At 45.5% G+C, this 113,071-nt stretch overlaps 5 protein-coding genes, 1 long non-coding RNA gene and 2 other non-coding genes across 11 annotated transcripts in view; 4 read left to right on the top strand and 4 right to left on the bottom strand.

Moving 5' to 3' along the window:
* The window catches only part of Reep2 (receptor accessory protein 2), an 8,636-nt gene extending 1,997 nt beyond the window's left edge, over positions 1–6,639 (top strand). Inside the window, exons 3-9 of the mRNA XM_035438739.1 lie at positions 215–287; positions 642–718; positions 4,411–4,531; positions 4,712–4,825; positions 5,084–5,231; positions 5,314–5,441; positions 5,522–6,639. Coding sequence (XP_035294630.1) covers positions 215–287; positions 642–718; positions 4,411–4,531; positions 4,712–4,825; positions 5,084–5,231; positions 5,314–5,441; positions 5,522–5,590 — 730 coding nt within the window. The 3' untranslated portion in view covers positions 5,591–6,639. The remainder of the gene's footprint in view (positions 1–214; positions 288–641; positions 719–4,410; positions 4,532–4,711; positions 4,826–5,083; positions 5,232–5,313; positions 5,442–5,521) is intronic.
* Positions 6,640–21,067: 14,428 nt separating this feature from the next.
* Egr1 (early growth response 1) lies at positions 21,068–24,823 on the top strand. Its single transcript, XM_027400739.2, has 2 exons — positions 21,068–21,653; positions 22,319–24,823. Exons 1-2 carry the CDS (start codon positions 21,356–21,358, stop codon positions 23,620–23,622), a joined length of 1,602 nt encoding a protein of 533 aa, XP_027256540.1. The 5' UTR covers positions 21,068–21,355; the 3' UTR covers positions 23,623–24,823.
* A 5,937-nt stretch (positions 24,824–30,760) lies between these two features.
* Positions 30,761–31,029, top strand: LOC100755557 (40S ribosomal protein S29-like). Its single transcript, XM_035440199.1, has one exon. The coding sequence runs from the start codon at positions 30,800–30,802 to the stop codon at positions 30,956–30,958; it is 159 nt and encodes a 52-aa protein (XP_035296090.1). The 5' UTR covers positions 30,761–30,799; the 3' UTR covers positions 30,959–31,029.
* Positions 31,030–43,302: 12,273 nt separating this feature from the next.
* On the top strand, positions 43,303–45,628 carry LOC103163258. Of its 4 annotated transcripts, XR_004768358.1 has the most exons (4): positions 43,308–44,006; positions 44,451–44,504; positions 44,610–45,146; positions 45,243–45,628. It is a non-coding gene; the product is annotated as an uncharacterized LOC103163258 (long non-coding RNA). The 4 variants fall into 4 exon arrangements; XR_003482292.2 differs by having other exon boundaries at positions 43,303–43,478; positions 43,747–45,146; XR_003482291.2 differs by having other exon boundaries at positions 43,310–44,504.
* Positions 45,629–57,397: 11,769 nt separating this feature from the next.
* Etf1 (eukaryotic translation termination factor 1) lies at positions 57,398–83,220 on the bottom strand. Its single transcript, XM_027400740.2, has 11 exons — positions 83,063–83,220; positions 82,799–82,902; positions 68,083–68,258; positions 67,483–67,622; positions 64,512–64,650; positions 64,138–64,328; positions 63,674–63,803; positions 62,375–62,530; positions 61,928–61,992; positions 60,647–60,794; positions 57,398–59,684 (listed from the first exon to the last, which is right to left on the bottom strand). The coding sequence occupies exons 2-11, from the start codon at positions 82,882–82,884 to the stop codon at positions 59,602–59,604; spliced, it is 1,314 nt and encodes a 437-aa protein (XP_027256541.1). The 5' UTR covers positions 82,885–82,902; positions 83,063–83,220; the 3' UTR covers positions 57,398–59,601.
* Positions 83,221–86,881: 3,661 nt separating this feature from the next.
* On the bottom strand, positions 86,882–107,699 carry Hspa9 (heat shock protein family A (Hsp70) member 9). Its single transcript, NM_001246829.1, is given in 17 exon segments — positions 86,882–87,625; positions 87,849–87,989; positions 88,187–88,279; positions 88,630–88,724; positions 89,812–89,929; positions 90,663–90,767; positions 91,847–92,074; positions 93,258–93,467; positions 98,389–98,481; positions 99,252–99,414; positions 100,586–100,692; positions 100,784–100,857; positions 101,867–101,991; positions 104,374–104,555; positions 105,627–105,714; positions 105,929–105,987; positions 107,619–107,699. Coding segments are annotated over 17 exon segments (2,040 nt in total). The 3' UTR covers positions 86,882–87,547.
* On the bottom strand, positions 91,056–91,124 carry LOC113834043. The gene has a single exon (XR_003482303.1). It is a non-coding gene; the product is annotated as a small nucleolar RNA SNORD63 (small nucleolar RNA).
* Positions 92,764–92,836, bottom strand: LOC113834042. The gene has a single exon (XR_003482302.1). It is a non-coding gene; the product is annotated as a small nucleolar RNA SNORD63 (small nucleolar RNA).
* Positions 107,700–113,071: the final 5,372 nt, after the last annotated feature.

Genomic DNA, 113,071 nt, shown 5'->3' with positions numbered 1-113,071 from the left:
GCTGCTGAACCCCTCCTCTCCCCTCCCCACCTCCAGGGTGTGCATCTCCAGAGTCTTGACTGCTCTGACTTAATCCTTGACCAGAGCAACTTGGACAGTTGATGCTTCTTTGGAGCTCTGGGCCTTTTCTCCTCAGCAACGCCCCCCCCCCAGGGACTAATACAGAGCTGGGAGGGAGAAGGGCCCAGTAACCTAACCATGCCTGCCTCCCTAGGCTCATCTTTGGCACCCTGTACCCAGCCTATTCCTCCTACAAGGCTGTGAAGACCAAAAACGTGAAGGAGTATGTGAGTGGAACAACTTACCTGTTGAACAAACATGGTGGTTGGGGGCACATTTTGTCACATTTGTCATATACAGGTGGGGGTAGGGTGTGGCTTTGTGCCACACTATCCAACAAAACCCTGACCTGAGCAAAAGAGGTTCTGGGATGTTCCCTGTTGGCACCCAGACATGGTATAGTTGACAAATGTGAGGTCCTGGGTATCTTTCCCCAGGACTTCAGTATGGAGCAGGCAGCAATATGGAGTCCTGGGTGTCACTGGTTTAGCCCTGGTATTTGGAGCTGACAGACTGGGGACCTTGGGTGATTACATGTCCACAACCCTGGACCCCAAGTAATGCTGTCCTTTGTCCCTCAGGTAAAGTGGATGATGTACTGGATTGTCTTTGCCTTCTTTACCACAGCTGAGACACTCACGGATATAATCCTGTCCTGGTGAGGCCCAATGTCCCCTCCTGGAATCTCAAGACCCAGACCTCTTCTTTTCTCTAACCAGATAGGTAGAAGATTGGGACCCAGGCTAGAGTCACCCCCAATCCCAACAGTCCCTCAGTTTCCTTAATATACTGCTCTTAAGGCCTGATATCAGCATAGTAAGAACAGACATAGCAAGTCAAGCATGGTGGCACACCCTCTGTTCCCAGCACCTGGGATGCAGGGGCAGGTGGATCTACATAGCGAGTTCCAGACTAGCTGGGACTACACTAGCACAAAGGACAGACAGACAGACAGGACCTCCACGTTTCTTTCTGGTGACAGCCACAGCACCACGTGGTATTCAGTGAGTCTGCATCCGCTCTGTCACCCTCATTGTGACAACAGACAGGTGACCAGTCCCAAAGCTTCATCTTCCCTGTTTGTGGGACAGGCTTAGAGTTCGGTCATGTGGACACTGGATGCTCATATTTCTAAGGCATTGCAGGCACTGATAGGCTTGAAGTGTAGGTGCATTATGGGAACAGGGAATATGTCTGAGTCCACTCGTCTTGAAGAGTACAGTATATGGAATTTGAATCACCTGTAATCCCAGCACTGGGGATCCTAAGACAGGGAGTATCATTGCAGTTTTGAGGCCAACCTGGTTTACATAGTCTCAGGGTAGGGGCAGCGAAGTAGCTCATCAGCAAAGCTCTTGCCACACAAACATGATGCCCTGAGTTTGATCCCTGAAAGCCATGTAAGAGTGGAAGGGGAGAATCAGCCCCAGATACGGTCTTCTGACCCCACAGATGCATTATTACAGTAGCCTGCACCCAGCATGCGCGCACACACACACACACACACACACACACACACACACACACACACACACACACGTGCATGTGCTCGTGCATACTTGTGCACATATCATATACATAATTAAGATTTTTTTAAATTTTATTTATTTTTTATACAACATTCTGCTTCCATGTATATCTGCACACCAGAAGAGGGCACCAGATCTCATAACGGATGGTTGTGAGCCACCATGTGGTTGCTGGGAATTGAACTCAGGACCTCAGTGCTCTTAACCTCTGAGCCATCTCTCCAGCCCTGTAAGGTTTTTTTTGTTTTGGTTTGGTTTTTTTGTTGTTTCTCAAGACAGGGTTTCTCTTGTAGCTTTGGAGCCTACCCTGGCACTCACTCTGGAGACCAGAGAGATCGAACTCACAGAGATCCGCCTGCCTCTGCCTCCTGAGTGCTGGGATTAAAGGCATGCGCCACTAACGCCCGGCTATAATTAAGATTTTTAAGAAGAGGCAATTCCAGCACTCAGGAGACTGATAAACAGAGAGGGGGAGGAGGGAGGCAATAGCTTATTGGCTACAGCCATGTAACTTCGTAAGTCCACTTGCTTTTTTTTAATTCAAAAAAGCATAATTTTTCTTTTTTCCTCCTTCCTTCCTTCTTTCCCCTAGACAGTTTCACTATGTGTCTCAGACTGAGTTGACCTGGAACACTTTTGTAATACAAGTTGGCCTCAGAATTGCAGTGATCCTCCTGCCTCAGCAGCTTTCCAAATGCTAGGATTACAGGTGTACACTGCACCATTATGCCCAACTTTCTCTCTTTAAAAACAAAACAAAACAAAAAAAAACTTACTTTATGTGTATGGGTATTTTGTCTCCATGTATGTATGTCTGTGCACCATGTGTGTGCCTGGTGCAAGAGGAGGTCAGAAGCCGGGCAGTGGTGGTGTACCCTTCAATCCCAGCACTCGGGAGGCAGAGGCAGGCAGATGTCTGAGTTCAAGGCCAGCTTGATCTCCAGAGCGAGTGCCAGGATAGGCTCCAAAGCTACACAGAGAAACCCTGTCTTGAAAAACCAAAAAAAAAAAAAAAAAAAAAAAAAAAGGTTGGAAGACAAAATATTTCATTTGTAGACAAAGCCCTTGTGTTTACCAGCTATGGTTTTAGTAGACAGAGGTAATTTAAAAATTTGTTAAAAGATTCAGGGTGCTAGGTGCTAGGTCTGCATTCCCTGGGTACCAGTGAAGGAGAGGACTTTGATGAGGGCTTTGTGAGGATGTGGAAGACGTGGGAGGTTGTGGCCTGGGCATAAAAGCCTGTTGGAAATGGATATCCCTACCCAAAGTCAGAACTGAAGGCCTATCACTAAACCATATTGGATTTTGGAGTCTGAGGCTAGTGTGAACAACAAAGTGAGACTTCATCTCAAGAAAAAGTTTTCCAGCCAGGTGGTGGTGGCAGGGGCACACACCTTTAATCCCAGCATTCATGAGGCAGATGCAAGCAGAGCTCTGTTTGAGCCCAGTCTGCTCTATAGAGTGAGTTCCAGGATAGCCAGAACTGATACACAGAGAAATCTTGTCTCAAAAAAACAAAAAAAAAAAAAAAAAAAGAAAAAGTTTTAATTGAAAAACAGTTGAAGGGCTAGAGAGTTGGCTCAGTGAGTGAAGCTTGCTGTGCAAATACAAGGCCCTAACCAGTCCCCAGAACCCATGTTTAAAAGGTATGATGAGCCAGGTGGTGGTAGCACACGCCTTTAATCCCAGCACTTGGGAGGCAGAGGCAGGCTGATCACTGTGAGTTGGAGGCCAGCCTGGACTACAAGAGCTAGTTCCAGGACAGCCTCCAAAGCCACAGAGAAACCCTGTCTCGAAAAAACAACAACAAAAAGGTATGGTGGCCCATGCTTGTAATCTCAGCTCAGGGAAGCAGAGAAAGGTGGACTACTAGGGCTTGTTACTCCAAGTCAGTGAGAGCACTGTTACACACACACACTGACTGACCTCTGTTACACACACACACACACACACACACACACACACACATATGAATGAGCATGTAGCAAGCAAAGCTACTTGGGGAACTGAGTGAGGAAGGAAGACCACAAATCTGAGACCTACCTAGGCAACTTAGTAAAAAATAAAAAGTCAAAGGCTTGCCAAGCATGTTAGAGGTCAACACTGAAATAAGAAAAAGGGCATCCAGACTCCATCCTGGTCCTCCATCATGGAAGGAGGGCAGGATTGGAAGACGGGTGATCGGCACACAGGACTTGGGAAGGAGAGCAGCTTGCTGGGGACAGTCCTTCTGGGATCTCCTTTTCCCATGTCTTATGTGCCCCAGGCTGACCCTGGACTCCTTATATCACTGAAGATGATCCTCCTGCCTCCACTTCCCAGGTGCCTGAGATTTAAGAATGGACCCCCATGTGTGGTCTTTGTTTTATGGTTTGTTTTGAGATAGGGTCTTAGGTAGTCCAGAGTGGCTACAAATTTGTGATCAGTCTGCCAAAAAAGTACAGGGATTCTAGACATGTACCCCAGTTGGGGTCACTTCATTTTTTTTTTTTTTGATTTTATTTATTTATGATTTATGCAGTCTATACAGTCTTCTGCCTGCATGCCAGCAGAGGGCACCAGATCCCATTCAAGGTGGTTGTGAGCCACCATGTGGTTGCTGGGAATTGAACTCAGGACCTCTGGAAGAACAGTCAGTGCTCTCTTAACCGCTGAGCCATCTCTCCAGCCCTGGGGGTCACTTCTTACCTCCCCACATGGAGTCTGTTTAGCACCCCTCTCCCATCCTCCCAGTCCTCACAGAAACCTTACAGGGTGGGAGCTGTCCAAGAGCAGTGCTGATAACTCTCGTGCTCTGCACACACCTCTGTCCTCCCAACAGGTTCCCCTTCTACTTTGAGCTCAAGATTGCTTTTGTGATATGGCTGTTGTCTCCTTACACCAAGGGCTCCAGCGTTCTCTACCGCAAGTTCGTGCATCCTACACTGTCCAACAAGGAAAAGGTTTGCCCCCACCTTCAGCTCCTCCCAGCCTCACTGAGCTGAGGCATTCCCATGCTGTAGCCACAGGCATTTCCTGTGGGTGGCCAGAGCCTGCAGTAACCTTGCAGAGCCTAGCTCCCTGGGGTATGAACAAAGGTAACTTGTCCACAACATTACCTCTCCAGTCTCTCATCCCCCTAGGAGATCGACGAATACATCACACAAGCCCGAGACAAGAGCTATGAGACCATGATGAGGGTGGGCAAGAGGGGCCTGAACTTGGCTGCCAATGCGGCAGTCACGGCGGCTGCCAAGGTGAGCTAGGGATGGGTCAGACTCCTAGGGGCCCCACCTTGTTTATCCCATTGTATCCTATCCAGGCCCCTTGGCATCCACCCTGTCTTCAGGCCTTGGAGACTTTGGGCTGTGCAGCTCCAGGCTCCAGCCCTATTTCTTCTACTGTTTGGTCAATTTCCTCATCTGAGCAAAAGGAAAATATCCCAACACCATGGTAACCTCTATCTCCACCCCGCCCCTCCCTCGTGCTCTCTTGGTGCGTGGTGGTAACCCTAGGGCCAGGGGGTGCTGTCCGAAAAGCTCCGGAGCTTCAGCATGCAAGACCTGACTCTCATTCGAGATGAGGATGCGTTGCCACTGCAGGGGTCAGACGGCCGTCTCCGGCCTGGCCCTGGGGCTCTCCTGGACACCATTGAGGACTTAGGTACTGGCAGACTCTGGGCTGGGGGAAAGACCAGACAGAGAGACCCCTGGGCTCTTATTCTCTTTTCCTCCCCCAAAACTAGATGACCCTGGCCTGAGTGTAAGGTCTAGCACAAGCCAGGCAGATCCCCGGACAGAGACCTCAGAAGATGACCTGGGAGACAAGGCACCCAAGAGGACCAAATCAATCAAAAAAGTGCCCAAAGCTGAGGTGAGAATACAGGCTGTGGCCTGGGGAGATGGGGATAACGGAGTGAGACCAGGCTGAGCCCTGTCATCCTCTCTACATAGCCAGTGGCATCCAAGACGCTGAAGACTCGGCCCAAGAAGAAGAGTTCTGGAGGGGGTGACTCAGCTTGAGGTCCTCACCTTCCCCCACCCCTCCAGCTGTAGGACAAGCACCGGGAAGAGCTGCAGCCCTAGGCCCTGCTCCACTGTGGGCCTCTAGCTCAAATGTTTCAGACCTGAGAACCCCCTAGATGGCTGTTTCCAGTGCCACCTCCCCATGGACACTCCTCCAGAGGGGTTTGGCAAAGAGGAGGGAGGCACAGTTGCAGGGTGCAGGACAGAAGCTGATGGCTGAGTCCTTGAGGAGGTGGGGGCTCCTTGGCCAGCACTGCTCTTCTCGATGCTCTAGCCCCGCCCCGCCCATCCAGTGCCTTGCTGAAGACCATGGCCATCCCCTTCTCTGGGGCCTGACATGCCTCCACCACTTTTCCTTGAATAGGGGTAGTGGCCACAGTCCAGATAGACCAAGGAGGGGGCCTCAAGGCACCTTGTGAAGGGAAGACATGGGGTAGGTCTGAGGGGGGAGGGTGTTACTCAGGCCCAGCTAGGAGTGGAAGACACAGGCTGTAAATGACCAACATGGCCTTGCCAGAACTGCAACTGGTGGGGCTATGTGGGGTACACCACCAAAAAGAGGTGGCATTCCAAGGGATACATGCTGGGGAGGATGGGTGAAAGTGGTCACTTCCTCCCTACGTCAGCCCTGGTCTTTCTCCCTCTTTATCCACCCCTGCTGGTCTCTGAACCCCCGAGGGTCGAAGCCCTTGACAGAATGAAGCTCCAAGGGGCCTCCCCACTACCCTTCTATCCTTGATCTCTTTTACCCATTCATGCCCCTAGGCTGGGCTCCTCCACTCCTATGGTCCACTGTAGAGGTCCTGCCAAGCTGACCCAGTTCCTCTCCCGTCAAGGGGACCCGGCCTAACTTGTCACCGGGTCCCCTTCCTGTGCCAAGCAAACCCCTGTCAGAACCAACCTGGACCCCACCCTTGGCCCTGGTTCTGCCAGATTCATTTCGGGCCAAGTGGAATCTATGAAGGAAGAGAAAGGGGGAGCTGAGAGGCTCCTAAGTCTGTAGTGCCCACTGGATGAGCCAATAAATGAAACTCTGCCACCTCCTCCATTCTGGCCTCTGTGTCATTCTTGCCCCACCAAGCCAGTAAGTGGGAGGGGCCCCACCGAGAAGCAAGACCTGGCGGTGAGGGGTTGGAAAAGGGCTGGATGGAACACAGGAGTGCTCATTTAAGGGTCCTCACCCCAAAAAGTTGTTTTATGCCCCAGAATCCTTTCCCCAAAATCCCAGTAGGTCCTCTAGTACCCCGTGGAAGCTGCCAAATGTAAACTCTAAGGACAAGGACCCCAGTGAGGTGCCCAGGGGAGAGCTGGAGATGGGGCACAAAAGTCCAGAACTACTTGAGTGGGTTGAGGGAAGAGACAAGGTTTATGGACAAACCAGGTCTGAAGTTCTTGAATAGACAAATGAGCTGGGGCACCAAGTCCTGGGACCAGAGATGCTTAATGGGGAAGCAGAGAAGTTGGAGCCCTGACTACTGGAGGGCTCTAGGAGAGGAGTCTGGAGTAGGCTTGGCTGAGGAGGTGGCTCTGAAGGACCAGAACCCAAGAAGAGGGCTCTCAGATGGCAGAGGAGCTGAGGCAGCGGTAGAGAAGGCAAAGGAAGCAGAGATACATTCTCAGTCTGTGGAAGGAAATCATCATGGTGGGGGTGGGTGGAGCAGCAACCTAGATCTCCCCTCTGGCATCACAGGGCATATGTGCCTGCTGTACTTGAGCCAAACTTTCAGAATGTCGGGCAGTGGTGCCTCACACCTTTAGTTCCAGCACTCCAGAGGCAGAGGCAGGCGATCTCTGAGTTCGAGGCCAGCCTAGTGTACAGAGCAAGTTCGAGGACAGCCAAGACCACACAGAGAAACCCTGTCTTGAAAAAAATCAAAATAAATTTAAAAATAAATGAATAGTGTTGTCGAGATGGCTCAGAGGTTAAGAGCACTGGCTACTCTTCCAGAGGTCCTGAATTCAATTCCCAGCAACTACATGGTGGCTCACAACCATCTATAATGAGATCTTGTGCTCTCTTCTGGCCTGCAGGCATGCAAGCAAAATAGTATACATAATAAGTACATTTATTTAAAAATCAATAAATATGAGGGTCTTTTTGCCTGCTCCAGAACCCTCTAGTCAAGCCCTCTAAAGGCTTCCCTTTCACCACTGGCCCATCTAAGCTTTGTTTCTATTAGTTGAAAAGCAACGTGACCAAAACAAGTTGGAGAGGAAAGGGTTTATTTCAGCTGACAACTTTCAGGTCACACTGCATCACTGAGGAAAATCAGGGCAGGAACTCAAGGCAGGAGCCAAAGCAGAGGCCATGGAAGAACACTGCTTACTGACTTGCTCCTATGGGTTGTTCAGTCTGCATTTGTATACTACCCAAGACCACCTTCCCAGGAGCAGCACTGGCCGAAGGGAGCTGGGCTGTCCCACGTCTGTCATCAATTAAGAAAATACTCTACAGGCCAGGTAGTGGCGTCACACGCCTTTAATCCCAGATGACCCTGACCCATGTGGAGTTGACATAAAAACCAGCCAGCACAAAAGGAATTTGGCTTTAAAAAAAAAAAAATTGGAAAGGAGAGGAAGGTACCAGTCACAGAAGAGAAGATCCCCAAAAATAAAGTTAGTACCATGCTAGCACTTACCTACCATATAGCCAGGAAAACAGGTTAGGCATTCTATATAAATTTCATTTGCTACATGTCACACACACACAAACTACACACATGCACATGAACACAACACACACACACACACACACACACACACACACACACACAGCGGTGGTTAGGAGACCACTGCCAGACTCTGCATGGCCAGACTCTTACATATACATCTGGGTTTTTTGTGTCAAAAAGGAGTATGTTCAGATTTCTGAGCTCCATGTTCTGTTGCCATGGAAACATTCAGGCTTCCAGAACTCTGGGCACAGGGCCTGCTTCCTGCAGTGCAGGAAAGGAGAGGAGAGATGGAGGGTGACCAAATAGTTGGAAAGTCTTTTAGGAGAAGGTTGGCTGGTGGGACACACTGGGTTTGGTGACTTCATGCTGTCCCCTCATTCCCTAGGTCCACCTGCCTCCTTTCTCAGATCTTCTCAGACTAGAGGAATATAAAAGTCATCTGTTAGAGCTAGGCGGGAGGGTACTAAATCACTCCCTGGGTCCTCAGCTGACTTTGAAGGGCTGGGGTCTAGTTCTATGTCACATGCCCAGGCTCCTGGCAACATTAGGCAACGCTCCAGGCCTATGTTCCAGACTATGATGGCCTCAGGCCTGAAGCTACTTTATCTGGCTTCTCCTTTTCTGTGGGTGTTCCAACCTCCCAAGAACCTGCTTAAAATGGGATTTCCAGGCCCTGACGTCAGAGGAAAGCCAGCAGCTCCCTCTAGCCTGTGCCAGCTCTACCGTGATTAGCAGAGCTAAGTGTAGCCTGCAAGAAAGCAATGCTAACAGGGGAGGGAGGAACTTGGGACCCTAAGCTGTGGTCCCTGTATCTGTGCATCCTGGATTGACAGAAACAAGCTGTTTCTGGGTCGGAAGACCCTGCTGGCTTCCCTGTTGACTTAAAATTCAGCTAGTGCGTGATCATTATCCTCCCAAATGCCACAGTTATTTCTTCTCGGTTCTAGGTCTTAAGACTGGCTTGAGCAGGAAAGCCGACATCTGAAGTCAGTCCCGGGAGCTGGACAGCGGCTTCCGTTTGGGTCTTACCCAAGCGTGGGCTGTGGGAGCTTGGCCTGCAAGGCATTGAAAGGTCCACTAGGTGGCGCAGCTCCCTCTCAGCGTGAGATTCCATCACTAAGCAGAGTACTATCTCTCCAATAGCTCAAGGCCTGGAGGGAGACCAGAGAGCCTCATACTCTTCTCCACCGGAGGGGAGACTAAAGGGGGAAAAAAAACCCTCTTTGAGGGTAGACAGGACAGCTGTGGGTTCTCCAGCAATCTCTGCCCGAACCCAGTCTGTGTGCACTCCCACCACTCAGAAGAGTAGGTGGACAGACAGAAAGAAAGCTTCTGGGAAGGATCCTCCCAACTCTGCCCCTCCCCTCTCCCGACCCTGAAATCCATTTCACTGGGTGTCTCTTAGATGCTAATTTGGGAGCCAGGAGAAGGGAGGAGCAGAATTGTGGGTTGTGGAGAAAGATTTCCACATATTTGTTGCACCCCTGGACGGGCCACAGTGGCATCTCAGGCCTGTTCCAGGCTTCCCTAATTCCTAGCCTTTTCCATTATTTTCATAAAGGATATTGTGGAGTTGGAAGAGAGGGCAACCCCTCCCGACAACTCCTAGAATCCTCAACTATTCTTGCAGGGTCTGCCAGGATAGATGCCTCCTTGGTGACCTAACTACCTTTCTCTGGCATCTTCCTCAAAATGACCCCAGGCAGCCCTGTATCCCAGGTGAGTTACCCTCTCCTTTTGTTCCAGCCAGATGAGTGATCAATAAATAATGTTGCCTGAAATATTGATGGAGAGTTTTACAGCAGCATCCCTTAGCTGTGCCTGGCAGGGGCATGACCCTCTAGACAGCCTTTCACATTGCCAACAAAAGGTTTCCACCCGATCTCATCTGAGCCAAAATCATGACTCAGTTTCAACAAGTAAGAGGAAGAAATGTGAGAGATTGACTCAAGCCAGCCTCCTGAGGGTGGTGGTTCGGCCACAACAAGCAGAGACCTTCCGGATCCTACTTCTGTCCCATGTCCACCCGGGTCTGCCAGGTCCACTCCGTGACCGGCCTCAGCAGAGGGTGCTTATGTGTGGGATGGTAGAGAACACCTCTAAACCAAGCCCTCAGGAAGGAGAGGCAGGAGAATATCTCCAAGTTCCAGGCTAGGCAGGACCACATAGGAGATCGTCACAACAGAACAAAACACCCAAACGAAATTAAAATGATCATGTTATCAGATGTGTCTGGCCAGGTCATGAACATCTGGTTTGTCCTCCGGCATGAAGGGTAAGAAGAGGGGGAAGGGAGGGAGATGGAAATAAAGGACGCTCTTGACCAACTCAGCCCCTCCCCCTGTGTGCTCGGTAGAGGCCCCAGCCACTCAAATCACTGCATACTTCCTCCTGCCCAAGCACCCGAGCTCTCCTGCTTACCAGCCAGCTCCTACAAGTGCACAAATCTCAGCTCAGATTTTATCCCCTCACCCCCAAGCTACCAGGTGTCCCCTCCAGGCCGCTGTCACATCTGCCCTTCCTGCTGTCATGGTATTCTAGAGTCATTTCCCAATCAGACTGCAAGCCCTTTCTCGCACACAGATGGGAGTCAGCATTCCAGCCACATTCAGTTCTCGCTTTAATTCAAATGCTAAATCGGGAAGAAGAGCAGTTTCACACTCCATATTTAGCCTGGGAGAGAAAAAGTGAGACAGCATGGATATTACCAGGGAAAGAAGCCTGGGCCCTGTCTTGGAGATGGAGGAAAACCTACCCAGAGCCCCTGAGTAAAGCATGGAATCTTTGTCACCTCACACCTGAAACATCACCCAGAGTCCCAGCTCAAGAAAGACCCAGTCCTTCCCTCCACCAGCCCACTCAGCATTCCCTCAGTGAAGAGGTGGGCGTGGCTGAGGGAAGCCATGGGATAAGAGCCACTCAGGAGTTGGAAGCAGGGGGATTGCAGCCCCAGATCCAGGAGGAGCTGCATAGTGAAACCTGTCAAAAGAAAACGAAACAACTGCCGCATCAAAAAGCCTATTCAGAGCTGGGTGTAGGTGTTGCACGCCTTTAATCCCAGCACTTGGGAGGCAGAGACAGGCACATCACTGAGTTTGAGGCCAGCCTGGTTTACAGAGCAACCTCCAGGACAGCCAGGGCTACACATAAAAATCCTGTCTCAAAAAAAAAAAAAAAAAAAAAGAAAAGAAAGAAGAAAAGAAAAGAAAAAAAGAAGAAAGAGAAGAACAGTCCATGAAAACATCATGCCAAGTGAAATAAACCAGACACCAAAGACTGTACAGTTTGTGTTTGCCTTATATGAGATTCCAAGAGCAGTCAGGTACATAGACACAGAGGCTAGCAAGGGTCTGAAGAGAGGGACAGAGAGCATTATTTAATGGGAATAGACTTTCTGTTTGGAAGTATTAAGTTCTGGAAGTGGATAGTGTTAATATCCCTGAATCATAAATATAAACTAAGTGGTTAAAATGGTAAATTTTATGTGTACAGAGACAGGGTCTCTCTACATAGTCCTGGCTGTTCTGGAACTCACTCTGTAGACCAGGCTGGCCTTGAACTCACAAAGATCTGCCTGCCTCTGCCTCCCCATAAATCAGTTTTTTAACAATGTTAGGAATCAATCACAGGACCTTGTGTGTTCTATCTAGGCAAACATTTTACCCTGAGTCCTAATGTCAGCTTCAAGGCATTCATACTGCCATGATGACCCACTGAACCTAGATTGAGTCCTCTAAGTTCCAAAGACCACCTCCAGCTCCCTCTGGTGGGAGCAGCAATGTTGTCCTTGCACAGAGTAAGTAAGGCAGAGCCCTCTAAAGGTAGAGCATACTCTAAAGGCAGCCACTTGTCAGCCTGATCACCTACAGGGAACTCTTCTGGTATGAGGTACCTCTATCCCATACAGATTGTCTTGATACCAGAAATCTGCACCCCAAATGGAGGGAACTGAGAGGAGGATGGCTGGAATAGGAAACAAGACTCCTTCTACCCAGTCTCTCAGGTACCATATTGTCGCCCTGCCAATAGAAATAGCCATAAGGACTAAGCTGACTCCCACCGGATTCGATTGTCCATTTTCCTCATGGTCTCTCTGCTTCGGAATGGATGCTGCCTGGGAGCCCCAGCAACAGCAGGTGCTGTTTTCCAGACACATTCCTCTATCCTAGATCACAGCCTGGGGCTCAATGCCCCCTCCTTTGACTCAGCCACTTGTGACCCCCCTCTTTTTTTTCCTGTTTCGAGACAGGGTTTCTCTGTGTAGCCCTGACTGTCCTGGAACTCACTCTGTAGACCAGGCTGACCTTGAACTCAAATATCTTCTTACTTCTGCCTCCCAAATGCTGGCATTAAAGGCATGCACCACCACCACCTGGCTCTTTTCTTGTCTTTTTGTTTTGTTTTGTTTTGTTTATACAGAATACTTCGTTTTGGTCTTTGTAGATGAAGCTGGCCTCCAATTTTTGGTGACCCTCTGGCCTCTGCCTCCCAAGTGTGTGTGTGTGTGTGTGTGTGTGTGTGTGTGTGTGTGTGTGATCATATCCTGCTTTTTCTTGTGATTTTTATGCCACCTTGGTTCTTTGATGAGCTGGGATGCACATGAGGAAATGGGAGATAGATCAAGGACCAGCTGTGCCCCCCCCCATGAGAAAATGTTTTATACTGCTGCCATTGCTATTTTCTCTTCTTATTCTTTTTAAATTTTGAGTCCGCAAAAGCCAGCTGAATGGTCAATGTCAGCTTCAAGTCGTGTATACAGCCATGATGACCCTGGACTGGGAGGAAACCGAGTCCTGAGTTTCTCAGACTAGCCTTAATTCCCTATGTAGCTGAAGATGACCATGCCAGGCGTTGGTGGCACATGCCTTTAATCCCAGCACTCGGGAGGCAGAGGCAGGCGGATCTCTGTGAGTTCGAGGTCAGCCTGGTCTCCAGAGCAAGTGCCAGGACAGGCTCCAAAACTACACAGAGAAACCCTGTCTCGAAAAACCAAAAAAAAAAAAAAAGATGACCTTGAGCTCCTGGTCCTCCTGCCTCAACCTCAAAAATGTTGGGATGACAGGCATGGGGCACCACACACAGCTTGCCATTGCTTTTTTGTGTCTGTCTCTCCTAAGTTGTGGAACAGCAAGAGCAGGGCTGCAGGGGTCTCCTAGATGTCTTCATATTATAGAACAGACACGATGTTCTGTCAGTAAATATGATATGAATAGAAGTGACCCGTTTGCTTGTCAGTCTCCTATTTCCAACTTACTCAAGATCTGCAGAGTGTGGAGAGGGGGGGGGTGGTTCTCAGATTCCTTTCGGGACCCAGGAAACAGATCTTGGTATAATCAGAAGTTTAGGCAAAGGGTTCTGAAGCCAGACCATCTTGAATAGAAACCTGGTTTGGCTCTGTGACCTTGAATGAGTTCCCTGCGCTCTCGGCACACCTTTCCCCATCAATGAACTAGGGCTGAGAAGGAGACCTACCTCATAAGGCATTGTGAAGACAAACACTGGGCAGCACTTAGCCCAGAGCCTGTCACACGGTAAGCTTGTGTTGGGAGGGGGTGGGCATGGGAATGCATCAGAGATTAAGGAAAGTCAGAGGAAACAGGCACACTGGCACTACTGCAGCCTTGGTATTCCCCGGTTTGTTAGGATGGGGGTAGCTGGGGACAGTTCTGAATCAAATCAGGTAACCCCAGAAGGTGCCTGTCTCCTTCCCCCATCTCCCTCCTGCCAGGTCTGCAGAATCCATGCTTACCCACCAAGAAGCTGAGCAGCCTGGTGCTGGGCGGTGGTGAGGGGCCAGAAATAACCCCTGTTTCTATTCCTGCCTTTCTGGGCTGGGTGGAAACACTTCTTTTTGAATCTAAAGGCTGCTTTCGACTTCCTGCACATCAGTAGGGCTCTTATGTAACATCCCCCTCCCTCTCCTGCCCAGGGAGCTTCCAGAGATTTCTGCAGCCGGCTGGCTATGCTGCACACTCAGCTGGGGGTGGGGAAAGCAGAGAAAACACCACAAAATGGGTTGTGCTCTGAGCCCAGTGTCCTCGCGGCCTCAGATCTAGAGAGAGGCTGGGCAGCACAGGTCAGGGAGACTGACATCCCAGGGCAGCAGTCTCTGCATGGCACCTTGGTGCAGGAAAGATTCTGAGAGCCTGTCTAGATAGTCAGCTACCTCCTCCCTCTACAGACCTCCTTAAGGACAGACTGTGCCACCTCCTCCAACTCTCTATGCCTCAATGGCTTCCATTTTAAGACTAACCTAACTCTGTCTGGCTCATCACTCCTTAGGGCCCTGAGGACTTGATTCAAGCCACCCAGACCACAACTGCCTTAGGCAATCCTGTACCTAGTGCCAAATTCCCCGTGGTTTCTTTTCTACACGGTCTGAGTGATGTTTGGAGTCGGTGAGGGGCTCTCTTCATCTGTTTACCTGTGTGTGAGAGAGAGTGTGCAAGTGGAGTGTGTGTGTGTGTGTGAGTGTGCATGTGTTGCTGGGGATTTAACCCCGGGAATCAAACATAAAGGAAAGTATTCTACCACTAAGCTACACCCCAGCCCAGTAGGGGCCCTCTGGCCCATCATGCTATCTGCTTCAGGCCTCCACTCTGCATGGCCCTTCCTACTTAGCCTAGGTCTCGGACATGGAAGAGGACATGAACCTCCTTGCTCTGGGATCATCCTCTCTCATGCCCTTGTCTTTTCCTGGGACTCCCCATTTGTCCCTTACTTGTTTCCCACCTCATGTGTGTCCTCGCCAGGCTTCTTCTCTTCTCTCAGAGCCTTCCATGGGTGGGAGCAAAGCTGTACCCAGAAGCATTCCAGACTGAGTTGTCTGGGTTTCGGTTGGGGCCCCTCAGTCATCGGAAAGTGTGACAGGCAACCCAGACAGAACTGAAAGAGAGTCGCTTCCTGAGCCCTAGGCCAGCCATACAAACGGCAAACCACGGCCTGAGTGGCACATGTGGGTGCTGACGCAACCTAGCTCTGGGAGGAGGAAGTGGTGATGGAAAAAGGGGCTTGCTTTTCCCCTGAGTGCTGCAGCTTGCTTGGCCTTAGGTTAAGTGACAGAGTCAAGATGGCCCACTGGCTCTTTACTGGCGACTCAGCAGCCAGGTCCTCCTTCTCCTCTGCCTCCTACCCTCCACTTTCAGAGCTCTAGCCTGCAAGGGCCTCTGGTATCCATACCTGGCCAGCAAGACTTTAGAGTCCCAGGCCACCCCTAAGCATTCCTTGGGGCCTGGCTCTCCAGGGCCATGCAGCCCGCCTTCCTGTAGGCCTCAGGACACTTTTCCAGTGTTGCTGGGTATACACTGGATAATCATCACAGGCCCAAATTTTGACTTGGTACCTTGGGAGGAACCAATGTTTTCCCCTGTCGTCATCAGCCTCCTGCCCCCCCAATCACAGCAAACAGAAGTATGCTACCGGCTCTAGAACACATCAGCAAAGCTGGGCATTGGTGGCACATGATTTTAATGCCACCTCAGCACCTGGGAGGCAGAGGCAGGCGGATCTCTGTGAGTTTGAGGCCAGCCTGGTCTACAGAGAGAGTTCCTGGACGGGCTCTAAAGCTACGGAAACCCTGTCTTGAAAAACAAAAAGAAGAAGAAGAAGCAGAAGAAGCAGAAGAAGCAGAAGGAGAAGGAGAAGGCGACGACATGATCGGAGGGTGGGGAATGACTGGGGTGCGTCTAGCCTTGCTGCTGAGATGTCCTCTCTCTAACAGTGGCAGACCTTCCTTCTCACTAGCTACCCTCCACAGGTGCTATGGTCTGAGGAGTGTGAAAGGGTTTGGGTTTTGTTTTGTTTTTTTTTTTTTTGTTGTTGTTGTTGTTTTCCCGAGACAGGGTTTCTCTGTGCCTTTGGAGCCTGTCCTGGAACTCGTTCTGTACATCAGGCTGGCTTCGAACTCACAGAGATCTGCCTGCCTCTGCCTCCCGAGTGCTGAGATTAAAGGCATGTGCCACCAACACCCAGCTGTGTGAAAGGGTTTTAAACTCAGCCCCTCACCGTCCCTGGGCAGAATCTGCCCTGGCTTGTACCAAGGAGATTGGGCAAGGTGAAGAGGCCATTTTGTCTATGAACCATAAAACTAACAGAGTATGGGTGGGCAAATGGATGGGTACAGTTTAGGGCTGGGCATTCTTAGCCTATCTATCTATGTCTTAGCTTGAGGTCTTGGACCAATCACAATCCTACCTTTTTTCTTCCTGAGGTCTTTGCAAGGTTGTTCGTCTTCCAGGAATTCCCCATCCCTGACCCTCAGCCTCCTTCTATGCAGAGTGGATTTCTTTTTTGTTTGTTTGAAACAGGATCTGAATTCTGAATGTCTGGCCGGCAGCTCAGACATTCTTCCTGCCTCAACCTCTTTACTGTTTTATTTTTATTTTGAGAGTGACAGAGACTCTCACCATCTCACTGATGCACTAGCTGATCAGGAACTCAGTGTGTAGACCAGGCTGGTTTCACAATCACAGAGATCTTCCTGTCTCTGCCTCCTCAATGCTGGGACTAACTCTGTGCCCCAGCACTCTAGCTAACATTGAGAAGGCTGCACAGGGCAGAAAGATCACAAGTTTATGGGCTATGTAGAGAGACCCCTTCCTATAAAGGAGAGAAAGGAGAGAAAGGAGAGAGAGAGAGAGAGAGAGAGAGAGAGAGAGAGAGAGACAGAGAGACAGAGAGACAGAGACAGAGAGAAGAAAGGAGAAAAATATTTTATTTGATAAAATAAATAAGCCTTCCTCTACTTAGAAACATATGAGCCCTTCTGGCCATCCAACTGTCAGCTTGGCCTAAGAGTCTCTCAGTTCCCCACTATACAGTGGTTGAGATGTTCTTTCTCCTCCAACATCTGTTCTCTGTCAACCTAACTCCTGGAATCTCCTTCCCATTTTTAAATTTTGGTTTGAGACAGTCTTTTGTTGTTGTTGTTGTTTTGGTTTTCCAGACAGGGTTTCTCTGTTTAACAACTCTGGCTTTCCTGGAAATCACCAGGCTGGCCCCTGGAATCTTTTAACTGAGATCCACCTGCCTCTGCCTCCTGAGTGCTGGGATTAAAGGTGTGTGCCAGGTTTGAGACAAGAGTCTTATGTAGCCCAGGCTAGTGACTTGAAATTGGGGCAGTCCTCCTACCTCTGTCTCCCAAGTGCTAGAGTCACCAAGTTACAAGACCCTCGTCATCATTCAATGGCTCAGTGAATCCAGGCTTGCTTCTGCCTCCTGTGCCACTCCTTAGAGGGGGGGTGAGGAGGTGAAGCTACACCATAGGCTTTACCCACACAGCTTCTCAGAGAAGCTTGGAGCTGCAGTTGAGAAGGGTGTGCCAATTAGAATCTCTTGTGTTACAGTAACAGAAAAAGAACTGAGGATGCTTGGTTTTATAATGAGAAGGGAAGGCACTGACTTGTGAAACTGAAGAGCCAAGAGAGAATCCAAAAACTCTTTTCTCTGCTTTCCTTCTACTGGCTTCATTCTGAAGCAGGATCTCCTCCTCAGAGTAAAGCAGACTCCAGGCTCACATTCCAGGCTTTGTATCTGCCAGAGAAGAAGAATTCTTCCTCAGGAGTCTAAGAGAAAGTCCCAGAAGCTATCTTCATTGGCCTAGTTTGGGTCATGAGCCCATCCCAATTCAGCCACCACAGGAAACAGAATGCTTCTAGATTAGAGGATCCAACATGGATGGCCAGGCTTGTGTAATACACTTAGATTTACACTTACATTTAAGGTTGGAGTTATCTTCCCCCCACAATCTCTAAAGCAGTGGCAGCTCCTCAGAAGAAACTGCTGGCTGAGGAATATTCCAAAAATAACTGGTGCTGGACACACAAAAGATACAGACATGCAGGTACCTCAGCTGGACTTGTACATTAGACTCATGGGGCAACTACTTTGTTCTGGCACTGGTGTGTGTGTGTGTGTGTGTGTGTGTGTGTGTGTGTGTGTGTGTGTTGTTTGCAGTCTAAGGAATGCTCCAGGCATAGGACAAGGGTCCTTGGTTGCCTTCTGCCATGATTCAGTTGCTCCATACAAGCTTTTTTTCCAGAATCCCACAGGTGGATTCTGCTGTCCATCAAGGTTGAAAATTTTCTGCTCTAGGAAAAAATGTCCTACTGCAGCAGGGAGGGTACAAATTAGGAGCTGGAAAAGCGGCTAGTGGTTAAGAGCACAGGCTTCTGTTGCTGCAGAGAGGACCTTAGTTTGGTTCCTAGCAATCAAATGGAGGCCCACAATTGTCTGTAACCACAGTTTCAGAGGATTTGATGCCTTCTTTTAGACTCCATGGGCAGTGCACAGAGACAGTACACTTACATAATAGGCAAAGCACCCATACACATAAAATAATCAAGTTTGTTTTGTTAAAGGGATACAGATTAGGTATTAGAGGACAGTGTCTCTTGTGTTAGCATTGGAATGTTTTTTCTCTCTGCACAATTTTGTTGTTGCTTGTTTTTCTTCTCTCTTTTGTGTTTTTTAAGAATGGGGTCTCATGTAACCCAAGTTAGCTTCAAAAGCACCAAATAGCCCAGGATGGCCTTCTCAAAAGCGTCATGCTCCTACCTGAACTTCCTAAGTATTGGGATTATCAACACGGGGCTGGTTCATGCCAAACTAGAACCAAGGTTTTTCTGCATGCTAAGCTCTCTATTAACTGAGTTACTTTCACAGCCGCTTTTGGGTTTTATTGAAGGCTGAGTTAGGTTGGGTGGGCAAAAGTAACAATAACCTCCACTTATTCAACACTTGCTAACTGTATTTGGTAGTCACAGGTAGCAGGCTGTGTAAATTTCAGTCAGTGAAACAATCCTTCCACATGAACGTAGTTAACAATAGCCTTATTTTATAACTAGAGAAAGTGAGACACAGGAAGTTTGGTCGAAGAACCCCACCAGAGTGGCAAAAGGGGCACTCTCACACAGGAAGTAACTGATGTTGCCTGGCCCTCCCGGGAGACTATGGAAAGGTACACACCACTTATGGCCCCTAAGTGAGTAACTTAACACTTGGCCAAAGAACTTAAGATGGTGAGTTGAAACACAAGGAAACCCTGGTTCGTTGGTTTCCTTAAGCTGCTTTTTATAAAACCGGGTGGGGGTAGGGTGTCAGAAAGAGAGAGAAACTAACCCCCTCACCACGTTAAACCTTGATGATCGTGACCTTCTTTCTCTGTCTCTCACTCTCCTTCCACACGAGTATCATTTGCTTTCTTTTTAAATAAAGAATAAAAAATAAAAAACAGCACCTTTCCTGGATTCAAATTTGGAAACAAGAGCCTTCCTTCTCTTCCTGGAATCCCTTCTCCCTTTGGGGTTGGGGGAGCAGGGCTTCACTGCTTGCGTCAGGGCCCCAGGAGACCTGCGGGAATCACTCCACCATCACCTCCCCGCGTTCCCTGCCCTTGGCCTGGCTTCGTGAGGAAAGTGTTACCCCGGAGTCTGGGCGTCTTGGCAGTGGCGGTTCCCTCGGGACTGCGGGGAAGGCCCAGGCCGCTGCGCCTGCTCAGTTCTCGCTCACTGCGTCTTAGGCTCTCCCGGCCTGGCTCTGCGCCCAGCCCAGCAAACGGGAGGGGGGGCGCGGAGGCGGCGGAAGAGCCCGCCCCGCCCGGGGCCCCGGGAACACAACTGGAGAGACCTCCAGAGGGCAGCACCGAGTCGCAAGCGCGTCCTCGGCGCTCCAAGCCAGGGGTCGCCAGGCAACCCGAAAGAAAGTCCCCTCTTTAGAACAGACCACGGTCCGCCCGACCAGTCCCTGGACTGGAAAAAGGTCAGGAAGTGCCCAACCATCACAAGAACCAACAGCTCCTGGCGGGGACTCCGGACTGCCCTGGGCAATCAGGGTCTGCAGTCCAGGTCCCCCAAGGTGGTGTCCTCAACGGCAGGGACCAGGGACCGGTCTTTGGATTGTGGCTGGTGCACCGGGAGCCCCAGGTCTTAACACCCCTACCCTACTGACGGGTGGCCGAATACGCGCCCTCCTGCTAGGCAGCGTCTCCAGAACCAGCGGCCAAATGTCTTGGTCTCAGTTTTCCCGGTGACACCTGGAAAGTGACCCTGCCACTAGTGGAGGCTCGGGTCAGGGCCCCGCCTCTCCTGGGCGGCCTCTGCCCCAGCCCGCCCCGCCGCTCCTCCTCTCTGCAGGCTAGCTCCCACGGTCCCCGAGGTGGGCGGGTGAGCCCAGGATGACGGCTGTAGAACCCGGGCCTGACTCGCCCTCGCCCCCGCGCCCGGCCCGGGCTTCCCCGGCCCAGCTCGCTCCCGGGGGCCGTCGGAACCACCGCCGCGCGCCCGGCTCTACGCGCCCGGCGCCCTCCCCACGCGGGCGTCCCCGACTCGTGAGCGCGTTCGGGCTCCCGGCTGGGAACCGAGGGGGGGGGAGGAAGGTGGGAGCGCCGACCCGGAAACGCCATATAAGGAGCAGGAAGGATCCCCCGCCGGAACAGACCTTATTTGGGCAGCGCCTTATTTGGAGCGGCCCAATATGGCCCTGCCGCTTCCGGCTCTGGGAGGAGGGGCGAGGGGGGCTGGGGCGGGGGCAGGCTGGGAACTCCAGGCGCCTGGCCCGGGAGGCCACCGCTGCCGTTCCAGTACTCGGCTTTCCCAGAGCGCGAGTGCTCGAGGTGCCGGAGCAGGTCTCGGGGTGGAGGTGCCCACCGCTCTCGGATGGGGGTGCTTCACGTCACTCCGGGTCCTCCCGGCCGGTCCTTCCATATTAGGGCTTCCTGCTTCCCATATATGGCCATGTACGTCACGGCGGAGGCGGGCCCGTGCTGTTCCAGACCCTTGAAATAGAGGCCGATTCGGGGAGTCGCGAGAGATCCCAGCGCGCAGAACTTGGGGAGCCGCTGCCGCCGCGATTCGCCGCCGCCGCCAGCTTCCGCCGCCGCCAGATCGGCCCCTGCCCTAACCTCGGCTGCAGCCCTGCGTCCGCCACGGGCCGCGGCCCCCGCCAGCCTGGGGGGCTCAGCCACTCTCCCCGCAGTGCGCCCCGCGCCCCGCATGTGACCCGGCCAGCCCCCGGCGAGTGTGCCCTCAGTAGCTTCGGCCCCGGGCTGCGCCCACCGCCCAACATCAGCTCTCCAGCTCGCTCGTCCGGGATGGCAGCGGCCAAGGCCGAGATGCAGTTGATGTCCCCGCTGCAGATCTCTGACCCGTTCGGCTCCTTTCCTCACTCACCCACCATGGACAACTACCCTAAACTGGAGGAGATGATGCTGCTGAGCAACGGGGCTCCCCAGTTCCTTGGTGCCGCCGGAACCCCAGAGGGCAGCGGCGGCGGCAGCAGCAGCAGCAGCAGCAGCGGGGGCGGTGGTGGGGGCGGCAGCAACAGCGGCAGCAGCGCCTTCAATCCTCAGGGGGAGCCGGGAGAACAACCCTACGAGCACCTGACCACAGGTAAGCGGTGGTCTGCGCCGAGGACGAATACCCCTTCGTGACTACCCTGACGTCCAGCCTTTGCTGCAGGGACCTGCTGCTAGACCTTAGGGATGGGACTAGGGGTCTCCCTCTATTCCACACAGCTCCCGGGTCTTATGTTAGAGGGATGTCTGGGGACAAACCCCCCTCCCCATCCTTGCGGAGCACGGAGCGCAGAGCGTTTGTTTTGGATGGAGAGCTCAAGCTGCGTGGGTGGTTGGAGGGGGGAGGGTTTGTTTTGATGAGCTGGGTTGCCCCCTCCCCCGCGCGAGCGGCACTGCGTGGCTGGCCGCTTGTCCCCTAGGAAGGGCTGAAATATGTGAACAGGGATGTCCCTGTCGCCCGGGGTAGGGGGCGCGCATTAGCTGTGGCCACTAGGGTGCTGGCGGGATTCCCTCCCGCGCAGCCTCGCTGCGGAGCGCTCTCCTAGCTGCAGTAGAGGGGGGATTCTCTGTTTGCGTCAGCTGTTGAAATGGGCTCTGCCACTGGAGCAGGTCCAGGGACATTGCAATCTGCTGCTATCAATTATTAACCACACCGGGAGTCAGTGGTAGCCAGGCGACCTCTTGCCTGGCCGCTTCGGTTCTCATCGCCCAGTGATTTGCTCTTTAGTAACCAGGCCTCTCTCCTCTCATTCCTGCCAGAGTCTTTTTCTGACATCGCTCTGAATAATGAGAAGGCGATGGTGGAGACAAGTTATCCCAGCCAAACTACTCGGTTGCCTCCCATCACCTACACTGGTCGGTTCTCCCTGGAGCCTGCACCCAACAGTGGCAACACTTTGTGGCCTGAACCCCTTTTCAGCCTAGTCAGTGGCCTCGTGAGCATGACCAATCCTCCGGCTTCTTCATCCTCAGCACCTTCTCCAGCAGCTTCAACGTCTTCCTCTGCCTCCCAGAGCCCACCCCTGAGCTGTGCTGTGCCATCCAACGACAGCAGTCCCATTTACTCAGCTGCACCCACCTTTCCCACTCCCAACACTGACATTTTTCCTGAGCCCCAAAGCCAGGCTTTTCCCGGCTCAGCAGGCACTGCCCTACAGTACCCGCCTCCTGCCTACCCTGCCGCCAAGGGTGGCTTCCAGGTTCCCATGATCCCTGACTATCTGTTCCCACAACAACAGGGAGACCTGGGCCTGGGCACCCCAGACCAGAAGCCCTTCCAGGGTCTGGAGAACCGTACCCAGCAGCCTTCACTTACTCCACTATCCACTATTAAAGCCTTCGCCACTCAGTCGGGATCCCAGGACTTAAAGGCTCTTAATACCACCTACCAATCCCAACTCATCAAACCCAGCCGCATGCGCAAGTACCCTAACCGGCCCAGCAAGACACCCCCCCACGAACGTCCTTATGCCTGCCCAGTGGAATCCTGCGATCGCCGTTTTTCTCGCTCTGACGAGCTCACCCGTCACATCCGCATCCACACGGGCCAGAAGCCGTTCCAGTGTCGAATCTGCATGCGCAACTTTAGTCGCAGTGACCACCTTACCACTCACATCCGCACCCACACAGGCGAGAAGCCTTTTGCCTGTGACATTTGTGGGAGAAAGTTTGCCAGAAGTGATGAACGCAAGAGGCATACCAAAATCCACTTACGACAGAAGGACAAGAAAGCAGACAAAAGTGTTGTGGCCTCTTCGGCCACCTCTTCCCTCTCTTCCTACCCATCCCCAGTGGCTACCTCTTACCCATCCCCTGCCACCACCTCATTTCCATCCCCTGTGCCCACCTCCTACTCCTCTCCTGGCTCCTCGACCTACCCATCTCCTGCACACAGTGGCTTCCCCTCGCCCTCAGTGGCCACCACCTATGCCTCCGTTCCACCTGCTTTCCCTGCCCAGGTCAGCAGCTTCCCATCTGCAGCTGTCACTAACTCCTTCAGCACTTCAACTGGGCTTTCGGACATGACAGCCACCTTTTCTCCAAGGACAATTGAAATTTGCTAAAGGGAAAGAAAGAAAGCAAAGGGAGCAGGGAAAAAAAATGAAAAGACAATGGACAGGAGGGCATCTTTTTCTGACTCCCTCAGAAGGGGCTCCTCTTAAGTCAGAGCCACGACCTCTCTCTAGCCAAGAGAAGGTCTGTTGGCCAACAGTCCTTTTACCGTCCCTGCCTCCCCATTCCTATTCCCTTTGACTTCAGCTGCCTGAAACAGCCATGTCTGAGTTCTTCACCTCTATCCAAAGAACTTGATTTGCATGGGTATTGGATTAATCATTTCAGTATCGTCTCCATCGTATGCCTGACCCTTGCTCCCTTCAGTGCTACATCAAGTTGGCAAAAAAACGGGTTTGGGCCCTCAGAACCCTGCCCTGTATCTTTGTACAGTGTCTGTGCCATGGATTTTGTTTTCCTTGGGGTACCCTTGATGTGAAGATAATTTGCATACCCTATTGTATTATTTGGAGTTCCGTCCTCACTTTGGGGGGGAGGGGGAGCAAAGCCAAGCAAACCAGTGGTGACCCTCTTATTTTGTGATGGCTGCTGTGACAACATGTGTGGAGCATCTTTTGAAGCAGCAGTCCTAGGTATTAACCAGAGCATGTGTCAGAGTGTTCCGTTAACCTTTTTGTAAATACTGCTCGACTGTACTCTCACATGTGACAAAGTATGGTTTGTTTTTTTTTTTTTTTTCCTTTTTTTAAATTTGCCCGTCCCTTTGGTTAAAAGAGTTTCACGTCTTGGTGCCTTTTGTGTGACACGCCTTGCCGATGGCTTGACATGTGCAATTGTGAGGGACATGCTCACCTCTGGCCTTAAAGGGGTAGGAGTGATGTTTTGGGGGAGGCTTTGAGAGAGAAATGAGGAAGAGGGCTGAGCTGAGCTTTGGTTCTCCAGAATGTAAGAAGAAAAATTTTAAAACAAAATCTGAACTCTCAAAAGTCTATTTTTTTAACTGAAAATGTAAATTTATACATATATTCAGGAGTTGGAATGTTGTAGTTACCTACTGAGTAGGCGGCAATTTTTGTATGTTATGAACATGAAGTTCATTATTTTGTGGTTTTATTTTACTTTGTACTTGTGTTTGCTTAAACAAAGTGACTTGTTTGGCTTATAAACACATTGAATGCGCTTTATTGCCCATGGGATATGTGGTGTATATCCTTCAGAAAAATTAAAAGGAAAATAAAGAAGCCGAAATTAGTCGTGTGTTCCCTGGGCTGTGGGGAAGGCTGTGAAGTAGCCATTCTTGCCTAAGAAGGGGGTTAAGGTTTTGTTCAGATTGGGGCTTTATAGATGTGTGTGCATGTGTGTTGGGAACTGACCATCCACATGTTAAGCAAGCACTCCTAGTCAGACATGTTGGCATATTCCTTTAATCCTAGCACTCTGGAGGCAGAGACAGGCAGATCTGAGTTTGAAGCCAGCCTGGTCTGTAGAGTGAGTACCAGGACAGCCAGAGAAACTCTCTCTAGAAGAAAAAAAAAAAAAAACAGCAAGCACCCATCATACCAAGTCTAGGCATGTTCTTTTTTCAATGTGGTGGACTGTAGATTTGTGTTGGTTAAGTAGAGCTAAAGGTGGCCAGGTGACCAGAGGCATTAGCCAATCCCACCCCTCATCTCTACTACCCAGGATTGGAGAAACCTGGTCCCTGCCAGATGTTCTTGGAGAAGATAAGAGGTGGATGACACAAGCTTTGGGAAACGGTAACAAGGCTAGGGCTGATACAACTTCATCCTTGTGTGGCCCCAGCAACTTAGAAGCAAGGGGCAGTTCTCCAGCCAAAACCTTCCAGGAAGGAAAGCATATCCCTTTGCCAGTTGGAAAGGCCATTCTTGGCAGCTTCTTGGGAGATGGCAGTGTGGATAGGCGGTGGCAAAGTGCATTCCCATTGGATAGGAGGTACACAGTACTAGGTTCTCTTGACCCTAGTCCCTAAGGGATACTCAATGCTGGAGTGATCCTTGTGGGTATGTGAGCATCTGTCTACTCAGTGAGAGCCTTTGGCTTGGCCATGACAGACAGACAAGAACAGTTCCTGTTCCAGGAATGCAGATGGCAGGGAGATGGAGATGTGAGCCAGAAATTACAACACGATGGGATGTTACACAATAAGGCAAGCATGCAGCTCTTTCTGGAAGTACAAAGTCACCCAATCCACCTGGGGACTTAGAAAAGGTGGGAAAGTTAAAATGAGAAGCCTAAGTACTAGTGAACCTCAATGCCTGTGTTACTGAGGCAGGGAAGACAGTGGCCATCAGTGTAGTTAGAATGGAGTACCGTGGAAGGGCCACCTCCAACTCCAGTGTGTCTTGCATTGTCTGTGAATTGATCGGATGCCCACAACCTTTGGGCAGATGGTACAGTGAATTTGGTGTGCTGAAATTCTCAAGCCATGGCTCCATACTCACCTTCTGCCCCAGACACCAGAGGATCCCTTCTACCCAGCACAGTAATCAGGAACTGAGTAGAGGTACGGTGAACTCACCCCCACCCCTTCCTTTTCCTCTGAGGGCCCTCTGGCTTCTCACCCTCACCTCCCAGGTCCTGGGAAATTCCAGTAGTCCCTTGGCATTCGCCTAGTTCTTTTGCATTCTAGTCCTTCCCTGCAGCAGTTTTCTCTGCCCTTTCCCATGACTCCAGATTCCTCAGCCTAGACCAGGGGGAACCAGGCACCTTCTGTAGACAAGGGCACATCCCTGTCAGCCTCCTGGCAAAACTTCCAAGTCCCCATAAGACATTTGTGTTGGCAACCCTCTCCCTAGGCCCGCCCACCCTTCCCCATCTCACTCTAGGCTGACACAGGTCTGTGCCTGCTATACATTCTTTAGAGTTTCTCACCCCGGATTCCCAAGAAACAAAGTGCATCAGAAGTATGCTTTTGTGGGAAGGAAGAAGCAAAGACAATCCCTTCGCAGTGGAAGTGTCTCCTGTCTGAGGGCTCTACAATGAGCTTACCAGACCTTTTCCCAGAGGGGTCCCACTGCTGCCTTGTATCCAGGGTGGTTTTTGGTATTGGCCTTGATAACAAGGTCATTCCTAGGCAGATGGCTGACTGAGAAATTCTGCCAAGTTTTCTAGCCAATTTTTTTTATCAGTCTTGGCATCAAGGTTTCATTAGAATCTAACACTCCAAACTGAAGCTCTTTTGCATGATTGAAATAAGGCGTCACTAAAAGTAAAAATTGCCCTATTTTATGGACCAGGAATCTAGGTGTGTTGGCCAGGTCTCTGCATGTAGTTCTTTGACAAGGCTCTTTCATAGCATGAACCAAAACCTGACTTCCAGGTGAAGCACCCAAAATAACAAGTGTGAATTTCATCCCCTGCTCGTAAAAGGGACATCTGTGACCAAGGGGACATTGTCTAGAGTCTCAGGACTATATGAAAGCCCAAGACACAGAAGAAAAGGGGAAAGGGAGAGAAACAGATTTGGATTTGAAGGAAAATAACCACAACCCTGCAGCATTCCTCTAAGTTTTTGTTTTGTTTTGCTTTGTTTTTTCGAGACAGGGTTTCTCTGTTTAGCTTTGGAGCCTATCCTGGCACTTGCTCTGGAGACCAGGCTGGCCTCCAACTCACAGAGATCCACCTGCCTCTGCCTTCTGAGTGTGTTGGGATTAAAGTCATGCACCACCACACCTGGCTCTCTCTAAATTCTTGACAGGTCTTTTTCTCTTGAATTTCAGGAGTGTTCCATCCCATGCATTTTGAAAGGTTCTACTCCAAAGGAAAGAAGTTGGCATGGTTGTTCTGCTCAGTTTTCCTGTGAGCTTCCTTCTACCTCTACTGACTCACAAGAGAAATGGATCCAGGTCAGTGGATCAGAGGCTGGATATTTTCTGCCATATCCTCATCCCCATTAGCGTCATGCTAATATTAGTACCGTTTGGAGGATGGGCAGATGGAGACCCCAGTGTTCTAAGGGAAGTGAGGCTAAGTCTCAAAGAATCAGATGTCAAGAACATTCAATTTCAACATTTTACCCAGAAACCTTTGGGTATGGTGGTGTGGTTATTTCCTCCAATTGAAACACTCCTTCCTGGAGGGAGGAAGGTGGTCCTGAGACTCAGGAAGTCATCAAACCTCCAGGTTTAAGAATGCTGAGACTCACAAGCTTCATAACACCCCTCCTCCCCATTATGGAAGCTAGGGAAAGGAGGCTCCCATCGGTAGAGTCGCAAGGAGAGTCTGTTCTGCCAACTACTTACAAGTTGTGCAGGGAGACAGATGCAGGGAGACAGCTTTCATGAAGCCTGAGCCATGCTGGGGTGAGCTTCGAGCCACTCGTGTTCCTGTAAGTAACCCCTAACCTATATTCCTGCAAGTAGCTTCAGTGAACTTACTGGCTCACCAAGATGGATTTTGTGGGATCATGACTTTGATCTAATGCCAGTGCTCTGTGTGGGGTGAGTAGCCATGTGTCCAGGTTGCTGCCAGAAAAGTTTCATGTAACAACTTTTAGTAAGGCTTTTACATTCAGGGGCTGGAGAGATGGTTCAGCAGTGAAGAGCACTTATTCTCACAGAGGACCCTGGTTTGATTCCCAACATCCACACAGCATACCAAAACCATCTACAAGTCCAATTCCAGGAGACCAGATAAAGGCTTTTGGCCAGGCACACATGTGTTGTGCAGATATACATGCAAACAAAACACTCACACACATAAATTAGTTTGTACTCAGATAGCAAATCAGGCCCACTATTGTAGCTGTTTTTCTCCCCAAGTCTTCCTTTTCCAGTTGTGGGATTTAGGAGAGCCCTTTTTGGTTCAGCTTAATTGAGATAATCACCTGCCTTAACTCCAGATTCCAGATGATGGCTCAGGTCTGGTGAGTTTATCTTGTTTTCCGTTTGTTGGCTGTCTCTACTGAATCATTGAACTCAACACTAACAGACTTAATTCTTTTTTTTTTTTTTGTTTTTGTTTTTTGAGACAGGGTTTCTCTGTGTAGCTTTGGAGACTATCCTGGCACTCGCTCTGGAGACCAGGCTGGCCTCAAACTCACAGAGATCCACCTGCCTCTGCCTCTGCTGGGATTAAAGGCATTCGCCACCAATGCCCGGCTTAATTCTATTTTTAATTTATGCAGTTTTTAAAACATTTTATTTACTATTAGTGTGTTGAAGGGTGATTCTCTTCTTTTACTGTGAGTTCTGGCTATCAAACTCAGGCCATCAGGTTTACATGGCAAATCCTGTTATCCAGTAAGCCAACTCAGTGGCCTTGGTTTTCCTTTCATTTTTCATATTTTGAGACGAGGTCTCACTGTGTAGCTCTGGCTGGCTTGGAACTTGCTATGTAGACCTTGCTGGCCATGAACTCATGGAGTCAAGTTTTCAAGTGTTGAGGTTACAGATGTGAGCCACCACACCTGGGTAGTCCTAAAGGTTTGTTATTTTGTTTTGTTTTATATGAGATATGTAGCTTTGGCTGTCCTCAAAGAGTTTTTAGAAACTACTGAGACAGGCTTGGAGGTACATCCCAACAGTTAGGGAGCAAAGGCAGGCAGAATTCTATGAGTTTGAATCCAGCATAGTGAGTTCCAGGCCAGCTAAAGCTACATAGCCAGACCCTGAATCAACAAACATACAAACAAACAGACTTGTTATGACAACTTTATTGAAATGTAACTGACATATAATAAATTTTATATACAATGTATTTTTTAGTGTTTTGTAAAATGTTCATTATATTTTGACTATATTCTTTCTCTTCCCCCCAATTCCTCACAGATTATCCCCATCTCTCTACCCACCAAAATTCATTTTTCTCTGTGACTTTCTAACATCTCCCTAAACAAAAAACCAGGAAAAATAAAAGCAACACAAAATGAAAACCAAAACACACAAACTTTAAACAAAAAACAAAAACAAAACACCAAAACAAAATAAAATGCTCACAAAAAGAATCATGGGCCCTGCCCTGGAGTGTGGTTGATAAACACAGTGACACTCCATTGGAAAGTATTGATTTTTCCTCTTCCAGCAGTTATCAATTACAAATAGCTTTTTGGTTAGGGAAGGAACTTTGTGTCCACTCACTATCCCTTCTCAGCACTGGAGTTTTGTCTGGTTTAGAGCTGTGTGGGTCTTGTGTGTGCTGTTAGTCTCTGTAAGCTCATATGCACCCTGTTGTGTCTGGAAAACACGGTTTCCTTGGAGTCAGGCACCACCTCTGGCTCTTACAGTCTTTTGGCCACCTCTCCTTCGTCGTTCCTGGAGCCTTGAGGTGTTTACATCCCATCTAGGCCTGAGTGCTCCAGCATCTCTGCACTTTGTTCAGTTCTGGGTCTCTCTGTTAATTACTGTCTACAGCCAGAAGCAGCACCTCTAATGGGAGCTGAGGGCTGCAATGACCCATGGGTTTAGCAGTACTTTATTAGGAGTTGTTTTATTGCTATGTTCCTTTAGCAGAAAAATAGCAGTAAGTTTTCCCTAGGCCATGACCTGTATAGTTTCAGGTTCTTGGCCACTTTTGCAGCCTCAGGTATGGGCTCCATTTCACTCAGTGGGTGGTAATCCAATCAGAAAGTGGTTGGTCACTCACATGACGTTTGTGCTACTGATACACCACTATATCTTTCAGGTAGGCCGCTTTTGTAGTTTTCGGGGTTTGTATCTAGGTGAAATTTATGATTACTCTTCTCCTCTGGTGGTATGCAAAGTACCTTCTAGCACCTACCAGTCAGCAGGGGTGAAGGTGCTGGCTGGGCACTGGCTTCATCTTCCCATGTTTGTTGACATAAGTGGTGTCTTCAGCGACAGGGCCTCATCAACAGGTTATCAAGAGTAACCGAAAGCCTTGATAAAAGTGTATGTTGTTTGTGAGAGGCAGTCCATGGGCCCCCTTTGGTCAACAACTCAACAAGATATAACCCATTCTTGATACTGGATATTTTTTGTTTGTTTTGGGTTTTTGTGTGTTTGTTTGTTTGTTTTTGTTTTTCAAGACAGGGTTTCTCTGTATTGTTTTGGAAGCTGTCCTGGAACTCAATCTGTAGTCCAGGCTCGCCTCGAACTCACAGAGATCAGCCTGCCTCTACCTCCCTAGTGCTGGGATTAAAGGCATGCACCACCACTGCCTGGCTTGACACTGGATGTTTTATTTGTTGGCATAAATGTGTAGTTGGGGGGCTTGCTCCTTTTTCCTCTTGGGCCGGCTGAAGGCAAGATGGGTCACCAGCAGCTCTACTGGAGTCACCTTCAGAAGTTCAGCCAGGGCTCTCAATCTTGCCAAGTCTGCTCTAACTGCCACGGTCTGATACAAAAATATGGGCTGAACCTGTGCCGTCAGTATGCAAAGGACATAGGCCTCATTAAGTTGGACTAAGCAACTTTGAATAGATTATTCAAGACTGTCTACCCAGTGAAACAGATCATGCTAGTCTTTGTACATAAAGATTTAAAAAAATGGAGACCTTCAAAAAATGTGTAGTTGGGGCATAGTCTCCCCAATAATTAGGTGACTCTTAAATTTCTTACTCACACCCAGATAGCATGTACAAAAGTAGTAGGTTGCTATATGACTTTTTGTTTGTTCATATATTTTTTTTCTCAAGTCAGGGTTTCTCTGTGTGTCTGTCCTGGAACTTCCTCTATAGACCAGGCTGGCCTCGAACTCAAGCCTCCCTAGGACTAAAGGCATGTGCTACCACCACCTGGATGAAGAAAAATATTTTAACTTTCACCCATAGGCTTCAATTTTCCCATTTGCTTAATGGGTCAAATAATTTTTCTTCTTTAAAAAGGTGATATCAACTGGCCATGGTGTCTCACACCTGTCATCTCAGCACTCAGGAGACTAAAACAAGAGGATCACCTCAAATTCAGGTCCATTTTGGGTTATATAGTGAGTTCCAAATCAATCCAAAATACAGAGTAAGTCTGTTGAAAAAACAAAACAAGGCATTACTTTTTCTACTATAAAACATAATAGGGCTGGACTTGGTAGCACATGTCTATAATCTCAGCCTAGTACTTGCAAAACTATGGTAGGAAGAAAGCAAGAGAGCTCTGGGCTGGCCTCAGCTATTCCACAGTGTTGTAGTGAGCAGTGACACCACACACACACACACCAATCACAGGCATAAATATTAGATACGCCTTGAAAAATGTAAAAGCATCTGTGATGGTTTGAATGAGAATGACCCCCATATGCTCATGTGTTTGAATGCTTGGTCCCCAGTTGGTGGAGCTGTTTAGGAAGATTAGAGGGTGTGGCCATGTTGGAGGAGGTGTGTCACTGGGGGTGGGCTTTGAGGTTTCAAAAATCTCGTGACAGGTCCAGTCTCATGCTCTTTTTGCCACATGTTTTCAGACTTAAGCTCTCACTGCCATCTTGCCTGCTGCTGGGCTTCCTGGCATAATAATAATAACCTTTGAAACTGTAAGCAAGCCCCTAATTAAATGCTTCCTTGTATAAGTTGCCTTGATCATGGTATCTCTTCACAGCAATAGACAGTTACTAAGACAACATCCTACCCTTTCTGGATATGCTAAAATAAGTAAAAAGCTTTTGACATCTTAAATCTCATGCATGGATAGGGGAAGAATGAATTGGGGTTGGTGCTTTCCAGAGGAAACAGCATGGACCGAGAGCCTTATAGTAATAGCTCATGCCCTTTCTCTTAACAGTTATACCAGGACTGCTGTTAGTCACAGTGTTATTTGTGGTTGGAGAAAATGAACATAAAAATCCAGTGAGTGGAGTCGGGTGGTGGTGGCACACGCCTTTAATTCCAGCAATTGGGAGGCAGAGGCAGAGGCAGGCAGATCTCTGTGAGTTCAAGACCATCCTGGTCTTCAAAGAGAGTTCGAGGACAGTCTCCTAAACCTACAGAGAAACCCTGTCTTGAAAAAAAAATCCAGTGAGTGGCACCTGGAATAAATTGTTATATAATTGGCTGCAAGACACTTGTTACAAATCTAGGTTCTAGGACTGATAAGATGGCTCAGTGGATAATGGCACTTGCCCAACCTGCGATCTGAGTTCAATCCCCAGAATCTACATGGTAGAAGGAAAGAACTGACCTGAAAGTTGTCCTCTGGCCACACCAAGCCACATACAAATAATAAAATACTTGTGATAAGTAATAAATTATTTATTGATCTGAAAGAGACTTATAATACTAAGTAGTAAGCTGGATGCAGTATCCCAGCACTCAGAAGGTAGAGGCAAGCTGGTCTACATAGCTAGTTCTAGCCTAGCCAGGGCTATGCAGTGATACCCTATGTCCAAAAAATGAAATACAATTGGCACTAAGTAATAGAACCTACATGGAGCCATGCATGGTGTTGTTTGCTTATAACTTCAGCACTTAAGTGATTGATCCAGGAAGATCATGAGTTTGAGGGCATTCTGGGTGATTACAAGTTCTAGTCCATCCTGGGTTACATAGTGAGACACTATCTCAAAACAAGTCTTGCATGGTATTATTCCAGTTTTATCAAATACATGCACATATATAACATCACCTTGAACTCAGTATGTAACTTGATCTCAGGCTGGCCTTGAATTCACAGAGATCTGCCTTTCTCTACCTCTCAAATCCTGGGATTTCAGGTGTGCTATTACATATAAGTACAATTTTTGTTTGTTTGTTTATTTGCTTTTGAGACAGGGTTTCTCTGTATACCCTCAGCTGTTCTAGAACTCAATTTGTAGATTAATGTGGCCTCAAATTCAGAGACCTGCCTGCCCCACTTCCCAAGCAGGGGGACTAAAGGTGTGTGACACCATGCCTGGCTTATAAATACAATTTTTAAAAAGGATTAGATAAGTCATAATCATTTTCGAGAACCTGTTGTAACATGCCCTCTGATGGAGTATTTCGCCTCTTTTCAGGGATCTGCTCCTTCAGTGATGGAGTATTAAAGGAGAGTGGTAAAAGAGAGTGCTAAAAATATAAAGGGGATATCATTTAAGAGACTCACAGCCTAGGCTCTGTACTGGATGGTTTACAAGTTAGCCATCTAGTATTCCCTGTAGATTGATGCAATGTTAGATGCTGGCAGGATAGGAGCATCAGACAGTTGCTGCTGGTTTCTTAACCTCTAGACTATCAGGCAATGGTTACTCAACATATGGGTCACTATTAAAGAGCTGAAGCACTAAGAAGGTTGTGAACCACTGCTGTGTGTTTTTCAAAAACCAGAAGGACCTGGACATGAAGGTACATCCCTTTAATCATAGCCCTCAGGAGAAGAGGGAGGTGGAACTCTGTGAGTTAGACAAGCCTGGTCGACATAGTGAGTTCTAGGCTAGCCAGAGCTACACAGTGCATACTAAGACCCTTTCTCAAAAACAACAACAACAACAACAACAACAAAAATAGCTGGTTAGTGATGGTGCAGACTTTAATCCCAGCACTCAGGAGGCAGAGGCAGGCAGAGCTCTGTGAGCTCAAAGCCAGCCTGCTCTATAGAGTGAGTTCCAGGACAGGCTCCAAAAGTTAGACAGAGAAACCTTGTCTTGGAAAAAAAAATCAAAAACAACAACAACAAAACAACCATAAGGCACATACATGAAGAAGGTAGGCCTGGTAGTGCAGGCCTGTAACCCCAGTTCTTAGGGACCCTAAGGCAGAAGATTTTAAGTTCAGGGTCCCCCTGAGTGACATAGCAAGCTTCAGCCTGAACTACATAGTGAAACACTGCTTAGCAGGCTCAAAGCCCTGAGTTTGATCTTTATAACAAATGGGAAAAAAATCAACCAATAGTTATTTTAGTAATCTGTTGAGCTGCTTCATCTATCTGTCCTGTCTACTATCTGCTCATTTAACTATAGATACCTACCTACTTACTGTTGATTACCCAGGCTGGCTCCAGACACTGGGTTCCAGCCAGTCCCCTGCCTCAGCCTCTTGAGGAATTGGGGTTACAGGCACATGCCACTAGATCCCACTTCCTCAACTATTTCTTTTAAATTATCATTACATTGATTGATTTTCGTGTGTGTGTGTGTGTGTGTGTGTGTGTGTGTGTGTGTGTGTGTGTGTGTGTGTGTGTATGCCTGTGTTTGCCATAGTGCCTGTGTGGAGGTCAGAGGACAGCCTTCAGGAGTTGGTTCTCTCCTTCCACTATATGGGTCCTGGGGATTGAACTCAGGTCATCGGTTTGCTGAGCCATCTCACTGGCCCTTCCTCAGCTGTTTCTTAGAAAACTGGTGAGGCCTTGCTAGTCACTGAATCATGTTTGTGTCCCCATTTCCAACCACGACTCACAGGAAGCACCTTCCTGTGAAGTCAAAGCCTTCTCTGAAATTTTTCTCCTCTCTGTGTTACCGAGTCAGTGTTAGCCTTATGGTCTTCTTGGCGACTCACAGCTCACAGGACTCACTTTAGCACACCCTAGTTTAGTGGTCACTGAAGACAGAGACCAGGTGTGACTTTCTTGAGAGCACAGAGTAGAACTGGGCCATCCAGAATCCATTGGCTCTTTTAGCTACTTGGTCAAAATTTATTCCCCAAACATTTAGCAAATGTTTATATCCAACCCTGAGCACAGAAAGAGAAACAAGAGTAGTCTGGGGAAACAGGGAATTGGGTGGGGGGATATTTGGAAAGAAATAATTACCAGACAGTGTGTGGATGAAAGGTGTGTACAGGACAAGGAATGACTAATTCTGTCCGGGAGAAGAGATGCAGGAACAGGGTGGAGAAGGAAACTTAGGGAGTTCACAGGAGACTATCCCACAGGCCAGGGGAACAGTAAGTACATGGCAGAGGTGCCTCAAACTGTGATGTTCAGAAACCAGTGAGTTAATGGCGGGGTGGCTAGGAAATAAGCAGAGGAGGGGCAGGGAAGGCAGCTGGAAAGGCAGGTTGGGACCAGGTTCAGAAGAGCCTTAGTGTGCTGGCCCAATAGGAGCGGGCACTTCGTGTGTGTGAAAGGCTGCTTGCTTCCGGCCTTCTCAGAAGAGCCCATGACCCAATAATTACAATAATGACAATAATTTAGACTAATCACTCTAGATTTCATGCATGCCTTTTATGTTATGAGTTCCAGGCCAGCCAGGCTTAGCCTGAGCTTAAAACCGCCACAGTCTCCCTGCCTTTACTGTTCAAGTGCTGGGATTTCAGGTGTGAGCCACTGTTTTTAGTTTGCTTTCTGTTGGTGCAAAAAAACACCATGACCACAAACCGCTTGAGAAGGAAAGGGTTTATTTCTCCCTATGTCCAGAGAAGCCAGGGCAAGAACTCAAGATAGGAACTTAGAGGCAAGGACTGAAGCAGAGGCTATGGAGGAGTAAAGCTGACTGACTGGCTTGCTCCCCATGACTTGCTCACCCTACTGCCTAGGGGTGACACCACAATGGATTGGACCCTCCCACATCAATCATTAATCAAGAAAATACCCTACAGATCTGCCTACCCCACAGGCCAATCAGATGGAGTCATTTTCTTGAGGTTCCTCTTTGCAGATAACTCTAGCTTGTATCAAGTTGGCAGAAATCTAATCAGGACAGTCATCAGGCCTGGCTCTTTCATTCCTCTTAATATTTAGGTTTCACTCAGTGAGAGTCACTTTAGGCTCCATTATTCAACTTCAACTTAATTTTCTCTAAGTAACATAGAATATTTATGAATCTAGCAAGCCAGACATGGTGGTGCATGCCTTTTATCCCAGCACTTGGGAGGCAGAAGCAGGCAGGTCTCTGTGAGGTCAAGGCCAGCCTGGTCTACAGAGTGAGTGCCAGGACAGCCAGGGCTGTATAAACAGACCCTGTCTTAAAACAAAACAAAAAACAAACAACAAGAATATATATATGCATTTAAATACACCTAATTTCATGGATAGGTCAAGTCTCAAATAACACACACACACACACACACACACACACACACACACACACACACACAGAGAGAGAGAGAGAGAGAGAGAGGAGAGAGAGGAGAGAGACAGAGAGAGGGAGAGAGAGAGGGAGGAGAGAGAGAGAGAGAGGAGAGGGAGAGAGAGAGAGAGAGAGAGGGGAGAGAGAGAGGAGAGAGAGAGGAGAGAGACAGAGAGGAGAGAGGGAGAGGAGAGGGAGAGAGAGAGGAGAGAGAGAAAGAGAGAGAGGAAGAGAGAGGGAGAGGGAGAGAGAGAGAGGAGAGGAGAGGAGAGAGAGAGGGAGAGAGAGGGAGAGGAGAGGAGAGAGAGGAGAGAGAGGGAGAGAGAGAGAGAGAGAGGGAGAGGAGAGAGGGAGAGAGAGGAGAGGAGAGGGAGAGAGAGAGAGAGAGAGGAGAGAGGAAGAGAGGAGAGGAGAGAGAGAGGAGAGAGGGAGAGAGAGAGAGAGAGGGAGAGAGAGAGAGAGAGAGGGAGAGAGAGGGAGAGAGAGAGGAGAGAGAGGGAGAGAGAGAGAGAGAGAGAGGGGAGAGAGAGAGAGAGAGAACGGGAGAAGGGAGAGGGAGAGGAGAGGTAGAGAGGGAAGGGAGAGAGAGAGGGAGAGGAGAGAGGGAGAGGAGAGGGAGAGAGAGAGGGAGAGAGAGGGAGAGGGAGAGGGAGAGGGAGAGGGGAGAGAGAGAGAGGAGAGAGAGAGAGAGAGAGAGAGAGAGAGAGGGAGAGGAGAGAGGGAGAGGGAGAGAGAGGAAGAGAGAGAGAGGGAGAGAGGAGAGAGAGAGGAGAGGGAGAGAGAGAGAGAGAAGAGAGAGGAGAGAGAGAGAGAGAGAGAGAGGGAGAGGAAGAGGAGAGAGAGAGGAGAGAGAGAGAGAGAGAGAGAGAGAGGAGAGAGAGAGGGAGAGAGGAGAGAGAGAGAGAGGGAGAAAGGGGAGGGAGAGAGAGAGAAGAGAGAGGGAGAGGGAGAGAGAGGAGAGAGAGAGGGAGAGAGAGAGAGGGAGAGGGAGAGGGAGAGAGAGGGAGAGAGAGAGAGAGAGAGAGAGAGAGGGAGAGAGAGAGACCTACACAGATTCACAGACACTTATACTCCACTTCAGCCCAAAGCTTCATACTTTTTTAAAAAAGATTTTATTTATTTATTATGTGTACAACATTCTGCTTCCATGTATATCTGCACACCAGAAGAGGGCACCAGATCTCCTAACGGATGGTTGTGAGCCACCATGTGGTTGCTGGGAATTGAACTCAGGACCTCTGGAAGAGCAGTCAGTGCTCTTAACCTCTGAGCCATCTCTCCAGCCCCCAAGCTTCATACTTTTTATTATGGAAAATTTCCAGCATTCACAGAGGTAAGAGTGAATAGCAAAATGGGCTCATCTCTATGTATCTATGTATCCCTATGTACCAGTTCACAGCTAACCTTAGTTTTCTAGTACCTGCCTTCCTCCCCTCACCCACTAGACGATACTGAAGCAAATCCCACACATCACATAACTTCATCTATAAATATGTCAGTGGACACCTTTATAAACTTGTTTTGGTTTTGTTTTTTCCAGACAGGGTTTCTCTGTAGCTTTGGGACCTGTCCTGGAACTTGCTCTGTAGACCAGGCTGGCCTTGAACTCACAGAAATCTGCTTGCCTCATCCCATTATTGATGATCCTTGTCTACCTATGATCTCATTGGGTACTGCAAGGATTTCTGTAGTTCTATCACTCCATTTGCATTAATTACTCATGAGTTTTCTAGACTGAATCATAGATGTGAGAAAAAAATCAACTAAATGCTCAAACATTCATCCTTTTCACTTATATTTATTGTGACTTTTTTATTTATTCTCAGAGAATTTCATGAATGCATACAGTGTATTTTGATCATACTCACGCCCCTTCCAATTCCTCCTAGATCCCTCTGCACCTACCTTTTTTAAAGACAGTGTCTTCTGTAGCCCAGGATGGCTTTAGACTGGTTGTGTAGCTGAGGTTGGTCTTGAACTCCTGATCTTCCTGCCACAGCATCCCAAGTGTTGGGATTACAGACATTCATTATCATCCTCAGAAAGATAAATGTCTGATTTTTTTCATGTATAAAATATTGATAACTTTTAGGTGCCTAAACGGTCAAGGCTCTCTATGGAGTTGCAAATAATGAGTTATGGGCTGTTGCTGGCAGTGTTCCAGTTGTTGCCCAGCTGACTCTCTCTCTCTCACTCTCTCTGTTTTTTTTGAGACAGGGTTTCTCTGTAGCTTTGGAGCCTGTCCTGGAACTCTCTCTGTAGACCTGGCTGGCCTCAAACTCAGAGATCAGCCTGCCTCTGCCTCTGCCTATGGAGTGCTGGTTTTAAAGGCATGCACCACCATTACCCAGCTTAAACCTGTATTTAAAAAAATAATAAATAAAAAGCCAGGCAGTGGTGGCGAATGCCTTTAATCCCAGTATTCTGGGGGCAGAGGCAGGTGGATCTCTGTGAGTTTGAGGCCAGCCTGGTTTACAGAGGGAGTTCCAGGACAACCAAGGCTACAAAGAGAAACCCTGTCTAAAAAAAAAATATGATCCTGGAGCCAGAAATAAAAATATATTCTAATTTTTACCTGGGGGAATGAAAGGGTAGCTACTTGACACCTGGAGCAAAAACTTCTTGAGATGGTTCCCAACACCCATATCAGGCGGCTCACAACCACCTGTAGCTCCAGCTGCAGAGGGATCTGACACCCCTGGCCTCAGTAGACACCTGCACTCAAACACACTTATCTACACACAGACACATGCATATACATAATTAAAAATAATTAAAAGAAATTCTTCCTTCTCTTCACCCCTCCTGAGTTTCCTCTTACACAGATGAATGCTGTTTGTCTGCTGAAGCCTTCTTTCTTCCAACCGTTCAGGCCTCACATACCATTTTTTCAAAGTGCACCCCAAAGTGCACTTTTTAGCAGATCCAGCATTGAGGCCCCAAAGGCCAAACTCCACGTGCCAGATTCTGAGCTGGACATCTTTTGTGGGTGGGTGAGAGAATTTTTTTTTTTTTTAATGGAGAAACATAGTAACAAATCTCATTTCCAGCACAGGCGTTGTCTGCCCTGAGCAAGCATTACCCACAATGGAATAAAAAGTAAGTGTTTAAAAACTAAACAAAAGAGAGGCGGGCGGGAAGGAAGGAAGCAGTGTGTTCTCCTCGCTGTCCAGTGCCTTTTCCTCTCCACAGACTGCATCCTTGACTTTCTGTTCCAGGGAGAGTGGAACCTTTTCTCTGACTCAGAGTTTCAAGTGTTTCCCACCCCCTCAGGCTGCCGCAGGGGTGGGAGCAATGGAGTCAGGCTCCTGCATCAGGGCAGACACCCTGTGCGGAGGACTCTGGGAACCAATCCATGGGAGACCTGCATGGAGACAGGAGTGTTAACTAGCAGCGTGGTTATTCTGTCTCTCAGACTAAACTCACCAAGCAACACCACTGTTCATTTTAGACACCTTGTTATCTCTCGGGAACTCTCAAGGGTGGGAGTGGTAAGGGAGCCCTCTCAAGGCTCCTTCCTGCCTCAGGAATCAGTGACTGACAGCTGCTTCTCAGGCCCAAGGCCTCCCCTTGCCTCTTCAGGCCCATGCATTTAGTAAGGGCTCCAACGGTTTGTCTGAATGAAGCTGAGAGAATGCTGGCTAGATGTTTACCTGTGTGAACACTATGAACACATTACTGTGGTCTTAGCCTTTCAGAGCAGGCGCCACAAAGGAGGGAAGAAGCCTTACTGAGTCAAGAAGCAGCCAGCAAAGCAGTCACATGCAAGTGCTCCAGAGTCACATAGATCCCAATTCTGAGCCTTTACTCTGCCACTTGTGGATTTGGCGATGGCAGGCATATTCTCTGAGACTTGCACAGGAAAGCAGGTTCTTACACTGCACAACATCCCCACCCCAGCCTCATTTTAAAGTTTTAAGTTACATGCATTTATTTAGTGTAGGTATGAAGGTCAACTTGTGGGAATCAGATCCTGAGGGTCTACGGATCAAACTCAGGTCATCAGACTTGGTAGCAGGCTTGTCATTTTTGGAGGAAGACATACCGACAGTTTAATACCATCAGGAAAAGGCAGGAGAGGGAAGAAGGAGGAGGAGATCTAGGGGCATCCCCTTCCTGTGAGGCATGATTCTCCATCCTTCAACTCAGGCCTTCTCTCTAGCCCCTGCTGAGCCAGGCTCTGCCTAAGGTTCATTTTAGAGATTTCTGTAATCCCCCGAGGATCGGCATCAGCATCAATCTTCCCCACCTACACTGGTGGCAGCTTGACGCCCAATTCTTCCTAGCCAGTGAGAGAAGTGGAAGTTTCCTCCCTTTCTTGGAGCCTCTCTTCCCCTCCCTTTTGCGGGGGAGCTGACTGAGATCTCTGGAGGGACTGAGGGAAGCCGGGCTGGCTCTAATGTGATTTTGCCTAGATGGAGCTGGCAGCTGGGAACCACTTTCCTAGGCTTGCCCTCTGCTGGGAAAACTCTATGACGGAGACAAGGCAGCTGGCTTGAGGGCGCTTTGGAGCCAGATGGGGCCACACAGGAATGAACACTGAGGCCAGAGATAGCAGCTACCTGTCTTTCCTGAGTTCTCTCTAGAAAGTCAGTGCTTTGGGGGAAGATTCGCTTGCTTGAAGCACAAAAGGAAATACAAAGAAGAAATAATAGAAGAGACAGAGAATCCAGGAGGTGGTGGCACGTAACTTTAGTTCCAGAACTTGGGAGGCAAGGCAGGTAGATCTCAGTGAGTTTGAGGCCAGCCTGGTCTATAAATCAAGTTCCAGGACAGGTAGGGGCTCTGAAGGTCAAAGTCCTAATGCTGCTGCTAGGCCATGTGATTTTTGGTCCACACTGTTTATGATTGCCCAAATTCTAACTCCCCAATTTCTAAAACAAGTGTTGTAAGACCTCATAGAACTGAGCAGGGACTTAGCTGATATACCATGTGGAAAACTGGGATGCAGAAGATAGTCAATATTCATTTATTCCACAGATGTTTGAAGAGAAAAAAAATCACTGAATTCTGGAGTCTTTGTGATTTATCAGTTTTATTTTACAGTAATGGAAGTCATAAGTGCCATTCAATTGGTTGGGTGCCTGATTGTGTAGTCAGATGTTTATCATTCACCAATGACATCCCCAAAAAGGCTTTAGAACTGGTTTCTCTGGGTGGCTGAGGACTGACACACAGGAAAGGAGATCCAAGCTGCATCTCCTTTGAGCTGAGCCCTGGGCTCTCTGGGAACCAGCCCTTCCTTTCTTCTACCAGTACCTCATTTCTGTTCCTGGGGAGGCCTGGATGACACAGCTACATGCCACTCTGTGGCCCACAGAAGGATCTGTGTCCCCGCTGGAATTGAAAAACATCCTTGAAAGCTGCAACTTTTACAGGGAAGGTTACCATGCCAACCGCAGCCTCCTTGCTCAACAGGGATGAAAGGAAGCAAGGCCCTGGGTGACAGGCAGCCATTGTGTGTTCACAGACTTGCCCGGAATCTATCAGTGGCTGCTAACTGCTGCTCAGCAGGACAGGGTAGAGAAATTCAGGTTATATTTCAGTGGGACTCCAGGACAGGCTGGGCTGGGAAATGCTTTTCTGAGAGTGATACCCATCTCTTGGTGAAATGTGTAGGTGTGGCACTGACAGCAGGTGTGGAGGGAGGAGAGGGTGTCCTACATACCAGGACCTGGCTGTGATGGGAACTCAACTTCCTCTGGGCCCTTTTTTGCCCTTGCCACCTTTATCCCCTGGAGGAAGCACAGGAGGACAGTGGGGCAGGTCACTGAGGTGTGGCCAAAGTGAGAGAGTGTGAGGGGCACACATACCTCAGGTGAAGGCAATGGAAGGCTAACTGGGCCTGGTGTCTCAGGCCTATAATCCCAACTACTTTGGAGACTGAGGCAGGAAGATGGCAAATTCAAGGTCTGTCTGCATTACAGGAGTTCAAGACCAGCCTGAGCAACTTAGTTAGACCCTGTTTTTAAAAAGAAAAAATACAAAAAGCTGGGGTTATAGGTCCTCGGGAGAGCCTTTGCCTGGCATGTACAAGATCTTGAGTTCCAGTTCAATATTTCAAGGAGGGTTGTGAAGGACACTAGAGTGGGGCAGCTTCTCCTCACTGAGACAGGCCTTCTAGAAGAATGTCCAAGCTCTCAAGGACTACTTCCACCACTACCACCACCACCACCCATACACAGACACACAGACATTCTCTATTTTATTTTATCACCACAAACCTGCAAAGCAGGAACGGTTACCCACCCCACCCCCACGAAGACCTGGAGTCTCTGAGAAGGTATCTTTTCCAACATTAACTAGCTGGTAAGGGGTTCGACTCCCTCTGAGCCCTGGAAGGGGAAACCCCACACTTTAGGGACGCCTTATTTTCTTCTAGGAATGTCTTCCGAAGCAGCTCCCTGTTTCATTTTACAACAGGGGAAGAAGATTAGAGGGACTCAATCAGCGGACATCTGGGAAAACCGCCCAACTCACAACAACGGGATGGCCACTCTGGGCTGTGCCCGCGCTCTGGCGTGCTTCACCCGCAGCAGAGAAGGCGGGTCGCTCAAGGTTGCAGAGCGTTCGCGGCCAAACTGGGATTCCGGGCCCGCTGGGGCGTCTACCAGGCCTCGCATCCCGGGGCGAGGTGTGTGCGGCTCCCACGGAGGCCCGCACCCCGGGACCGCGTGCGCGCTGCTCCCTCCGGGCCCCGCGTCCCGGGGCGGCGGGTACCGCGGGCTCGGTGGCCCCGGGCGGCGGAAGTGCCTCGTCCCGCGCCCCCGCCCCTCCCCGCCCCCCCGCCTCCCGCGCCATGTATGGCGCTTCCTTCCCGCGCCCTACAAGGAGTTTCCTTCTCTGTCACCAGCCCATACATGGCGTTTCCTTCCCGGCGCTGCTGGCAGGCTGCCCGCGGGCTGGAGCACGGCCTCCGAGAGCAGCCCGCGGCTCCGTGACCCTGCCAAGGAGGGGAACGCCGGCCAGGCCGGCCTCCGGAGCCCCTCGGGACGGCGCCGCCTTCCACCCCTGTAAGGTCAGAGGCGCCTGTCGTCGCCATCCGTTTCATCTGTCCCACTTTTCTCCCCCTCGCGCGCACGCAGCACCCCATCGCTGGACATCCTTTAGCCGCTCGCAACTCCCAAGCCGCGCTCACCCTCCGCCTCCGCCCTCCCCTCTCTCGCTTGGCGATTTGGTCTTTTAGGAGCATCTGGCTGCCCCTCGCTACTCCCCGCCTTTACTCAGACGCCTTCCTCACACCCCGTGCCAGAGCGAATGCTCCTAGTTTTTTTTTTACCCCTAAGGTGGTTCCAACTACTGGCCGGAGGGAAACCTTTCCTGTCCTCACCCGCAGATCGGCAGACGGTGCACTTAGCAGCTCTATGCACCTTGGTTTGTCCAGACTGCCGTCTTGGTCTTGCTCATTGCTGCAGTCCTAGTTCCCACCTCAGACAATGATGCTAATTTTGAGAGAAAGTAAAGCAGGAAAAGACCGTCTTACGAGGCTTCCGCAGCCCTCTTAGGGTTCCTGTGGCCCAGAACCCTACAAGAGTGATTCAATTCTGTAAGAGAAGATGGAGGGTGGCGGGGTGGGGGAGTAGGAACAGCTAGGCCAGGTGTGCACAGGTGTGCAGCCACAGTGAGCAACAGTACCCACGAGGTGGCCCCTCTGCCCCCATCCACAGTGGCCTTTAGTCCACTGAGGCAAGAACCGACAAGCCCCTGCAGGCCCTGCTACCACAGCTGCAGGGACTTAAGCCTGGGCCAGACTCACAGGTACCCTGAGGTGATCTGCCCTAAGAGTCGGGGACAGGGACGGGCACCATAGTCACTGAAGTCCAGGCTTAATGTTGGGTGGAGACAGGCAAGCCTCCATGTTGCTGGTATCCATCTTGAGAGCCTTGCCGCCAGAGAAAGGGTTTCCAGAGCCAGGCAGCCTGTGGGCTGTTGTGTTTGTTTATTTTTATACTGCATTTTTATTTATCTGTGTGTCGTATGTGGAGATCAGAGGACAGTATGTAGGAGTCTCATCTGCCATGCGTGCCCCAGGGCTCATGTTCAGGTAGGTCTTGGAGCTTGGCAGCGGATGCCTTCTGCAGAACCATCTTATCACCGGTCTTTCTTCCTCTTCCTCTTTCCAGACTTCCTTTTTCTGTTTTCCATCTAGAATAAATTGACTTACTGGCTGCCCGTCTCCACCAGCTAGCAAACACGCATGCCCTAGGACTACAGCCAAGGCCTTCAGTTGAATTTCCTGTGTGCCCCGCCCCCACAGGTCGCCGAGAGCGCCCGCGAACAGGGTGCATGGAGAGGCCCTCGAAGGTCCGTGGTTGGGTCCACACCCCTGGCCGGGGAGCCTCTTGCCTGCTTTCCCACCCCAGCTGCGGGCCCTGGGCGCCGTCCTTAGCATGGCTACCGTGGCTCGTGGGGGAAGGCCCGGGAAGACCCGCTTCCTGCGCTCCCCGCCGCCGCCTCCCCGCCGCCTTTCGCCCTCTGCTGGCCGACGCCTCCCGGTGGAGGGCAGCTCAGGGTGTGGAGGCGGTGGCTGCTCCTGGTGAGGCTGGGAGATCCCGGGCTGGGAACCAGAGAGCTATTTATAACTGAGCCGGGTGGAGGAACGGTGTGGAAGGTGTTGAACTCCACGAGGATGCTACAGGATTCGCGGGAGCCCCATGCTCCTGCCTGGCAGGCCTTCTCTTTCTCGGTGAGGGAGCTGTGAGTCTCAGAAAACCCTATGAGATGGCCGGGGTCCTGAGTTCCCGATGGAAGCTCTGATGCCAGCTTTTCTGTTCTTTTCGAGGGCTGGATATTGGATCTGGGTTGAGAAGGTGAACCTTTTTGAAGAAACAAAGGCACGTGACGACATGCAGTGTAACAGTCATCTGGGGATTTCCACGATTTTGTTGTTGTGAGACAGGATCTCTCTCTCTCTCTCTCTCTCTCTCTCTCTCTCTCTCTCTCTGTGTGTGTGTGTGTGTGTGTGTCTATCTCTCTCTTCTTTCTGTCCATAGCACTGGCTGGAACTCATTATGTAGACCAATCTGGCCTCTAGAACCCCCAAGGATCCAGCTGCCTCAACCTCAAAAGTGCTGAGATTAAAAATATGTGGACCACACCCAGCTCATGGATTTTTCTTGCCTCAACCAAATCTCTATAGGAGAAAGAATAAAGAAAAAAAGCCTCTCATTGCTAATAGTACCAAGTTTTCCCTATGTCAGTGTCAGCTGGACTGGGAGCCTTTTTCTTTCTCTCTCTTTTTTTTTCTTTCTTTCTTTTTTTTTTTTTTTTTCGAGACAGGATTTCTCTGTGGCTTTGGAGACTGTCCTGGAACTTGCTCTGTAGACCAGGCTGGTCTCAAACTCGCAGGATCCACCTGCCTCTGTCTCCCCGGTGCTGGGATTAAAGGCGTGCGCCACCACCCAACTCCTTCCTCTTTCTTTTGAAGCAATGTTGGAGTTTATTAGGATTTTTTCGAGTTTTAAAATTACGTTTATTGTGTGTGTGATCTGACAGTGTACACATTTGGATCCTTCTTCGGGAGTTGGTGGCTAATGCCTTTAACCCAGTTAGCCATGTCCACAACCCTTAGTAAGAAATTTTTCACATGCGTATATTTTTTTCTTGATTTTTTTTATACTCTTTTTTTTTAATGATTTTACTCATTTAGTATGTATACAGTCTTCTGTCTGCCAGCAGAGGGCACCAGATCTCGTTCAAGGTGGTTGTGAGCCACCATGTGGTTGCCGGGAATTGAACTCAGGACCACTGGAAGAGCAGTCGGTGCTCTTAACCTCTGAGCCATCTCTCCAGCCCAGTTTCTCTATTCTTATAATGAACTGTGAACTGACCTTTCACACTCAGTGGGATCTGCTCCCTGGATTGCCCCTCTCCCTCTCCCTCTCTTTCTCCCTCTACCTTCCTCCCCCAACCCCTGTCTTTTGCAGTAGGGTCTCACAGAGCCCAGGCTAGTCTCAGATTTGCTCTGTATCACTGACCTGGTCCTCCTCCTACCTCCATGTGCTGGGATGATGGAAGGGCATCACCATACCAGGCTCTGTCTGCCTGCTTTCTCCAGGCTTAACTTTTGCTACACTCACCCTTAGTTCAAAAGAGTCCACTCACATCAGCCTTCTCAATGAGTTGTTCTGGATTAGGGATCCCCTTATCTCTGTCAGGTCAGGTTGCCCCACGATTTCACACACAGCCCTTCCTCAGGCATTTGTCACAATTAGGATTTCACGTCATTTAGAATGATTGTCTGCATCTAGGGGTTGTCTCTTGTTCATGAAACACTACTGGGACTGGCCCTTTGCTTGTCTATAGTATGTGATAAACAATTTAGTGTATTAATGAAACCTTATTTCAAACTTGAACCTGAAAGAAAGGCTAAATAACATGCTCAAGGCCACAGAGCCTTTAAGTGGAATGCCACTGTCACCCTGGGCAGCTGACTCCAGTGTCCACCCCATGTCTGTTAAGTACTTCTTGAAAGTAAAAAAGAGAAGAGGCTGGGACTCAGGTTCCATCCCCAGCACCCACACACATGACCATTTACAACTGTCTGCCACTCCAGTTCAGGGGACCCAGTGTCCTTTTTGACTCCTACAACACCACACACAGAAGTGTGCACAGACATAGGGCAAATACCCATTCATCAAAAAACAAAAAAACAAAAAAAAACTTAGAAATTTTAAAAGAATGAAAGAAAAGAAAAAACAGAGAAGAGGGGAAGGGGAAAAGGTGTCAGGAAAGCCAGAGAGCTATTCTCTGTAATCACTAAGAAAGATCAGACTTCACCAGCAAAGGGATTTGAATGGCTGATAAGCATATGAAAAGATGCTCTCTACTATTAGTCATCAGAAAATGCAAATCAAAACCATAATGACACCAGCAATGAACAATCTGAAAAAAGAAAGTAAGAAGACAATTCCATTTTCAACCACAAAGAAATGCCCAGGAATAACTTAACTTAGGATAGAAAGATTTAAACAATGGAAATTATAAACCATTGCTCAAAGAAAATCTAAATAAGTAGAAAGTCACTCTATGTTCTTGGGTTTCGAGACTTATTCTTTTTTTTTTTTTTTTTTTTTTTTCTTTGAGTCAGGGTTTCTCTGTGACTTTGGAGGCTGTCCTGGAACTAGCTCTTATAAACCAGGCTGGTCTCGAACTCACAGAGATCCACCTGCCTCTGCCTCCCGAGTGCTGGGATTAAAGGCGTGTGACACCAACACCCGGCTTCAGGACTTATTCTTAACTTTTTTTTTTTTTTTTTTTTTTTTTTTTTTTTTTTTGAGAAGGAGGTGGAGAGCTTGGAGCCCTTTGCACTGCTGGTAGGGTATAAACAGCCACCCAAGGACAGCTCTTGGGAAGCTTGTCAAGGGTTAGTACAGTGGTGCATGCCTGGAATCCAAGCACTCAGGAGGCTGAGGCAGGGAGATCGTCAGCCTAGTCCTTGCCTGACACTCTGGTTCCAAAAACAAGAACACCAACAAAGAACAAGACAAAATCCAGAAAAACAGATAAACAAAACCCACTATATACTATGTGACCCAGTGACTCTATTCTGAAATGGCAGCCTGACTGGTGGTTAGTTACTTTTTTGTTTTGCTTTTTGACACAGGGTTTCTTTGTGTGGCCCTGGATGTCCTGGAACTCAGTCTGTAGACCAGGCTGGCCTCGAACTCACAGAGATCTGCCTGCCTCTGCCTCCGGAGAGCTGGGGTTAAAGGCGTGCGCCACCATTGCCCAGCCTGACTGGTGGTTAGAATGAGAATGGCTCCCAGAGGCTCATGTGTTTGAATTCTTGATCTCCAGCTGGTGGAACTGTTTGGGAAGGATTAGGAGTATGGCCTTGTTGGAGGAGGTGTGTTATTGGGGGTGGGCTTTGAGGTTCCAAAAATCCATGCCATTCCTAATGTGCTCTGTTTCCTGATGAAGATGTGAGCTCTGAGCAGCTGCTTCAGCACCACGCCAGCATGCTTGCTGCCATGCTCCTACCCTAACCCATGATGGCTGGACTCCTATCCCTCTGGAACTGTAAGCCCCAATAAAACCTTACTTTTACAAGCTGCCTTGGCCATGGTATTTTGTCACAGCACTAGAGAAGTAACCAAGACACTGAGAAGCCAAAATATATGTGCACACTTCAGATGTCTGTCTTGTTTTGCATGTGTGTGGGTGTAGGGCATGTGTTTGTGCTTTCCTGTGATGTCTAAGGTTGACATGTCCAGTGTCTTACTGGATCGCTCTCCACCTTGTGTTTTGGGACAGTGCTCTCACTGTGCTGAGAGCTCATTGTTTTGGCTAGCCTGACCAACCAGCTTGCTCTGGGCATTCCCTGTCTCTTCCATTGCCTGCTTGCTGAGATTTCTTTTATATGGATTCTAGAAATTGGATCTCGATTCTTCCTTCACCTTCCATGGCAAGTGCTTTACCTGCTGAGCCATTTTCCCTAGTCCACTCTATTGACTTTTAATTGTGAGTGACTTTTCACTCAGAGTGTCATTGTGTAGCTCTGGATGGCCTGGAATTGCTATGTAGATCATGGATGCCTTGAATTCACAAGAACTCTACCGGCTCCCCAATTTGCCTTTTTTTGTTTTGTTGATTTTTTTCTTTTTATTAATTCAAGTTAGGGAACAAGCTTGTTTCACATGTAAGTCCCTTCTCCCTCTCCCTCCCCTCACCCCCATCCCTCCTCCCCCACCCCTAACCTACCCCCCACCCCATCCATCCACCACTCCCCAGGCAGGGTAGGGCTCTCAACAGGGACTCTGCAAAGTCCACCAAATCTTCCTGTGTTGGGCCTGGACCCTTCCCCATGTGTCCAGGGCCAGAGTGTAACCCTTCACGTGGGATGGGCTCTCAAAGTCCCTTCTTGCACCAGGGAAAAATGCTAATCCACTTCCAGGGGCTCCCTGGAGTTCAGAGGCCTCCTTATTGACATCCATGTTCAGGGGTCTGGATCAGTCTTGTACTGGCCTCCCAGACAGCGTCTGGGGTCGATGTGCTCCCCCTTGTTCAGGCCAACTGTTTCTGTGGGTTTCTCCAACCTGGAACTGACCCCTTCGATCTTCATTCCTCCCTCTCTTCAACTAAGTTCCAGATTTCAGCTCAGTGTATTTCTGTGGATGTCTGTCTCTGCTTCCATCAGCCACTGGATGAGGGCTCTAGTTGCGGATTGGTCAGCCTTGTTTTGTTGATTTTTTGAGATGGGGTTTCTCTGTGTAGTCCTGGCTGTCCTGGAACTCTCTCTGTAGACCAGGCTGGGCTTGAACTCAGAGATCTGCCTGCCTCTGCCTCTCTGAGTGCTGGAATTAAAGGCGTGTGCCACAATGCTCTTGCCTTTTTGATTTTTTTTAAAGTTACAGAAAGTTGGGCCTAGCCGTGGTGGCACATGCCTTTAATCCCAGCATTCAGGAGACACAGGCAGGCAGATCTCTGTGAGTTCAAGGCCAGCCTGGTTTACAGAGTTAAGTAGCCACCAGGATACCCAGGCATTCTCAGGTAAGATAAGACCACGTGGAGATACACAGATTAATAGAAATGGGTTAATAATTAAGAGACAGCTAGCCAATAAGAAGCCTAAGCAATAGGCCAATCAGTTTATAATTAATATAAGCCTCTGTGTGTTTATTTGGGACTAAACGGCTGTAGGACTGGGCAGAACAGAAACTTCCATCAATAATAAGAATTGATAGCATAAAATATCAGTATCCTGGGAGCTGGAGAGATGGATCATTGGTTAAGAGCACTGGCTGCTCTTCCAGAGGTCCTGAGTTCAATTCCCAGCAACCACAACCATCTGTGATGAGATCTGGTGCCCTCTTCTGTCATGTAGGCTTACATGCAGGCAGAACACTGTGTACATAATAAATCTTTAAAAAAAAAATCAGTATCTGAATTTGAGTAACCTTCCTTCTTTTGGATCAAGTCAGGTTTAGCTTACCACTCTTCAAACTCACCTGTTGTCTCTGCAGCTGACCCCTGCTCACATGTAGGTCTAGAACTGCAAACGAGAAGGGGGCCGCTCTGCATCTTCCCTATCCTTTAACACTCCCCATTCTTCATCTTTAATGCCTCATTAACTGTTTTTGCTGCTGGACAGTAACCACCAAGGGTAGAGACTGGGCCTGCTGCTCTTCATTACCCACTCACCACCGTGCCTCAGTGTCTTGCACAGGGCTCAGTGTGTAGGAAATGCCTGCGAATGCTTGCCTAGTGAAAGGATGAGAGTGAGGCTAGCCCATGCCCAAGCACAGGGTGTGTGTGTAGACAGAAGACTGGAGGAGTCTAGGTTTCTGAGGCCCTTTGATCAGGTCCCCAGGCTGGAATTAACATGTTGCCTCTCTTCCAAATCAGATTTGAAGGGGATGGAGAACAGATTTAAGGGCTCCCTGAGTTGAAGTGTGGCAAGGGAGGGCTCATAGGCCTGGGCATAGCAGTGCGTCTCCAGTGTAGGGATCAACCCCAGGCCTTACACACTCAGGGTGATACTCTACAGCAAGCCACCATTATCCTGGCCAGTACAACTGTGTGAACTATTGAAGGAAGCTGTATCTCTTCAGCAGCTGTCAACCTGTCTTCTCATAGAGTCTACTCTGCAGGCCCTCCAAGTGGTCTTGTCATTACCATCACCCCCACCCCAAAGCCCAGACTGGGAACTTGTTCAGTTTGGACAGTCATAAAACAGGCTTGTGTCCTGGCATCAAGTCCTGGTTTCTCTCCTTTTCGAGCTCTCCTTTGCTCCCAGAGGTTCCTTTGCCTCCACCTCACAAGATCCTTGCTTCTTCTTGCTTGGAGCCTATCTGTGAAGCTGCTGTACTCTTTCCCTAACCTCACTAGGGATGGGCCCTCTAGCTCTCCTTTGGTGTGGTCTTGGAGCCAAGCAGAAGGGACTGTGTATAGACGTGTAGTGTAGCCGTGGCAGAGGGTGCTGGAAGCCTGGGGCAGGAGAAGCCACCCTGACTCAGGAAACTGACTTCAGAGCACTTTCATAATAACCAGGCTGTGGCCACCTTTCCCCTCCCAGCCTTCTTTGGCTTACATTCACTCACTTGCCCCCTCTCATAATCTGTCGTTTCAGCCATAATATTGGAAGGAACAGGATTTAGGTGAAGAACAAGGCCATCTATTTGCTGAGACCACAGGCTTTGGAGTTGTTGGATATTCATGTTAACTCATAGCCTGATAAGTCATTTCTGATGTTGCTCTCTGGTCTTCAGCTGTCTTTTCTCGGCAGTGAAGAGAGTAGGATAAGATGCAAGGCTCTTGAGTGCTAAACTTATGGTTCTCCAAGAAGATAGAGTCAGGCATGGTGACAGGTGCCTGTAATCCCAGTTCTTGGGAGGTGGAGGCAGGAGGATCACTGCAGGTTTGTGATCCTGGCCTGTCTGGGCTACATAGTAAACTCTGTCTCAAAAATGAAAGTACTTGGGGGGCGGGCTGGAGAGATAGCTCAGCGGTTAAGAGCACTTCATGCTCTTGTAGAGGACCTGGGTTCCATTTCCAGCACCCTCATGGTGGTTCACAGCCATCCAGCTACATGGGATCCGATGTCCTCTTCTGATTTCTGCAGGCACTGTATGCATGTTGGTGTAGCTACATACATACAGGCAAAACACTCACATGCAAAAGAAAACAATGTGTATGGGTACGTTGCCTGTGTGTATGTATGTGCACATGTGTGCAATACCTGTAAATGCCAGATGAGGGTATCAGATCCCTGGGAATGCTGTGAATGGGTGGTGGGAATTGAACCCAGGTCCCCTGAAAGAGCATCCACCCCAAAACAATTATTTAAACAAGTGAGAGTATTAGGTTTCTGTAGTGGAGTGAACTGTCTGTAGACAAAGGACAGAAGTCTGTCCTGAGGTTGGGCTCCATGTTCTCAGGTAGCTGTGCTTTCCCACCACCTGTTGCTTGTCTAGTTAGGAAAGGCTCCCAATTAGTGGTTTTTTTTTTTTTTTTTTTTCTTGAGACAGGGTTTCTCTCTGTAGCCCCGGCTATCCTGGAACTCATTCTGTAGACCAGGCTGGCCTTGAACTCAGAGATCCACCTACCTTCCAAGCGCTGGGATTAAAGGCATTGCCACCACTGCCCGGCTAGTCCTTGTTCTTTAGACTGCTTCATCTCACTCAGTTCAAAGCCTAAGAATGACTATCTCCAGTGCACAGGACAGCAGCTCCTTTAGCTCCTTTCCTGACCCTGCCTCTGCTCTTTTGTAGGCAACTCCCAGGTCTCAGACCTAGGTTAACTGATTTAGTGGGATTGACTTGGGTCAAATCCAGATTGTGAGTCAAAAACAAACTTGCACAAAGAATCAGGCTAGTTTGAGTACTTTCTGAACCAGTCAGCTCTCAAACAGCCTACCATATCTCAGATGTTCATGTTGCCCCTAAATTATATGATGCTGTTGTGGTTAGGTTTGAGGTTGGCTGTGGAGCTCAAGCTGGTCTGGGACTCCTGGTAATCCCACTGCCTCAGTCTCCTGAGTGTTGGGATCACAGGTGTAATGTACTGTGGCAATGATGCTATATTTTCTTCACATTTCTGAAATTTCAAACATGTCCTTAATAAGCCTCACCTATTTTAAACCTCTGATACATCAGCATATACTTCTTAAAATATTCTCTTACAAAACCATAGTAATTATAAAGCTAGGATTTAAACCATGGTAGTTTTATCCATAGTTCACATCTCAGTGTTAACTGTCCTATCGATGATATAACTTGAATAGCAGGAACAGGTCAGGCAAGAGAGTTCAGCCAGAGAGATTGAGAGAACCTCCACCTAGAGGTTGTCCTCTGATTTCCATATATGCTGTGACCTGCATCTCTAAACAAATGTAAATAAAAGCTGGGCAGTGGTGGCGCATGCCTTTAATGCCAGCACTCAGGGTAGGCAGATCTCTGAGTTGGAGGCCAGCCTGGTCCACAGAGCTCCAGGACAGGCCCCAAAGCTACACAGAGAAATCCTGTCTTGAAAAAACAACCCCCCCCCCAAAAAAAAACAAAAAACAAAAAACCAGAAAAAGACCAGAACCTAGTTGGGGCAAGTTTGGCACATTGCATGTACCCGTCACTCTGTGTTGCCAGCTACTTGTGATGCCGAGCAAGAAGCCCAAGAACAGTCGCTTGCAGCAGTGGTAGAGGCGGCCGACTGTAATCCCAGCACTTGGGAGGCAGAGGCAGGTGGATCATTGAACCTAAGGCAAGCCTGATCTACATAGTGAGTTTCAGGAGAGCAGCCAGGGTTATGTAGAGATCCTGTCTCAAAAAACAGAAACAGGAGGGCTGCAGAAACGGCTCAGGGTTTAAGAGCACTGGCTGCTCTTCCAGAGATACTGAGTTCAATCTCCAGCAACCAGATGGTGGGTCATAGCTATTTCTAATATTAGGGATCTGATGCCCTCTTGTGGGATGCAGGTATATATGCAGACAGAGCACTCAAAACATAAAATGTAAATAAAATTAAAAACAAAAACAAAAAAAACCCAAACAGCTACAACAAAAATTACTAGAAACCAAGAGTTTGTAGCCCCAACTAGGGCAGGTTAGTAAGACAGTCTTTGCTTCAAAAGGGATGGGATGGGTGGGAGACAGCAATGTAGCTCAGTGGTAGAGTACATGCTTAGTCTATCTATAGAAAGGTCATGGTTGAGTCCCAGAACTGGGATTAACTAACTTAATACAAGACCAAGGAGAAACAGTATCATTTGAAAAATTCCATCTATTCTTTCATGAGGACACTGGATGATTTGCACACCCCTCTCCGGGTCTTATGTAACCAAGGCTGGCATTAAATACAGTGTAGGACGACCTTCAATTCATTGATCTTCCTGCCCAAGTGCTAGAGTTTAAGTGTGCTCCACCAAGGTCTGTCTGAAGATGCTGGAGAACTAGGAGTCCCCTTCAGGAAGGTCATGGGACCTTCTTGTTCACGTTCAGCTGTGTTGGGGGATAAGCCAACTAGCCAGTCGCAATGTGTTATGGGAAGGAAGAAGTGCTAATAGGTCCCTTCCAGACACAATTCAGGCAGGTGGCCACCCTGGAAAGCATGCCAGTGGTTGGGCAAGGTGTGCCTACTTAACCTTACGTGCCCCAACAACGTTTCTCTTAATGCAACAATGGCCTGCATTTCATGGCTTTGGAACCAAATAGACCTGAGTCCTAGATTGCCATGTAATAGCTTGGACAGATAGAACATCTGTCTCTGTGGTTTTATAAGGATTATATAACTTAACAAATGTCAGTAACTATAATTATTTTACAGGTGGCAGTAACTGGAGGGCAAAAACTGAGCCGAGGTAGAATGAGCCTCCTGGGTTCTTCTTTGTACACTCAAACCTTCCCCGTTTCTCCAGATTTTAAGGACAAAGCAAGCTGTCCCAGCTGAGTCAGAAATCATGCACAGCTAGCATCCTTGTGGTGTAGCACCACCCTGTGGTCACTAGCATGAAGTCACTCTGGACACTTCATTTGAGGTTAGTAGCCAAGGAATCTTGATAGCAAGTCTCATCATAGGCCCAATCAAGTTCCAGGTACAGTACTAGGCATGTCACATACTTTTTTTTTTTTTTTGGTTTTTCAAGACAGGGTTTCTCTGTGGCTTTGGAGCCTGTCCTGGAACTAGCTCTTGTAGACCAGGCTGGTCTTGAACTCACAGAGATCCGCCTGCCTCTGCCTCTTGAGTGTTGGGATTAAAGGCATGCGCCACCATTGCCTGGCATGTCACATACTTTTATGAAATCCTTTAGCCAATCTGTAAGACAGCGTCTTTCCTGTAAGAAGGCTGGCCTGGAAAACTCACCATGCTCCTGCCTCTAGTGTGCTGTTACAGGTGTGTAGAGCTCAAAGGCGGAGCTTTTAAGACCTCTTGTACTGGGAATTGGGTGGGGGTGGGCATGGTACAGTGGGGCAAACCCAAAGTTGTCACATATACCAGACAACTGAACTAATCCAGCCCTTTGCTTTGAGATAGATTTCACTAGTATGTCCAGGCTGACTTTGATTTGCCCAAGCTTCCCAAGTAGCAGGGAATTACCAGCAATTACTAATACCAGGCTGGTTCCTAGTTGAGCCCAGAGAAGCCTACCAAATTCTGGGATGCCTGGAGATGGCTCTACCCTCCAGGGTAGTTCATGGGCTAGGATGTACACTTACAGAAAACCTTGGAGATGAGCATCTGCGTATGTGCCTCTCTAGTTCTCATGTCACGTCGTGACATCCAAACTGCTACATGACAAGGACATAGGCGGATGCAAATCCCAACTGGCACTCACTCAAGTTGGCTACCAGGAAGAAACTGGCATGAATCTTAAATTCCATGTTGGCATTCAGCCTTCCACCTACTGGGCCTGTCTGGGAGTGTTGTGGTATGGGAATGGGAGCTGGAGAACAAAAGATGTTAAGTGCTGCAGGCCCAGACAGGCAAGCACTGTAGCTCACACATCCTGCACTTCCAACAGCTTGACTGCAAGAACACCACCTAGGCATGTTGTAGGAGAAACACCACCTATGTTGTGCAGTATGCCTGCCTCTTTCTAGAGGAAGACTGGTTTAATCCGAGTATCTTCTGGGTTGGAAAAGAAAAGCACTAAAAAAAGCAGGCTGAAAAGCACAGTCACTGTTCGTCAGTTTTCTTTCAAGCTGGAAATAACAAGCCATATACAACCTATTTCTCAACCTAGGCTTAAGCTCTCAAACCTCTAGGTTCCTAAACATTTAAGAAGAAAAAAGAAATACTAATTGTTCAGCCAAGATCTGACCTAGAACTCAGAGATCACCTGCTGGGAATACAGGTCTTCCACATACCAGATTTTTTTTTCCCCTTCAAGTCAGGGTTTCTCCGTGTACCTTTGGAGCCTGTCTGGTCTGCCTGGCTCTCCCATGTTGTAGACACTTCCCAGGCCAAAGTGAGGAATGAATGCAACAAGGGTGAAGGAAAGTGCCAGGCTAGTTCTGCTCTGACCTATGTAGGAATACTTTACTCACCTCTGCGCATGTGCATCTGTGTGCACCTGGTGCTAGTCTAGTCAGAAGGCACTGGATGCCCTAGGATTGGGTTACAGACCACTGTGAGCCACCATGTGGGTGCTGGCAACTGAACCTGAGCACTTGCAACCTCCCATTTTTCAAGACAGGGTTTACCCGTGGAGCCTTGGCTCTCCTGGAACCCGCCCCTGCCTCCCCAATGCTGGGATTCAAGCCATGCACCACTTGGCCTGGCTCGCAGCCAGTCCCCTTAACTGCTGAGCCAACTATCTGACCCCAGACTATTCTTTCACACTCTTGACTCTGTGTGCTCTGTGTGTGTGTGCGTGTGTTTTCTGTGTAGTCCTGGCGGTTCTGGAACTCACTCTGTAGACCAGGCTGGCTTCAAACTCAGAGATCTGCCTGCCTCTATCTCCAGGAGTACTGGGATTAACAGTGTGCTACCATAGCCCAGATCTTTCACCCCCCCCCCCCAATCGTGCTACAAAGCCAAAACTAGCCTCAAACACAATCTTCCTATGTTTGCCTCCAGTTTATGTATCACCATGCTGGACTATGACCCCTTTTAATAAGACTCAAAGGCAAGTGGACATTAACAAGAATTGGTACTGGGATACAATTTTGATTTCATTAACAAAGAGCTGCTAGTGAAACCCATCCTTACCTGTTGGAAGGTGACACCACCAGTCTCTATGGAGAGTATAGGTAGGTTTGAAATATCTTAAACAAAGCAAAACACATGTAAACTTCCTTCTGATATACACATCAAAGTGGAAGCTCCTATAGCATGACCCTGGGATCACAACTTCAGCTATCCGTCACTTTGACAGATACAATGAATGTAACTCTAATGCTAAGCATTTATTAGCCACGCCTAATCTGAGAAGTGGGAAAATTCAGTCTCTGTAGTTCAGACTTTTCTACGAACATTCCTAAAAAATCTCAAGCACACAAAATATATTCTTAAATATGGTTTAATACTCTTCTCCATTTCTGTACATCACAACACCGAGATTCTGCTCTTAGGGTCTCTCTGCAGAGGCTAGGGAGTGCAGGCTACGGTTTCACCCCTCTCACTTATGTGTGTTTGTATGCGTAAGTGTAACACATATCGGTATATATTGATACACACATCAATATATAATGCAATATATATCACCAAGGAGAACACATTGATTAAAGAAATACAAAAATTTGGCATCATTTCCAAACTTAAATAGTAAAAATAAAAACTACAAAAGGAGCTGCATACCCTAAATGTATCCTGTGAAACAACAAGCATATCCAAACATGTCAATTTACATCCAGTTTCTCTGGTCTTGTCATATCACATTAGACCCATTTACAATGGCAAAACCAAGGTACTGCTGGGAAGAGTGTGGTGCTTGCTCTTGGGTGTTCTGCGAACCAACAGCAGAGCCCAAAGCAAAAGCCTGTTCTGGTGAAGCTTCCCATGTTGGTGAACACCAAAGAATTGACTCTTCTCCCTGGGGGTTGAGACATCAGGTTACACGACAGACAGTCATTTGGACCTCAGAGTACAGTGTGAGAACCAAAGCTTTACATGTAAGACATACTCCCTTCATTCAAGTGAAACAGGATTATTGGAACGATAGGCAGGTCTGTAACCTGGGAACAAAGAGCTGGTTCAGACCAATAAAGCTACAAGTGACTGAGTCAAGTCCGTGAAGAACGGCAGTCAGGCACGAAAGTGTTAAAAGTACCCAATTTGAAACCCAATGTACCCACCACCCTGATTGAGTGTGGGTGATACCAACTGACTTTAAAAACCTTTGGTCCTTCAAAGTCCACTTGGTATACTTTCCCCCATTGCTACCACTGGGCACATCCTACGCTTTGTTTACTGTCACCACCTTGAACACACCATGACCTTGTACTTCAACTGGGTTCAAATCCAACTTACAGCCCAGCTGTGAAGCATTGCTTCAGGTTTTTGGCCAACTTTTGGATCTAACATGGTTTAATCCATGGTGCCAGAAGCTGTGTCCCATCCCTCCCAATCCCATCCCTCCCCACCCTCCTCCCATACTTCCTCATCTGAGAGGTGCTTGTAAGTCCCATTTTTGAAACAGATGCTCCAGCCCCATCAGGGGTTTGAGAAACATGCACAGTCATACATGTCTTGTCTGTTGTTCCTTCGAAAAATTTTGCAATTCATTTGAAAGAAAAAAAATCAAAACATTCACATAATCTCATGCCATCCAACACAAGGAAACACGACCACCTCCCTTTATTATCAAGAATAGATCCAAGCAAAATCACCTTTGAATTTTTTTTTTTTTGGTTCCACTTAAATTGCATGTTTTATTTCTCCCAATCCCAGCAATAGCACAGAAGCCCTATCATGTCCATCCCAAACTGGTTTCTAGTAGGCCGAGACTATAGGGAGCGTCTTCATTAATGTTAGTGACACAAAGGGCTCCCAAATGCTCGGCTCAAATGTGCCTTCAAATAGATGGAAGTCGAGAGTGCACTGGCCCAGTGTTACAGCACTCAGTCTGACTTTGCCACACAACCTGCACCTTTGAAACAGTCTGGGAGTGGGGAAGTGTGAGGGAGTGAAGCTGAAATTGCCTATTAGCTCACCCTTTCAACATTAAACAGAGACCAAGAGAGAAACAGTTCCAATATTTCACCACATATATTTCTTCTTGTGCAGTCTAAGCTGAGAATGCCATGTAAATGGGTCACTGCGAAATGCAGCAATTTACTTATTCTCCGATCAAAATAAGAAACAAACCAGTATGATCTCACTTCTACTAATTTTTGAAGGTTTACAGCAGTTAAAGTATTTTTGCTTCTATGTATGAAGGTTAAAAAAATCATTTTTTTTTCATAAAATACAAGAGCAACCAATTTTACCATCAAGTAAAAGTAAAAACTGGGATTCTTTGTTAAATTAGTCCGAAGTGGCATTTAGGAACTTAGTTGTAGGCTGCTGCGCTGACACCATGACAAACCAAAGTGTAGGGTTGGGTCTGGTTTTGTTTCGCTTTTCTTTTCAGTATCCAATGCTCACGGATTAAGTTCTGGAAATGTTCCAATTGTAAGGCAGGGATCTGTTTGGATTCCACCACGGGTATGCTCCTTGGGTTGAATGCTGGAGGGTGAGGCACATTTTGCCGGACCCATGTCGACTACCTAGTAGTCATCAAGGTCAAAAAATTCATCGTCTCCTCCTTGGTATTCCATTCCCTGGAAATCTACTCGGTACCGCAAGATACCTGGAGAAGCAAAGCAGAGTGAGTAACCCAGGTTCTTGAAGCAGGAAGGGGTTGATCTTTCAAGATTAGCCCGTCCTCTTCCAGAATTACAAAATGGTAATGACTAGCCACAGGCATGGTGGTTCACAAATACAAACTTCAGGCACAAGGATTCTCCAGTTGGAGGCCAATTTTGGTGGCACAGTGAGTCCCAGACCAGTCCCCCCACCAAAAAAAAGCCACAATGGAGAAGGGGGAGATGGTGCAGACAAAAACAGTGCTTGTGCTAAGCCTGGAACCTACATGGTGGAAAGAGAGTAGACTCCCAGTTATCCTCAGAAACCTGAATGTCTGTAGACACTATACTCCCCAAAACAAAACACAGGCCCAGCAATATGGTGCTGTAGGTAGAGGCACTTGCTGTACAAGCAGACTCCCAGAACTCACACGGTGGAAGAAAAGAACCAATTCTTCCTGCAAGCTGTCTGACCGCCATATGCATGCACGACACTCTTGTGCCCACATAAAACACACAAAACAAGACCCCAGAGACTAAATGACTAAAATACATTATGTACATGCATTAAAAAAAACATGCTGAGTGTGGTGGTGCAAGATTTTAGTCCCATTAGTCCCCCAGCACTTGGGAAGCAGAGGCACTGAGATCTCTCCAGTCCAGGGCCAGGAGGGTCTACAAAGCAAGTTCTAGGATGGCTAGGGCTACACATAGAAACCCCGTGTTGAAAAACCAAACCAAACCCACCCATTAAACATCCCAGGAGATCCATTATTACACATAATATATGCTAACAAAAACCATTAAAGAAATCCTGTCTCGAAGAAAAAAAATTTAAAAGATAACCAAAGGTGGATCAAACTAAGGAATGTGCTGCCACTGCCTGCTGCTCTAACCAACTCTTTCAAGTAGAGAGCATATGCCACTTATTTCTGGTAAGAAACCCTGTTTGGAGTTTGCTACTCACCTCCAATTCCACCAAATCCTTTCACAAACTGTGATCCTTCTTGTGATTTATCAGTAACAATTTCTAGTGTAGCTCCAAATTTTTTATAGTTGTTAGCAAACCATTCCAAGAGGGGCATGCTCTCGATCAGTTCATGCTCCTGTCCAGTCTATAGGGGCAGTCACGACACAGAAACAATGGTTAGAATATAAAGTTCAGCCCGATCCTCTCAATGCCCTGCACATCATCATTCATCCTCCGGCCCATTTTGAGTACTATAAATGTATAATCCTAAATATATCCTATCCTTGTTCTTGGGAACATAACTGAAAGGGTAAACTGATTATTTTAGTATTTCACCTCAGCCTGTAGCCTCAGCAACAAAATACTTAGCAGTTGACTTATGATTCCTATTGCTGAATCCAGAAACTAGGCTGTTGTAGCTTCTCTTTATTCAACAGCCCAGAAAAGACATACCACAGGGCTGCTTTAAAAAAAAAAAAAAAAAAAAAAAAAAAAAAAAAAAAAAAAAAAAAAAACCCCACACACACAAAACAACAACAAAAATGAAACAAACCCCGCCCCCACAAAAAACACACTACATGTATACACGGTGCCCATGACCTGGAATTATAGGCAATTGTGAGCTGCCATGTAGATGCTAGGAACCAATCCTGGGTCCTCTGAAAGAACAAGTACTCTTAGCTGCTGAGCCATCTCTTCAGCCCCACTGGCAGCCTTGTTTTCAAAAGCATTCAGGGTTGTATGTACATGGCGTATACCGCCAGAAGGCATCATGCAGTGGCCAGAAGACAAACTGCTGGTGCCAGTTCTCAGGCAGCGCATACCTTTTCTTCACTAGCCCAACTCAGAATTGAAGGAAGCTACCATGAGAGCTGTCTTGTTTAGGGCAGCAGTGTTTGTTATAAATCATGATGATGCATTTAAACCTAGCTAAGTGCAAAGGAAAAGCTGATAAAATAAAGCAACACAGGTCTCATAGGGTGGGACAGTGCTACTCAAACTAAATCTATGTTATTTGAAGAATAATAATGTTTTCCTTACTTCTTAACTTTTTTTTTGGAGATAGGGTCTATGTAGTTCTAGCTGGCCTTGAACTTACAGAGTGCCCGTTTCAGCCTTCTGAGTACTGGGGTTAAAGATATACCACCACACCAAGCTTACTTGTTAGATACTGTTCCCTCTCCTGCTGTCTAACTAGAATAAGGCTTTGTTTCCTAAGGCTGACACTCTGTGTTACCAATGTTTTTTGAATGTTAGCATAAAAAAAAAAATACATACCTCTTTGTCTGTGAAGTGAGATTTATCCTTCTCTTGTTCTGGAGTTAAATAGAGAATTTTCTCCTCTGCAGTATTAAAAGTCAAAAAAGAAAAGTGTGTTAACCTGGCTCTGACAATACTAATAGATGTAATCAACTCTCTAAGAGGAGATTAGATAAGAAAGGACTCCTGAACTATCAAACCTTCCCGTAAGCATACACCTTGGTACCCTGCTCCCATAAGGAAACATCAAAGGCATTCACAGTATAACCCCATTCCCTGACAAATTTAACTGTGAACAGGCATCAAATAGCTGGGGGGGGGGGGGGGGGCACGGCACAGAGAACACAGACAGGGACAAAACACAACACACGACCCATGCAGTTATATTCTCCCTTGTAACTATGCCTGAAACCAAAGCTTCCTGAACACAGAGAAATGTAACAATATTTTCTTTTTCATCTTTACCTTCTGTGCCTTGGCAATGAAGAACATATCTCATTATATCCAGATTTTCATAGACTATTAGAATCTCTACAGCTCCCATTTCCAAAGCCTTTAGTGTATCTTCAACTCCAAAACAGTACTTGCCCGTGTCCTGGCTAATTTCATCAAAGTATCGCCCTGTGGATTAGGGAATATAACAATGAAATATACGGTGGCTCTCAATATCCATGACTTAGTCAACTATGGATTAAAACAGTAAGCACAGCATGCCAATGTGTACTATAGAGCTAGGCCTGTGGTGGTTGTACATATGTTATAAGCAAATATGACACAATTTCTCTAAAGGCCTTGCACAGCTGTGGTTTTGTTATGTAGAAGATTACATAATCAATTCCACCAGTCCTGATCGCTATAAAAAGAATCCCACTTTCATCACAGGCTTGACGGGTGACCCACCAGTGCCTGTTGCCAGTGCCTAGCTGCAATCTGCCTCAGGCCCATGTGGCAGAGGAGACCAAGGGTTCCTGAACCATCTCTGTTGAGCTCCTTGTTCCTCCTGAGTCACCCTTTTAAAGAATGGTGCTGTACTTTCCATAAGATACATGGAGGACACGGCAAGCCACCTCTTTGGATCCTGTCTAGAGTCATAGCTGGGGCAAGGGGGGGGGGGGGGGGGGGGGGAGAAGGATTCCATACAGGTTTTTGTTTTGAGTCAAGGTCTTGTACAGCACAAGCTGACTTTTTTTGCTATATAGTTAAGGATTACCTTGAACTTCTGATCTTCCTGCCTCTACTACAAAGAGTGCTGGGATTACAGATTCCCCAACCAGTATATTATACTGGTGCTGTGTACTGACTCAAGGGTCTTGTGAATGCTAGGCAAGCACTCTATCTACTGAGCCACTTCCCCACTGGCCTCTACCCCAAAGTCTCACCCTGAAAATCAGGCTGGTTGGAAATTGTGGCAACACCACTACACCTCAGTTCCTGAGTGCTGGGATTACAAAGGCATGTGCCACCTATGTTCCACTGATACTCCACCCCCCAATGAAAATGTTTGGTTTTCCATTCTTTTCTTTTTTTTTACACTTTAGTTTTATTTGGGAAAGAGTCTCATATAACCCAGGTTGGCCTAAAAGTTCTTGTAGCCAAGGATGACCTTGAACTCTTGAACTAACCTCAGCCACCCTAGTGTGGGGATTACTAGTATGAACTACTACACCTAGCCCTTTCTTTTATATCTTTTTCAGTTTCTTACTTCATACACACACACCAAAAACATTTCACAGAATAAGCAAAACAGTAGCATTTCAGTGGTACCTATTAATTTCTTCTCTTGGATGAACTTCACGTTGGAGAGAACTTCAGTAGATAATTCAATGGCTTGGTTGAATCCATTTTCACCACCATAGGATATATCAACTAATTTTAAAACTTTTGATTGCAACCTCTGACACAAATAGAAACAAAAACATTAGGACCTCAAATACCTTTACTAAAATCCCACTCTCTTTTCTCTCAAAAAAAGAGAAATAAATTGCTATTGGATCCCCAGGAGCTAGAATTATAGGTATTTGTGAGCCATCTGATGTGAGTCCTGGGACCAAATTTAGGTCTTCTGTATAACCTGTGTGTACCTTTAACCACTGAGCCATCTCTCCACCCAGAGATTTTTTTTTAACCTAGAGAATTTATGGGTAGGAATGCAAACATGTGCATATAACATTCGGAGGGTGAATGTCCCCACACTAGAGAGCCCACAACAGTAGTTCCTTATCTCTTACCTGATCAAACATGTCAGACTGACTTAGTTCAGTTTTAAAGTCAGCTGATCCAGCTAAAACCAGACCAGCCACATTCACTTTGTCTCCAGAAATAAACAGCTGCACAGCAGTCTCTGCTACTTTCCGAACATAGTTATGTCGCTTTTCCATTCTTAAACGGGCAAAACGCAAGGCTGATTGACCTCCTCTGCCTTTGACACAAAAGTGGTGGGGAAGACAGGGGTAACTATTAACAACATGCCATGAAGTAAAAATAAAATACTCAGTCAAGCTAAAGACAGAAAACACCACCTCCATAACTGTTAGCACAAACAGATGCTTAGTTGACTACTGTTAGACATAAGTAAAAGGACTCAAGCAGTCCTCCTATATACCGTGTTTCTTTGGGAGATCCACAGTGAATTTGTGCAGGACTTCTCTGGTGTTTCCTTGGAGCGTGCCAAAAAGAGCACCACTGCCGTCTATTACAATAAAACCAAACTTGCTGTCATCTGAAAGCAATGCTGTAAGAGCCTAAAAAACAAACACAACACTGCACAATGAACTCCAATGCTCTGCCAAGGCTGAGACAAAATTCAAAGTGACACTCAAACCCTTTTGTCCCACTCAACACAGTATGAACACTATGGAGGGAGTGGAGTAATTTATGTTATGTTATATGTTACAGCATATAAATATGCTGTAACACTTATGTAGAATGGTGGTTTCCATTCTGCAGGGAAGGAGAAGGGGAAATGTTCATTGCTAACAGCTACAGAGTTAGTTCTGGAGATAAGATGGTGATGGTACCCACTTAACTGCACAACTAAAAGCAGTTAGGGTGATTTATTTGAATTTTACCACAGTAAGAACAAGAAGAAACAAAACCTAAACTTGGGCAGTCAAGATGGCTCAGCAAGTAAAGGTGCCTGATGCCTACACCTGGTCCCCAAAGTCAATGTGGAAGCACAGAATCAACCCCCAAAAAGTTGTCCTGACCTCCACAAGCAAGCCACAGAGTCTGTTCCCCTTCCCCTTCTCTCCCACATTCACACGGAACTTTAGGTGAACACAGTGGTATTCTATAATTCCAGTACCAGAGAGGCAGACATAGGAGGATTTCCAGTTCAAACCAACCTGAACTTCATAGTGAGAGACTACCTCCAAACTCAATCCTAACTAACCAAGCAACTACCAACCAATCAAAATTTCAGTAGAAAATTGTGGTCTGTTTTTTCCCCTTTCATCATTTTTAATTTTTTTTTTTTAAATTTTATTTTATTTTCAAGACAGGGTTTCTCTGTATTGCTTTGGAGCCTGTCCTGGAAGTTACTCTGTAGACCAGGCTGGCCTTGAACTCACAGAGATCCGCCTGCCTCTCTCTGCCTCCCCAGTGCTGGGATTATAGGCTTTTTGTTTTGGGTTTTTATATGTGTATTGGTGTTTTGTCTGCATGTATGTCTGTGTGAAAGTGTCAGATCCTCTGGAATGTGAATTACAGATACCTGTGAGCTGCCATGTGGGTCCTCTGGAAGAGGTCAGTGCTATTAACCACTGAGCCATCTCTCCAGCCCCAGGGTTAGAGTTTATAGGAGCACTATTGAGTTATATATTATTTTGTGTCTCTGCCTCTCCTGAGAGCTATATATAAACAGCCCTGGGACCCACAGATATACATTTTCTGTGATGGACTGAGACTTAAGGCCCGGAATATCACTAATTGCCAGGTTTTGATCTCTGTTTAACTGAGAAATCACTCTATTTTAATTAAAGGATAAGAAACCTTCTTTATAAAAATGCCTAGAATGCAGGCTACTCAATTAGCAATCTATCTTTAGACAAATGAAACTTAGCAGTAAGACATGCATATTGCAAGTTTGATATGGTGATGTGCCTATAATACCAGCACTTGGGAAGCAGAAGCATGAGAACCGAGTTTAGTCTAGTCTAGTCTAGTCTAGTCTAGAAAACAAAACCCTATTGAGGAAGTGACTTGGTAGGTAAGGTGATTTCTGTGCATAAGGACTTAGTTTGGATCCATGTAAAAAACTAAGTATGGGGGAATTCTGGGTGCTGGGGGTACTAGAATTTCTCTTAGTTCTACTCATTTTAATGACTACTGGAAGAAAAGTAAAAATCAATTATGCTAATATAATAACTGAGCTAAAACCAGACAATACAGCTATTGGGTACTTTTAAGTAAAAAAGATCCAAAATCTGCTTTCATCTAAGTTGATATAAGCAAATTCGTTGCACAGGATGGCTAACAGTCCCAAGAGGCCTTTGCTGGGACACTAGAAGCTAAGCTAGATCATCATACAGTCAACCAAGATTCAACTGGGATTGGACTTCCTGTCAAGTTAGCAAAAATCACCCACTGTAAACTGTGGACAAATGTCAGTTCTAATTCCATTGCAGGTTTTTCTCTAGGTTGATGAAAGGCAAGAGACTAAAGTAGGAGCCAGCTGTGAATTCCTGATTGCTTACTGTTGACTGATTTAGGTCAGTCTAATGAGGTTCCTTTTCCACTATTAATGTTCATCGTAGTTAGCTCTGTCACTCAGGTTTCATAAGAACAAAAAATGAGATAGAAAAACTGTCACTAAATGCATTTTATTTGCTTATTTTTTAACAATTGTGAGTTTAGCACTAAGGTGTTATAATATAAGTATCACTGGTAAATAGCAAGAGGTAATCAATCAATGAGCATCCAATCACCTGCTTCTAACTAGTTATCCAAATCCAACTTTGCATTTTCCTCAAACAATCTATTGAAGTGCCCAGCACTTCAGAGGTGGAGGCAGGAGGATCAGGAATTCAAAATTAGCCCAGCAACATGGAACCTCTTCCTTTTCCAGCACCCCCAACACAGGGAAAAAACAAAAACAACAACAAAAAACAAACAAAAAAAAAACATGTAAAGGGTTACAGTTGCCTATGGTTTAGAAAAGTGACTTCTCAAAAGATTAACTATGGTTACTGTCTGAGCTACCAATTCTATTTCTACATGTACAATCTACAAAAATAAAACAAAAGATTACAAACAAATCCCTGTGCATGAATGTTTATAGTAACATTGTCCAGGAAAGCCAGACAGTGAAAACAACCCAAAGACATCAATTTATAAACACATAAATATTGTGGCTTATCTACTACTACAGAGTATTCAATGATTAAGTGGTAAAATAGAAATATGTTACTACAAAAACAATCTTGAAAAAGGATAAAGAAAAGACTAGACTGTAGGATTCCACTAAATGGATGTGTAAGCCAACCTATGAATAGAAAGTAGACTAGCAGTGGACTGCAGCTGGGGAAGCTGAAGGAAGGATAGTAGCCACTAATGGGCTCAGCGCTCACTCTTACCTCTGTATGAAACTTGTTGTCGCACAAATACAATGATGTATTAATTGGTTTGAAAGGTTCAAAGTCAATGTTGACTTTCTTTTCCTTTCCTTCTTCTGTTACAATTGTTCCACAGTAAACAACCAGACCATTTGGAGGTACTGCAAAGAACATAAACAATTTCTCTACTTCAACTGTTCCCAGAGCCACCAATTTAAATAAAACAGAGAAACCCTTAAGAATTATAGGCAGCCGGGCATTGGTGGAGCACTCCTAGCACTCAGGAGGCACAGGCAGGAGGATCTCTGTGAGTTCGAGGCCAGCCTGGTCTTCAGAGCAAGTTCCAGGACAGCCTCCAAAACAATACAGAGAAACCCTGTCTCAAAAAACCAAAAGACTTACAGGCAAAATTCTCACCCTAATTGCAAAACTTCCTCTGAGATGTTTCAGTAGGATTTATTCCTTAAGTATAGCAAATACTACTTAGTGCTCAATGGACTTTAAAAAAAAAAAAAAAAAAAAAAAAAAAAAGCTAAAGAACAATGACAACAGCTGCCTGAAGACAGCAGTAAAGCACCAGGGCAGGAGCAGAGCAGACAAAGCAGAGAGGGAAATGGTTACCTTTGTTATAAAGTTTGAGTCTCTGTTGTACAGATGTGATGGCTCCCAGGACTGAAAGGCGGTTTACTCGTGACTTAATGTTAGATGCAGTTCCAAACTCATCTGCTAACATTTTTGCCACTCGTGAAATCTGGTCTTTGGGAGGAATGATCAGCGATATCATGCTCGTGCCATTGCTAGAGAGAGAAACACATTACTTTAAATTCATGTTTACCACCAGGAAAATGAGCTATGGTGAGACAGCCCAGATATGACAAAAGCACATTGTCTGGACAGTACCAGAAAAGCAGTAACTACATCAGTGCATTTTCCAAAGAAAGCCAAACAAGAGTCAGTAAACAGTAAGTGCTCAATTACTTCAATATGGAGATTAGTCATGTAATGAACGCACTCAAAGGGAAATACCTCATTCTCAAGGATGAAGAGAGATGGTTGCTATGGAGGACCAACAAGCTGGAATTTGACCATGAATGCAGCCTGTCAACAGTGGAGGCTTAAGATTCTGGTGGCTCTTCGGTGAGAGAAGTTAATGCCAGGACAATGCAACAAGTCTTCCAAAGTCCAGACAAATGTTTCACTTAATACCTTCCCTTTCTTCTTAAATGCTAGGCTTGCCACAAAACCCCTCAAACACTAATCCAGCATACACAGTGCTTTCTTGATAGGAGAGTAATGCAATTTGCAAATATCCCAGTCATGAAACAATTTGTATCAAGAATTTTTTTTCTTTTTATATAGTTCTGGAGCTATGTAGACTGTAGAGATCCTCCTGTCTCTGCTGGGATTAAAGGAGTATGCAACCAAGAATGTGTTTTGATCATACTGATTTGACTAAAGTTTTTTTTTTTTTTTTTTTTTTTTCAAGAGTCAAGCAGGGACTAGAGATGGCTGGGAACTTGAGAGCACACAAAAGAGCCTGTAGTTGAGGTCCCAGAACCCTTGCAACAAGTCAGGTATTCTGTACATGCCTAGTAACATTGGCTCCAAGGGGGTAAGACAATAAAGTCTATCACACAACATGTGTGCAAAAACACAAATTAAATATATTTTTAAAAGAGTAATGCACTGAGAGCCTGATTAAGTATGGAAACAAATTCAAATACCCAGAACCAAAAGACAAGGCTGAATTGTATGACCCAGGAGAACACCACCTCTTTAACCTGGACTTTCAAAACACCATCAGCAGTAAGCAGATACACACCTGGTTTCAAATTTTCTAGTTCTGTTTTTGTCTAGCATGCACGAAGTCACAGGTTCAAACTCTTAACACCAAGGAGTAGGGCAGGGTATGTAAGCAGTAATATAAACCAGTTTTGTAAGTTGAAAAAGAGTTCTGAAGGCTGGTTCTTAATGTGAACATACTCATCTATAATGACTATACACATAAAGTTGGTTAGAGAGAGAAGCCTCAATAGGTAAAGGCATCTGCCACATGCCTGTAATCTTAGCACTAGGGAGGCAGAAATAGGGGGATCCCCAGAGCTCACAGGTTCAAGTGAAGACCATCTCAAAACATAAGTGAAGAGTGATAAAAGAAAATACCCGTGCCAGTTTCCACACATGCACACATTAACATCCATGCGTGTACTATACACAAAGATAGCACATAAGATAGAATACAATGTGTGAGAACCATTTGGTAAGATTTCTGTAAAGACATGTAAAGCTAACTAAAAAGAGAGAGAGAAGGGAGGGAGGGAGAGAAAGAAGGAAGGGCAGGGCGTGGTAGTGCATTTCTTCAATCCCAGCATGAGTACCAGGACTGCCAGGGATACACAGAGAAACCCTATCTAGAACCATCTCCCAAACAAAACAAAACAAATTATTAAGTGTATTATTTTTTTTTTTTTTGCTGGTACATAAGCCTGTCTTGTCTGCCTAGTACCCTCAGAGGCCAGAAGAGGGCAGTGAATCCCCCGGAACCTAGGTTCTCTCCAAGAGAAATCAGGGCTCTTAACTGCTGAGCCACCTCTCTAGTCCCAAGACAAGTCAGTTTAAATACAAACTATTTTCTGTGGGTCGTTCCCCCCCATGAACAATTTTCAAAGAAGCATATACTTTCACTTTAGAGGCTCCCAGAATCTTTAGGGACCAGAGGCATTCTCTTAAAAGGGCCCAGTTCTAAGCAAACACTAGTTTACAGAGTAGTTTCCTAAGAGATGGAATTGACAAAGTAGAATAAGGGGCTGGGTCTGAGAATAACAGAGATGATGGCATAGGAACCCAACGCAAAGGATTGTAAAATTTGAAGCTAAATAAAACTGAGTAAACCCAAAATACCTCAAAGTCAGATAATGATGTGCAGGACAGAGTAATGACCTTGAGATAAGCTGCTATTTACTTTCCTCGAAGATAGGTTAAGATGATAAACATTCAGTAAGCTATTTTGCTTTAAGAATAGTAGGGTAACCTTGCATTCCCACCTATGTAACATTTTAGAGAAGATAAGGCAGTGAACACATTTAGTGATAAGATGTGATCTTATTCCTGGAATCCACTTTAAAAGTATCAGAAGTAGAGCAGGGCGTGGTGGTGCACTCCATTTATCCCAGCACACAGGAAGCAGACAGAGTCCAGCCTCTCCTAAAGAGAAACCCCCATCTCAAAAACCTAAATCAGACAAACAGATTTAGAAGTATACCCTGCCCTTTGGTACATTTCTACTAAGTTGCTAAATGTGAAACATACTACCTTAAAGTTTAAGACTGAAGAGATGGTTCTATGGGTATGAGTGCTTGCACGAGGACATGAGTTCAGATCCCAGAACCTACATAAAAAACATGTACTTGTAACTCTGGGGCTGTGGGAGGTAAAGACTGGGACTTCCTAGCTGCTAACCTAGCTCCAGGCTCAGTGAGAGACCCTGTCTCAGGGGAATAAATATGAGAATGACAGAACAGGACACCTGAAGCTCTTCTCTGGTACTCTCACACAAAGACACATAGGGTCTATCTCCCACCCACCCCTAAATTTTAGGGACAAAACTACCTTTAACTGGTTTCCATGTATAACTCTCCCTACTCTGTAGGGGGAAACATCTCTGAACTTACCTTTTCAAGACACTTGACTAGAAAGGGTTGAAATCTAGATTTTAAAAACATAGCTTGTGGGGGTGATGCATGGGGTTGCATGTCTGTATCCCAGTGCTCCAGGGTTTAGGAAGGAATAGTTCAGGCTACTAAGGTTACCTGGTAATTTTTATGCTAGCTTTAACACTAGCAGATGAAAGGCCTCTGCCAGGAAAGTTTCGGAGCAGATTCACTCATGCACCCCCCAGGCAAGCCAAAGCTGTTAGACCAGTTTGTATAAACACAAGAATAAAATCTCAAGGAAGTTGAGTATTTCATGTTCACATACTATAAATACCCCTTAAAAGGAGAATGAGAAATAAAACTCTTGCAGCAGGGGGATGTAGCTCAGTGATAAAAGTACTTGCTTGGCATGTGCAAGACCCAGAGTTAGACCTCCAGACACTAGACAAAAAGAGTTCTCACTTGAGAAGCTGCTAGTTATAAAGGCCAAGCTATAGCATATCCTCATTCTCACCACCTCCTTATCTCTGAGACAGGGTATCCTTGGCTGGCCTGGAGCTTACTATATAGACCAGCCTGCCCCAGCCTCCACAGTGCTGGATTAAAGGTATGTCTCATTACCTTTAGTGATGTAATTTTATCCCTTTCCAAAATCAAAAGAGCCAGTGAGGGTACTGGAGAGATGATTTGGCAGTTAAGAGTAATTTAGCTGTTCTTCCAGAACACCCAGGGTTTGATTTCAACTGTCTACATGGTGGCTCACACAGCAGCCAGTTCTAGGGGAGCTAAAGTCCCTTTCTTACTGAGGATACCAGGCACTCACGTGGTACTCAGACAAATATCTACATTCATTTTAAAAAAGTCATTGAATACACATTTATAATCCCAACACTTGGAAGGGTGGCATAGAAAGAGCCCAAGACAGCAAGACATGGCAAGAAGATGCTCTATAAAGAAACAAAGAAGGAAGTAGAAATAGGAAAAGAGCCAGTAAAAGGGGCAAGGAGACGTTCCAGTCAGAAAAGAGCCATGTGGATCTAAATCCAATCCCCAGTACTCACGAAAAAAGCTAGGTGTGTGTGGCAATGCATGCCTGAAACACCCCAGAACTAAGGAGGCAGAGACAGGGAGATCCCTAGGGCTTCAGGGTTAACTAGTGGGTGGGGAGATGTCAAAACAAAAACAAACAACAACAGTAACAACTCTCCTAGCAAGATGGAAAGCAGGCACTGGAGAATTCCCACAAGCTCAATGGTCAGCTAAAACAAAGAAGCTGTCTCCAACAAGGTGGACTCAAAACACCCGATGATGTCCTCTAACCGAACACACACGCATGCACGCAAGCACGCAAGCACGCACGCAGGCAGGCAGGCAGGCAGGCAGGCAGGCAGGCAGGCAGGCACACACAGAAGAGGAAGAAGATAGACAAAAAGAAGTTACTATCTGGGTTGGTAAACCCAGATTTTAGAAGGCAGAGCCAGGAAGCAGAGCCAGGAAGGCCATAAATTTGAGGCCAGCCTGAAGCCAGTTGGGAACAAAGTATGATCCTGTCTCAAAGCAACAAGAGCCAATGGGGGGCTGGTGAGACAGCTCAGCAGGTAAAGATACTTCAACCCCTGGAAGCACATGATATGAGAGAAGAGATTGCTCTGACCCCCACCCCCACAGCAAAAATGAATGTAATAAAAAAATAAAAGACCAGTGAATCATACTATGTAGCAATGACTCATATACAGGCCTTAAAAAATTAAAGACATAAAAAGCAAGATACAACATAGAACCATGACTAACACAAAGCTCCCAAGGCCCTCTGTCCTCCTCATGCTCACCAGCGCACTTTCCATTATCAAAGACTTTTTCTTTAATTTATTTACCCAGAGGATTAGCTTCTGGTAGTCACAGGGAAGAAATACTTGTAAATAGAGTAAATACACAAAGCAAACATAACTAGGTCAGTTAAAGTGCAGACAACACAGGAAGGAAAGATCTGGCCGGTCAGAAGCTTTCCCTTCCCTCATTCATGAACTGTTTGACAGGGAAGTCCCTCTACCTAGGTCACCAGTATAGGACAGGATAGGAGCAGCATTACTCACCTAAGGATTCAGCCGCCAGCACTGTGGCAGGAAAGCATTTATGTGGTAACTTTACCCAGGAGATATAACAAGAAAACTGAAGATAATCATTGAATCCCGGCTTGCAATGAATACACGTTTGGTTAACTTTAGGCAAACAATACAGAAGCATCCTTTGACCTGTAAAATCTTGCTAAGGCTTGGTTTACATAGCAAGTTCCAGACCTTATCTCAAACACAAAACAATGTGTCTACCTTGTGTATTTCCAAGCAGGACCATCTTTTGGTCAGCTGAAGGCAAAGCATCTCCACAAAGCAAGCCTAAATTTAAGAACAGAAATCCAAAGAGCCCACATACTTCGGCTGCCCTAGGCTGTGCCCCAACATGTGTTGGAAATTCAACCTTACCTGTACAGGCAGTTTGAGGACAGTCTGGGTCATTCGATATTCTGTCTCAAAACAACACAATTTCAGTCTGCCCAGGGGCAGCAGTGCTTCTCTGAATAAACACATGCACAAGTACAAGGACACTCCACAAAGATGTCCTTTGGTCTCCATACACAGTGGCACATGCATGCACACAGATGTCTCCATACACATAAGGAGACACAGACACACAAATACAGATCCCAAATGTATATACAACCAAGATTAAAAAAAAAAAAAAAAGAAAAGAAAAGAAAAGAAAAAGAAAAAACGAAAAACCAGCACAGACATGTTTGTGTATATAGTCTTTCTGACAGGAAAATTGGTGTTCCACCGGGCAGTGGTGGCGCACGCCTTTAATCCCAGCACTCGGGAGGCAGAGGCAGGCAGATCTCTCTGAGTTTGAGACCAGCCTGGTCTATAAGAGCTACTTCCAGGACAGCCTCCAAAGCCACAGAGAAACCGTCTTGAGAAACAAAAACAAACAAAAAAACCTCAAGAAAATTGGTGTTCCTTCTGGAGGATATAGCAGTCAATTAAAGAGATCCACCTGCCTCTGCCTCCCAAAGGCTAGGATTAAAGGAGGACTGAGAAATCTTATCTTGAAAAACAAAAAACAAGGCTAGAAGCTGGCTCAGTGGTTAAGTGACTGCTCTTCCACAGGACCCAGGTTCAAGCCCCAACAGTCACAAGGCAACTCAACTGTCTGCAATTCCAGCTCCAAGGGATCCAATACCCTCATACAATCAGGGAAAAATACCAAGTCAAATAAAATAAAAACAAACAAATCATAAAAATAAAAACAAAAAAGCTCAAGCTAGGATATTCTCTTACCATAATAAATCCCACACGTTTCTTTTTTCATGTTATTTTGATGATCCTCACCTTAATGCCATTATCTATGATGCACGTCAGGAGGTGGACAGAACGGTTAGGATACAAAATTGGAACTAGAAAGTTAGTCTAAGGGCTGGTAATGTAACTCAGTTGGTGGCATGCTTGACCAGCCAGCATACATGAAGCCCTGGGTTTGCTCTCTAGCATCACATAAACAAGGTATGGTAGCAGAAAAACCAGCTGCTTAGGGCCTACTTTGAGATCTTGTCTACAAAAGAGAGGAGAGGGAAGATTGCAAGATGGCCCGGGTCAGTCATTTGCTGCCACATCTAATGACCTGAGATCAATCCCTGGAACCCACTTGGTGGAAGGAAAGAATTGACTACCACAAGTAATCCTGACAGGCAGGCATGTGTGTGCTATCCTTACTAAAAGAACAACCCAACACTACCTATTGGAATATTCCACAAGGAAGCAGCAGAAGCTGGAAAATTTCTCTAGTTTTGTCAAAACAACGCACTATGAGGAGATAGCAATCTCAACCAGCGTTAAGATCTCACTATCAGTGCTCTAGCCAGGAAGCTACAAAGAAAAAAAGTTCCTTTTCTTGACCAATTGAAGTACTTTGAAATAAAGCAAAAGTCACAACTCTCCCATTAATCGTCTTTTTTAGTATATACTTATTTCTCTCACTAACAATGCTCATTAAGAACAAACATGTTGAGGCTGGAGTAAGAGCACTTGCTGCTCTTCCAGAGGATCTGAGTTCAACAGTTCAAGCTCACAACTGCCTGTAACTCCAGGGTAATCTGAATCATCAGGCCTCTTCAGGCACCTGCACACACACATTAATTTACCAACTAAAATAAATGAATTCTGGGCCGGGCATTGGTGGCCCATGCCTTTAATTCCAGCACTTGGGAGGCAGAGGCAGGCGGATCTCTGTGAGTTCGAGGCCAGCCTGAGCAAGTGCCAGGATAGGTTCCAAAGCTACAAAGAGAAACCCTATCTCGAAAATCAAAAAGGAAAGAAAAATAAAAATAAATTAAAATTAATTAAATTAAACAACAAACAGAATCTGGGGGCCCAAGAATATGTAGCTCAGTGGAAGAGCACTTGCCTAGCATTCAAGAGGTCATGGATTCAAGTTCCAATATTACAAAAGATTTTAACCAGTTCAATCCCCAGTACAATAAAGAATGAACCACTCTAGCTATAGGGTACAGTGGGAAGTAGAGACAGGAGGGCTAGTTTCAAAAAAATGAAACATCACCATGACAATTATAAAACTGCAGTCATTGCTTTCTTCTACCACGCCAAAGATACTCCAGCCACATAATACAACACTAATGCCCAAACCAACTTTTCTGCAGTGCTTTGTACATACTAGGCAAACACAAAGTAATCTTTTCTTTTTTGAGAAAGGGTCTCATTGCTGAGGTTGGTCTTGAACTTGTGATCCTCCAGCTTTAGCTTCCCCTCTACTGGGATTACAAGTATGAAGTTTGGCTACTTTATTACTTGGTTTACAAAGTAACAATACTTAAAAAACAAAAAGAAAAACCCAGCTTTTAACTGCTGAGCCACATCGCCAGCCCCTCAAAGTAACAGTTTTTTAAACACCTGCCTTGATAAGAAGATACTTTCTAGTTTTTGTCCAAGCAGTAACCCAATTCTTCTTTTTGGATAGTATCCAATATGCCATCGAAGACAGTAATTGGGCACAGTGACTGCTGCCTGAAATCACAGAACTTGGAAAGTTAAGGCACAAGGATTCTTGTGAACTCTGGACTAGTCTGGGCTACAGACTCAAAAAGCAAAACAAAGTAGTCTGTACTTCACAGGGGCTGAAAATGCTTGTGTTACCACTCTAGGGATGACTAGCAGACCATGTTCTTATTTTTTAAAAAGAAATTTTTATCCTGGTGGTAATGGCACAACCTTTTAATCCCAGCACTTGGGGGGCAAAGGCAGGTGGATCTCTGAGTTCGAGATCAGCCTGGTCTACACAAAGGAAACCCTGTTGAGGGGCGGGGTGGACACACAGCTAGCCTGGCCTAGCCAACACAAATAAGAGGGGACCTCTTTCCTTCAACCAACCCAAACACCAGACCAAAAAGCAATCTAATCCAGAACTCAGGAAGCAGAGGCAGTAAGATCCCTGTGAGTTCGAGGCCAGCTAATCCAGGCCCGTCTGGAAAAACCAAACAAAACCAAAACAAAAAAACCCAAAACCCATCAAGGAAACATTAAAGGATCAATGTTAGAGGCTTATATATAATCTTGCACTTGGGAGAGTAAGACAGGATTGAGAGTTCAAGACATGTCTGGAAAACATAGCAAAACCCTGTCTCAAGACACCAAGTATAGGCCAATGGCCCTAGATTATCAGCATGACTAGAATGAGTTGTCAGGAACCCAAAAATGCCAAGTCCTTTGAACCTAGTAGGAAGGGCTGCAAGAGGAATAAAGATAGTGGCTAAGGGTCCAAAGTATGTCAAATGGCAATGATAAAGCCTGCTATTAGAGGCAGTCTCATGGAGCTCTCAGTGCCTGAGTGGGAAGCCATATAATTTCTAACCTGATGGAAAAGAGCTTCGAACCTTCCAACTCCCCATCCTTACTCCCTCTTAAGATAGCAGGCTGCTGAAGAATGAAAAGACACCTACAGAATGTATCCTAGGAGAAGATTCTATTCTGAGATTCCTGGAGAATAGGCCGGACTCAGAAAACTCTGCTGGAGATGACCAACTGAACAGACAGACCTGATAATAGGCAGGCAAAAATGTCCTTCCCACTCTTTAAGAAGACTCTAAAACCAATAAAAACACTGCTACAAAGCTAATCAATTTTGGTTTTCTCATAAGCAAGTATCTTACCCGACAGTATTGGCATACGTACTCTCTTAAACCCTTAAATTCAAAAAAAAAGAACCCTCCTGTAAAAGGGTCCAATTGGTCTATGCGGTCTGGCAAGGACAGGAAAAACCTTACTACATGCTACCATAAATGCATTCTAATGCTATATACTTGCGTACTGAAGAGTGTGTTTAGAGAATCTCTCTTCTTTGGAAGGGTTAAGTATGTCCCCTACCACAATGTGTGTTTCAAGACTTGAAACTCAAAGAGTGATTATTCATTAGATCCACAGTACATAGAACTCTTGTACAGAATACTACAGCTGTTAGGACTAGTTCTGAATTAAGACACTTGGAGAGGCATCCGAGGAAGACTACCACATCCTATTATGGATGTGCTTCATGACCCACCTTCCTCTCTCTGCCCACTTTCTTATGCAGGTGCAGGCCAGAGGTTAACAATGGTCTTTCTCAATTACTCTGTACCTTATTTTTGGAGACAGTCTTACCCCAAACGTGCTGGGCAAGCACCCTACCACTGAATGATATCACAATACTGCCTTTTAAATTTCATTTTGAGTCAGGATGTCATTTAGTTATCCAGGCAGACTTTGAACATGCAACTTACAGGTAGCTAAAAGTTAGTCCCATGCCTAGACCTAGCTCCTTTAAGAGATTTCTACAGGATCAATGTCGGTGTATGTAACAGGAAAGCATCATGCATTCAGGAATAGTGGCACATGCTTAAAATCCCAGTATTTCAAAGGCTGAGGCAAGCAGACAGCCAGTGGAGGTGAACTTAGTTAGGCCACATGGCAAGACTCACTCTATGAGAAATACACAATGATAGACATTTTAACATATTGTGTCAAACATCATCACTAACAATTCAAAATTTCTTTTTTCCACTTTTTTGAGATAGTGTTGTTGTACTGGTTGTCCCAGTACTCACTCTGTAGACCAGGCTGGTCTCAAACTCACAGTGATCTGCCTTTGCCCCCCAAGTTCTGGGATTAAAGGCGTATGCCACCACTGCCCAGAACAATCCAAGATTTTTATACATAGTTAAATACATATAACCTGTCCTATGTCAAACAAGTCTCTGCACTTTCTGGGTGTTTCTTACTTTCTTCTCTTAATTCTCATGCTTGAACCTATTAAAATATCTTTAAAACCCAGATTTAGCTTCATTTTAAAAAGAATACTGAAGAATGAGTAAAACCAAAACTACCTGAAATTCACTAGTTTGAAAATGTTCTGTTGGGTGAGTCCCAGAGGCAGAGGCAGGTGAAATCTTTAGCGTTCAAGGCCAACCTGATCTATACAGAGTTCCAGGACAGCCAGGGCTACATGGAGAAAACCTTGTCTCCAAGAATCAAAAGAAAATGTCCCTTTTATTAGGAGGAGAAAGATGTATATAGAACGGTCTCCTGAAGCCAACTGACCTTGAACTCAGGACCATTCCTTTTCCCAGAGCTAAGAGTGATGAAATGGTCCTGGTGGCCCATTCCTATAATCCCAGCATTTGGGAGACTGAGGCAGAAAGATCAAGAAAGAGTTCAAGCCCAGCCAGGAACACAAGAGACCTTATCTCAAAAAAGAAAAACAAAAAGGCCTAGAAACTTGCTTCAAGTTCCTTATTTGAAATCAACTGTGGTTCAACTCATATGGCACTACACCCAGTTTTAGCCATGTACATGTTTTTCCTTATGAGCCAACTTTGGAGGATATACCAAGAGTAATCATAAAGAGGTAAAATCATACACAGCCAAATATTAAGGGAGGCTTATATGTAAGAAAACTAGCTGGTTATCTTATTAGCACATATAAACTTCAATACTCAGCCTCACTTAAATGAAAACAAAATAGGCACACGCCAATTAGCTTAAAAACCATGTGTTAAAAAACAAAAAAACCCAGGTGTTATGAAACACGGCTACCAAGTTTCTCCTTTAGTATTTAGCCTTTGTAGATGCAATTCTACAAACAATAAAGCCTGTGGACTTAAGAGTAATTTTTAAGACTAGTCTTGAATATTTTGGAAAACAAAAAATATAGCACACTGGTTCATAAACTAGAATTTGGATATTTGGATTACTATGCCCAGTTACACATGTGGAAACCAAAGCTTAGAATAATGTATCATGGGTCATACAGGCCTCTGCAGTTTGTTTTATACTTATCTTGTCTCACATTTTTACACTTTGACATTCAAGACTAAACTCTCAGCCTCAGTTGCTTTGTGTATCAAATAGTGACATTTATTATTGTGAATATTAAATGACAATGTATCACTCCAAAGCATCTATGACAAAATGCTCATTAAACTATTGTGGTTATTTCATCCTGTCAAAGTATTTTAACTACTGAGTCCATTTTGTGGGTAGTTCTTTTTAAGCTACACTACATTTGGTTATATACCAAAAGACAACCACATACTGAATGAGTAAAACTTCAAAATTACTTTTCCGAGCAAACTTTAAAAGTAGTGTTTATGCTGAGTATGATGACAGCACATATGAGCAGAGACACAAAGATCTCTGTGAGCTGGAGGCCATCCTTAGCTATATATTAAATTCCAGAGCTACAAAGTGAGAACCTGACTCCAAACAACAATAATCAACAAGCAAAGAGCCAAAAAACCAACCAACCCAAAAAAACAAAACAAACTCCAATCTACCAACCAAACAAACAAACCCACTACCAACCTTGGGCCCCGATAACCCAAGTTCCAGCCTCAGAACTTAACATAGAGAAAATCAACTAATACCAAAGTTGCTCTTTGACCTCTAAAAAATCCATGCACACACAGGAGTTGAAAGAAAGCTAATGGGACGGATGGAAACAGACCCATACCCTAATGCTGCCCACAAGTTCCTATTCATTTCTGAGACAATTCTAGGTACCCACCACTACCTTCAGTCTTGTGCTAGCTACACCTGGCTACAAACCTTAGTTTTCTACTGACACTCAACTAGGGCTCTCTCAAAATACTAGTACATATGGAACCATTTTGCTATTTAATTTGTCTTTAAGGTCCATCACAATTATACTAAGAATATTTTAGTATTGCCAGACATAGTAGCTCATCCTATAATCCCAGAAGCACCTGGAAGCAGATCAGGAGGTCAAAACAGCTTCAGTCAGCCACATAATGAGTTGGAGGCCAGCTTGGCTTCCAAAACCACCAAAAACATTTTTTGGGGGAGGGGCCACATAAAACACTATGAAAATTTAAAGTCTAATACAACTTAGCAATGGAAATTAAATCTTGTCATTTCCCAAAAGAAACTGATTACCAAGACAGTTCTGAGCCACATACAATAAACTTTTCACTCCCTGACCAACATCTGAGATGGACAGGATCTTAACATTTCCATGGGCTCAAGGTGCAACCAAGTCCTGGCTAACTTATTAAGCAAAGTAGGACAAGATTATAAACCACATTATTTGTTTAGAAGAAGAGTCCCTAGCTATTATGGACAGAGTAATCATGTCTAAAATGCTGTTCAGCATGCTTCAAACTTTACTGAACTTTTCTAAACTAGAAAGTAAAGTTTCCAAAGGCTTTTTAAGAGAGCCTTAAAACTTTCAAGTAGTTAGGAACTATGGCTCGGAACAAATCTAAGAATTAGTTTGTTCATCAACCAGGAGAAAGAAAATTAGCTTATTAAGAAGTGTTGTCTCCAATGTTAATGTCACTCAAATAAGCAAATTAATAAATTCATATTTTAACTGCTTCACAGAATACACTATATCCAAATTATTTTTTTGTTTTTTCAAGACAGGGTTTCTGTGTAGCTTTGGAGCCTCTCCTGGAACTCTGTAGACAAGGCTGGCCTCGAACTCAGATCTCCCTGCCTGCCTCTGCCTCCTGGGACTAAAGGCGAGCACCACCTCTGCTCAGCTAAGAACCTGCCTAAATGAAAATGAAAGCACTGAGACACAACCTACAGGTTCCAGTCCAACTTGAAACAGTGTAACATCAGTAATCCATAAACGTCAGTAACCCACAGAAAGCTTTAAGTAACAACAGAAGATAGCCTACTGAAACAATAGTACCCGGCTAATTCTTAGCATCATAATGAATCAGGCCTATATTAACATTCCTATACAGTATTTTTACATTTGGGATTATTTATTTTCACTCTGCCACATGGTACATGCTCCTATGAGTAAGTCTTTATATTCCAATAAATTAAAAAAACACCCTAAGAAATAATAACAATAAAATCATCTACCTTCAACTCAAGTTTTTATACTACACATCAAAGGAACGAACACAACACCAAATAGAGCCAAACGTTCAGAAGTCTAACCCCAAACAGAAATTAGTGCTGCTCACTTATTAACAATGAAACACCAAAGCAAAAGCATCCTGCTTTAAAACCATGCACTTTAGAATCAAGCCAAATCCATTTCAAAAAGTGAATGAACTTAGTGCCAAGGTGGTCACTATATCACCATCAAGCTACCCATCAGTGACAAACTTGAGCTGAAAAACAAAATGTCTCATTTGTGTGCTGAAATTAACTTCCTTACATGACCTGGAAGAAAGCCACTCTCCTATAAAAATGCTCTGGAGTGCAGGAATATATAACGTTCCACTTTTAGGGTGAGGACACCCCAAGTAGTAAAAAGTTTTTATTAATTCGGAAAGTAACAAACTACATGGAAGAAACACAAATACCTTTGGCACACTCTCACACAAAACATATGGCTGCTTTCAACCTCGCTTATTCACCTAGAAACGGACACACTATCAAACACCCCCATTATCTGGAATTCACTTGAATATGCACACAACAGATTTGTTAGCAAAAACCACCATCACCCCATCCGGCTTACGCTGGTATTTTCGGTTTATAGGCGAGTCCTGGAGCAACTAAAACCAGGAAACTCCAGGGTACTCAGAAAACTTAGGGGAAGTCACCTTCGGAGAGGTCTAAGACCCAGAGAAACAAAAGTGAGCCAGGAAGATCTCTCTTGGCCAACTCTTCTTTACAACCATCAAAACTTCACCCACACCGGACTTGTAAGTCCAAGTGGGGGAGGCCATTTTAATGAGGCCTGTCTGAGGAACGTGAAGAGAGAGGAAGAGAGAAAAATCAGGGTAGGACGTTCGGAAAGGAACGCCAAGTACTTCCCCCAACAGCATCCAAGTCGGGTGGCAGCACCAAGAGCCCAAAAAGTGAGGAGCTGTATTTAAGGGCTCGACAGGGTTACGAAAGTAGCAGTGGCTTTCTCCAGAGAGGGGGCCGAGTGATCTGAGCCGTGGGAACCAGGCTCCTTACCCCCAAGGGGGGGAAGGACTTCTTTCCCGGCCAGCCGCGCCGACCCTCGCCCTCCAGTCAGAGGCTACTACCCAGAGGTCCAGAAGGCGGGAGTTGGCTAGTGCCGGGTTCTCCTCATCCGGCCATGCGGCGCGGGGGCGGCCATCCTGAGGGGTCCGGGATCCAAGAGGGCTCGGGGGGGCCGGACGCGGCGCTCACCCGCGGGCCGCCTCCAAGCTCTTAATGAGCTTCTTGATCTTCCAGATCTCCACGTTCCTATCGGCAGCACTGGGGTCGTCCGCCATCTTCTCGCCTCCTCCTCCCTAGAGCGGCCCGGCGGGGCCCGGAGACACCAAGACCACAGAGTTAGCGCCGCCGCTGGGGCAGAGCGGCCCCCTTCTTCGCCACCTCCCGAGCTGCCCTCTTCTCCCCGCCCCGACAGCCCGCCGCATAGGGCGCCGGCCTTTCCTACGCCCGCTTTACCTAAGGGCCCAGTCCTGGGCGGTAGCGGCTGCTCCTCCCCGGCGGCGGCTCCGCGGCGGCGGCGGCTCTGACGTAGGACACCGGCTCCCTCTCTCCAGGCAGCTGCATGTGTTGCAATCCGCTCACATGGGGCCTCTGATCTCACTTCCTCCGCCAGGGGCGGAGTGGAAGGCGGCGGGCGGAAGGGAGGGGGCCTGTGCGACGAAGAGAAGCTTTGCGCGCGCCGCGACTTCCCATTGGTTCTCCGCGACTCTGCTTACAAGAGGCGAGCTGATTGGCTGCTTGTGCGGTCGTGCTGCCTTGTGAGGTATAGGCCAGGAAGCGGGAGGTACCGCCTTCCTTCCGGCCCGGCTAGCCTGGAGGAGGAAGCGGGGTGAATCCGGTGGCTCTCGCGAGCATTTTCTCAGCTTCTACGGGCTGGAATGGGGGTGGCTCTTAAAGGGCGCGAGAGAGTGGTCGTTGTCTTTCGTTCTTCCCCATTAACGTGAATGGACATCTGAAGCTCTGCCACGCAGAGTCTAGCTTCTCGGACCGACGCGTATGTACGTGCGTGCGGTCTAAGCTGTTTGAAAAGCTTTATCGCTGACCATATGCGGTGCGCCACACCTCATCGTGGCTTCGCGAACAAAAGTTCAGAATTCTGGCCTTTAGGATTGGATCAGGAACTTCGCCGAGGCTGGAGCCGATCGGCTGCGCAGGAGGGTTTCCTATCGTTTCGTTGCTAGCTACTGCGGGTTCTCTTTGGATCTGGGACTTCTGGGGGTTGAAGGGTGAAAGGGTTGCCTGAGGTTGGAGACCCAGAGTATCTGAGAGCATGCGTGTTGTTGTTTTTTAACTGTTAGCGTAGAGGTGGGGAGAATGTTGGAAACGTTGGAACTGTTAAGAGTTAAGCTTTCCAATTGTCTCTCCCTTCGCTTCACTTGTGTGCATTCAAATATTTGAACTCGGAGCAAGTGCTAGATCACGTTTTTCTGGATAAAGAGGTGAACCGAGTAAGTAATATAACCCTAATGGAGTTCACAATCCAGTTGAGTTTATAACCGTTCGTGAACTTTTTTATTTTTTCGAGACAGGGTTTCTCTGTAACCCTGGCTGTCCTGGAACTTTGTACAGGAGGCTGCTTGCTTCTACCTACCAATTGCTGGCTTGCTGGCGCCACGGCCACCTAACAGCCGTAAATCATTTTTAGAGTTTCGTTTGTTTGAGAGAGGATCTTGGTGTTGGCCTCAAAATCCGGGCAATACTCCTGCCTCAGCCCTCGGAGTGATGGGGTTACAGATGTGAATCACTAAACCCAGCTGTCATACACATGAGAGTGCATTGACACGGAGTCTAATTCTGAATTGAAGAAGGGAGAATGAGTAAATTTATCTGTAGCGGGGCCTAATATGTTTGAGTAGCTGCAAAAAGGACAATATGCTGCAGCAACACAGGAAAAGGTAACTTGAGGGTCCTTTTAAGCCAAGCGTAGCATTTGAAAGGTTCAAATGTAGTAGCAGCAAGAAGAGACTCAAGTTCAGGGTTTAGGAACCTCCTAGACTTATTCAATGTATCCCTCATCAGGCTGTTATTCTGTATCTTTTATAATATCCTTTGGAATGGATAAAGTGTTTCCTTGAGTTCTAGGAAATAGTCAAGCAAGTTATCAAACCTAGGAATATTACCTGTTTGTCAGATGCATAGGTTTCGACCACCAACGATTACTAGGTAGGCATCCAAAGTGGGGATAGGCCTAGAGACTGCTCTTAACTTTTGGGATCTAGTACTAACTCCAGGTAGTGTCAGAATTGAACACGCAGCAGGTGCCTAGTATGGGAAAAATAGGCATCTGGTCACAGATGTTGAATGTAAACCCTTTATGTTAATAAAATGAATGCCTATTACCTTGGCTTTGAGGATGCTAGGAAACACTCTACCACCTGCTGTATGTACTGTGTCTGCAACCCCTTCCTGGGGTTACTTCCCGCCCCCCCCACCCCAATTAGAGCCCCATATTAGATTTTGCTTAGAACTGAGATATACTTCAGAGGTAGGATACTTGTCTGGCATGAGCAAAACACTGGATTTGAACTATCACTGGCATGGGGAGTGGGGCGGGGGTGAGGTGTGCACCAAAAAACTAGGTGGGTGGTGCATGCCTGCTGTTCTATTCTGTAGCCACTTACAGCTGCTCTGGTACTAAGATGGTCAGTTGAGTTCAGGAATTTGAGTCTAGGGGGGGAACAAGCAAACAAAAAATTTGTACCTGGGTGGCAAGGGGAGGGTAGGATAATGATAAGTGACTAAAAGAAGATCTTGAGTTCAAGGCCTGCCCAATCTGCAGACTTAAGGCAGCCTAGAGTATATAAAACGGCCTCAAATGAATAAATAATTTAGTCTGGTGGGAGCCAGGTGTCCACACATGCCTTTAATCCCAGCACTCAGGAGCAGAGGCAGGTGGATCTCTATAAATTTGTGGCCAGCCTGTTCTACAAAGCAAGTTCCAGAACAGCCAAGGCTACATTCAAAACCATTCAGTCCCCCAGAACTGGCTGAAGTCCACTTTGAAAGTTTTTTACTTCAGATTGAGTTTACTTTAGGACTGATGTTCTGACCAAAGGGATTGCTTTTTAAAGGCAAGTCGTAACTGATCATTGCTGGCTCCAGAATACTTTTATGTGCTAGGAGATTTACTTCCAGTGGTTTGAAGCCCTAAGTTCAATCACCAATGACAACAAAACAAATTCAGGCAGGTGTGGTGATGCATGCTTATAATCTTAACACTCAGGAAGCTAAAAGCAGGATTGTTTCAAGATTGAGGCCAGCCTGGACTATAGCCAGACTGTCAAAAACTTATTTTCTGGGTTTGATAAAGTTGCACCCACTACCTTAGATGTGTTAATCTCGGCAATGTGTGTATTTTACATGTAAACGCACAACATGTAGTATTCCTCATATCTGAGATAGGAATCAAAACCTGGGTCCTCTGGAAAAAACCAAGCCTAGAAATATCGGAAGATTAGAGTGGGGAGACCTTACAATGAAAGAGTTTGCTTTCCAACATGGGTATGAATTATTTAACAACATAAGGGGCTCAGAACATGGAAATTGGAATTCCTTGCTTCAGCACCACTGGTTATCTTGTCTACAAGACAGTGAGTTGTGGGATTTGGACCTGTGAGCTAATTCCTTACAGCATATCTAGTGGTGTGTCCTGTTATTTTTTTCTATCTTGGAAACTCTAATATTCTAATCCCTGTTTCAAAAGTCAAATGGGCTTGTTTGGTGATTCGGGCCTGTAAGCCTAGGATTCTATAATAGAGACCCTGTCTCAAAGAATAAAGAAAAAGATCAACACATTCAGCTTTTTGTAGCATGACTGTTGGGGCGAGGCTGCTTGTAACTGCAGTTCCAAAGGATCTGCAGACAAAAGCTGAAAAATAAGCATACAAAATGATCTTTCTCTGAAGAACAGTTGTGCTAACACACCAAGGATGGAAAAACTTTGGGCACCCATTCTGAGTGTCAGAAACCAGATATTACGACTTACTAGTCGTAATACTGTTTCTGCTTTACAGTTTAGTTAAAAGCAGAAAACAGCACTTGTTTGGTTTTTTCCTAGATAGAAGACTACAACTAGACTTGTTTATGACAGGGTCTCACTTTGTACTTCTGGCTCACTTCAAATTGCTTCCTAGGTGTGGTTCTACATCTCACATACATGCCAATGTTTTGTATTAGTTCCTCTATGTCTTCAATGTGTCCAAACTTTCAGACAGTGCAAACCTAATAGTGTAGTCATGTTCCTGAAGCTACTGCCATTCACAAAGGAGATCGAGATGCTTTTGGAATTTTATTTAAAAAAAAAAAAAAAATCCAGAATGGATGAAAAGAACAATCATCAAGGATACAGGTTCCAAGACACAGGCCAACCAAGAGGGTAGCTAGAAAGATATGCCTTAGGACCAAGAGAGACTTCATCTCTCCCCTGTCTCTTTAAGCTATAGTTAACACAGCTGTTATCCACTGACCTAGCTTTGCACCTACAAACCATGGCACAGGTAGCTGTCATGCAAGGCCTCAGTTGAAGGACCAATCCCTATACACATAGGTCATTCTTTATAGCAGTACTCTTGGCCAACAGGATCTACAGATAGTCTTATTGCATGTGAAATGGGTTTCATACCTAGAAACATGGCCATTTCAGCACAAACCGGATATACCTTAATAATGATTGGTATACAGCCCCACCCAACCCCTTTTCATGCGGCTGAAAAATAACAGGCTAGTGACAGAACAGTATGAACCTGCTACTGCTGAATTTACCACCCATTAAATGAGTTAGCTAATTGTCACTAAACTTATATATTAAGGAAATTATATATAGAATACTGCAAAAACACAGTAAAAAGACTGAAATTTGCCCCTTTTCTGCTCAGGAAGTCCCTTTACTCCCAAGCTTCATGGTATGTTGTGCTCTTCTGGCTTGACAATGTGCTGCCACTGTTACTGTTTCTCCTCCTTCTGATCTTCCTTCTGTTCCCCAGTACCAGAACTCCCAGAACCTTCCCGTTCAGATGCCATCTGTTGAGAAAATATTTGAGAATCACTAAGATTAGGCTTCATAGTTTGCTGTTCAACATACCTCATCTTGTATTTATCATTCCCTCTCCAGCCTTGTAAACCACCGGTATTCCCTATGCCTTTCACTGTAACATTCTTTCTATTCCCAATACTCCCAATTCCTTAAATAGTTATGGAGGGAACACCAGTAATTAGGACCAAAACACCCATCCAGCCCTCATACCTTTTTATATGCCATTTCAAAGAGTTTCAAGGATGCCTGCTGAAGTGAAGATGCTGCCTGTCTAATGTTTTCTCCTGTTTCACTGTCCTTTCGAGCAAGGAGTTCTCTCATTTTGGAAATCTCTTCCTTTAGCTTGTTGCACTGTAAAAGGCAAAAACAACAACAAAAAAAGTAAAACCTTTTTCCAAGTCTTCTGTCTCATTACATGTAGTTCACTATTCAAAATTTAAAACTTTTGCCCACAAACCTCTACCCTTTATTCATATTCTTAAACAAAATCAGTAAGTATCAAACCCAAATAAAAATTAAAGTCTATTGAATTGTTTCAAATAACTTACCTCATCAGCAGGTAACTGATCCTTGAATTCTTCCATCTTGGTTTCTGTGTCATGAATAATTCCTTCAGCCATATTAACTGCTTCAACACGTTCCTTAGAAAAATTATGAATTTAATGTAATGGACTTTCCAATCAACAAAAGTTCCATTAACTTCTAAAGCAAGTGAGACACTAAGTTATTTGCCACAGTTAACAGTAAAACTAGAATGACTATACTCAGAAGTACTACTTGGGGTGACCCAAGAAAGAGTTGAGGTTGGCTTTTGTAGTATACCCTTAACCCCAGATACCAAGGAGGCTGAGAAATGCCAGAGTTGTGGAGTCATCGTGACTACATGGTGTAATCTCACATTAAATAAATTATAAACTAAGGTAAAGGAATGACAGGAAATGACCTGCCGAAAGTCTACATCAGCTTTAACAAGTTCAGCAGAAGCAATCACCTTCTTTCTCCTGTCTTCTTCAGCATACTTCTCCGCATTTTTTACCATGTTTTCAATATCATCTTTGCTTAATCCGCCAGAAGACTGGATTACAACTGGAGTTAATAAAAAAAAATTCTTGTTAATTATCTCCCTTTACTGCATTGAAAAATAACATTAGTAGACAGTGCACATCTTCAATCCTTATTGACTCAGGAAGCAGACAACTCTGAGTTTAAAGCCTGCCATGGCTATAAAGCAAGATCCAGTCACCCCGTCCCCCATAATGCTGCCACTATTTATAGGAACTAGTCTGAATGATGCAAGTTATGAACATTAATCATGGTCTTAAAGTAAATTGAATAAAGAGACCAAGTAGTCTTCCTCTTATTGAAACTTCAGCAATCCACAAGGTCAAGCTTGCCTAGTTACCAACTCCTAATGTTAACTTATAAAAACGAGATTTGTTCCAGCATTTGGAATGAAGCAGCATGAAGATCTCATTGTTTGAGGCCACCCTGGTTTATGCAGCAAGTTCTAGGCCAACCCAGGGGTGCCAATTGAGATCTTGTCTCAAAACAAACAAAAACCCTTGAAATTCACTTCTGTAACAATAAGGTTTAAAAGTGGCAGTTATCCTTAAAGAAGGGCTAGAGACACGGTTTGGTGCTTAAAAGCACTTGTTCTTGCAGAGGACCTGGGTTCAAGATTCACAGCATCCACATTGGCAGATCACAACTGACATACATGAGGCACAAGAAATACATGCAAGCAAAACACACACACATAAATCTAAAAAGAGGCAGCTATCTCTGACACCTAGAAAAAAGGGGCCGGGCTATGGTGGCGCACAGCATGCCTTTAATCCCAACACTCGGGAGGCAGAGGCAGACAGATCTCTAACTTCGAGGCCAGCCTGGTCTACAAAATGAGTTCCAAGACAGCCCCCAAAATCACAGAGAAACCCTATCTCGAACCTCCCCCCTCCCCAATTAAAAAAAAAAAAAGAAAAAAGGGCAAGTGTGGTAGCAACCTCCCTAAGGGAGAAGACATGTACAGAGACAGAGCATGTAGTTCCCAATAACAGCCACCTTTTTCTTTGATGGTAACCAAATCCAGGGCATCACATATGTTAGAAGGCACTTTACTACTAGACTAAGTCCTCAGCCTCAAACCTTATTCATACAGAATGTAAATACTTACTCTGTTGCTCACGTCCTGTTCCTTTATCTTTGGCAGAAACGTGTACTATCCCATTGGCATCAATGTCAAATGTAACTTCAATTTGAGGAACTCCACGAGGGGCTGGAGGAATTCCAATCTAAAATAGATATCCAGAGTGAGCTCCTTTCATAGGCTGGTGTGTGTCTAGAGTTTACAGTAAATAAGGGAACTTCAACTGTAACAATGGTGACCCAAAACAATAGCTATCAAGTGTGTTTCAAAGGAGTAATCATGACATAATTTCTTAGTTAGCATTACTTCTGAATCTGAACATCTCCCTGGCTTTCATAACTTCAAAGTTCTGAAAGCATAAAGTATTTAAGTAAAAACTCAATTTGTAGGTTTCATAATAATCTATGAAAATTCTGTTTTTAAAAAATAACATAGTATGGGGCTGGAGAGATGGCTCAGTGGTTAAGAGCACTGACTGTTCTTCCAGAGGTCCTGAGTTCAATTCCCAGCAACCACATGGTGGCTCACAACCACCTTGAATGAGATTTGGTGCCCTCTGCTAGCATGCAGGCAGAAGATTGTATATATAATAAATAAATAAAATCTTAAAACAAAAAACCCACACAGTATAAGCCGGGTGATGGTGGCACTCAACACTCAGGTGGTTATCTGTGAGTTCAAGACCAGCCTGGTCTACAAGAGCTAGTTCCAGGACAGCCTCCAAAAGCCACAGAGAAACCATGTCTCGACAACCCCCCCCCCCAAAAAAGAGAAAATAACAGTATGCCTGTGTATCAATAGTTTGGAGAGATTAGAATACTGTCAACTTTGCAAGCTATAGAACCAACAAGCATGATGTTCAGATTCAAAATACCCACCAAAGTAAATTGTCCTAAAAGTTTGTTGTCTCCAGCCATCTCTCGCTCTCCCTGACACACTTTAATCTCTACTTGCGTTTGTCCATCAGCAGCGGTAGAAAATACCTAGGGAGGAAGAAAACGTCCTTAGTTGGTAATCTGATTGGACTATACACCCATTATACAGAAAAGGGCTAACTACAGAAATTCACATTCTAATACCGAATGATTCCTAATTACTCTCAGAAAAAAAGGCGAAAATCTCTACAAAGACGGGAATAGGATTAGTATAAAAGGGCACACAATGGCTATTGTTTCAGCTAAACAAGGATGTTGTACAAGATGAAGCTTTAAAGTTGAAGGCATCAAAACAAGGGTTAAAAATACTGGTTTGCCAGTCTGGGGAATGTACCATGTGCTCAGTCATAAGAAGTCACCACATACTTGTTTCAGAATGATGTGTTGACAAATACATCACTGCACAAAATACAAAAGAAGAGTTTTCTAGAAAAACTCAAGACTGGAAATAAAACCATTTGAGACATGGCTACACTACATGGTCCACAAAGCTCTCGAACTCTCAATTTTCATGCCTCAGCTTCCCAAGTATTGGGATGAACCAACCAGTCACAAAACGTTATTAATTCTTCATCTATGACCATGCCATGTCCATACATGAGGCTTGGTAATACACAACTCAGTCCCCATCATTCACCCTGAAATCAAGCATAGTCCCACATTCCTAGAAAATAGGCTTTTTTATTTGCTTCTGATAATAGGAGACTACAGAGAATTCAGTAGGAAATGACAACAGCCTTTTTAGGAGACTGCATCATCTTTTAAGGAATCAACATCTAAAAACTTTTCCAGGAACTGCAGAAAAAAACAAGCAAAAAACCACCAACCACAACAAAAAACTCCAAAATACAAGAATCTTAACACCCACAGCCAGCTAGTGTGGATTTTGAAACTAAGTTTTAAATAGTTCATATAGTGGGCCTGTTGGTGGAATACACACACTCAGGAGGGAGAGGCAGGCAGATATCTGTGGGTTTGAGGTCAGCCTGATCTCCAGAGTGAGTGCCAGGACAGCCTCCAAAGCTACACAGAGAAACCCTATCTTGAAAAACCAATAAAGAAAGAAAGAAACAAAGAGTGGCTACACTTATACATTTAAAACTTCTGTTAGGAAAGATGGCTCTTACCTGGCTCTTTTTGGTTGGAATAGTGGTGTTCCTATTAATAAGTTTGGTAAAAACACCTCCCAGAGTCTCAATACCCAGAGAGAGGGGAGTGACATCCAGGAGTAGCACATCTGTGACATCACCAGCCAACACACCTCCCTGAATGGCAGCTCCAATGGCTACAGCTTCATCAGGGTTAACAGCTTTACTTGGGGCTCTGCCAAAAAGATCTTGCACAGTCTGCTGAACCTATGCATCAAGGAGAACAACATGTTAGTCAATACCCAGAGCAACCGCTGGAGTGACACAAACACTAAGATGCCAGTGAGATTGCAAGTTAGATGGACTCAGATCCAAGAATGTTGACTTCTTGTTCAGGTTTGACATGAACACCTTTACATGTGAAACACGAACATGTTTTACAAAGCATCTCATTTACTGTCCACTTAGAGAAACATTTCCCAGAATACATTAATCACCTGAAACAGAAGGCAAGGGTTTACAAAATACAGTTTACATATTCTACATAATTAAAGATCAATCTGAAGGAAAAAAGTACTATCAATTATCAATTCTGTGGCTTAAATGAGATCTCTCTCTCTCTCTCCTCCCTCCCTCCCTCCTCTCTCTCTCTCTCTCTCTCTCGCATGTGGGATTAAAGCTGTGGGCCCACCATTCAGCTGAGGTTTAGTTTTTGGTTCTATGTATTAGAGCTAACAAAATACACAGCATCTTGGGATAATTTGTTAATATCAGTGCGTCCTCCGGAACCAGAGTCCTAGGTCTAAATTTATCCTGGACCCATTTCCCAATATCCCGGTGTTTCAGCAGAGAAACAAAACCACCCACAAACAATACAAACCACCACCAAAAGATCATTAACTTGGGCCCATGAAAATTCTATCCAGCTACCAAGAACAACTGCATCTTCAACAGTCTGTGCTCAGTTATTATTTCTCTACACATCTGTTTTCAGAATGATGTGTTGATTAATAAAATGCATCATTGCACAAATCTTTGTTGAAGAAATGCAAGTAGCCCCAAGTACTATGCTGGGAAGGTGTGCCCAAACACCACCTAAGGAATGTCTACTTATCAAGGCTTGACAGCATAATCTTATGAGACTGGTTAAAGAATCTCCCTGCTACCCTTTCTTGCATTTTTTAATTAAAATAAACTAAAAAGGGTTTTTGGGGGACAGGGTGCACTCTGTAGCTGGGTCTTCCTGCCTTAGCCTCTCCAGTGCTGACATTACAGGAGTAAGGCACTACATCCAACTAAAAAGAACTTTTTGGTGAGGCTAGTCTCATCCTCCTTTCAAGTAACCTAGGAGAATGGATCACACTCATGTACACACACATAACCTATCTGTCCCAAGAATGCATTATGTATTGATTCCTGTTTCCCATTAAGGAATACCGTGAGTCCATACCTTGGGCATTCTCGTCATACCGCCAACCAGAATCACTTCTCCTATGTCACTCTTGCTGACTTCTGCATCTTGCATAGCTTTCTGGCATGGAGCAATAGTCCTCTTGATTAGGTCTGTGACAATGCCTTCAAACTGAGCTCGAGTCAGCTTCATATTCAAATGCTTGGGTCCAGAAGCATCCATTGTCAGATATGGCAAATTGATGTCAGTCTACAAAGAAAATTAACTACAAGTCAGTAGAGAGCCCAATCTTTAATATTCCAATTAAGGTTAGGATGATATCCTAGGAAAGGACTTACGAAACCAGAGTCAGCCTTACTAAATTCCCAAAATGCGGTGGAAATACACTGGAATCCATTGTAATGGGGTCTATATTATTAACAACGAAGACTGGGGCAGACAAGAAAAAACTATCATTTGACAGATGTGTAATGGCAAAAAAGATCTCTAAGAACCATACCGCCTGTGGGGTTGTGTTTCACATTGAATTTTAAAAATATCCAGTGCCTGTGCTCATTAGTGCTTGTTGTTTTGGCAGAGGACTTGAGCTAAATTCCTAGCACTTATACCAGATAGATAATGATTGCCCATACTTCCAATTTTGGGGAATCTGATACTCTTCTAGCTTCCATTGGTACCGGCACTCACCTTCTTCCATCTTCTCCACGTACATAAAAATAAAATCATAGAAAAAAAAAGAAATCCCATGTGCATAAACGAAAACGTTCTTAATCAGCAGGTGGTGGCTATACATAACTCTAATCCCAGCACTTGGAAGTCAGAGGCAGGCAGATCTCCAAGAGTTCAAGTCCAGCCTGATCTACAAAGAGAGATGAGAGGAGAGAGAGAGACAAAGAGAGAGGGCAGGAGGGAGAGAGGTGTGTGTTCGTGCATGCGTAACCGGAAACAAAAAGAATGTTCTCCATTAACATCTTAACATATCCAGTCTAAGTTCTGGGGAATTAGTGAGCGTTACAAACACTCTTACTAGAAAAAAAGCAAAACCAATGCACACTGGATGTGCTGGCACTGCCTGTAACCTGAGCCCTCATGAACCACAGTCAAAAAATCATACATTCAATCATCTTCAGCTATAGTGAGTTCAAGGTCAGTCTGAGCTGCAAAAGACCTTGTCTCAAGACATCTGACTTGTATTGCCCTTACATTCATTGAGAACAGGTAACAGCTAATGCCCAGTATTTTCCAAATCCCATAGTTTGGGGTTACATATGTGTAATCAAGGATATTTAAATTGAATGTGGTAAACATATTGTATACTTGTATGGAAATACCTTCATAAACTTAGCTACTATCGTATTCTTGTCAAAGGACAACACAATATTCTTAAGCACTTTTCTCCAGGGCAAAGTACCTTTGATAATTAAATACTTACACTATATAAATGGTGTTGGATATTCCTTGTTAAGAGTATTGAGTTTTTTTTTTTTTTTCTCTGAAAGCTTCAGTGACATTAGAAAATAATACCATCTGGCAGAATTTTGTCAACAGAAAGTCTCAATTTGGCCATCACTAGCACCATGTAACTACTGAGGACTTTAAATAAACTATGAAGGGCTACAGAGATGGCTCAGAGGTTAAGAGCATTGATGGCTCTTCCAGGTCCCGAGTTCAATTCTCAGCAACCATGTGGTGGCTCACAATCATCTGTCAAGATCTGGTGCCCTCTTCTGTCCTGCAGGCATACTTGCAGGCAGAACACTGTATACATAATAAATAAATCTTTAAAAATCTATGAAAATGAAAATTTAAATGTATTCTTAATTAACTCAAAAACCTTCAATCAGATACAGTACTAACTTAATTCTATGCTATCACAATCTAAAACTTCAGGAGTATCAATATTTTTCTTTCTTGGGTGGTTTAAAACAGGTTCAAAGAACAGCTCTGGCTATCCTACAACTCACTATGTAGGGCAAGGTGGACTCGGAACGCAGAGAGAGCTACCTGACTCTGTCTCCCAGTGCTAGTGGTACTCTACACCTGGCGTGGGACTACCAATTTTTTTTAAAAAGATTTTATTTATTATGTATACAATTACTGCATGCATGCCATGCTTGCACACCAGAAGGTGGCACCAGATCTCATTACAGATGGTTGTGTGCCATCACGCGGTTGCTGGGAATTGAACTCAGGACCTCTGGAAGAACAGTCAGTGCTCTTAACCTCTGAGCCATCTCTCCAGCCCCGACTACCAATTTTTATGACAAAGTCATTCATTTTATGACACAAAGTGCCTTGCTTCCTCCCTTTAAACTCCACCACTTAACTCTCTTTAATCCAGGATTCCTTACGAAACATTTCTAATTCCATTCCAACTTTTCACAAATCATAATCAGACCATGTTAACAATCCTTTTGGGGTTCATACCCATTATCATCTTAATATAACCACCAATCCAAATGGGGAAGAAGTCTCTAGGCTCATCATCTCTTCTATCTGTACCCATCTATTATAGTCCTTCCCTGGGTCTTTACTCCAGAGCCTTATACATTGCTGCCCCAATCAATTTTCTCCAAAACTACCCCCACAAAATATCAAAAGAAAAGGAAGAAAGAAAAGAAACAGCAGCCAGATGATAGTGGCGTGCACCTTTAAGCCCAGGACTCAGGAGACGAGGACAGGTGGGAGTTCAAGGCCAACCTACAATATGAGTTTCAGGACAGCCAAGGCTACACAGAGAAAACCCTGTCTCAAAAGACAAAAACAAGGACAAACAAAAGTGTGTTACCTAAATGTATGTACATTTACTACACAGGTGTAGATGTCTAGAGAAGCCAGATGAGGGCGTGACCTGGAGTTACAGGCAAATGCTACTTTGTGTATGTGCTGGGAACCAAAAGGAGAAAAACAAAAAACAAAAAAACCTGCTCTCAATTAATGAACCATCTCTTTCCAGGCACCTCAAAACTATCCTATCCTTATCATGCTGCATGCTACCACCTTCACCTTCAGGTTACTATTTAATGAATAGTCCTCAGTATTTAGTAGTATGTAAACCCCACAATTCTAAGAGAAAGCTACCACTCAGGCTCACTTAAAAAAAAAAAAAAAAAAAAGTTAAATAATTCATCTAAAATCACACAGCTAAGAACCTTATGAGTGGAGCTAGAAAGATGCCTCAGTGGTTAAGAACACAAGTTGCTTCAAGGCGGATGTGGTGACACCTTGAATCCCAGCACTCGGGAGGCAGAGGTGAGGCTACCAGCCAGGGCTACACAAAGAAAACAAAACAACACTGACTGCTTTTGCAGGAGACTAGAGTTCAAATCCTAGCACCCACATCCACCTGTAATTCCAGTCCCAGGAGCTCTTCTGACCTCTGCAAATACCAAGCATGCATGTAGCACAGACACACATGAAGGCAGGCAAAAAACACCCACACACATAAAAATTAAAAGCAAAAAAAAAAAAACCTTTTGGGTTTATATTACTATGCTTTTCAGGGTTTCTCTTTGAAGCCTTAGGTGCTTGGCTGTCCTGGACTTACTCAGTGGACCAGATTAGGTTTGAACTCAGATCTGCCTGCCTCTGCCTCCCAAGTGCTAGAATGAAGACATGTGTTAACACTGCCTGACTGGTGTTGATATTCTAATTAAAATCCATCTTTCCAAAGTAAACTATTAAGTCTGCTGTGATGTTCCTAAGAATTCATTTTAGATTTACAATCATAGGTATACACCGACTTTCCTAAATATACTTTGCTAAAGTGCTAAATATTGGCTAGAAGAAAATATCCTCCAGTAAGATCCAGCCACATATATGTAACCAACCTGTTCCTTTCCCAGTTACCAAATACTGAGATTTATATATTTATATATATATACTGCAATTCCATATACCCTGAACCACAACCCTGAACATTAGTAAGTCACACAAGTTCTGTCACTCACCAGACAAAATGATATCAATACCCAAAGGTAGATACTGAAGGCAGATTTCTATTCATAGCTCAATTTCTAGAATGGTGATCTTAGATAGAGAACTAGTAATTCATATAACCCACAAAGTATACATTAAAGTTAAAACAATTTTTCCAGGTTAGTAATTCTAATTCTTCACACTGCTTTTATTAATGCCTTGCCTTTTTTGGAGGGATGATGAGATCTCTATCACTCAAGCTAGTTCTATGTCCTGGGACTATGGGCATCACCAGGGATTGTTAAATCAATGCTTTGGGAATGGGTGGGGGATATAAAGCAGGGGTCTAGCAGGTGTTGAGACCCTGGGTTCAATCACTGGTCCCAAAGAAATGAAAGCCACTTTTTCCTTAAAAAAAAAAAAAAAAAAAAAATTCATGCCATGCAGCACAAGCTGGCTGGAAACCACTATATACCCAAGCTTGCTCTGAGGGTCATACTCTAGCCTCAACCACACCAGATTTTCCTTTTTTTTTCTGTACTAAGATGTAACTCAAAAGACTTTATACTGTTAGCCAAGTCCTCTACCACTGAGCTATCTATCATCTCCTGCTCTAAAATCCTCATCTTGTTGGTTGTGCTGGTGGCGCACGCCTTTAATTCTAGCACTAGGAAGGCAGGGACAGGCAGAACTCTTGAGGGAGACAGGGCTATACAGTGAAACTATCAAATCATCATCATCACCACCATCTTTAACTAAATGACTTGTATCCAGTGTCATTCAAATCAGAACATGATTTTTTTGGCTCTAGTATAACCTCCTATTAAAAATGTTTAGCTTGGAGTTGGAGAGACGGCTCAGCAGTTAAAAGCACCAGCTGCTCTTCCAGATGACCAGGGTTCAACTCCCAGTACCCCCGTGGCAGTTCACAAGTGCCTGTAACTAACTCTAGTCCCAGGGAATCTGACCTCCTCACACAAGAAATGAATACAGGTAAAAACAACAATGCACACCAATGCCTTTAATCCCAGCACTTGGGAGGCAGTGGCAGGATCTCTGTGAGTTCGAGGCCAGCCTGGTCTACAAGAACTACTTCCAGGTCAGCCTCCAAAGCCACAGAGAAACCCTTTCTCAAAAAACAAAACAACAAAAAAAGAAGCTACACTGACATTAGGTAAATTAGAATATGCTAATTAAATAAACGGAGGCTAAAAATATCCATCAAAACTACTGAGATCTGTTCATGTCTTACCTGCACAGATGAGGAGAGTTCACACTTAGCCTTCTCAGCAGCTTCTCGAACTCTCTGAAGTGCCATGTTGTCTTTGGTCAAATCAACCCCCGTCTACAAAATAGGATTCATGAGACAATTAATAAAGAAACTGGCCGGGTGTTGGTGGCGCACGCCTTTAATCCTAGCACTCAGGAGGCAGAGGCAGGCGAACTCTGTGAGTTCGAGGCCAGCCTGGTCTCCAGAGAAAGCGCCAGGATAGGCTCCAAAGCTACACAGAGAAACCCTGTCTCGAAAAACCAAAAATCAATAGAGAAAATGTAGTGGCAATGTAGAAGCTATTTTGTTTGATTACAAAGGGGCCATCCCTTTATAAAAAGAACACAAACTGTGAAGATTTATGGCTCGGGATAGAACTGGATGAGGTGTCGTGGACCTTTTTAATCCCATAAATCAGGCGGTGGAGGCATGTGGATCCCTGTGAATTCTAGGTCAGGCGGTCTATATAATGAGATCCAGGACAGCCAAGACAACACAGAGAAACCAAAAGTGCGCACACATGCACCACAAATTACCACCTTAAAAATAACCTAGTATGAAATTTATTATCAGTATATTGAATTTCCATCAACTCTTCCAAGCTCAAAGTCTCTTAATTCAGAGTTCCTAAAATTCCTTCTCTAATACCGTAACCAATATACTTTAAGTCTTTTGTTTCCAATCCAACATGCTATGTGTAACTCAAATGGTTCAGTTTACTCATGAATCTGAAATGCAATTAAATTACCTTAGTGCAAAAAAACTATTCAGAAAGCAAAAGAGCAATGTGAACAAAAATTTAACCTCCTACACAAAAGCCTACATTACCCACAATGGTAACTAACCTCCCTCTTGAACTCCTTGACAATGTGCCGCAACAAAGCTTGGTCAAAGTCTTCACCTCCTAAGAAAGTGTCCCCATTGGTGGATTTCACCTCAAACACTCCTTTCTGAATTTCCAGGATAGAAATATCAAAGGTTCCACCACCTAAATCATACACAGCAATGCTAGAAAGAAAAAAACCCAAAAAACAAATTTAAAGCCTTAAGAAACAAAACCTATTACAAAGAATGAATTCAATAACCAAAGATTTACTTAGCTATTTTCCTGAGATATTTAATAATTTTGAAATCTACTGTTAACATACAATAAAGAAACCAGTAAAATCCATACCACACAAACCATGGTTCCAAAGTATTGATCAACATGCACAACAAAAATAAAAAAAATTGTCAAGGCTCACAAGTAAACAGTAAAATGATTCAAAGAATGAAAACTGACTATACACCTAAATTTGGAGAGAATAAAGGAAGTACATTTTTGGTCTGAGAACAATGCTTTTAATCCTATGAAATGGAAAATATAGGATACATCTTATAACTTGGTTCACAGTTCAGGTTAAATTTATAGCACAAGCTTAGCAGTGGCGGTACACACCCTTGAATCCAGCAATCAGGAGGCAGAGGCAGGAGGACCTGAGTTTGGGACCAGCCTGTTGTACAGAGCAAGTACCAGGACAGCCAGGGGATAAACCCTATCTTGAAAAATAAACCCACAACTTAATAGCACAAGGGCAGGCAAGATGGCTTTTTAGCAGGTAAAGATCCTTAGCTCCAAGCCTGATTCAATGCCAGGAACCTAGTGGAAGTTGTCCTCTGAACTCCACATGTTCACTGTGTTGTGAACATGCCCACCCCACCCCCATAATCAGTGTTAAGAAAGCTACAGGTTGGAGGGAGTTCAGCAGTTAAAAGCACAGACTGCTCTTCCAGAGGACGAGTTTAATTTCCAGTACCTATACCAGGTAGCTGTAATTTAAGCTCCAGGGGAATCTGGAATCTCTGAAGGTGTCTGCAATAACATGCATATATCCATACACAAACTTATTTGTAGTTGAAAATAAAAAAAGTAATTTTTAATTAAGACAATAAAGGGCCTTAAGGGTTAGGGCACTTGCTGCCAAGCCAGACAACCTGACCCAAAACCCATTTTTTTTGAGGGGGGGGGGGAGAAAAAAAAAAAAAACTAGCTCACACACATTTTACCTTCTAACCTCCACACACATACTATGGGCACAAATATACCCTCAACACATGCACCCACACAAAGTTCAAAAATGTAACAAAAATTACATTAGAAACTTCTAATTCAGGTGAGAATATCTGTTTATTAACTTACATTTTATCTTCAGATTTGTCCAGACCATAGGCCAGGGCAGCAGCTGTAGGTTCATTAATCACTCGAAGTACATTTAGCCCAGATATCTGGCCAGCATCCTTAGTAGCCTAGAAGAGAAAATAGAAATACCTTTCCATCCATCAACTCTGGATCCCTCCCCCCGGCCCCCAGGCAAGTAAGAGATGTAATAAACTTTACCTGTCGTTGTGAGTCATTGAAATAAGCAGGGACTGTGATCACAGCATTTTTTGCTGTGTGACCCAAGTAATTTTCTGGAAAAGAATTAAAGAATAAAATTCAATTGTGGCACTATGTTAGAAAAAATAAGCATCAAAATTACTAATGAGCCGGGCGTTGGTGGCGCACACCTTTAATCCCAGCACTCGGGAGTTCGAGGCCAGCCTGGTCTCCAGAGCGAGTGCCAGGATAGGGGCTCCAAAGCTACACAGAGAAACCCTCTCTTGAAAAAAAAACCAAACCAAACCAAAACAAACAAAAAAAGATTTCAAAATTACAAATGAATTACTAATATTCCACTTCTCATCCTCTTGTGGAACAACAGACAACACTTACCTCCTTTATAGCTTAACCTGCAGACAGCACTGAACACTGCATTACATCCCTGTAATCTAGCACCCAGATGCAGCAAAAGGAAGATGAGCTTTGGGCTACACAGCTCAGGCCTGTAACCTTGGCAGTCAGAAAGCTGAGGTAGGAAGATTACTATAAATTTGAGCCAGCCTTGGCCACAGAGTTAGCTTAAGGATAGCATAGACTACCATAGGAAATTTAGTCTCAAAAATAAATCACCCTAACTACTGCTAGTACTTCAGAGGCTACAAACAGTAGTATCAGAAGCTCAAGGCAACCTGGGATGCATGATACCCTGTGTTGTCACCCCTCACCTATTCCCAAAATGTTTGGAGGTCTGGGAAGTACTTTTGTGTACTTCAGCAGCAGAGGTGGTATTGGCTGGGAATTCCAAATTACCTTTAGCATTTCACTCGAGACTTAGCAACATTCAATGACCTTTACACTTAAGTTTAACATGTAGCTTTCTGAGTTTTAACACAAACACTACACTGCCCCCTACAGCAACAGCAGGTACCATGAGGGAAATTAAACTCTGCATATTAAGTATGAAGAGTCCCAAAGTTTTGCCATTTCTAAATTTTCTGTGCAAAGAGCTTCCAACCCCATAATTTACAGATCATGAATCTATAAACTCAGAAGGAACCACCAGTACTTCCAATTTTCCCAGAAAGAACTAAATCTACTCACCTGCAGTCTCTTTCATCTTCATCAACACAAATGCTCCTATCTGACTTGGAGAATACAGTTTTCCATGAGCTTCAACCCAGGCATCACCATTAGAGGCACGGACAATTTTAAAGGGAACGTTCTTACTGAAAGACAAAAAGAATTATTTAAGAAAACTGGCTGGGCGGTGGTGGCAAATGCCTTTGCTCTCCCAGTATTCAGGGGACAAAGGCAGGCAATTTCTGAGTTTGAGGTCAGCCTAGTCTACAGAGTGAGAGTTCAAGGTCAGCCACGGCTGTTACACAGAGAAACCCCATACAGGGTGGGAAGACAAGATTGGCAGTGAAACTTACCATGGCAAGTTTCTATCCATTGGTCTATAAAAACAGACCAATAGCCAACAAATGATAATTTCTGGAGATTCCTTCATTAAAAATCTGTATAATTAGGGGCTGGAGAGATGGCTCAGAAGTTAAGAGCACTGACTGCACTTCCAGAGGTCCTGAGTTCAATTCCCAGCAACCACATGGTGGCTCACAACCATCCGTTATGAGATCTGGTGCCCTCTTCTGGTGTGCAGATATACATGGAAGCAGAATGTTGTATACATAAAAATAAAATCTTTCAAAAAATCTGCATATTACTATGATGTAAAAATATCAGCCTGGTGACTTTTTAAATTGTTTCAAAAATTGTCTTAGTAGTTCCAATTGACAATGATACAAAGTATTCACATGACATATAAAAAGGAAGCCAGGTGTTGGTGGTGTACTTTTAATCCTTGCACCTGGGAGGCAGAGGCAGGTGGATCTCTGTGAGTTTGAAGCCAGCCTGGTCTACAGAGCGAGTTCCAGGACAGTCTCCAAAGCAGTACAGAGAAACCAGTGTCTAAAAACCAAAAAGGCAGACACACAAAAAGGAACACATGCTCACATGAAAACCCATACATAGCCAGACTTGGTGGTGCACACCTTTAATCCCAGCACTCAGAAGGCAGAAGCAGAGGATCTCTGAGTCTGATTCCAGCCTGGTCTACACAATGAGTTCCAGGGCAGCCAGGGCTACATAGTGAAATCCTGCCTCAAATAAAACCTTGTACACAAATGATTAGGATAGCATTACTCAAACCGACAAAGTAAAAGTAGCCCAAATGCCCATTTGATGAGTGGGTAAAACATGTTCATATAATAGAATATTACATGGCCACAAAAAGTAAGTAATGATGTAAGACGAAAGATGGGCGAAAACTAAATTATATAGTAACTTGAAGAAGTCAACCAGGTCTACACCTAACTCCATTCATAAAATTCGTATTCCATCCAGAGCTTAACATAGAAGGTTCCCAAGAAAAATTCACAAAATAGCAAACCCTAGTTTGCTACATTTTTTAAAAAACTTATTTTATGTATGTGGGTATTTAGTCTTTATTATAAGTCTGTACAAGCCTGGCCAGAAGGTGTCACATCCCCTGGAATTGGGAGTTACAGATGGTTGTGAGCTAGCATATGGGTGCTAGGAATCAAATCCAGATCCTCTGGAAGAGCAACCAGTGCTCTTAACTGCTTAGCATCTCCAGCCTCTATTTAAAAAACAAAACAAGGGCTGGAGAGATGGCTCAGTGGTTAAGAGCACTGGTTGCTCTTCCAGAGGTCCTGAGTTCAATTCCCAGCAACCACATGGTAGCTCACAGCCATCTGTAATGAGATCTGCTGCCCTCTTCTGGCCTGCACACACACATGTAGACAGAATGCTGTATACATAATAAATAAATCTTAAAACAAAACCCTCAATAAAAAAAGCAAAACCGTCCAGGCAGGGGTGGCACATACCTTTGATCCTAGCACTCAGGAAGCAGAGGCAGGTGGATCTGTGAGTTTGAGGACAGCCTGGTCTACAGAGAAACCCTGTCTCGAAAACCCAAAATAAACAAAATAAGCTTAGCAAGTAAAGGCTCTTATCGACCTTATCTTCAATGCTCAGAACCTACATGGTAGAAGAAAAGAACAGAATCCTGCAAGGTGTACTCTGACCCCCACTCATGTAAGGGAAGATGACACATTCACAAACAAAATGTTAATAAATAAAAGTTTAGCCAGGCATGGTGGCATGCACCTTTAATCCCAGAACTCAGGAAGCGGAGGCAGGCAAATCTCTGAGTTCCAGGACAGTCAGGGCTACACAGAGAAACCCTGTCCTGCCTTAAACAAATAATAATATAATAATAAGCAAAGGACAGTGCATATCCACAAGTATATAACTTAAGGACACAGGATATAACACATGCCATTACCAGCCTCACACAACTGATGATGACAAACATTGTTTAGGAATGTCTCACAAACCTTAATGTATCTTAATATATTATCTGCCATTCGAATCAAAACTAAAAATTTGTGAAAGCATAAATGGGCTTTTAAAAACTGTTTACTTTTTTGGTGGAGATGTGAATTTCTCCCAGAATAATGATGAAAGTGATTAAGATGTTCACAGGATCTCGATCAAAGCACTCTGTTTTTCCTATTACTCACGTGTCTTTCTGTACTTCAGGGTCATCATATCGACGTCCAATTAGACGCTTTGTAGCATAGAATGTATTGTTTGGGTTGGTGACAGCCTGTCGCTTTGCTGGCATGCCAACAAGTCGTTCTCCATCTGCTGTAAAGGCAACAACAGAAGGGGTAGTTCTGGCACCTTCAGCATTCTCCAGGACCTAAAATTCCCAAAAATAATGATTAAGGTACTAGTCATCACTGGCATTTTCATAGCAGTGATTTAAGATACAACCACAGCTCAAATCATAAAACAAATGTGAAAGGGTGCCTTGTTTTACTGCTGGGAATGCTACACAGTATCACTTCAAATATGTGTACAAGTCTATGGCCACACCACCGTGAATATGCCTCAGCTTGTTAAATGTATGTGGAAGCTAAAGTTTCAGAAAATGGGGGGGGGGGGGAGATAAGCAGCATAGAAGCCTAGGAAGGGCTTCTATTCTCTTGGTGTCAAACAAGCCAGACTCCTCTAAATAGCCCAAGTTGTTTCAGATGAGGGAGGGCATGGGAAAAGACACAAGGGGCAAGAATGAACAGACATGGGGACTGGAGAGATGTCTCAGTGGTTAAGAACTTTGGCTGCTCTTTCAGTGGGCCTGGGTTCAGTTCCCAACACCCACATGGCAACTCACAATTCTCTGTAACTCCAGGGAATCTGACACCCTCACATTGACATGCATGCAGGCAAAACACCAATCAATGCTCAAAAAACAAACAAACAAACAAAAACCGCAAAACAGACACAAGTGTAGAATTCCAGGAAAAGGTCTGTGTACTCTGAGGAGGCCCGCATAATGTCTGCTGGACTCCAGAGCAAGCCTCTTCAAGTTCTCTAATGACTTTATCACCTCTACCTCTAAGAACACATTTAAATCCTACTCTAGAAAGTTGTGTTCATTCAATTATCAATATCCAAAGGCTAATTCCTAAGCCTAAAAATAATAAAAAGCAGCTTTAAGCCTGAGTAGCTAATGCCTGTAATGTTAGCACTGAATAACCCACATTTGAGGATAGCCTAGGATATATAGTATCTCAAAAGAAAAACCAGCACCAAAATGGATTCAGCATTGTTTTTTGTTTGTTTGTTTGTTTTGAGACAGGGGTTCTCTTTATAGCCCAGGCTGACCTCAAATTCAAGAGACTCCCCATGCTAAAGGTGCCCAGCTCAGATTCATCATTCCTAAGCAGAATGGATACCTAAGTGACCCCAGGCTTCCAATCACTCTCACCTTTGCTTGTTTGCCCTCCATAACCGCCACACACGAGTTGGTAGTACCCAAATCAATACCAACAACTGCACCCTTAATTGCCTCTGACCTGTAAGAAATTTAAAATAATACCATGGTTATCTTAACAGCAGTCCCCAACATAATAGGAAGAACTGTTTTATTTTAATGTCAACAGTGGTTATGTTTCTTAAACTACAAATACATAAAGTTACAGAGGGAAATTATTTAAAAACATACAGATCAGTTATATGGTTCAATGTGTTAATGTGTTTTCTCCCAAAAGAAACTTAAGTTATACTTACGCATAATCCCTTCTTGAAACAAATCTAAAAGCCTCATGGCTAAGGCCATTCCAGCCATCCTGCAGGGGGTAAAAAATTGCATCAGCCATGAACTATACAAGTAAACTTGGGCCTATATAAAGCACACAATGAGAAGTCCTTAGTATGTAAGATATATAGGGATATGTATCTACATGTCTACCACATAACTACAAGTTTCCAGACTGTCACATAAAAATAAGCAAATTGTCTTAAATTACAAACAATTGTAAAATTTTCTTAAATTATGAAAACAAAAACATCCAGGAAGTCATGGTGGCACAAGTCTTTTAATTCCAGAACTCAGAGGTAGGCAGATCTCTCTGAGTTCAAGGCCAGCCTGGTCTACATACATAGTGGATTTCAGGACAGCCAGAGCTACACGATACACAGAGAAACCCTGTCTCAAAAAAAAAAAAAAAAAAAACCAAAAAACAAAAAACCAACAAAAACAAAACAAAAAAAACCACCCAAAAACTAGAATTTGAAACAAACAAAAAACCCCTACATTGCAATAGATTTTTCAACTTTGACACTATTGATCTTGCACTAATATCTGACAAGCTGAAATGTGGAATGCTTAGAAGCAACTCTGGCCTTTAAGAACAAGCCTGAAAGGCGGTGGCCGCACAGGCCTTTAATCTCAGCAACGGCACTCCGCACTTGGGAGGCAGAGGCAGGAGGATCTCTGCGAGTTCGAGACCAGCCTGGTCCACAAGAGCTAGTTCCAGGGACAGCCTCCAAAGCCACAGAGAAACCCTGCTTTTTTTTGGGGGGGGGGGCTAAATTAGGTGTCCCTGAGAGTCATGACAACCTGGAAGACCCAAGTGCCTCCCCCAAAACTCTCCCTGGGTGGGGGGAACAACTTCTGCTGGGGAAGATCTGATTACGAAATCATTATTCAAAAAATTCAAAATTATTTCACAGTTGCCAGCTCTGGTGGCAACCATCTTTAATCCCAACACTTGCAACCCAGAGGCAGGCCTGGCCTAGACAACTTTCAGGATAACAAAGGCTACATAGTGAGACCCTGTCTCACAGCAGTGTACAGCTGGACCTAAGTGCGTACTCCAAGGTATTGGAACACTTAGTGGCCTTACTTTGGAGAGCTACAGGTCTTGTTCTCCAAAGACGTACTTTAGATCAAGATCTACTATCTTTTTTCTGTTCTATTTAATCCAGGACTAAACAAAAGGCATTAAAAAAAATGTCTCTAAGGATGGAGTCAGGCGTGGTGCACACTTTAAATCTCAGCTCCGGGAAGGCAGAGATGGGCGGCTCTCTGTGAGGTCTACGTTCTCGGCCAGCGGGTCTAAAGAGAGACCCTGCCACCCCACCCCCAAAAGGGGGGCTCAAGGAAACAGAAGCTAACGTATAGTTCTGCCTTCCAATAGACTACACCCATTGCCTGAGCCCAAGCACATCCAATGAGCCACGTTAGGTCAGGACCACCACCTCGTGAATCCGTGGGGTAATACTCCAGAACACCAGGGATTGTGACTCAGCAGAGCTCGAGGTTAGAGCCCTCAATAAGGCCAGCAGCACGGACCGCCGAGGGCCCGTTAACCTTCTTCGCTCCGGATTTCTCCTAGGGTCTGACCCCGAAGGGCAAGGCCTGCCCCACTCAGGTCGAGGCCTGGAGCCCCTTCCGGAAGGCATGGCAGTTCCTCACCTGGTGGCGGGCGGCCGCGGGCGTCCGGGAGGCTGCAGTGCCCACGAGACGCGCGGCGGCGGCTCTGCTGGCGCTAATCATGGCGGCTGGGCAGAAGGAGTACGAGGGCAGAGAACAAACACCGCACGGGCCTGGAGCTGCGCGGCACGGTGGCGGCGGCGGCGGCGGCGCTTCTGGAAACCTCCAACCACGTGGGCTGGGGGCGGGGCTTGGCAGCGGCAGCCCCGAGGCCCGCTCTTCCGCTAAGGCGTCTAGCGTGTTGCCTGACCGGAGGCTGCCTGACTACAGCTCCCGGGGACCGCAGCCCGCCGAGAGCATGCCCATCAGCATGACCATAGAAAACTCCTGTCCTCTCATCACGGCTTCAGACACTGTGGGAGCAGGGAGACGGGAGAAGGAGAAGAGGAACATACAGGCACTACCTCAGACAGCCCCGGTCCTTCGCGGCAGGAAAGGCTCAAGGTCACACGGGATAAATTACGAAAAGATTACAGTCTCCTTGCGTCAGTTGCGCAGAAGGAGGAGCCTCCTGCGCCTGCGTCCTTGGCACCTGACCGAGGCCCTGGAGCGCATGTGTGACGGGCGTGGAGAAAGCGGGCTCGGGACTTAACCGTAACCTTTATTGGACGCTCCAGTGCACGCGAGTTTGTCCTCAGGCCTCTTCTCGCGGCGGGCGCCATCTTGTCCTGAGGCATTGTTCTCTCTGACCGTTTATTCAGCTTGAAGGATGCACCCCTGGATATGGGCACCCCTAAATAAATGTGTGCAGCAGGGTTCGGTTCCCAATCTCTAGGGCATCGTCTGGTTCACGCAGTTTTGAATGAGGAGAAAAAACTCGTGAGCCGCTGCGCTTGCAGCCCGGTTTGCTGGGCCAGAGGTGCTCTGGTTGCCAGGTGTCCAGGTGTCAGTTATTACCGTGTGTCTTTTAGACGAGGTCGATAATGGAGGGGTTGAGGGAAGGATAGGGTCTGTGTGGCCCTGGATGTCCCGTAACTCGCTATATAGACCGGATAGCCTTGGACTTGCAGAGATCCCTAGTCTCTACCTCCTGTGTTGCTGGAATTAAAGGCTTGGGCCTCCCCACAGGACCCCAGTGTCTTACCAAGCCTAAGCTATGTAGTGACTTTGTATCCTTAGTTGTCTCCCAAATCAAGGCTGTACTGCCTGACCCTCCCAAATTCCTGGATTACAGACGTGAGGTATTTCAGATAAAGACTTTTAGGGAGAAAAGGTAACTGCACAAATCTTGTGTCAGGTTTTCTCAATGGTGGTAAAACAGTTCAATGACATAAAGACAGTGAAGTTGAACTTGGTTTTGGAGGTAAGCTGTTTGAAGTCAATAGAAAAACAGTTGGGTGGGAAGGTGGTTGTGCAGGCCTGTAATTCCAGCATTTGGGAAATGGCGGTAGGAAGGTAAGACAGTCATCCTGGACTTCACAAGTTCTAGGCCAGCACCAGCTACATTAGACTCGCAAAGAAAAAGAAGTAAAAGTGGTCATTGAAGGGACTCTAGCCAGTTCGAGTGTGGCAGGCATGGCTCTGGCAGGCCTTGCCCTTCTCCCCAATTCCCTCTGCCTTGCTAAAAACTGTTACATTTCTGAATCTAGCCACCAATGTCCAGCCCCTTATTTGGCCAATGCTCTCCCCCCCACCCCACCAAGGCTGACTTCAAGATCCACCTATCAAAGTATTGAAATCCAGAAATCAACCCCCACCCCTTGGGTCACCTAATTAGCATACCCAATTCATATTAAACACCTCATCCTAACATGAGATTTCCCCTAGTACCTTTATAAACAGCCATTTTCCTATGTGCCACATCTGTCTCCTCTCTATCCAAAGGTAGTCCTTTGTCCCTCTGGGACAAATATACCTGCCCCCTTTCCCTTGTTTCCTTCCCCTTCTCCCTCACCCTCTTACCTCCTGTGTTTGTCTCTCATTCCCTACCCTCTGTCCCTGTGAGGCAAATCTACTTTCTGCTGAGAACTTGGTTTCCTTTCAGTAATATGACAAATTATGAAGAAAGTATGGGTAAATTAGGAGGTACAGAAAATACAGTTTACATTATGGAAAGGATGGAAGTGAAGGTAAGAGAATGGCTGGGCATGGTGGTTTAAACCTCCAGCACTTGAGTGGAGGGACGCAAAAGCTTGAGAATCACACATGTCAAGGTCATCTTTGGCTACATAATGAGTTGGAAGCCAGCTTGATGACTGTATGAGATTGTGACCCTGTTTCAAAAAAACTCTTAAAAACTGAAAAGGTCAAACATAACAATTAGTTGTAGATAATGCACTTTCTTTAAAGGCCTGGTATTGGATTAAGGTCTCTTTATTTCCAAGCACAACCGGGTGAAACACAGGCCAGAGCTAGGTTAAGAACCCAGCCAGCTCGGCCAGAACAAAGAGAGAGCGCGGTCCCCACGTGCAGTCCTTTAAGAAGCCCCCTTTACGTCATGCCGGCTTTCCTTCACCCCGCCCTTATGGGCGAGTCCCCAGGTCCACCTGGTACCTACCCCAGGACTATTGGGCAGGGCTAGGGTTACTCCCTACAATTCCCCTTTTAGTCTAAGAGAGGATTAAAACTTAATAGTGTAAAATATCCAAAACTAACAATCATAAGGGTGGAATACAAGAATATACAATAATCTGCTATGATACATCCTATGTCTATTCTAGCTAAGTCTTAAAGTCATGTGGAAAAAGTGTCTAACTTGAACACCTTCTTCCAATCCCAACTCTAAACAATAAGAAGGTTATTCTTAACTAGGCTTACACTACCCTAATACACAATAATGGGGAACGGGGGCGTAGCATCTTCTAGGTTACTTCCTGCTGAAAAGGGACGAAGATGGTCATGTGGGGGCCCTGTGGAAAAAAATGTCAGTATAGGGAAAGTCTCTAATGAGTTATGTCTAGTCCATGTTAGATGATTTGTTTGATTGAAGATCTATGTTGAAATCCTCAACTTGATTGAAGTCGTTACTCGAGGTTCTGGTTGGAGTGTCAGTCGAAACGGAGTGAGTTGAATCCAGTGTAGTCAGGAAGGTGTAGTCCAATTCCTTTTATGGAGCATGTAGGGATTGCTGTCAGGCTGGGTCTTGATGGCTGTATGGGACTCAAACATATATTGCCAATACTGGGCTAGACAGGAGAAGACACTCTCAGATCAAAAGGAGTGTCTCACCCTTCTTCATTGAATTACACTGTCATTAAAAAGTCAAAGGCCGGAAGTTGATGGTGGACGCCTTTAAACCCAGCACTTGGGAGGCCAAGGCAGGCGGATCTCTGTGAGTTCAAGGCCAGCCTGGTCTCCAGAGAGAGTGCCAGGATAGGCTCCAAAGTTACACAAGAAACCCTATCTCGAAAAAACAAAACAAAAAAAAGTCCCTCAAAAGTTACTTTTGCCAAGGCCTTCAAAGTTACAGGTTGATTACCCCCTGAAAAATCTGCAATAATTTCCTGATATAAGAACAGATATGAGCTGGGTGGTGGTCATGCATGCCTTTAATCCCAGCACTCAGGAGGCAGAGGCAGGTGAGTTTGAGGCCAGCCTGGTCTACAGAGTGAGTTTCAGGACAGCCAGAATACACAGTGAAACCCTGTCTCAAAAAACCACACACACACACCCCATAGGAATGACAAATACCAGACAAAAGTTGAAACCATTACATCTTATATTGACTATTATAAGCATTGAGAGGCTCCAAAGCTACACAGAGAAACCCTGTCTCGAAAAACCAAAAACCAAAACAAAGAAACAAAAAAACCCATTGAGTAAGCCAAGTGAAAATAATTGAAGTCATTGTATTCTCTGAAAATGAGTATGATGTCATTTGTCTTTGAGACTGAAGCAGGAGTTCAAGGACAGAGTTATAGGTTGAAGAGATGGCTCAGTGCTTACGAGCACCTGTAGTTTCATGAATTCCAATGCTATCCTCAGGTGTGCAGATACACATGCAGACAAAAGCACCCATATACATAATTAAATCTTTTTTTTTTTTCAGCCAGGTCTGTATAGTCAGTTCCAGAATGAGCAGGGCTATGTAGCAAGACCTTGTCTCAAAAAGCCCTGAAGCAACAACAAAGTTAAACATTTGCTTTTCTTCTTGCTCCACATATTTAAAAGCCAGAGTGAGAATCCTGTAATCAAACGTTATATATTTTATCTAGTTTATATCACTGACTGGCCTCAAATTCACCAAATTTATTTGAGGCATTGAACCCAAGGTTTTGTGCATGCTAAATAAAAACTACCAACCGAGCTATTATACCTTATCCCAAATGGTTTTACTGGAAAGGTAACCACAGTTTTATGGCCATATACATGTGACTGACTTTTCTTATGGTTTCTTCCAGCCCCTCAGAAATACTCTCTATGACCACAAGGGGGATTTGGCAGCTAAATGTTCAAAGCATGAACCTAACAATAGGAGCTTTTAATATTTACCGGTATGAAGGACAGCCTTCCAAACTGCCTTGCAAATGAGCATTTACAGCCTGAAGGCTGGAAGGAATAAATTGAATCTAAGAAGAAAGGGTTCTAGTAACTAAAAGTACACAGTGTATTTGATTTCTCTGTTGGCATTTCAGTATCAACTGAAATGGAAGGAACTGGTGTGTAATGTAATTTGCATGAGGATAAATGTTTACCAAACAAAACAAGCAATAGTACAGGGCCTATGTGTAATACAGATGGATGACATTTATTTATCTACTTTCTTGTTTGTTTGATACAGGGTCTCACTATGTAACCCTGGCCTACCTCTAATTTGCTATATAGATCAGGCTAGACTCAAAAGAACAGATCTTCCTGGCTAGTGTTGGTAGTAAAGGATGTGCACCACCACAACTAGTACATTTTATGGTTTTTTTGTTTTGTCTTGAGACAGGGTTTCTCTGTACTGCTTTAGAGCCTGTCCTGGAACTCGCTCTGTAGACTAGGCTGGCTTTGAATTCACAGAGATGTACCTGCCTCTGCCTCCCGAGTGCTGGGATCAAAGGTGTGCACCCCCAACGCCCGACAACATTTTGGTTTTTTTAGACAGGATCTAAGTTGTGAAGTCTGGTCTTGAATTTACTCTGTCTGGTGTGATTAGCACATGAATGCACTTAGCAGAGTGACTATAGATTTATCAATCTACAGTCTAAGGAAAAATTAATAAAAACTCCCAGGAGCAGAAGTGATCCCAAGGAAGTAATATCCTGACTTATATTTTTAATATTCTGGGATCTGGGGGGGGAGTGTATCTTAATGGTGAAGTATGTACTTAATGTGCACAAAGCCCTGGACTCAATCCCATTAACCTATAAAATAAATAATATTCTAGTAGGTATGGTTTTAAAATTTTTTAAATGCTATTTACTCATTTGTGTAGGGGAGGAGCTTTATGGCACACATGTGGAGGTCAGAGGACAACTTCCAGGAGTTGTTTCCTTCTACCATGTGTGTCC

The sequence above is a fragment of the Cricetulus griseus genome, chromosome 2 (genome assembly GCF_003668045.3).
Source record: "Cricetulus griseus strain 17A/GY chromosome 2, alternate assembly CriGri-PICRH-1.0, whole genome shotgun sequence".
Classification (NCBI taxonomy): Eukaryota; Metazoa; Chordata; class Mammalia; order Rodentia; family Cricetidae; genus Cricetulus; species Cricetulus griseus.
This window is presented reverse-complemented; position numbering and strand designations above follow the sequence as displayed.

Coding starts and splice junctions, on each gene's coding strand:
- Egr1 (XM_027400739.2), top strand. CDS start 21,356: ATGGCAGCGGCCAAGGCCGAGATGCAGTTGATGTCCCCGCTGCAGATC. Junction 21,654..22,318: donor CTACGAGCACCTGACCACAG/GTAAGCGGTGGT, acceptor CATTCCTGCCAG/AGTCTTTTTCTGACATCGCT.
- LOC100755557 (XM_035440199.1), top strand. CDS start 30,800: ATGGGTCACCAGCAGCTCTACTGGAGTCACCTTCAGAAGTTCAGCCAG.
- Etf1 (XM_027400740.2), bottom strand. CDS start 82,884: ATGGCGGACGACCCCAGTGCTGCCGATAGGAACGTGGAGATCTGGAAG. Junction 64,329..64,511: donor GGATCTCCCAAAGAAACACG/GTATATAGGAGG, acceptor TTTGTGTCAAAG/GCAGAGGAGGTCAATCAGCC. Junction 63,804..64,137: donor AGTCTGACATGTTTGATCAG/GTAAGAGATAAG, acceptor TATTTGTGTCAG/AGGTTGCAATCAAAAGTTTT.